General features: G+C 42.8%; 2 protein-coding genes across 6 annotated transcripts; one reads left to right on the top strand and one right to left on the bottom strand.

Moving 5' to 3' along the window:
- The first annotated feature begins 12,460 nt into the window (after positions 1–12,460).
- Positions 12,461–75,429, top strand: LOC110987737 (GATA-binding factor 2-like). Of its 5 annotated transcripts, none has more exons than XM_087135813.1 (8): positions 12,461–15,016; positions 34,489–34,792; positions 41,914–41,976; positions 42,169–42,580; positions 45,175–45,768; positions 51,995–52,140; positions 54,576–54,701; positions 69,810–75,429. In XM_087135813.1, exons 4-8 carry the CDS (start codon positions 42,274–42,276, stop codon positions 70,206–70,208), a joined length of 1,572 nt encoding a protein of 523 aa, XP_086991939.1. In that variant the 5' UTR covers positions 12,461–15,016; positions 34,489–34,792; positions 41,914–41,976; positions 42,169–42,273; the 3' UTR covers positions 70,209–75,429. The 5 variants fall into 5 exon arrangements, with proteins under 5 accessions (XP_086991939.1, XP_086991941.1, XP_022106450.1 ...); XM_022250758.2 differs by lacking the exon at positions 12,461–15,016 and adding an exon at positions 27,834–28,287; XM_087135815.1 differs by lacking the exon at positions 34,489–34,792.
- An 8,666-nt stretch (positions 75,430–84,095) lies between these two features.
- On the bottom strand, positions 84,096–101,681 carry LOC110987733 (protein transport protein Sec61 subunit alpha-like 1). The gene is made up of 13 exons (XM_022250748.2): positions 101,525–101,681; positions 100,862–100,929; positions 100,230–100,295; positions 99,306–99,384; positions 97,243–97,374; positions 96,691–96,800; positions 95,234–95,387; positions 94,470–94,630; positions 91,521–91,661; positions 90,116–90,172; positions 88,322–88,513; positions 86,724–86,800; positions 84,096–85,854 (listed from the first exon to the last, which is right to left on the bottom strand). The coding sequence occupies exons 1-13, from the start codon at positions 101,526–101,528 to the stop codon at positions 85,668–85,670; spliced, it is 1,428 nt and encodes a 475-aa protein (XP_022106440.1). The 5' UTR covers positions 101,529–101,681; the 3' UTR covers positions 84,096–85,667.
- Positions 101,682–105,555: the final 3,874 nt, after the last annotated feature.

The following is a 105,555-nucleotide window of genomic DNA, read 5'->3' as shown; positions in this document are numbered from 1 at the left end:
TTCGCCCATCAAATGCGTTGTATAGGACCTGCAAAAGCCGGGGTCTAACAAATGACAATGTGATGATTTCATTCACTTCTAAGGATCTTTTCCCAATAAGGCAAGTACAAATCCCACCTGCAGTACTAGTCCCATAATTAATGCCGATAATGCTAGACTACCCCTGCCCCTTGACAAGAAAATATCGCCTTTCTGAGAATTCAACCAAGTGTTTTTGGGGAAAATCATTTTCAGCAAAAATGTTCAGGCCAACTTATCCACAGTCTAATTCTAATTTACACACAGTAAAAACGTGCCGACTTGTTTTCATCAAATTCTAAAAAGAAATCTGCCAACGGATACAGATATTTCATTTTGTTTTGGTTTAAGTTTCAGAAAATGAGACGTGTTGGTTTTTGTGGGTGTGTATGCCATGGTGGATAGACCAATGAGAACAGGTTGTCCTGCATATCAGCATTATTTATGGGGCTAACAGGTAACGTTACTGTTTAAAAGACTTCTGTGGGCCTACCTGCGACTAATTTGGAGTATACTGCAGATTTCATCACAGGTATACCCGCCCTCAAAATAATGTTTGTCTCTTATGAAAACTATTAAGGAATCAAACATTGTAAATAATTTATTATTTACATTCAGTTCTGTGGGATATCGTGCAGGGACAGACAAAAATATTACATAGGCTATAGACCTAAAGTCAGGCTGTTATTAACGAGTAAAGTTACGTCTAGAGTAACTAAGTTATCGAGAAAAACAATCTACCTTAACAAAAGTCTATTTTGTTAATTTATGTATGTAACCAAAATGGTATTATTTCATATACACGTTACTTAACCGATGTCAGGATATTATTTCTTCTTTCAAGTGGAGTTCGGCGCAACTGCAAAAACGAATACATGTACATCTTCTAATTTTATTGCTAAAATGAGAGTCAGGCATGGTGGATCGATCGAACAAGGACATGTACATGTGAAACGATCAAGGGTCAAAGTTAAAAATATCACTGCGCAATCGTGACAAAAAAACCACGGGCGACGCACGACGGACGACGCACGACGGGTGACGGCAGATATGGAATTCCATAGTACTGCGAAACCACGTTCTGGTCAATCGCCTGTCTCAATATTGTTATAACGTCATGGAGAACTCGAAGGGTTCAGCGCTTTCTTATTGTGACATTGATTGGCGCTCCGAGCAAGCTTTCACCTTGCGTGTAAAAATATTTCCAGCGCTATGTTGTTTTCTGACAATGTTCTCCGTTCCATTCCGTCTGTTGAAATAGGTCCATAGATGAGATACTGGCCATCATTTATGACATCGTATTCAAGAACCGTTATAAACTTTCGTCAAGGCCTTCATGGCTGTGTGTGTGTGTAAATGCAAAGCGACTGGACAGGAGACCAGGCGAGTAGCGCAGCCACGAGGACTTTTCGAACTTGATTTTGAGGTTTTGTGGTGAATTGTTCATAAGCTTTCTGATATGCATTATTCATAAGTTTCATGAAAACACTTGAAGCAGATGAGTCTCCGAAATAAACGGCATCAACTCCAAAGCTTATGCAATGTTTCCATCTGGTTTTCATGAGGGCAATAAGCAGTGAGATGACAACTATGATGCTTGTTGGTTGGGAGGTGGTTCTGACGTTTGAGTAACACTAGCAAGTAGCAGTTCAACAACAAGGCCGAATGGTCAAAGCAAAATGGCAGTGCTTGATATATGGAGCTCTTACCAATATCCCGTGGGTAGAAACGAAAACGTCACCCCCGCGGACAGATGCCTCAATAGCCTGACACTGCAACGGTTTTAACTCGGCAAGGTGAAGTTTTCCAGCAGCATATTCTAAAGAACTGTCCAAATACTGCTCAGACAACTGACCTGCATTCACGGCCACCGACACACTTGACACGCTCGCCTTCTTTCGTATACTTTCAGTTTGCGTAACGGGTTAATGTATGCCCAACCCCTCGCTTATGATTGGCTAGGACTTTTGCTATCCCAACGGGGTAGCAAAAATCAAAAACATACAGAAAAACATAAGAAATGCCTGACAAGTTGGAAAAGGCCTAGTGGCGGCACCACACTTGCATGTGGTCTCCGGTCCAGCCGCTTTGCAGTTACACATAAACACAGCCGCCAAGGCCTTGACGAAAGGCTAGAATCGTTAAAGAATCTGGCACAAAATGCTCCAATAAGCCATTTACGAGTTAAATTTGAATAAATCTGCTGCACTGAGTTATCTGCTTGCACATGAACATAACAATTTTAATTCCTCAGACTAAAGACACTGTTGCTATATCTCGTGATTTTGGGGCAAGTTTTTGTTTAGCGACCACCATCTATGGAATAGACTGATTCCTTTGTGCCATTGTATTGTTGCGAGGCGTCCTTATGTAACTAAGGAAAAGCTTGCACCGAATCACGTGGTATAGCAACAGTGGCTATAGTATGGAGAATTTCAATTGTTATGTTCACGTGAATTTAAAGAACTCAGTGTACCAGATTATTCAAATTTAACTCGCAAAAGGCTTATTGTCTCAGTAGAAGCGCCTAAACAGACAGTACCTAAAGTCATTCAGGACAATTTCGTGTAGAATGGGGAATAATGTTCCCTACCCGTTGAAATCACAAGTTGATAGAGGTTTCTCTTCTGTGTTTGTGTAGTATTAATAGGTAAAATCAGTTATGGGAATTTCGACAGTGCTGACGTTCACTCTTTGAATTTGGATGAAATAAGCGGAGAATGCTTTTGTGTTTCGAAACCATGTCAGCGTTTGTTTTTGTCAATTCAAAACTTCTCTTTTCCCGCTCCAAAGATTTACCTTAAAGATACAAGACATTTTTGTACTTGTATCAAGATCTGGAGATCCATGCTGTGCGACGTACGTTTCATAGTGAGGTCATCACCGAGTGACTTGATAGCCTCACTAGGTTGCGCTGTTTGTGTGTGTGATACGGGAGACGGATGGCCGCTTCAAATGTTCTTTTTTTGTCACACACTTGCAGCTCCGAACCTCAACGTCATTACGGAGAAGATGCAAGGTGAGGAACAGCATTTTCCCACATGTAATGAAGAAGAGGGAACATCGAGTTAAAACACAAGTACGCAAGTGCGCCATTTTATCCCAGGTATACGTACACGGTTGTTTTGTTTTAATGGCGCTTTCAGCTACTCAGGCTATTTGCGCCAATAACTCTACGTTTATTAATAGCCTTTAATTAATCAGCATCACATTGAGGAGTTAGGAAGAAAGTCCAGTTTTAAAGGCAGGAGGAAACCGGAGTACTCGGAGAAAACCTGCGAGAGCGAGTATGGACTGGAAACCAAATACGCTTAAAGCCCGGGCCAAGCCGGGAGTCGAACCGGGCCTCATCGGTGCAAAGAGAGGAAAGAACCGCTATGCTAACCCGCTCCCCCAGCGTACACGGTGGCGTAGGCAGGCTTTTCTCAGAGCAGGGTAGCAAGAGTTCCTGGGGGACAGTTGGCAAGAGCTGAGGAGGTTGCAGTTGCCCGTCCCCCCTCCCTGCCATGCTATTAAGTATGTAACTCCCTCGAAGATACGTAATGCAATCCTTGAAAAGGACCTTTTTGTTCATTTCAAGCGCCAAGCTGTTTTTCCTTTGAGCTTTATGGTTTTGGTCGTAAATGCTGGACTGCATATTTATTAGCAAAGTGTGTGTCGTTGCAAGAGGAAATGTCAAAATTACGGTTATTTTAGCACTAAAATTCATCAGATTTAGGAATATTTTGCCTCATTTACTCCCTACTGATTAAGTGGAGCTGTAGTCAATTTGTTTTAATACAAGCTTTCAAAATGCTCCTTTTCAGGTTAATTTCAAATTTTGTTTCACTATTTCGGAGGGTATTTTACTGCCTTTTTGGTTTTTATGTCAATAACGATTTCCATATTCATGAGCAAAACTGTGACGCCATCCCAGGAAGAAAGCCTCATTGCTACATTGGTTTGTACACAAAAATGCTGCGATTTTGGCATACTTTGTTGAACTGAATTTTCTCTTCTCTGCTGATTCATTGTTCTTTATATACGTATAGCAATAAGCAAACATAAATCTCTTTTTCAGAAACGTTTTCATTGACTACGCTCTTGGTTCAGTTCTCTGGATGACATCCCAGCAACAGTGCCCTCAGTTGTCGAGGAAAGCATGGATAATATTATTACAAGTTTTAACAATTGCACTTTTCAATGCATTTAATCAAATAGGAGAGTAAAGGACTTTTCCTACATTGAAGAAGAGCACAAAGTTGCAGAAAAATGGTGTCCAAGAAAAAGTCATTGCAGCTACACTCTAGGCCTATTAATTAGAGCCACATGGGAAATCCATTTTCCGTGGGGAAAGGAGCTACTGTATCATCATTCAGTAAATTTGTTTATGCGCCAAAGATCATCGATTAAAACAATGATTAGTGGTAAACCCCTCGGGACGTACGTCAGACGGAGTTGACCAGGAGCGGATCCAGGAATTTTCCGGGCCCGGAGGTCGGTTCTGTCGGAGTGTTTCATGTCTTATTGTTGCGAACTGGCGGACACATAGGTAATGCATTATATTTTTACTGATGTATAAATGACATTTACAGGACTTCATCTTTTTATCATTACTCTGATCGTTATTTTATGTTATTTATTTATTTACTTATTTATCTTTCTTGTGTTGGAGAGTTTGGTGTTGACTCCAACCTCCTTTGAACCCACGTCTTGTGACAATAAATCCGCTGCACATACTCTCTCATCCCTTTTATTTCTAAAATCCTTCATGCTTCCCAAATATGAAATCTTGTCCAAACATTTCCTCTTTGGTGCCCAGTTGTGTCCCCCTGCCCTCTCCACTGTCCCAACCGCAACCAAACAACCGCGGGCAATGTTCGTGGTGCCAGGAGGCCTCTCTGCGTGGAGCCCCTACAAAGACCCCATCCTCAACGGCATCTGCCGGGCGATTTTCTGGGCAAAACACGGCCACTCAGTGCCCATGCATAATACATATCAGCGTTTATGACCCCCTCTATGCACCGGGGTCCCCCCATCGCCTACAGCCCCGAGGCCATTACCAGATAATGACCGACCGAGCACGGTGAGCAGACGAACACGAAAAAATGTTACCCTTTCATCTGGGGTTTTTCCACGCGGAAAAAAACACGAAGAGAATATAGAAAGAGAAGAAATAAGCACCGACGCTCCATGTTTGCCGAGCAAGAACCCGACAAGCATGCACACTCCCGAGACTCTTGGGACTGCCAAGCCGAATCATTAGGAGCTCATCAAGTGAGGCCTCCGTGATCCATCATGCCGAGATGGCATCAGTAAAGGAGGCGAGGAGCGTTCGCTCTTCCTGGGGCTGATCCGTCACGTTCCCCCAGTCGACTAGCCCGAACCGATCGTTCCCGCTAACAGCTAATAACCATGCCATGTATCGGCGAGTCACATGCAGTTAAAATAACCCAAAATTGCTCAACTTTCAATTCAGAACAACCACAACAAATGTTTTATTCTTTTCCACACTGCATTTTAGTTTAAGGTTCTCACTTCTTAAAGCACGGTATGGGGGGGGTCGTTTTGGGATATGAAAAACCTTCCTTACCATTTCACGTCAATTTTGTATTAGTCCAATCAAAATCCGCCCCTGCCAAAACAAATGAAAAAAAAATTGACTCTGACCTGGTCAGCCCTGGGAATAGTAACCTTTTGCATTTTTATTCGATTATTAAAAATGATTTGAGTTAGTCTTTTCTCCAGGCAATACATCTTTTTTTTTTTTTGCTTAAATGTCAATGACCGCAGTTGGTTTTCACAGCGCATCGCGTTTCCATATATTAACACTATATTAGCCAAAAGGTGTTTAAAAAATAACAGACAGAATGAAAAACATTCCAATGCAGTTATTTTTGAAAGGACGACAAAGCTGAGACGAAAAGTGCTGGACACGCACTTAACCCTGCCCCACAAACCCCAAATCCGAAGTGACCGATTACAACGCTTCACGGCAGCGGATCATCGGGCCACCACTCCATTTCGTCGCATCCGCATGCAATTTCCTCTCCGGAAGAGATGGGCGTGCGACACTTCGCGGCCGGCCAGGGGAGAGCAAATCGCTAGCAATTCCGCCTGACTTATCTCCGGCCACCCGCTGCTCTCCGTGTACATCCCATCTCCCCCTGTCTCCCCCTGCTCTCCTCTGTTTCTTTTCTTTTTTCTCTCTCTCTCTCTGTCTCTCTCTCAACGCACGCCAAAGACTTAAGATTTAATCCGATTGACACCACTATAAGTCCTCCCACATTTCTCGCAAAAGCGAATTCATTATATCCCCTGCGCTGGTCGTCTCAGCCTTTTTCTTCCTCGGTTTTGTTCCTCACCATGTGTGTTCAGATGTTTCCTTTAAAACCCAAGAGGGTTGATGTTGTTCCAGTGGTTTCCGACAGAGAGTAATGTTCATTTGATATTCCGTGAGATAAGACAGGCAGTGACTTCTAGTGAATAAATAACCATCTTAAATTGAATCTTAACAGGCTACACGATACGAAAGTGGGATATCAGGCAGGTATGAAAAATGAGAAAGGAATTATGAAGCGGCCATTGCCCATATTTTGTCGTGGTATCTGCCAATTTTGTCCAGTAAAGAAACAAAACTTCCGGCATATCCGATAAGATGGATTTTCAGTTAACTGACACAACTTACACAATTTACGATTGAAAAAAGCCTTGTTGCGTGGAAAAGAAATGCATTGAAAATACTTGATGATGATGTAATCGTATCATGATGTTAACAACGCTCTATATGTCTGGTAAATCATGAAAGCTTAATCCTAGTGATTTTACCAAAAGCTCACATTCTATCATTTCGAATGAAATAAAAACAAAACAAAAAAAACCGGGAATTATGGCAAGCACTCTTAATTTAAGACCAATCAATCGCACCGTTTTCCTTTTTAATGGATTTGGCCAATGGTCACACAACGAAATTGGCTTGGAAACCACGCATACATCGGTAAGGGTAAAGAAAACTTATTTTCTTCGACTTCAACTGATCGTACATGTAGTTTCAGTTACCTTAAAACGTTTGTTTGACTTGTGATAGTAATAAGAAGAAATCTAAACTCAGAGATCACATTTTAAAATTGCAAGCAGTTGAACAAAACTGAGAATTCAAAAGAACTCAGTATTGTTCATGAATATAAAGTGGATAAAGATAGTAGTATAAGAAACAGGTAAGCAACTAGAAAAACGAGTAAAGAACAACAAAAATAATCCCTTGCTTACGTATACATTAATCTTGCGGCCAGAATGATGCTGTTTGGTATATTCAAACATGAAACCTGTCGTGTAGGTCATTCGAGGACCCATGTACGCGCACGCGAGGTAGCCCTATAAGGGCGGCCATACACACACTGACAATTTATAGATCTCTCTCGTATGACGTCACTCCCTACAGATTGCCACGAGCATTGGCATATTGGATGTTACTTCTTTTCTTGATCCCCATCTGCTGTCCCGTATTTCGAAGACATTTGGATCAACAGGCTCGCGCGTACAGAACATTTGCACACTCAACGTGCACGCACCTGATGGCATTGAAACACATTATATCTGGCCTTCATATCACAAAACTAATTTGAAAAGAGCCAACTCGCCCCTGTGTGCAATAATTTTTTTTCCTGAATCTTGATCGATACCAGCTTTCCTTTGCAAAGCCGCCTCGTATTCGCATCGCACTGTGGGATACTTTCCCAAGTAACCGGCTTAGCGGATCGATTAGTTGGGCCAGGCCTGGGTAAGCGCAGAAAGTCACGTGAGTGTCAAACTAAGCCTCTAACCAATCTTACTAGTCAAACACAAAAGTGTGCTAACCAATCTCCTTTTCTCTCCTCAACTCCTACCATTGATGGAAATTTTGTCGTAATACTTTGATCCATTGTCCATCGAGTCACAAATACTTGCTTGTATCAGCATTGGTATACGATTTTGCTATTTTTTTTACACTTCCCAGGTGTGGGGCAAATTGATGAAACAGCCGTCGGAAACACAACAATCGGTAAATTAAAAAAAATAAACAAATCGCATACAAAGACATTACTCTACACCCTGATTCTTTAGGACCTGGAATTGGGTTCCTGTTAAAACAAAACCTATTGCTGACGATTTTGTGCTATCCTCTAACAGGAATTTGTGGGAAGTTAGAACCAACCTTCATGCTGAAAGCGGTTAAGCAGTTGTCGATAAGACAAGGAGTGTAACCAGTTGACAGCATAGATATTGGTTGCGTTAAAAAATGCTGTATACGACAGGAATTGCTTAATTTGATTCATATGACTAGGGGTTGTCACAATAATGAAAAGTTAGACTGACACAGGCACATTACGAGTTTTGAAAAGTTCCATGTACACAGTTTGAAAGGATGATAAAGACATGACATGTTCTTTACAAGCACCCGATGCAACATTTAAGGACAAATTCAAACTTGATAATCGGTGAGCGTATCAAAAAAAGAACGAGACAGGGGCGTGCCAAAAGTATTATAAGTTTAGTTTATAAACTAAACACATTACACATTTGAATACGCGGTGCGTTTAGACGTGAACGTGTATAACATAAAAAGTGTTTATCATCGGGATATTAGACGCCTGTTTAGAGCGACTGAAATATGAATTCCATTATTTTCCGCCATTACTCTTAGCGAAGATGAAATTCAAATCACATGGCCTAGGTGGTTAATTTAAGCTGATATGACGTATAAAATATGGATGCAGAGGGATTATCACTAGGTTTTTACACTGAAAATATACACCGCGTTTAGACATTAAATACGCTCAGTTCTACCGCACAGCGTTTAAGACAGGACGAGGCCCATGTGCTGTATGCATACGGATGTCTATGCACACTCCGTCTTCTTCCGCGTCCCCCGCATATCTCTTAATTGGCTGTTACTAGTTGCAAATGTAGAGAAATCGGACTGTTCAGAGTTGCATCTATTCGTTTCTCACATAGGTTCGTGCATATAACGGGCATAGATATTTCAGGATCTCGGATAGGTGATAGGTGATATTTTTCTGAAAAAAAGTCTGTCAACAGGATTTCAATCATTTTTGTTTTTGTGTTGAGTTGTAGCAGTTGGCTTGCCACTCTCAACATCACTGCGTATGGCTTCAACACGCGTGTATGTCATCGTTACCCAATAGCGTGTAGTTAATAAACACTGTACCCTTTATAAACTTGTCGGTGTATAAAAGGTGTTACAGCCTTTACACATGTTTAGGCATTAAGTGAAAATTGTTTGAAAACTGAACATGTGCTAAACACATCCATATTATTTCATCAAAATCATACCTTGCGTTTATTAAATAAAATAGTGTGTTCAGCGTATAAACATGTCGTATGTGTTAATTTATAAACGTGTCAAAATGTAAAAAAGTTACAGATTTGCGTCTGATTTGCGTTTAGAAGTTAAACACTTGGGTTTTACAGTGCATGCTATACTCAAGTACGGTTTCATGTTGCATGCATATTGTTTACGATGCAAATAGTTAAAAAGAAGTTCCCCAATGACAAGATCCCTGCTCTAGGAGTTGCAATCAAGCCCAAATTTCACCAGAGCCTTAAAAAGTGTGGCAACAAGGGGACCCGTCGTGAGGAAACCGAAAGGGTGCAGAATATCATATGCGGTGGTACCTTGTACAATGAGAATGAAACACATTGTTTAAAACTTACTAAGGCTAAACTAAGCTTGTACTTGGCTAAAACAAACTTGTTCAAATGGTCGTATGTTAGGCTATACGGAACTAGCCACTCCCGATGGCGTAATTCATAATTGGTCATGAGAACGATAGCGCTACTACCCAAAAGGTAATGCGTTATGACTCCCCAAAAAGCAAAAGTATTGCATCATTTCGCAATAAAAAAGTAATGGGCAAGGCAGCACTGAGCTTCCACATAATATAGCTAGCGTATTGGTATATCTGAAAACAACATTTCTGAGGTTTCAGGACATTTTAAACATTACTTTAATAATAAAATCGGCCACATGTAGAAACTTTCCACAAACCATTTTTGAAGAACATGATGCCACCCCTCTTCCCGGCCAAAAAGACATTCGGAGATTTCTCGGATTTTTATACTCATTCAAAGTAATATTCATACGTTGATCTGAAGGGTGCTCTTGTGCATTAGTGTTAGATAAAGAAAACTCCTCGGACAAAAATGAATCGACGTTTTTTTTGTCTACGTATCTTGGTCCTGAAAAGAAATTTGATAGTTTTTGATGTTCCTGCTGCCATCACGCACGAAAGAGTCCAGGTGTCTGCCCCTGTTCTTAACACTGAGACATAAAGCAATTTAAACTGACATATTAGCACAAATAGGTCATTTGGGAGACACTTTGTTGTAAATTTTTCAACCTTAGGGAGACATTGGTCATTAGGGAGACATTTAGGGAGACATTTCAAAGTCTCCCTAATGCTCCAACTACCAGAAGGAGGCCGAATTTTACGGTCCAAATCTTGAAAGATGATAGATTAGGGTCTAAAATGAAAACATGCAAAGTTTGGTTAAGATCAGATCGGGGAATATTGAAATATGGGACAGTAAAGTTTGTGCACGTTTTTACGGGAATGTCTCCCAAGTGACCCATTCTCGGTAACTGGTAATAACGCGAAGGATTCCTCAAAAGTGCCCTACGCACTGTAGCTCGTAAGCCTGAAGAAACCTGTAGAGAGGAGACAGTGAGAAGCAGTTTAAGTTTTAGAGGTGGGACGCAAACCCCAAACGGGTATATTCTGGAGGTGGGAGGCAAACCCAAAGGAATATTCTCGGTAAAACCCATGGAATCAGGTAGGGACTGAAAACCCAATCCACATGTGGACCGGGCCGGGATTCAAACCCGGGACCACAGAGGTGGAAGGCGAGGAAAGAACCACTACGCCAACCTGACAGCGCATGCATGTGCTCTATACAGATGCTTTTCCTGTCAGATAATTCGACCTCCTCTTTTTGAATAGATTTGGGGAAAACATATTACATGAACAACAGAAATGGTCTTTGCCTCTGTTTTTCAATTCAATGTTCAATCATTTGGCTTGGCTTGAACTGTAGCTAAACACACTGCGCTCAGAAAATCCAAGAAAAAGTGTGTGTTAATGTAAGTCTTGCTCTTCGAGGAAAAAACCCGGCCTTGTTCATCATTTTCAGGTTCATTGCGAAGGTTTAGCTGAGTGTCGAGCACGCAGTCGAGAGCGAACCGAACCGCTGCCGCGGCGGTATCTCGTGGACGCATCTCCGGGTCGTGAGTGACTCCCGCACCGCACAGCACCTGCTCTGCCAGCTAGAATGCATTAGGCCGGCCAACTCCGATCTGATGGGATCAACAGATAGAGAGAGGGGGATGTCAGGCAAGGCAATCTCGGCTCCTTGTGGAACCCCTAGGGGAGAACGGATAAAGGCTTCAATCCGTTCCAAGGAAAACTTAATGGACTTGGACTTGGTACCATGAGGTTGAAAAGACGTTTTTACTCTTTCGTTCTCTTTAGACCCGTCTTGGGCGAAGTTGAGAAAAGTTGGTCTCTCTTTTACTGTATCACAGAAAACAGAAGTAATAAACAGTAATTTTAAAGTGTGTAAACATTTATTTTGTAAATAGAAACCATCCTATTTAATCCTAAAATATGTACTTATAGTCTTAAAAGATTTTGTTGGGATTGCAACGCCAGGTCCTTTTCAAAGTTTAACCATGAAGGTAAAAATATTAAACAAGATAAAGACTATCGCAGATCGAAAAATAATGATATCCTTTTTTAGGAAAGGCAGGAATAACATTTTTTTCCATATTTCATTAAAAAATCGCGTCCGCAGGTGGATTGACGAATAATTCATCAAAGGTTAAAGTTCACTGTCTGTTTTGCAGATCGAGGGACGACCGGACCTCGAGAAAATGTCTGGTGATGTTGCTGCGTTCTCGCGGCGTGCAGGACGCGCTGAGATCGGCCTTGCAGATAAGACGAAACCGCGCCGATTCTTTGTGGAGTCACTCACGCTGAGAGAGGTGGCTTAAATATACGCTTGCATGAAAGTCCTCCTGGGAGAAGGCGCTTCTGACGCACAGGTCTATCCAAGCAGAATTGCCGTGGTCCACAGAAACATTCTGGATTTTCATTTTGAAATACATTATACGAAAAGGCTTTATACATAAAATTTCTTGCAAAAGAAGTGGGAAATTAACCTGGCTTTGTTAAAGTTAGAGTAATAGCCACATCTGAGGAATAACGATATTGGCAATTATCGTTAAGAGGATTTCAGGAAAATGTATATCAAACAGGAGAGACTCTAGCTAAAATGAATTATCTGATGAGTTGTATTTGGTATAATTAATCAAATCCGATTCTTTATTTCGACCATATGTATGTGGAAAATGTTCAAAATAAGGCATTTAAATTTCGTTTATCCAGGTCTCCTGTAACGTTTTGCTAGCACTACTAAGACAAGAAGGATATTTGGTTTTAGAGGTGAAACAAAAATAAGAGAAATTTCTTATGTTTCGCCTATTTTGCAGGGTTGGACAAGTAGACGATATAAGGTTTCACACGAATTTAATCCAACTCTTCTTGTGGGCATCGTGCCAGGATAACCGGGACTGAAAACAAGGCACTGTGCTGGTTCGGTTCTACCACAGTGCTTGGTTGTTTTCACGAGGTATAGTGATCATATAATATGGGGGTATCGAGGGACCCCCCCTCAAAAAGAGGAGTTCTGTACAGGATTACTGACAGAGATTCCCGTCCGTTGCTGATGTATTCGTGCATGCTGTCTTCCCACTCATGACGGACTCCCTCCCTCCCTATGACGCTTAAGTGTGTAATGACAATGATGGCCTCAACACTCAATGAGGAGATAGAGAAGTACAGCATGAGATGCAAGTAAGTATATCATTGATAACAATCTAGCTACCCTTCTATTCTCTTGTCTTTTGAAAAGACAGCAGGTTTATCTAGCGCCCCTGGGTTGTAAGCTGAGCCCTGAGAGGAGCGGATAGATACCAACCCTCCAAGGGGAGAAAGTGCGGGAGAAAACAATTAAACAACTTATTGGAGGGGAACGACGATTTCTCGAAACGGCAGCGGGTTGAGGCTCGGATTAGACCGGGTTTCATCGTAAAGACCCCGTAGGGTGAGCGAAGGAGGAATGATATTTTTTTGGTTAGGTGATCGAGACACTCTTCCCCTACTGTCGTTTTTTGTTCGAAATGAGCAGGAATTATCGCCAGGATCGGCTAATCTAAATGGAGTTTACTTCAAATATCCGGCGTAACGTTGGGTTTTTGTGTCCGGTAAAAAGTGCTGATAGTGGAGATTACCAAGACTCGACAGGGGATCCGTTTTAAGGAGATGACAATCTTAGCATAACACACTTAAGAAAGAGGCAACACTGCAGGGTAAGTCCAAGAAGAAAATGAAGGAATTATAAAACAGTGTCTGATGTTGCTTTGAATGTGCCGTTCTTTTATCAGTAAGAATATTGTTGTAATATCAACGCGCTGTGCGTATTCAAAGCTCCTGAATATCGGTCAAAATATTTCGGAGCTGTGGGAAACTGCCCACGTTTAAGTTCTTCGGCTCACTCTGACAACTCATCGATATCCCTAATCTAACTCTAGACGACTTTGATAAAAAAAAGGCACCTTTCAAATCCGTATGTCATATAATCCATTTCGGTATTTCGGACACAATAGCTTTAACAAACCCGTCTTTAATTAAACTTCGTTAATTTTGGTTTCATTGTCCGTCTTCAGGTACGGCCATGCAGGTTCTGTTGTAGATTCTCCCGGTCAGATTCGCCAAACGTGGCTTTCAGATTCATTTCCTCGGTCCCTTTGAAGAATTGAGTTACCGAAATAACCGTAAAAGAGTCATCCACTTTTAAAAGCGCGCATTTTTCATTTTATTTCGCCAGATTGACCTGACGGAGGATTCACTCTCACGGTTTTATTTTCATTTGCATTTCATGCGGAATCGTACCCTCAGATCGAGCATCATAAGTCTCCATATCTGAGGCTATACTCGAAATGAAATTTCTTACTTACACTATAACAAGATCCACAAAAACCAATTAATTTCGATACAATTCCTTCAATAGTTCTACTGCGCGCGTTACCGCAGATCAATCGGCTACTTCAGTGGGTCAACAGCCAACAACTCTTCGAGTTTGTCACTTCTCCCACATTTTTATAGTTTCATCTGGAAGATTTGCCCCCAAGGATCTAAAATACACACGCACACATGGACACGCACACACCCCGTCGCAAAACCTCACTCCCCGTGCGCGGGACGCGGCAACTGCCAAGTCCCTACGGACATTCACCGGACGCTCGCAACCAGATGGAGAGGGTTTTCTCCTCCAGCTCTTTCGATTTCCAGTTTTCGGTGCTACTGTGCTCGAGTCCGAATGAAAAAGAAGGAAAGAATGAATGAATGAAACAAAGCCAAACAACACCGACAAACCCGGCTGGCTTGCACGATCATGCCCCTGTCAACTCCCCAGAGTACCGGGCCGGCTCGTAATCGCGATTTCATATTCTACGGGTGGCTGGTCCAAAGTGTCGTAGATGGATTTTTAATGAAGGTAGCCCTACCACACTCCTCTAATGGAACTGCGGGGTACGTTGGGGGGGGGGCTCCTTGTGTGCGCCTTGTATGTAGCCAACTCCTGCCCGAAGACCGCACTACCGGTGAAGTCCGTGTCCACTGAGCAAAGCCCGTCTCGGAGATGTACTTTTTTCAGTGACTTGAGTCCTGGCAGAGTAACAGCGCCACGCCTGGTGAAGTTATTCGCTCAAAGGTGTAGTCCACGAGGCGGAGGGCTGAACTCGTCCCGTCGCCAAATCTTCCTCTGCTGAGCAGCTAAACGAACCGTCGCGGTCTGACGTCTTTAAACACCTCCAGACTCGGCGAGATTCTCTCTTCCTCTCCTCCGTCAGCGAGCCAACTCCGTCTTGAAGTCTTGTCTGCTAGTCACATCAAGGGCCCCGGTAAGTCAGAGTACAACCGGTACTATCTGATGGCTGTAATCAAGATTTGTATATCTCGTGTGCGTTATCTCTTGAATTTTTGTCTTTGTTTTTTTTCTCTCTGCTTGTATGTTTCGGTTGAGGGATGATACCGTACAGATTTGTCAGATGCAGCCAGTGTGTACAATGCAGGTTTTTGAGACGATTTCAGAAATACACTCTCTAAGCAGAATGTTTGATTTTCGCATATCTGTGTGGGATGGCCGTGTACAGTAAGATGCTAGCATGCATGTTCAACAGCACCTATAGCACGTACAGACAAAGTGCAGAAAAAAAACAAACCATTCATGTTTCAGTTATTTCTATTCTATTAACCACTGCACTTTGAGCACCGTCTCTACACTTATATCACGTTAACATTACAATTCCATTTCTAAACATAGCCGCCTTAGAAATGGTTTTACAAACAGAAGAATGAGATTGAAATATTTAAATCAAATTTAGAATAGATGCAGAAGAGTTCACGCTTGTGATTGAGTTTGATCGTAGTCAGTAAAGTCATCAGATAAACTTGGCTTTGGAACGAAAATTAGACTGCCATCGCAAAATCAAACAAAATGCATCGATAGGGATTATATCTACTATTGTAGTGAATTTTTAAAATTTTGAAGCGTTTTACGCTTTCCACACTTAGATTAATCCCCAAGCATGGCTACTCGCGGGTAGGAATTGTGAAACTTGCCAGTTTGCTGGTGGTATAGGAGTTACTGTATAATTAAGCAACTGCTTGGTAACTTTAGATAATAACATCTTAACGAAGAGGGCCACAGTTTAATATAATGCGTGCCTTTGCCCGATGTAATGCTTGTAACGAATGGTCTCGAAAGGGCTTTGTCGAGACCTTGTGAAAAATGTCCCCACACCATGGAGCTATTCAACACACGAAGTCCTCATGCAGATGTCAGCTTTGAGCTTAGTGTCACGACTTGTTCCTCCATCCAGGATAAAGCGAGTATCTAATCTAAGGGGAGGTTTTTTATTCAGGTAAAACAAACTCGAAAGAGATGATTATCGTAAATCACCTGGTCGCCCACTGTTCCTTTAAAAATAATTCGGCATTAGATCCGTACATGGAAGTCTAGTACGATCGGATACCGTGAAGTGTCGTTGTTAATACATGTACATTGTTGACACGCGATTTCTTTCCCAAACAATTTGTTTTCCACTTCATGTCCTTGGAAGCTTATTAGCTATAAATCAATCTTCCTTTTGTATATGCAATTCACTTACCACAGTGCCGGATATGAGTTGACTTATTGGAAGCGATAAACAAACAGACAAACAAACAACAAATACTAAAAAGGAATCAGAAAACTGTAGATACTGTTTTTACTGAAGGTGCAGAAAGACCGCCTCGTCGAGATTTGCAGTGCGGGACTTAACACCGTGTGAAATAATACTAACAGACACTACACACATTAATTGTGGTTTCCATTTACTGAATTACGTGGTGATAAAATAACTACTGAATGTAAAAATCAACGTGTGTTTTAGAAAGCATTTCAGATTTGTCACTTTTCAATTCAATTCCCTCTCTTTGGGGTAATTTAAACACGAACATTTCCTCCCACAGTCCCCACTGTAGCCTATGAAGCTTAAGATGTTAGATACTTTACGTTAGAATGCTCGCGTTTGAATATCTAACATAAAATCTCTATCATGAATAACGACAATTGTTAGGCAGAGTTTCTCCATATGGATTGGTTTGTTATCTTCAAACTACAGTGAATGTTTCTGTTACAATTGGGTTTCACTTTTGGGATGGTCAACTTGAGAAAGGTGGCTGCACATGTTTGCAAGAAACAATTTATTTTAAAATCCTGTGTTTTGTTTTTACTGTTGAGTTTACTGAACAAAGTTAATAACAAAAATATAACTCACACGTAAGCTGCATGCCAGGTGGCAAATTCCTGATTTAAATTATTCGACTTAGAAAAATTAAAGGAGCTGTACACTTATTCGTTAATTATATTGATTTTTTTCTATTGGTCCTTCAGAGAGCAGCCCGGCACAACCTTGCACCCAATTCATATTTCGTCAACACAAAAGCCGCAAAACACACACCACACCACAGCCAGATGGTGTGAAAAAGAGCCAATAAATGTAGGCACAAAAGCGAAGGTCAATCTGAATTGACTCTGCGCACTCCCGTCCACGGCGTCCGGGGGCTCTTGCCACTGTGTCTGGTGTGCGAGATGGCGGGAAGTTACACAAACGCGAAGATGTATACGGAACGCTCGACGGGAGCAAATTGCAACTGTTGCAGGCCACGTGGACGGCGATGAGCCGTTGGATTGAATTGACTTGTCGGATGTGCAGTATAACCGTCAATCAAAGTGAGACTTTCGAGCAAAAAGAGCGAAAAAACAACAACAACAACAAAAACAAAACAAAACAAAAAAACACTGCAATTACTTAATGCGACTCGAGCCTTCATTACGAGCCTAACACTCTTACAGGCTCTATGAAAATGTACTTTAGATAAGGTATTTTTACTTATCAATATGAATACCATCTGCGCCAGCGTAAAGACAAGAGTCTTGGTCTTTGGGTAGAGGGCACAACGCCTCTGTTGTTATGATAATATTTATTTCCCGGTTTATTCTGTATACTTCATGCAAGTTTCTACTGGTTGGCTGTATTTTGGATTGTGGTGTCTTCACCTCGGCAGATAAATGTACATCTCCACAGTTATGCTTGGGCCTTGCCTGCTCTTCATTTGGTTTCTTCGCATATTTCCTTCTTGGAAGCCCACTACACTGCCAACGTTCTTTCCATCTGACTGTGTCGTCCATGAGCAGGTCTGTGTTTTCCCTTTTGTCCAAAAATCCACTGTGTTTGACTGCATGTTTCGTATACCACGGCCCCATGTAGGCGAAAGAGTGATCCCTGAGGCCTCAATTGATTATTTGCATATAGGTTCTGTAGGCTTACTGTGGCAGTTACTTGAAGGCAGCTCATTTCCATGTGACCACAACGAACAATGCTATAAATAAGGCCGGAAAAAATCAGATCTGAATTTGCAGGGCAGGGATGGCAGTATTTTAAACAGAATCTCATGCACCAACCACAGACGTCCTACCAAAACAAGAGAAAAATCTGGACTCGCAATGCCGTTGTAACGAATAAAGCCACCGGTGGCCATGTTACCGTGCTGAATACGAAGGAAATGGTTGGCTCGTTGGACATTGAAACTAATGATGTCATGAACAAATCTGATTGAATTTAATGGCGAGCAAGCCTTTTGTATTACCTTTGTATTCGGCACGGTAAGATGGCCGCCTGGTGGCTTCAATGGCCTCTGCATATTGGTATTATCATATACACAGGTCCAGATCTTTTTATATGAAGTCCGTGGCACCAACCCGTTCTCCAAGCTGGTAGGCCTAACTTATCGAACTTCCCCCTGTCGACTCAGTGGCCTTGACTCCATGACATCCCCGACCGTTCGAACATGATCATATTGTGCACAGCGATATCGGGGAAAATCTGCTCAATAATTAAAGAGACGTCTGCCTGAGGCAGCGCTTTGCGGCTGCGAGTGAGTTAGTTTTGAGGGGGGATCCGTGTGTTCAGCTCGGCGCGGAATGTGACCCTTGGTGCACTGGGGTCTCTTGCCCTTCTTTCAGAACCAGGCCATTCAAACAAAAGATACGTATAGGTGATACAATGTAATCCCCTTTAGGGATTTGGGTTGGTTTTGGAAAGAGCAACTCGCTATTTTCGTCAGCGGCGTAAGCTAATTTGTTTTTTTTCCTGTGAGGATTGTTGACGGATCACGCCGCTGAAACACGTGCGAAGCACCCCAACACGAACTTTTTTTCTCGCCTGTTGCACACATGCACTTTCGTCACCCAACTTACAAACGGTGATATACGGGTCACACAGGTGTAGAATGGTGCCGATAATAAATGACGTGCGGTTGAAACGTTCTGTTAAGCTCCACCACAACAAGTTGGCAGACCGAATACATTTTTAATGTCCGCTTTAACTTGTAAAAATAATAAAGTGTTGGTGAGTTTATCAAGAGTTTATCTACATAAACAGTTTACCCATGTCAAGGATCGACTCTTTGTTTGGGTTTGGTGCAAGTTTGTCATGCTTTGCCGGTTGTGTCACGCCACCTTGATCTTAATCAAGTGGCCGTGGTAAGTTGCTGTATCGAGCGGGGCGGAAAGGCGTAATGGCCCGAGGTCTCTTGGTGGCAGTAAACAAGAAGGCTTTCAAATCCACAGTCTTCTCCGTTGTGGGATAAAGTCGGTGACACCATTTTGTCGTCAAAAATTTAGTTCCTCTCTGTATCCTTTCTGCAGGATACGCACTGGATTGACTAGTTGCAAGAACCGATGCCAAATGCCTAATTTGATAAAGTTGGTACAAATATTGGGTACTATTCTTCCGACCGATACATGTATATTGTTTGATACTATCTCAACCTTTTATTTTTGTGATGACAATTCTACCGTCTACCTAGAAATAAAGGAAGACATTTTGATTAAAAAAAATCACTAATCCATCAAATAATTGTTCAAATTAGTAAAAATAGCATTATGTGTCAACTCGTTTTTCCCTAGAGTTAATTTTTGGGGGATAATGTCACAACATATTTCATTGAGATTAACACACATGGTTGAATAATGCTGTAACAGTGTAGGGACGCAGACAGAAAAAGAGGGATAACCAGAAGGGCTTACAGAATAGTTTCAACAAGTTTCGTTCATGTCCATTGGCCTAACCAATTAACTGGAACCCAATTGTTTAAACAGCCAATCAGAAATCTAAGGTGTGAACAGAAACAATTCACGTTAATGTTTCGTTCGCTACAGACAAAGGATACGACTACGATTGTACTGGTAGAGGTCGTTATTATAGAGGAAAGCGGAGACAATTCGAAATGCACAGGATATTTTTGGAGGGGGGTTTTTCAAATTTTACTTTTCATTCGACGAAAGGCTGGTTTGTCACATAAAATCGGACACACCTTATCATGTAAAAAGTAGACTGACCTGAATTTCGAGAGAGTGTATGAGACCCCAGATTCGGATCAAATTTAGCATTTAAAACAAATTGGCCCAACGCACAGATTCAGTTTCCCATGTCATAAACCCACGGCAAGGCATCAAAGGAAGTTGAAAGTGACTTGTTTTCGAAGTGTCAGTTTAATAATTATAATCGGTGGATATTATTTGGCGCGCCTATTATTACACAGAAGGGCTGTTGTGGGAGGAAACCCGAGGCTCGGACACGTTGGCACGGGAGATTTTGACAAGCCGTCGACGGGCTTGGGGACCGTGGAGCGCTCGGTGCCTACCCGTCAAAGGGATTAATGGCACCGCCCGGAGGCCCTCCCAGCGATCGGTCCATGGGATCCGCTGTTGATCGTCTATACTGTCTGTATTTTCACGAGCCGGAATCCAAACCGAGAGGGGCATCGCGTACGCAACACACATATGGGGAAAGCGGCGGGGGCCCAAGGACGGCGAAAAATAATCCGCTCCGCGTGAAACCGGCCAGTCAGCCTGCAACTTACAACCCCTCCGTTGAGACTCCAGCTTGACAAGTCTGTCGCTGGACTGGAGAGTTCGACGAGAAGGATATGATTGATGGGCTTACAGAAGTGTTTGAAGAGGGAGGATATGCAAAAGAAGCTTGGATTCCATCCAAACACACAGCGAAACATCAGACCAGAAAAAAAGTCGGGTAGATGAAAGAGCTAAGGGGCATACATAAAAAGATGGTGATACACTTACATAATTCTGAAACTCTTAACCCCCCCCCCAAAATACACACTGTAAAGGGTAGGAGAAGCCACAACGCCAACGAGTATATTAGAAAAGATTTGGCAAGCGCGTGAATGACGACTAAACGCGATACGCGTTTTGTGGAACGCGAGGGTATTTCGAGATGTTATACTCGATTCCTTTTTTATTCGGTTGCATGGGTAGACAACGCCCTAATGACACATATTAACGCTAGAGACGTTCTAGAATTATCCACGTTAGTACTGCCCGAACTCATTCTAAGTCATTTATTAATCGCACTAGTGCAGGCGCAATTGTATTGAGGTTGAGTTTGTATAGGAGGGCTTTGGGGTGGCCAAGCTGCGGAGACGGCGCGTAATTTGGTCAATACACAGTTCCCTCCTGCATCTTTCATGACAAGGTTTCGGCTTGGGAGGGTTTTGTCGCAGAATGTGCAGTCTACAGTTCGTTTCAAGAAGTGTTTTGCGGACGAGTCAACAATGACCGAGCAGCATTTCACTTTTATACAAAGTAGTTGGAGAAGGTAGGCCATAGGGAGTCGCAGATAAGGCCGTTACCTACGCACAAATAATTTGTAAGACGGTGAACACGAAATCGCTGTCAACAGTCAGATCCAGAATTGCAAATGGTTGGTTTCAAAAGGTGCAGGGCAAAAGTATTTTAACGAGAAGTTGGTATCGGAAATTACCTGATATGTTTGTTAAATTGGGTAAAATTTGACAAATAAATGTATTTAATAAAATCACGCAAGCATGCAATCAGTTGATATCCGGATGATTGTTGGGAAACCCTCGACCAATTTGCCTCGTCCCGTTTTCTTGTCATTTTTTGAAGCCCATGAGGTCGTAAGACATTGGGTTGCTGCGAGAGTAAACAGAGTGAGTGACCTTTTGTAACGTTCAGATACTGATATACATACAAATAGATGAAAAGGAAAAGAATCCTGGTACAAAATAAATTTATAACGGAAGATTTGAAAGGCAGAGGAAAACAGGGAGGGAAGTCTTAAGGCAATTCCTTAAGGGATTCTAGCTTAGATGACTACACCAGCTTAGAGACCAAATACTCTACCGCGGCAGCATGCTACCAGCCCGTCGGGACCTGGCTTGTGCTCTGTACCTTACAGTTGAATCGTCAGCTGGAGAGAGAGAAAACACCCAAAGAGGATTTTGCTCTCTGGTTTTTACTTCAAATACAAACCCTGAGATACCCATCAGAGAGGAGAATCGAGCCTCGGGCGATGCCAAGTGTATAGGGGAAAGAAGGACACCAAAGAAAGGAAGAGAAGAGAACAGCCTGAGGGACATACAAGGGTATGCGGGAGCTCCTCCGGAGTGGGGTGACAGGCTGGGTGAAGTCCCGCTTAAATTAGCCGAGGGCGACACTAGGAGCTCAAGTGCCGTCTTAAAACACGGGTGCACTCCTGGCGGAGCGGAGTCCGGCCACTCCGTTGGACGGGCCAGCCGTCCTGGCCTGTAGCGTGTACAGGGCCAGTCTGCCGGCTCCCGTAGCTCCCACGACTCCCGTGGCCCCAGAGGCCCCCCTTGGCCCGCGGGATGTGTTTGGACGAATTGAATCAGGAGATTCAGAACGGTACTTGAGAGGCTTGGGTCGGCGATAATGACTTGGTATTTATAGTCTCATGTCCACACCTTCGACATCGATCATGTTCAACTCTTTTTTCTCCTGAATTTTAAGTTTCTTTATTATAGTCTCAACTAATTGCGATTTTGAGTGTCAACAATAGGTTTCAGCAGGAATTTAAAACATAAGAAGGGATATCTCGTTTACTCTACCTCAAAGCACGGGTAATTGCTGCCAGTCTACTTTTTTGTGGGGTCGATAGAAAAAAACATGCCTTTTACAGATAGGAAGCACATTCACGGGTGAACTGTCACGCCGTCTATTATGTAATGACCATTCATTTCAAGAGAAATGACTGAACGAGTGGTGTATCTGGGCTAGTTTACGCTCCCTGCTCTGATGGCATTGTCAACATCAACGCCATTGCGTGCGAGTCGCTTGCCGCATTCTGCATCGTCCAACGCAAGGTGGCTATACACTCTCTCAATATTTACCTGGATTTTCAACCTAATTTGGGGCGTCGAAAACAAACCGTAAAACCTGCTAATTTATCAAGCGCGTTAAAAATGCTGGCGCGGATGGTGTTTGTACAATGATCATTTAGAGTCAATCCCGCAGGTCTTGGGGGATTCTAATGGTGAGCTTAATGGATACTGACGTTGCTATTGCAAGCCGGGTCGGCTATTATTCGGCTCTCCGTCCGCCGGCAGCATCATTAACACTCCCGTTGCAACATGTCGTGAGTAGCCGGATTCCGTGTGTTTGCTTGGACGTGTCCACGACTTTCAAGCGGATGCATCATCGCTAGCCGGGCAAGCATGAATAAACCGGGAAGCTCAAGACGACAGGAAAAAGAGCCCTGGTACTCTCGGGGGGCAACGAGAGAACAAGACGCAAAAGAAGGGGGAAGTATCACAAACAATGACAGGAAGAGGGGGACGAGTCGATGCAGCGAGAAACCGAGTGCAGTCACAGGGGAGTAATCGCTCATGTTTTCTTTCGCGCTCGATTCCTCTTTCAGTCACAGGGTGTGTTTTTTTCCTCGCACGCCGGAGCATGAAAATGGGCATGTCCGGGCGCACGTGTGTGTGACACTGCATGAGATAGAGGGGCGGCGTGTTGAAGCGCGGCAGGCACGGTCCACTCGTGCCTGGTGGGACAGCGACGTGTTGTGATTCCATGTTCGGCCTGAAATCAATCAATCATGCACTGATTTGGATCTGTTTCGCTCTTGTCTTGACGTTGTCATTAAGAGTGCGCGGCCTGCCGTCGCTTCCTCAATGCCGCATGAAGCACGCAATGCAAGGACGCAGTTCGCTTAAAAAAAACGTGTTGATTAGATACGGGTATCATGTTTAAAAAAAAAGTGGAAACGCTCCCTTCTTAGCTGCGCCAAAACCTGCCACACCATGCGAAAAACCTGCAATTTGAGCGCAACTGTTACAGAAAACAAAAACAAAAAAAACCTAAAAAACAGTCAGCTGAAATGTTTCGCAGGGTATGCAAGCGGCCATAGTTTACGGTACGTTCATCCGAGTATGGCCTGCATATTATGTTTCCCTTTTCTGCCCAGAATCTCCTCTACTGGCTCACCATCAGCTCAGCGTTTGCTTCTTCTGAAGCCGCAGATTCCCCGTCGGGAACTTTCGTCTCTCCCTTTATCATCTTGAGCTGAATGTTGTTAATAACGTTGAATTTGTCTTTCCCGAAATGACGTTAAAATTTTAGTCATGAATATAGAAATACCAGTCAACGTAAAAAGCTGAAAAGGCACGTCAATACCCTTAAAATTGCAAAGAAAAAATTGAAAATAATATGCATTCTCTTGGATTATATTAAAAGTTTCATTGCATGGACGGATGTTAATTTATCAGCACCGCTTTTTTTCTTACATACGTTTATTCAACACATCTCTTCAAGATATCTCGTAGATTTTAAATCGAAACTGGGCCAAGAAAAGAGAGAAAGATTACATTAACTAGCAAATCAACACAAAATATCCAGTTGGCCATTTAATCAGTAATATGTTTATCCTCAAGAAATTGCATGAACCTTCACCAATCGCTGTTGCACTGACCATCTTGATTGTTTCACCATTTTTATAATTCTCTTACGTTCAATTCCCATTTCCTCACATTTGTCCGCCCGACGCCTGTTTCCCTAGGAAAATGATTTCAATTTACAAAGTGCTTCATATTATCGCAGCTTCGTCCATGACTTTCCATTTGAGAGTCTTATACTTTGCATGACTGTACACTTTACAGAAGCAGTACTTAAAGAAAAAGTATTTATCATGATAGCAACTCCGGCTTCTTGGTATTTGCCTCTAGTAGACCTTTCATTGACCATGTTGTACTTTAAAGAATCACGAAAAGGAGATTCTTAAAATAATGTGTTGTGGTAAAAACAAAATATCTTGGAGATGGCGCACGCGACCAATGAGCTTAATGCATATTTGTATGACAACTTTGGTCTTGGCCAGAGATGTTACCTTGCAATCACTGTCGTATCTCCCAAAACAATAATTTGATGTGTTGGTATTTAAACATTATTTGATACCGCTGAGGTATTTTGAACTTTCAATCGGTTAATGGTAAATAAATTATTCATGCATGGACATTCATCGCTCCTCAAAAAGGGGGGGGGGTGTCCCTCTCCTGTCGCCAGCGACTGACGCCAATGGATTCAGAACTCCTTCGATTAAATTCAGTATTTCTTTGTATAATGTTGGAGTTGAAAGTGAACTCCCTGTAGTTTGTTGCCGTTTATCTAACATCGGGAAGTATTTTGAACTACGATAAATAATGCAAACACCGCAAGTATCAACAGTATAGCAACGGTAACATGGGAGGCCATAAAAAACTTAGAAGGAGGCGGGGAAAAATAAGTCAATAAAAGAATTGGAGTTTGGCAGGGTCAAGCTGCCCTCATTTAGGTAATCACGCTGCTGCGGCTCTAATATGTCGGCGTCCTCTAATAAAAGTTGGGTTTATAGAGAATAATAAGCCGAGAGACAAAAAAACACAGCAGCGGGAGCAGGGGGACGCCTTTGGCGAGGCCGCCCAGCATCGCGGTCCCCGGCCACCGCCAGCCTCACACGACGGCCTGCATGCACGGTGCCCTTTTATATTATGTTTTCGGCTTGACCGTTTTTCCTCTTTGGTCGCAGCGCAATTTCCTTAATTTCGAACCCTGTGATGTCGCCGCTGTTCTCCCAGTCTTAACTCCAATAAACAAATGGAAACAAGAACACGATTGGCCACCACTCGTGGTGCTAATCGGAGGCGACTTCTCAGAGGGAGACCCTCATAACACGCGCTCGCTTAACACTAATTTCATATCAGCTATACAAGCCGGCTCTCCTCGACCGGCAGAGAGAAAGAAAAGACTTTCCCCAAAGATGCGCACTATAGATCTAGATCACCAATATTTAGCCCTGGACACGGAATCGTTTGTGTCAGGGGAATAATGAAATTAATCGCTGTCGATTATTGAATTATGTTGCACATTTTCTTAACACCTCGGTTGTGAGCGCGCAAGATGGTCTCAGTGATACTCAGTAATTTCCTTGTCCCAATCGCCCGAATCAGCAGATTTGGATCTGCGGAATGACTTTTAGGAGAAAAAAACAGAGAGAAAAAGAATGGAATTGGACGACCTCTTATCAAACGCGACCTATATACATGCATGGTGTACAGTGTGTGTGTGTGGAATACCTTCCTCGCTCAAGTCCACGTGATTGTACAACGGACCCTTCGAAAACGAAGAAGTTACAAGGTCCTGATCTAACTTTATTTTACAGGAGGTCACACATATCCTTACCTGTCAGACATAGAAAATAGAACAGGCGCAAAATTGTACCAGATGCAGTCGGTTAAACGCGCTCAAAATTCACAGAGTCGAGGAAAACTAACGTCGGTGGATGAGGAGTGTTGTCAGTGTTGAAGTGATATCTTGTACTTAGTTAAAAACCCCTTCCATCCTGCGGTTATCTTGCTAGACAAATAAAATCGAGATAGAGAGATAAAAGATCAACAAATGTAGCTTAAGTAGATGTGAAAATATTTTAAAAGGCTGTTTTTTTCTTCTGGCCAATCAAAACCGTGAATGTTTTTGTTTAGAGTTTTTTTTTTTAATTGTACCATCGGCAAGTAGAAATTTTGTTCAATTTTCACACATTGATTTTTCTGGCCAGATAGCAGGTGATAGGGTATTTTTTAAAAATTATTTACTTTACTTGGAAGAAAAAAGTTCATTTCTCTTAGTTTGCCTGACATTTCCCAAGTAAATTTGTACCGAACCTTAACCGCACAAAGCATCACGCCTGAAATGGCCGACTCAAGCGCGCTGTACACTTCATGCCTTAATCCACGCGTTCAAAACTCATTGCCGAATTTTGTCCGCAAGCTAAATACAAAAAAAGGAAAAAAAATCTTGGCTACACAGCAAATCAAGCTAATCCAGTGGTGACAATAAAAATCGGATTTCTCATAATATATCACTTTCAAAGGCGTCCCGGCGCTGAACAATCCGTTGGGTTGAACTGGAGCTGGAATAAGTGTTTTGAAGTTCCGCCGCGCCGGCGCTTTTTAAGCGCCTGGATTCAAAGGGTCGCCGGCTGCGCCGGCCCGGCGTGCCACGGTGGTGTGACGGGCCCAAATGATTTCGGCTCTACTGGGAGAAAAAAGTTTATGGCTTATTATGAGAGTTACCTTGTTTGGCATAAAAATCAATCAACTATGCATTGTGGAAATGGCTTTGGAGTAAAGAAGGACTAATAGTAAGGATTACCAACGTAGTAATTTTCTTTTCAAGCCGGTGCGAGGCCGGGGTTCCAGCAGCGACCACCGGAGGGGTTGAAGGGAGGAAGGACTTGGCAGAAACTCCGGAAATAGGTCAAGTCAGTCCGTTCCTGCTCTGGAGAACGAACGAGAGAATCATCCAAGCGCGTCGCTCTGCAGGAGGAATAGGGGGGGGGGAAGAGAGAAAAAATCGTAAGGATCTAGGCTAGCGTTTCTGATGATTGCTCATTTCTGGAAAAATAACAATTATTAACTCCCCCACCGCCGCTGATTATTTCAAAGTGAGAGACAGCTCGCAGGAAGACAAGAGGGGAGAATTTCTGCTCGGTAACCGTGAAGGCAAGTTCTCCCCCCTAACGCTTGCGGAGCCGCCCGCTGTGTGCCCAATGTTCCTGCCTTCTCCATTTCTTTCTTTTGCCCCATCCATCTCCCCGGTTATAGGGGGTGGACTGAACGGGGAGGTTTGGGCCCCGCGGCCCCCGCGCTCAGCTTCTGAAGAGCCGCCGTGATTCGGGCTTTTGCCCCCGCATGAAAGTCTCCGAAAAGCGATTACTTCCGCTCCAAGGACCTTCTTCAGTTGTTTAATTTTCTGTACATAAATAGGGTCCCTCGCACAAAATATGTGCGCACGCCTTTGCTCAATAGAGCACAGTCGGGCCTGGGAGGCACTGACTTATAGGTCTAGCCGCTTTCGCCTCGTGGCTGTCTTTCATTGCGGGCGCATTGGCATTGGAGGGAAAAAAGGAGTGGGGAGAAAGAGAAAAGAAATGGGACTCGCTCACAAGGAACAATACCACAGTAGACTATGTGTGGGTTTTTGTTGTCAAGGATCCGACTCGGTCACCGAGCCGGGAAGAACAATGTTCAGCAACCCCTCAATGCCGACGGTAGAAGTGGTGGACGGCTGACTTTCGTCTTTGGTTGATTTCTGCGCTAAGCCGTTTCTTTTTCAGTCGATTAACATCGAAAACGACGTCTTCTGTGTCTGTGATCAGAGCTGGACTTTACGGAGAAATCATGTTGTAGGTTGAATTGCACAATCGGGACTCTTCGTTACTTTTTGGACATTAAGATTGGACATTCGGTAAGTTTAAATAATAGTCGTTTAGGTTTAAATTGTTTTTAATTCACAGTTTCTGTTTCGGAAGCATTACGGAGTACGCTAATCAAACGCTTCATATACTTTCAAATAATTACTTCTGACGTTCCGTGACTGGAGAGGACGGTTTCTTCAAATTTTGAAAATAAAATGTCGCGTCCATTGGTTCACTCAAAGACGTAGCCGACGAAAACCCTGATTTTACTTCTGATTAGAAGATGATCTTCCTAAGCAAACCCAGCGTTATCCCTCTGTAATTATTGTTGAAACACACCCCGTAATTTGATCTGATTTTCGCCTGAGCACACAAGGGGACCTCATCGCCTTTCGCCCGGCCTCTCTGCACCGGCCACAACTACATTATTCCTGGGCAAACATAGGCGCGTGCTCCACTCAGGCAAAATAGAAATCCAGTCATCAATTTGGGCTAGCTGTCCCGTTTCTGATGATTCCTACCTGCGATCTGTGCAAACACAAATGTCCTAAGAAAAACTTTTCTTGTCACAAATTGTAGACACAGGATCAGCATGTGGATTCTGTCAAAGCGCGGCGCTGTTGTAAATGTTTCAAGTGTGGGCACTGGTCGAAATTCTTCGTTTCTTGTCTCATGTTTTCCTCTTTCTAAAGCGTCCTCCCCTTGATCATTCATGATCAGTCTAGGTTCGCAAGGAAGGGGTGGGAACATCTAATCAGTCAAAGATAGTCACCTCCATCTGTGATTGAAATTCAATTAAAACATCATCATTAGGCCGTCGGTTGCGTTTAATTTCGTTAGTCGCTTTCACCTCGGTGCGAGTCAGTGGCTCGGCGGTGGTGCTGCGACGGATCGAGTGTGTTCCCTGGCTCGATGCACGACCGATCGCATCACGACGCCCAAACACAGGCTGGGTTAAAAACAGACAGAGAATGGGATGTTCTCTTTTATTCAGCTGAGAATGAAAACCAGGGAATGAGTGCCTCAACTTCACCAAGAATCCTCTGGCAGTTTAAATATAATGCCTGCATATTCATTTTCTTTCTCTCCGTGCATGACGTACCTTAGTTTATGCTCACGGTATAGTGCGTCTTTCAAAACCATTAAGTATGAAAAGCTCCTGCGTTTTTGTCACAGGAAAGAAATAAACATTAACAGCAATAACGACATGCACTTTCCATAAATGCTCGAAGGACAATTTCTTTTATTGCTTGAAGGTCCCATATATAGATAACTTTGGTTATATAACACGTATTCCAAGACGTGTAATTAGTTTTGATAAAGAGTTTCGTGTTGACAGGAATTTACCGACTTACTTACAGGCGTCATCCATCTTCAAATGAAAACGTATACTGCACCTGCTTTCACATACACGATAATTGTGACTCCTGCAAGCGTCGATTTGTTGTTTGTAAGCGACCCAGTTCAGTGTAGCAGATGGGCTTACTTCTTCATCTGTAAAATTAAAAGTGACGGTTCAACTGATGCTTGTCTAGTGGGCGCTTCACAGTTTTCCCGTTTAAAATCAGGAACACATTTTTAGAAACTGTTGACTTCATGCATGGCTTAAGAAATATGTGAAGGTGTGTTAGCTGTGTCTGTTTTAGTTTGACGAAAGTATTCTAATGTATATTTTACACAATCTATAGTCAAAATGTAATACAAATGAATCTTTTTAGCGAAGTTGTAACTCCTGACGAAAAGCCTTTCTGAAAGGTACGCTAACTCATATTTTGCCAAAAGCTCGAACGATAACCTTTCTGTACTCCAGAAGGGGAATGAATTTATACTTGTGTTCAGACAACTGAGCCCGAAAATGGTCGGATATTTGAGGGAGATGATACATGTAAACCAAGAAATCAAGTCATTGCTTTTGCAAGAGTGCGGATGACAGGAAATGTTTGTATCCTTCTCTGGTGTCTTCTGTAGTCTTCAACTAATAACTTGCACTCATGCAGCCAGTTTGATATTCATTATTTACGTCCGTAAAATTAGTCAGATTTTTCTTTTATACGGAGTAAAAAAAAGTGTATTCACCCGCTGCCTTCTCTTTCGTTGATCGGAGTTGGTTCTGAGCAACTACAGACCCAGAAAGCCACGGCTCAATTAACGACAAAATGCGGCAACCATTTCACACTGCTTCGGAGTTTGACAATAACCGTCATCACGCCGGCCAGTCGGCCATTTCACCGAGATGAATTGAGCGTGGGCACGACCTGCACACGTGCATCAGGGGAAAAAAATATCGTCTGGAATTTTCTTTCTCCTTCTGTTGATTTCTTCCCAACACTGGCGGCTTCTTTGAGTTTATTTAATGGTTAATACCCCTAAATCCCCCACATCACAGGGGGATTATCCCTAAATACTATTGTGCGTGCAGAAAAATATTTTGGAAGAACTCTTCCATGCATGATCAGCCCAAACCAATGTCTCATTTTCCTCGACGGGAGTGCGCATGTGCCAATAAAAAAAAACTAAAATTTGTCCGTGCGCAGCAACAAAAGACGGAAAACAGAGCAACGTCGCAGTCACTTTACACATTTTACTGACTGATCAGCCTGTTGGCTCAGGAAGAAATTCATGTACTAACAAAATCCCGAAAAAGGAAGTCTGTATACAGAATACAAATCATGTGAAAGATAAAGGGACGTTTCATGTAACTTTGGCCTCAAAAGGCGTGTAGTGGTATACATTTTGAAAGAGAGGTGAAATGCAGGATTACATATATTTGAAATAACCTTGTCATTTCAATGAACTTCAGCGCTTTTTACGAATCTAATATTACTCATGCTCTGAGCACATTAATTCATCCAGATATAAAATATCATATTTCAAATCACAATGCCTCGAAATTTTATATGTCCTGAACAATATCCTTGAACGTTAGAATTTTCTAAATGTTCAGTGTCAACGCGACAGCCCTTCTGAGAATGTCTCGATTTCTCACTGCCACTAGAATCGAAAAAACTGCGATTTCTAGGAAACACGTCGTTGGTGCACAACGTATTCTTTATGGACAGATTCTATTCATGCAATCGATTTTTTTACGGTATCTTAAATATGAATTTCGGTGTACTTTCACCTTTATTATTTTAAAAGGGAATTGTTCGCATATCTTTTCATTTTTACATGCAGTTAATAAAGAGTCAGATTATCGGAATTGCTGCCTGTTTTTAAAATTACATATTTAGAAAAAAAAATGAAGTAAAACCGTGTTGTAACATAATGCATTTGAGTGATATCATTATGCACATAATAGTGACGTTATATACAATAACTTAACTGTGACGTACATGAAAAACCGTAGATATTTTCATCAGTGACCTACGGTTTCTTTTTCATAACGGGATAGTCTAATAATTTTCTGTGATTCCTGAAAAATCACTTTCTTTTTGGCTGAAGGGTTATAGGAGAGTTGTTCCCCCAATGTTTTGTATCAGTCTGGCATTTTGAACAAACATCGTTGCTGAGTGTAAACCCCTTGTTGAGGGCCTCAAGCCGTTTTTTGAATATCCGTTGAATGTAAATTTGAGCATGCACCGTACATTTTGTGCTGTGAAAGATCGCCTCCACCGTATAAATCCACAATGACCCGCCAGCGAAAGGTGGAGTTATTGCCAAAACAAACACGGGACGTGTACCAAAAAGTGTTCCGCGATCCAAGCATGACTCAATATCCCAGGCATAATTAATTCAACATTATAGGTTCCTCTTTGGTCACAGCAGCCAGGTATTCCCTCAATCAATGCGAGACAAGAATTTTGGCCAGTTGGATCTTATTAGATTTAAGTAAACTGTCGAAACTAAGAAAATGACGATCTCACTAGTTTTTGTATCGGTGTCGTTGTTGGAATATTGCTGTTGGTGGTAAGCCGTAGGCGTCGTTTGTGCTGTTGCCGGTGTATACACTTTAAAAACAAGTGTTAATGTTTTACGCCTCTTAAACGCCTTCCTTGTAACACTTTTTGAGCGCGTTGTGGAGCTAATAAATACGTTCTCTTGTTTATTTTGTAAACAAATACACGTTGATGTATTAATAAATTTAGACACAATGACACATCTGGATTTTTTGACAAGACACAAAAATACGTTTATCGGGTAGTAATACTTTCTGAACACTGAAACGCGTTATTTTCACCAAAAAGTGTTAAGTTTAAAACCTTTATATGCATTTACAATTAAACCAAGACGCGTTTATAATGGGTGTTGGTTTTCACGGTGCAGCCGTGTGCCATGGTACTGTAGGTGTTGTCTATGCAGGTGGCGTTGCTGGTGCTATAGGTGTAGGCGTTGTTTGTGCAGGTGCAGTTTTGTACAGTTGTTAATATTTATGCTATATTACTGCTTGATATCTGCTTCTACCGTTAGCCCAATCTAATCAACCTTTCCAACCCATTCATTTCAAACACCGGGGGGTTACACTGAACGCCTCAGTGTTATCAGAGGACCATGCATGCTAACACTTTTTTACCGGTGTTAAAATTTTTGGTGTTATTTCAAAACTGTTGGTGTTACTTTTAACACCATCCAGTGCATTATAACACCTGTAGGCGTTTAAAGTAACACCAGCAGTGTTAAAGTAACACATTTGGTGTAGTCATCTGTTAACACCCAAAAGCATTGTTTTTAACACCGCAGTTTTTGCAGTGATGGTTCATAATTCGTTCCTTGACATGCCCCCTACTCATAATTTATGCACTTCGGCTGTGATTTCCACTATAGTTTCGTGTTCTCCTGGGGAGGGTCTAAACAAAATAATAATTATACAAAAACAAAAAAGGCCCTGTTTGTGTAGTCTAAGTTGTTGCTGTGTTGCTGGAGGCAATGTTTGTGCAGTTGGTGTTGACAGTGCTGTGTCGGTGTAGCCTGCTGTTGGTGTGTTTGTGCTGTATTTGCAGTATAGAGGTTGTTTGTTGAAGTAGTTCTTTTAACTCAGAGTTCCAGCTGGATTTGATGTTGTAATTGCTGCTGTTGTCTTCGTTTGCTCACGTTCAAAGTTCACATTATACTTGACTCTTCTTTTTGTAGTTATGGTTGAAGGGATCTACCTACATGTAAATGCCTTTATTTACTGAATTAATAATTTGAGAGAAGTCGACAAACAATCGACCAATTTCATTTTGTATGTGCCGATAAACATATCAATAGCGTAATCTAGAAAAGTATTTTAAGAGACAAGGGGAGGTATGGAAAACTGTTCCTGTAGCAATTTAATAGTATTTCATTGATGACTTGTTATGCTATTCTCATTGACACATCTTGGGCAACCATTTCATGACTCATGCAAAATTTATGTCTCACTGGGTTAAATAGAAATCTGGCTGAAATAAATACAACTCGGGTGTCCAGAATTGACGTTCGGATATTCTCTTTGAGTAAATCCAGTGCGAGTAACTGAACGAATGTTCTTCTTCGACCTCAAGGACTTGATAAGTTATTGAACAGTCAATGTTGTTTTATTAAACCTCAATTGGCTGATGTTGGGCTGGGAGTTTTACCCCCGCTATCATGCACTCCCACAAGCCTACTTGGTTTTGAGCTGCGACTCCACTCTGAAGGGAGGTCATGTCCGGACATTTTGGGAGAAGCCAACGAGCGATAGGCAAGTGTGAAAAAAGGTTCAACGAGAATGGGAGACAAAAATGAACTGGGAGGGAAGTGTTCCATCTTAACGTCAAAGTAATTCAACCGGAGCTCCAACGACCGACCTCCACCTAGCCAAGCGACCGGAGCGGTACCTGGCGGCCTTTGTTCGCCCGGACAATGTGCAATTTTCTCCCTTCTGCGGTGAACAGTGGGCTATTTCATGGGTGAACTACATCACTCACTCACCATTTATCAAACCAGACAGGGCCAGAATAACACCAGAAGTCCATCGGCCTAGTTCCCGACGACCGAAACAAGTTCAGGCTCTGATAATTCCTTCAACCCCAAAATAATAATATTTGGAAGTGTAACTCCCCTTAAACACCAACTGCCCTAAATTGACTCTTAAAAAGCAAGTAAATTGTTTACACGGACTGGAGTTTTTGGCGCGCCGCCGAAAAGTACATGAAGCACCGAGAAATAAAGCGCAGAACGCGTCCATTGTGGCAGTCATTGAGTAAATTAGTCCTGCGTTCCTTTCTCCATTACAATTGGGAAAATTGAAATCGCTTTTTGTTGACTATGATTGCGCTCAATTCAATTTCTATTCTTCTTCTTCCCCCGAGGCCGGTGGAGACCGCGACAGCCGAGCGAATGACTGAATCCAAGCCGCAGCCTCGCACTCCCGGCTAGTCGATACTGCGAACGCAGCACGGCTGGTCCCATCAGGCAGCTTGAAAGACGCGTCCAGTAGTTTAAGACAGAAAAGAAAAAAAAACATACAAGTCTGGCATGAAAATCTGGTGATGTAAAAACACTTGATTCATACACCATACTGGAGCTGGTTTCACTCCGTGTCTGATGACTGAAATGACCCACTAGACAATCATCCGGCCCCGGTACTACACTCTTCCCTCGTCGGCTGATTCGGTAAGTCGCTAGGCAATTAAGGTTTCCCACCGTACTGCGCCCGTCAAGAGCTATCTTGTCAAATTGCTCATCGGCTCACGGCAGATGCGGCCAGCTCATGTCTAATGCACTACCAACCGCGTTTTTTTTCTGCACACGACACATTTGTTTATCAAATGACGCATTTGCCTGCACGGGGCCCCCTTAAAATATTATAAGTAAATTCAATTTTCGAAGTCTCGAAGCCGCAAGGAAAGGAAACTCATTTGCGTCTTGCACGCTGATGTGCATGCTCCTTCCTTCTCATAATTTCCTCCCTCCAAAATTGCAATTTTGCTGTTAACGTAGTCTATGATTTATTCACTGTTTAAAAATGACAACCCTCTTCGGAATAAAGTGCAAATAAAGTTTCCTCTTTTCAATGCAAAATTAGATTCACGAACAGAATCATACGTGGGGTTCTATACCATTAAACAAATGAATATCATTTGAAGGCGTGGATGTTCAATTGTGATTACAAGAAGTTGGGTACAACGGATAATTCCCAAACTATTATGCTAAATTGCACAAAGGTTGATGTATAGTTCAGCACAGTGCTGTGTGAAAGCACAGCTGCCGAAAACCGATGAACAAGAAAAACGCGCCAAGAGTTTCACAATCAACACAAATCCAAAACTCTGTAAAATTCTCCTGGAAACTTCATATTTCCTGCAGTGGGTTTGTTAGGTTTAACTCAGTTGCCTGTTACTTCGACAACAATGCACCTAAAAAAACAAGCATATACATTACGAACAAAAAAACTGAATAGCAGAAGGAAATACATTCACAATTTAGATATTTTATGACGAGAACGGTGCATTTTCAGTCAAGCGTAAAATAATAATTTTTTTTAAAGTTTAGTGTAAATCGTCATTAACAAGATAGAAGTAGAAATAGAATTTGCCGGCATTCCTTAATTTTCTCGTCAGGAACGACTTCAAAATGAGTATTTGCTGGCAATGTGTCCTCAAAACGAATTCCAAGACTGTGTTTCATGCAGATGAATGACGAGGACTGCTTGAAGCAAACAAACCAAACATCAGGAGGAGTTAATTTATCAATGGAATGAATTATCATTAGGCAAAGGCGCAGTGTCGTAGCTAGGATTTTATTAGTGGGGGGCACAAAGGGGGGCACCAGCATGGGGGGGGGAACCAGCTTTCAGTGGTGTGGTTTTTTAGGGCAAGTTTTTGGTAGTCTTGTTCAATATCTTTTTTTCAGTGTGTGTGTGTGGGGGGGCACCCGGAATCGGGGGGGCGTGCCCCAGGCTCCCCCCGGTGGTTACTCCACTGCAAAGGCGTCAGTTGGGATGCGATTACTTTTGTGACAGGATTAGTGCGCAAAGATGCTACCATACGTTGAACAAAACCACACATAGCTTTTTGGTGCACCGTCGGTATAATTCGTATTCGTGGGTATAATTCGTGTTTGGTTTGGGAAGATTTCAACCCGACATTTTGACTTACAACACATCCACGTCAGAGCGATGTATCTTGGTTCATTCTGAATTGGTTTCCACAAAATGTTAAGGCTTAGTACGCTGCAATCTTTTTAAAGTCAACTGACAAAACAAAATATACTCTTGGCATTTGCACCTCGCGGAATGTGCAGCTCTCTGAGTATGCATGTACGCACGCACTTTGGCTTGTTTTTTATTTTCTTGTACCTAATTCCCAATTCCGTGTTTGCCACAACATGTGAATGATAACGAAGACGGATGTATTGAAAATGATTAGCTGCTGTCTGGTCTCCTGGCGACTTTTGTTGTGCTCTTCTTATTTATCCCGTTTTTATATTTTAAGAAATGGGCCACCTGACTTCACTTGAGCTTGCCAACATTCAGCATAATCTCGCGGAAATGACTGCCTTTTGTAACTGGGCCTCAAGAGGACGTGGTTTCAGTAGGCGACTTTTCTTGATTCAGCAGAATAATGTGCTTTATATAACGCCGCATATTGCAAGAAACGGTTGAGTTTTTTCCGGCTCTAATGGAACTCTACAAACGCAAATGGCATCTTTTGTACCCTGTCAGCAGCGCGAGTTGACAGTAATCGATGTAATGAAGTTTCTTAGGCTCACTTTTTTTGCATCTTTATACTTCTCTTCACTGTATGTAATCGTTCTAAATCCTCATGGAATTAAGTGTATTGCAAATGGCATATTTCAAAATTAAGGTTAATGAAAGACAAAGGTGCGGTTTCAAGATTTGTATTAATGATCGTTCGCAGTCTAGCGCCCTCTACTAAACGCATCTGCATGGTTGTCTGCTGTTTGTGTAGGACGCCACCAAGGCGTTTCCAGCGAGTAGACATGCGCTTTTCATAATCTGTAAATGGGACTCTAAATGCATCTGTCTATTGGATTTTGTAAAAATTAATGTATGGGTCCAAAAGGTCAGGTAGGAACCGCTTCAACGCTAAAATGTCCAACTTTTGTGAAGAAAGGCTTCTCTTTATCTTTGGTCACGTAGGTTCATAAAAATGGAAATAACACAGAGGCACGTATATCGTACTATTTGCAGCATGCAGGTAATTCGATGTTTTAACCTGTACAATATTAGCTTAATAAGATTGAGTTCTCGTTGGACTTAGATCCTTTCATGGCAGCCAACACAAAAGAATGGCTGGAAAGGCGCCATCAACGGTAAAAACTGCACAACTATATGGTGAAAACAAAATGAACCCTTTTGTGTCTCGTTTCAATTATATCTAGTTCTGATGCACTTTCAGAATTTAAAAGCAGGATGTTTTCTTAGATATAGGACTTAGTGCAGCTGATTTTATGTGGGTAATCTCTTTCATTTTGAAATTGTTTATAAGTATTTTCCTTTTATATAATAGACGCATACTCTTAATTAACCTCCCTGTATTAGGCATAGATTTCCATATATATACATGTGGAATATATATGAATATAGATGCGAATAATTTACTCTAGATTTCTCGTGCTACCAGCGGTTAATAGGCTAATTTCCGTATTGTCTTTTGAGTTCGCTGAATTTGCCATATGTTGTAATTGTAAACATGTCGGTGCCGTTTTCTGTCCTTGCTGTTATTGTTATTTTGCAATGGTTTATTTTGTTCCTTTTTGCACACACCCTGTCCAAGATGCGTGCGACTGCCGCTTGACGTCTACAACAGCCGTTTGTTTGTAATGGTCAGAATGTACCAAACTAATCAAGCCTAATTTGAACTGTGTTTGGTGCAGTGCTTCTTTACAGCATTCTTCACATGCACGTCAATCCGGGAGTCTGCGTGGTACTCCAATGAAAACGGGAGACGGAGAGTGTACAGAATATCGACAGTCGTACGTGCCTGACAGAATACGCATGGCTTCTGTAGAAACATTTTAAGATCGGTAAACCTGGACATCTTTTTTGGATTTTGCCCTGCAAAGGAAGATATTGGTGAACGTCAGTCTTTTGAATTACAGTAGGTAATGAATTGTAGTGTGCACCACCCGCTCCAACATCAAACTAGGGTTGTATTAAACATGGGCGGAGATCCCCCGGGGGATGTGTGTGGAGTTATATACCCCACTTTTTGAGGGGGGTTGACCAATTATTATACTCACTCCCCCACTTTTTAAGTCACTGACTATATGCGTATACCATTAGCTTGCACACACCGACTGCGCACCTGCCGACGTCATGTACGATCTCACCTGGGATAGAGACAGTGCTGAACTTTCAGAAATCATCCCCTCCCCACGTGGGACAAGAAATCTCCACCCCTGGTATTGAAACGTGGTTTTAATTCTTGACCTCGTGTGAAAGTCGTCTGCTTTCATAACTTTGATCGGTTGATTGAAACTACTTAGGGAAACGAATTTATGCTCGGTTTCGAAATAACTTTCTCCCCTAAATCAATGACCGGAACAACCTCGGAATTCCCTTTCTCTTTCAATTCCGTACCCTTTGTGGCCTTGGCAGCTGTCTCATAGCGTGTCGATTCCATCCATAAGCCAACCCACTGTCGATATGTCAAGCCTCTATGCTTGTTCGGCTGATTAAGTCCGGCATTTTTCCCCTGCACGGGGGAGCTGATGTGAACCGGCGGGTGCCCAACTGGTCGGCGGACGGTGTAACCGGCGCGTGCACGGCGTGTCCGTCCCAGCCATGAAGTGTTTTGCAGGTGTGAAACCGGCTGCCAAGTTTGCCCCATCAGGTTTTGACCGATATAATGTTTATCACATACTCGTTTTCACTAGATATCTGTACAAATATAAACAATCGTCCGTCTTTAGGGTTCAATATAATGCAAATCTGCATTAGAAAAGTTAGTGAGGGTAAGATATGCTTGTAATCATAAAAAAGACTTAAGAGCAGTTCTGTGGGCAGGAAGCCGTTCTTTAATTAAAACTGCTACGCATGTTATTGATGTTATTTTGTTGTATTATTATCTTGTCAAAAGCGAAGGCTTTCCTCATAAATAAACCTTGCCTTTTTCATTTCTAAATAAATCAATGAGTGTTATCAATGGGTGATAAAAAGTGTTGCCAAAATAATTTAAGTCTTACGTCTTTAATTCAAACAGCTTATAGTTAAGATTTGTTTTCGAATCTTAGTTTCTTCTAACCTCATTCTACGGTTTATAGATAGTCAGTTGCATGGTTTGCACGTATTGCCCTTCCCTATTGATAACCCTTTTATCCATTAATTATCCCTCAAACTGTTCAATGTTTTCCCTTATATGTCTTGGGAAATATGTACTCCATTACCACGTGTTTTGATCACGTGGTTTTAATCACGTATGTGGTTCCTAATGAATGGTTTTGATGCGGATGAACTTCTTAACGTTAGCCTATGCAGTAAAGCATCTCCAAGGCCTCCCTTTCTGCCACGCTGTCTTTACGCCTTACCACACCTGACCCTGCATGTTTCAGCCACATGAGTGGATGTGACATCGGAGCCGTATTATGGCGTCATCTTCCCCCCTTTTCTCACCCCACCCCCGGAAGTACGTCAGGGAGGGTCCCCGGGGAGTATTTCTCTGCAGTGTACTCCGCCAAAGCTCCACGGCGCACTGCGCTACCTGGCTGGCAGTGGTATATCGCCCGGTAGCAGATCGACACGTTTTTCCCAGGACGCGATACGGGGTGGGGGGGGGGTTGAAATCCGTAGACGCGTGCGGAATGGTTTCTTAGTGCTCTAAAGGTCGCCGACTATGCATGTATTGATGAATGACTGATGATGGAGAATTATAAAGGGCAAAAATAAATGGTTGATATTTATAGAGCATAACGCTCCCTTTCAGATGGAATAGCCCAAATGCAGAGTGGTGAATAATCTTTGGAAACAGCATTCGATTTTGTGTGTTTGTCTTTAGGTTTCGAGTTGAATTTTCTGTACGAAAAGTTAAGATTTTTCGTTGTGCTTTTCTTTTTAAAAATAAGTTCACCTCACTGCAATGTTTCTCTTGATTTTGATTCAATTGGTAACGGTTCCTGGATCAAACGAAAACTCAGTTTGGAGGACTTGTCAGCTGAAAAGATGCCACGATTAGCAAGAGATTACGTTGGCAACATCAAAACCAAATACTCAACAGTAAGATGGGGAGGAGAAAGTCTTTCTAGCACATAGCAGACGAAAAGGAATGTTTACGATTACAAATATAAGAATTTCACATGCTGACAGATCGAATGGACTGTCTTTCCATTGAACGAGGGTAAACCATTCTTTGGTTCGTACAACTCCCGAAAAAAATCTTGAAAACTCCCCGCATGAAATTATCCTGTGCCATTCCTGATATCAGAAATTCCTCTTGTGGCCGTGAAAAAGAACATCCTGGTTGTTTCATCAGCACGAGCTCGACGATCTATCGTTGAGGCCACGGGAAATCTTTTAGGCATTGTATAAAGAGAAATTATTCCTTTTAGAAGTGAGGCCGAGCCGTATAATTCCCATTTCGGTGGAGCTTGTGCGCGTATAATAGCTGGTCACTGATTGACTTTTTTTTTTCTCAAAAGTTGCGAATCTTGAGCTGGCTACCGGCAATTAATTTTTGGCCTCCGACATATGATTTATAAGTTTCAGAAAGGGAAACTGATTTTTTTTATTGCTGGGTTGGTGGTGTTAATAAATGTTTGGAGTCTATCGTTCATCCATTCCTGCATGTTTCAGCCACGCAATTATGATTTGACATGAACAAGTGGTACATCTTTAACAACTTGTCCACCGAGCGTAAAATTCAATATCTCTCGGAGTCGACAAGAAGATGAAAGCAAACATCTGCCCGTCCCAAATTGGAAATAAAATGAGAGCCCGTGTCGCCCGCGTCGATTGCCGTGTAAACGCCGGACCTCGTGACGGGCCGGGACCATGGGCCGGGCCGACCCCAGCGCTTGCTCGAGCCGCGGTCCGCTGCTCTCAGAGAGGGAAAGCAGTCATCTACGATACAAGTGGACATAAAAGAATTCCCACTTGTGACTGATTATTGCAAGTCTCCACTGCGATATTTGTGCTCTCCGAGGGATTATTTAAGGCAATTACTTGTACTTGCAGCAGCTCTCTCGCCATGTTGGTCAACCCCCCCCACCCCGCGCCAAAGACCGAATCCGGCACTTGAGAGCCATGTTGACACGATCTTATCTCAACCACACTCGGAGCATTTTTTGGCTTTACTCGCCACGCGAACTACTCGACTTAACCCTCCTCGTAACTATGGACGCCTGTGGAGAGGCATTTATAAACTTCGCTTCAATTTGAATCCTTCAACAAAAAAGAATGGAAAAAAGACATAATTTAACGAGAAGTGCACAATTTTGCTACCCCTGTCTGCTCGCCTCCAACCCTTCATCTGCGCTAGTCGCGCATCTAAAAGGCACCGGTTTCTTAATACCCACTTCGATAGTTGCGAGATTAATTGAACAGATAAAAAAAGACGAGATGACATCTCTGAACGGAGTTGTTATTTATTTCATATAAATATTCTGAACAGTCCATCGGCATTTTTGATAAAAAAGCCGATGCGGGTGGCATGATTTCTCCATATCGCTGATGTATCGGCCAAGCACCAGAAGGGGAGAGCGGATAATGCACATGCGATCCGGACAATATTGTTCTATATAAATCGTTTGATAACAGTTTCGGATTTTATTTGCAGTTCTCAGTGCACCTCATCTGTATACCATCGCCGATCTGTCTGCGATGACATCATAAGCCTACGGTATGTACACTGCAGTCGGTGTTGCGATACACATCTCTTATTGTTGAGGGGCGGCACTTTACCCCTTCGTATTTAAAACATCTGAACAGATTGAGACATCTCATATTTAACCCTAACTGCATATATTTTGGGTTTATGCGCGGGGAGTCAACTCAAACAGCTGACAGATTTTGTACAACTTATCTCCATCAGGACCTTCTTGAATCGAAGAACTGTGGCAGAAAGAGTCAAGGCACAAGTTTGGCGGGAACTTGACCACACTGGTTGTTATCGTCGGGAGGCGGTGGTGTACAGGCGATGGAACTCACTGAGCACACCCGTTGGATGGTGGTCAACGGTCAACACGGAGACACCCATGGCGGCTCACACCCTCACGGGCCCCACCCGACCGCCATGACCCCCTCGGCGACATCGGATAGGATGCCCCATGCCCCCCACCACAGTCTCAACTTCATGGAGCCACCGCAGCTCGTGCCGCCAGACGACGTGGACGTGTTCTTCCACGCGCTTGACGGGAGCTCCAACGCAGTCAACCCGCCCAGCTACTATGCCAATTCGGCCGCTACTCGGGCAGCTGCGATGCATAGCTATAGACCTTCACATGGTAAGGGCTAGAAAGTGCTGTTACTTATCTACATAATCATGCATCAAGATGAGAGATATTCAGTCTTTTTTGTTTGTTTGTTTTGTTGTTGTTTGCTTTAAGTTTCACTTCTTCTAAACATCCAAATGTCTCCATCCTTGATTACGTCGGAATCCTCTTAGACATTAATTCATTTTGCAATTATTCCTGGTATTTTATTTAATAACGTGTTTTGCGCACGCTGCAGAAGCGGCCTCCGTCCAGTAATGAGGTTTGATAACCAGGTTGGTAATGAGCTGGCCAATGAAAACGAGTTGATTTGGCGTACGAGTTGGCTCGCCTACGAATCGACCAGCATTCTTGTGACAGAATCTGTAACTTTCCAGAAGCAATAATGTATAATTTCCTAAAGGCATGTCATTGTGGATGTGGAAATGGCACATCAGACACTAAGGAGTCATTAAAAAACAACAACAAAAACACATTTCGGAAAAAATGGAGATAATGATTATAGGCTTATAATAAACTGATCTTGCTTTGTAAACGTAGATTGTGAAAAATGCAAACTCAGTGTTACAGGTCAGTCCCCATTCCCGAGAAGGTCATAGGTTAGAACGCCCTCTTTTGATATGCGCAAGCCATGCACATTATTTAATTTGACATGGAACAAAGCCCATCAATTATTTCAATGTACATGTATTCCAGACACTAATATTCAATTCTTGCACAATTCACAAAGACATTTCTCTAAGAAGTCCAGTGCAACACAAGGCCTAACAAGAGACCGCTATGTCATTTAAGTTTTGAGTGCAGTCACGAACGAGCTGTGGCACTGACATTTGTTCTCTTTGTTGGCTGTGTCCCGGCTTGTGATTAAAACTATAGGCTACTGTAATATTTTCCCTCCCACGTTTCTGTTTGTTGTATTCTTTTGATTTACATAATGTATACAAAAATTATCGTATTTTCTCCTTGGGATGTAAGCTTTCAGTTGCTTCATTTCCCCTCTCTCACGACGTCTCTTCGCACCCACCATGTCGGACTTGTTCAATCTCCCGCCGAATCCAAACTTCCTTGTACAAAAGCCCCATTTCCGTGAATTGTTTTCCTTGTCGGTGTCTTCCGTACTCTTGGAGTTCCCTTCCCCGATTGACCCCCCGAAGCTGTCGTATCCTGTTTATCTTCTTGGCACGTGCCTCGTCCTCAGTGTAACTCTTCCCGGTTCGGGTTTGTGACCCCATGCGGTTGCCTTCAGAATGCTTGCGTGCTGAATTTATGTCATGATACTTTTTTTACGCCTGCGCGGGGGACTTTTCACCAAAGGATTCTTTTATAAGCATAATGCCCTTTTTGTTCCTTGATTATTTGCAAATTTGAACATGGAAGTCCGATGAAAAAAGTACTTAGGCCTACTCGTCTTTTAATTTTCTGTTCACAAAGGGGGTTTTCAAGAACCTTCCTTACTTGGTTCACAGTCCAGGGTTTCTCGTAGGTTTTCTTGATAAAAAAATTAAGCTGGAAATTGTAATCGGTTGACCTATTTCCATCGGGTAGTTTTGTACAAAATCAAACAAGAATTCCCTTTAAAAAAGGAGCTCTAATATAGGATGTGATGTTGAAGTTGACAAACAGCCTGATGGACAATTTTGCAAGACTATTTTTTAAAGGAAGAATTTTGTTAATATCAGAAAAGGTTGACAAGATACTCTGTTGAGAATCATGCATGACGAGAATGTGCAGGCAGTCTAGGCTTGCAGCATGGTGGCTCTTGGCTCCCACAGCTTCCCCGTGAAATCAAGCTCTGGCTTGGCTGAGCATATCAACACTTTACCAAGTCCCAAGCCCGTTCATTTCTGGTCGGTTCCTCTTCGGTAATTGGTCAATTACCCCACCTGGAAAAAAGTCTTGGCCCATAATATCAGATCATGGGCGATATGACGCCCGAACACCTTGAAAATGGGCTACTACCGGACGAAAGACCAGCTGGCCTATGCATCATACAAGACACAAAATATTTCCACCCTTCTTTTTTTCCTCTTCTGTCCCTTTTTTGGCGTGCCCAACAAACACATTCCCCCCAGGGGAGTTAGCCTGGTTCTGGTCTCGCAGTGGTTCTTCTCAGGATATTGGCACACCAGCAGGGGACCCATAGCACACACAACACACACACGCTCGGCGCACGCGCTCGGCACGTCAAATTAAGTTGGACCACTAAACTGAAAATCTTTTCCTGTATGCCGGGGTTGCTTTGACGTTTTCTCTCACTCCGTCTTTCACTGTATAGAAAAGGTCCACGCGCGTACCGTATCATACGCTCTCTCTGCCAATCGAGACCACAGATTATTATAAATAGATCCCACTGCCAACCGGGGTCTCACTCACTAGCACGTCCACTGTGTACCCGTGACCGGTCGACTCGTTCTAAATTGGGTCCGCACACGCACCAGGAACTGCAACTGTTCACTTGTTGTGGAGTGCAGGTTGTACGTGTACATGCACTGAAGCTGGCTCTGGGCTTTATAAGAGGTCTTTCACGTGCACGGCGTCTGTGTAGATTCTTGGCACTCAAAGACTTAACTTATGTAGTCTCCAAACTTTCCGTAACTTTCCTACAGCTCGTGTGACTGGCAGCCAAGTTTGTAGGCCACATTTCCACACGCCGACTATTCAGTGGTTCGAGAGCAGCAAAACGCTGCGGCCCGTGCACCAATCTAGCAACCACTCGGCGTGGTGTACTAGCCCCTTCGGCGGGGCTTCTGCAGCGGTGTCATCCCACGGTGGGCCACCGGCTCTCGGCTCCTCCGGAGGTGGTGGCAGCAGCATCAATTCGCAGTCCAGCCCCCACCTGTTCAACTTCCCGCCGACACCGCCCAAAGACAGCACCCCAGACCACCTGACCACGGCGGGGCTCAGCATCCACCCCTCATCAGGTGACTACTCACACATGGAGGATAAGTCCATGCATCGAGATCACCATCTGACCTCCCCCATCTCCTCGGCATCCACGTCCGGCGCCATGTCGATGGCTACCAGTTCAACTGCTGCGGACACCCCTTACAGCACCCAACATCACATGCCAGCCTACACGACGTACGTCCCGGCACCTGACCTGACCAACTCCCTTGGGTTCCACACCGGGACCGTGATGGGTAACAGGGGCTTCAGTGGTTCTGCCCCCCGACCGCGCACGAAAAGCAGATCCAGTTCTGGTAAGTGAACACAATAATATTATTCGACCAGCCGGTGCATTTGAAGTGAAACTAATTTCCTTTTGATTTCACACATTCAACTTTTTGCCTTCCCAACGACAGTATCCACAACAGTCCAAAACACCTCCCCAAGAAAAACACCATTTCATTCCTGAACCGCAAGAATCCTTAATTTTGACCTTTTGCTCAGATGGTTGTGCACAGATGACACCAAGGACAGTTCAACATGAGAAAATAATCATATTCTCAGTCGATATCAGACTCCATTGTTTAAACGACAACCTCATGTGCACGTGCCAATAAAAATTTGCTGACCTTCCTCTTTCCTTTTAAAGGAGCACTCGTCTTAACATTGTATCAAAAACGGGACATGTCAGAAATAACCTTTCAGTTTCATTGGGAATGTTTACTATAGGCCACCACTGGTTAAATTCCAGCACAGTGGGTCTGTATTCTGTCTTCGTATCAGTAAACCTATATCTGAAGATTTTTATCATGAAAATCAGCTTCATACCTGTCTTTAAGAAGCGCGTTTCAGACAGATTCGTCAAAACGCAAGGGGCGGATCCAGAACCAGGCCTTGGGGCAAACTTATTTTGAGGGCTAGAAATTTGGATTTTTTATGTCACCATTTATAGCTTTTCTGGGCCATGGGGCTACAGGCTTTTACACTTTTTTTCAAGACACAAAATATAAAAATAGCACGAAAGTTCACCTTCAATTATTTTTCAAAAATTGGCTCCTTTTATGGGGGGGGGTCGCACCTGTTGGCCGCCTGGATCCACCCATGAAATTGTTCAAACATTGTATTGTGTGTAAATATGCAAAATACCTCGATTTTCTTTCAAGCAACGGGGACGAACGACTTTATTTTCACTGTGTAATAATATTTATTTTATCCTGGTTCGCTTTACATCATTACAATACAGTTGTGTATTCCAAAAGTCTTCTTTCTATTCATGATGCAACCACATCTAAGTTTTAATTAGTGATCATTCCCCTGAGATGTCTTAACTCGTACAGTTTTCCTGATTATACCTTGTAGGCCTAGGTTTCATTTTGGACAGCAACATTCTGCATGCTGCACGTTTATATCTCAGAACCATCTCTTTTGAACTGTACCCTTGCGGGTACAAACGATATTGGCGCCAATTCAAATAAACATTTCATCGCATTCTGTTGCCAACACGTGCAGTTGAAGCGCTTGAAGTCACTCAGTAGAATCACCCACGTGGCAGTGTCTAGGATCGGTTTGGGTTTATTGTTTGGATTCTTTCCCAGTGAAACAACGGTTGCTGTAAACATGCGCTCTACAAGGGCCATACGTGACTGCAACGATACGAACAAGTTCTTCCTGTTATAGTGCGAATTTGCTTTAAGGTCATAGTTCAAACCCACTTTTAAAAGCGGCACGATGTAGACTGTAACGTTGCAAACACTGCGGTCGAGGTCACATTGATAGTAAAGCCTTTTCCCTTATAAAAATAAATGAATCAGTCGATCACTGGCGCGTATATATTTTCTCTTCATATGACCTGATTCTACACTATGTAAAACACCAACTTCGGGATTTGCTGATTTATGATTTTTCTCACAAACTTCCGATATCTCTGATGATATCTAATTCTCAAAAAATGAAAGGGGGGGGGTTGGTAAGATTTATCATCAGCAGTAGCCTCGAGAGTGCCATGGTTGAAGGTTGTCGGTCAGTATGGGTATGCAGGGTTGCTCTATAAGCCACTTTGCACGTTTCGCTCGTCAGTTTCCAACTTTTGGTCGTTGCTGCTGGGGATGCAGTGGACAGAACCCCATATTCGTCTAGACTGATTCTGATTTCGACCTAACACCCGTGAGTTTTTATCTGGGTCGCGGCTTTACGGGTTGGTTCTTGTCCGAAACGGCGAACGCGGGCCAGCTGTGACCCTCTGTACAGGCCTACTAGCCGAGGGGAAATCCTCGATTCCTCCCCTGCCTCGTGATCGTTTCCCCACGTGTTGTTTAAACCGGAAGGGTTAAACAAACCGTACACCATGTTTTTTTTTAACCGATACAAGGAAGTGGGAATTTTAGAAATCATGTATTTCACTCAACTGATAGTTAATGCATGATTTATTGTATGAAGTTTTAGAAAAGCTCCATACTTTATATACCTGCTCTATTGGGTTGATTTGGTAAGTGTAATATAAACCTTTAGGAAGTTGTTTGCTCATATAGTGTTGTTTTCAGTATTTTCCTGTCTTGTCCTTCAACACTTGATGCAATTTCAAATAACGCACCCTTGGTAGACTTCAAAACAGATCCTGAGGAATTCAGTTATAAACGACTGCATGGGGAATGGGACATGAGTTGCCATGCAAATGACTATCCATTCCTTTAAATGCTGAAATTCTTGCGATATCGATTCCTAAAACCCGGTTGAAGAGAAAATAGTCACAGGCCTTTGTTCAGCTAGGTTTGGCTTTTGTCATACGTTTTTACACTGCTCTTCCTGCTTTGTCTATGAGGCCTGTTTCTAGGAAACTGCGCTGTATATGTATTGCAATCGGCAAATCGAAATTCCAGATGCCTTCGTTTGGATTTCATTTAACACCACCCCTCTATGCCCCCGAACAAGATGCAGCGTGACCTTTGACACTCTTTTGCCACGGTCCCGTGTGCACATGTGCCGCTAGCGCAGCGGACTCGGCGCCGCCGAAGTGGTCCCGGAAGTTGATGCCGAAGACCTCCCACTGGCTCCCCACGCGCGTGTGCAGACACGTGGGTCTCGGTGTCAGGTTTCACCACGGGGGGGGGGGCTGGCGGCCGGTTGTGCCCTAAATCAGCCGCTCAAGCTTCAACCAGTGACCAAACCAAGCCAATCCAAAACCGATCCAGAAAAAGCCTTTCCCCACAACTTCTTGGACTTTAGCCTCCCAAGATAAACAACGAAGGTCCTGCTCATTCGAGTTTGTGGGGTTATTTGCTGATGATTGTTTAACATCTCACTCTAGTCTGAGGTAAAATATTTTCACTTTGGCATTAATGCTATAACTGAGTCCCATTGATTACCTTCATGGTCTTCTGTGGCCATCTCACTGCCATTGTTGCAGTGACGGACACAGCATTTCCAAGGGGGGTGGCGCCCAGCATGTGGGGGGATGGAGGTATACTCAAACATACGAGTGGGCTTTATTTTGCGTTTGTAGTAGCCCATCTTCCTCCTTTCTTTAAGACGATAATTCACCGTATAACGTATAAATTTGACATTGACACGAACATCAACCCTGAACCTAAGATGTATACATAGAGGCCGTACGTCAGTGGGTATCAAATTTGAAGTAATTCTATTTTAAAAAGACTGCCTTCTTTCATAAACAGATGTAGTGTTCATTTTTCTTGCGTTGAGACAACAATCTTGAGTTGGGTAACAACTGACCTAAAACATAATGACGTCACGCTTTGTTTACATGTGCGCATTTGTCTGGGGACTCAATGGATTGCGTCCCACCTGATTGCCATCACTGTGACGTCATTATGATACAGGTCTATTTTGTTTGAGAATGTCGAAGTCTTCTAACCTTTGCTACCAGGGTTAATGAAGGGTCAAAATTCAGGCACATTTTCAATGTTCAAATGACCTTTAATCAGGACAGTTTCAGAAATTATCATGAAACCTCGTACGTCGATAAACCTTGATGTTAAAATACGCTATCTTTCACGAAGTGAAGTCACTGTGACGCCATCGGGTATCAAAGTGCAAGGTCAAAATTAAAAGAAGTGTATCAACTAACAGTTGAATTGAATTGGGTAGCACATGCATATTTAGAGACCTGGTAGACCTTGCTGTGGGGAATAGTATTGATTGCAATGAAAAGTCACGTGAACGTGGGATTATACCTAGACTCAACCAAATTACTAAAATGTTAAGAGTGGTATGCTGAGCAATACATTGGGAATTTTGACGTCATAACAAAAAGGAGCGCCCTCCTATGATATTTCACTGATAGTTACTGATTCGCAACTAACTTGAGATTTGTTTTTTAAGCTTCCGTGAAAGTGGACAAAAGCCTCTTGGGAGGTGCTAAAATTATTTTGTGAAGTTGCAAAATAATGACGTCGTTATCCCGGAAGTTATTGAAGGGACTATTTCGACATGATCAATTTTCTCAAGATATGACATAGCTGTTTAATTTAAGGATGCAGGGATGTTCTTGCACAAGTAACGAGATCAGCTAGTTTTCTGATGATATGCGCCAAAATTCTGTGACGTCATCATTTTAAAGTAGCAATCAATATCGCTCAATCGCCTAAAACTAAAACACACCCCGTCTAGTTGTGCTGAATTTTGCTTTCAAAGTTATGACAAACAACTGAGAACAAAATAAAAGAGATAAAGGAACTGCACTTCCCCTTCAGAAAAAAAATCTTGGGGGGGGCACCAGGTGCGCCGTCTTATGGATCGGCTTCGGAGTAGCACAGATAATAGAACGGAGGTGGACCTTTCCCGGTGTCTGCCAATAGGTCGGCTGATGACAATACTGTCCCAATTACCGACATAATGTAGGTGATTTATAGCAAAATGGAAAAATATAAAAATGGAAAAAAAAGAAGATCTGGGCTCTTCGAAAAAAAGGGTCCTACGCTGTAACTTGTCATTACCATGGCAACAACACAGTTAGCAGTGTCACCAGCGAAGGTCTCCATTGACGGCAGCATTTGCGAGGCGAGCATCAATGGAATATAGGTTTCATACCTTTACCCATGTGGGTATGAAAATGCTACCCATTGTACTAGCGATTAAATTCCGGGTTAAAGAAACCCAACATTCCAGGTTGGACTTGGAGATGGAAAACATGTTTGACGTTCTTCGGAATGGAGATGAAGCACCCTTGTTCGTTGCAACATGAGCCCGGTGCCTGCCCCCAGGTACTCCCTAGAAGTCCCGATGGGGTCATCATTCGTTACCTAATGGACGAGCGAGGCGTGTACATTGGAAAGGCTCCATCAACCATAGACTTCAGTTCCATGCATTTGCAAAGCCAGATTAAAACGGTCAGTTCATAAGAGTTCAGTTCAGAGAGGTCCTTCTGATTTTTTATGGGGGGGGGGTGAGACGAATGATATCCAACGAGTTACCATAGTGTTACAGCCGTCCGCATGGCTATTTGTTTGGAGTCGGATTATGGCCATCGCAGGCCCTTAGCGGAATATTTGATCCATAAATGCTTTGCTTTAATCGTGGATCCTTTATTGGACAGGATATATGGGATCAAAAATATATCAAACTTTGACAAATTCCCTGCAGCTTGAAAGCTCTATACATGACATCACATACAGATTCACGTTTGCATAAGGGCTCTCCTTTTTCACTTCCATTTGACGTACCCTCCCCCTTTGGAACTGGAATAGAAACTGTGACCTCGGTAAAGAAATTACAAAGTTTGGGTCCATAACTCTTCATTCTGGCAAGAGAGTTCCCATTCTGACGAAATTCCTGTGATTTGTGGCCACGAACTATTTTCTGCATCCCAAGGTTTTTTCCCACTGTCAAGACTGTCATTTCATGTTTACAGCGAGTCTCGTACATCCGATATTTCCTTGCAGCACATGTAATACCAATATCCTACATGACACATTCAATGTAAAAGGTTCAGAGCCTGTACGAACTTGTCAAATGCAATAATACAAGGGGCTGCAAGCCAAGCGCAGCTGGACGCCCTTGTCCTATTGTTTCATCAGATGAACTCGTGATCCAGGATTTCCGAAAGCCCGGTATTGTTTTTATCAAACTTGCAAGGGCATGGATTGCTGGCCAGACACAAACATTTCAGCTTGGCACTGCATCATGCACCCACAACTTGGCCTGAGTTGCCGGGGAATCGGGTCTATGGGGGATCCTATGGGAAGAAGTTGGCTCATCTTCCTCTTGATAGGCTCAAATTCTTCTCATTTCATGGGGCCAAAAGTATTAGAATGCCTGAACGGAAGCAACGGAAAATCCTTGTGACTCTTGGGACTTCAGCCATTCTTTTCTCTTTAAAGTGTATTACAACAAAACATGAGCCCATTCTGTGTCGCCGTGTAGGGGCCTATGCATTAACTGAACTTAACTGATTCTCTGGCAAAAGGATAAATGGAACTCGTTATATTTTACTTTTTTATTTGCCCGGGCTGCCATGCAGTACAAAAACATAAGATCAGAGTGTGGTCTCATATTAATGATCCTTTATGGCTGTTTGTTTTCCAGAGGGGCGAGAATGCGTCAACTGTGGAGCCACTTCCACCCCCCTGTGGCGTCGGGACGGCAATGGGCACTACCTGTGCAACGCGTGCGGCCTGTACCACAAGATGAACGGACAGAACAGGCCACTTATCAAGCCCAAGAGACGACTGGTAAGGGAGGCCACTCGGTTGTCAATCGGCGGCCACTCTTTACATTCATTACTGTGTGCGTGGAGAGTGTGTGAAACTTATTGTATTTCTGAATGATCCAAGGTTCTGTCCAGGATAATTACAAAGTTGTGCTTTTGCCCTTTAAACTAAATTCTGAAAAGTAAATGAACTTATGTCCCTTTTTCACTGCTAAAAGTTCTAGGATAAACTGAGGACTAAGGTGCTAAAATTACATGTTGTTGACAGCTACTTTGAATGCCCGACCCTTTGAAAGTCTCTTTTCCGTTTGATTGTCACCCATCTCTCTTGCAGAATCCCACTCTAGCAAAATTTTATAGGATTAAATTGCCCACGGGTCAGCACCATTTATGCCTCTGTGGTGTATATAAAAGCACAAATAAGTTGACAGGTTCTCGAGACTTTAGATGTCGTTATCTGCTGAAACACAATCTTTCAATCTTGTTTTTGAAATAGTGAGGTCTTTTCCGCTGAGCTATTACAAATCCCAAAAGAATTTCTTGCCTGTCTAGGAAGCAGTATAACTTGACACAGAAGTGACCCAACTCTGATCCTGCCAATGATGCCCCCTCCTGTCACTATTAATTAGAGCTAGCAAGTATACCTTTAAGGAGCGGCGTACCGTCTATGAATTTTTTACATTACATACATTTAAACAAAGCCAGAGATTGCCTGAAATTGGATAGAGCTGTTTGGCATTCCTTTAATTTGTAAATATCCTGCATTTATTTGAAATCATCTTAAGATACAGCTGTTCCTTTTGATTGGACACAGCGTCATCCATTCAAAATAAACGATTATTTATTTATGAACATCGAAGTTTGCGATGGTATACGTTTGCCTGTTGAAGTGTCTGCCTTTCGTCAGTTTATAAATAGTGCACATTAGCACTGCTATGCAGCCATCGGTGTGTGATTCAGTACCCCCGTTACGACCAGTGACTCGGGCCATTAGCGATTCCAGTTGAGCCAATATTGCCTAATTTGATGACAAATTAAATTGCCACAAGTCAAGTCTTGGTTTAGCTGCCGCTTGACAGGCTGTGAAACGAACCATTCGCACCAAGTTGTACATACGTCGATGGATGCCAAAGCAAAGCGTTTAAGCGGGAAGTAATCCCCGATTTGTCATTGTTGAAACTGTGTCGTCTGCCGCTCGGGTGAAAACTTTTTAGCGGGAAAGCTCTCTCTTCCTGTTGGTAACAACCTCAGCCGCCATTTCAATAAGGACGTTTCCTGTGGTGTCTACGTCGGCTAACATCGTAACAGATGTCTAATTCATTGTATTTCACTGACATTATCATTATTATTAAACCGTTGCGCGTCCAAAAATTACTGAATAAGTGCAGTGCTAATATAGCAAGCCGTCATTCCTCAAGGGCTGTACAAATTTGTTATAACTGGCGAAGGATGCTCCTGAAACGGGTTTTTATTGTTGGTCACTCTTTTTAACACTGCAGGCAAATGTTATGTCACTGATTTTCTCAGTGGCGTTACGGTATGTACTTTTCTTTTCTAAGTGGTTCCGTATTATGACTTGAACTTCTAGGTAGTTGCCATTTTTTTCGACCGCCGTGAACTTGTCTGCTAGGTTTTGCCAGCCTCCGTTCCTGCAAAGACGCGCCTGACATCCCCACAGTCTTCATCACTGTAAATACGGGCATGCAACTAATTATTCCCTCACTCCCCCCCCCCTTCTGTACATGTCTAACAGGGATGTTAACAAGCTTAGGGAGCAACGGGCCTAGCAACTACGTGGTCCGCACTGATTGACACACCTCCATTGCTGAGGATATCTAATCAAGCAATTACCGCCCAAATGAAATCGGGCCAGAATTCGACTCTGCCGTATGACCCCCACAAGAAGTCTGTAGTCTGATAGTTCTCCTGAGCGGCTCTTCTCACCTACACTAAACAGACCCGGAAATCAATGTTATGCTACCGCCTGTTCCCCCATCAGCTTTTCCGATGATGTGCTGAAATGCACAAACCTGAATTACGGCCCAGAATCTCACACTCGACCTGTATTAGTGTTTTCCCCTCACTAATTCAACATTTGTGGTGGCTCTTTGGTGGGCCAATGCACCAATAACTCGATCATTATGTGCCACACTCACCCAACGTTTTTATAGTTTTCATCCTAGAACAAGGTCTGTGATTGGAGTACACGCACATGTACCCTTCAAACACAAAACAAACTGAATGACAAACATGTATTTGCAAGCAGCAAAGGTTGCTGGTTATACGTTCTACTCCTTCCCCCGGATATCATGAAAGCTTACATGCCTAACCCTGAAAGAATCCCAGTACGGCTCAGCGCTAAGCGGGCGACTAAATTTTTTATACATTACTGCTAAGATTTAATAAATAATACAGTACCGGTATGACCTGGTGACCCTTCCTGTATTTGCCTCGCAGTCCGCAGCCAGACGAGCCGGGACATCCTGCGCCAATTGCCAGGCAACGACCACCACCCTCTGGCGGAGGAACCCAAACGGGGACCCGGTCTGCAATGCCTGTGGGCTCTACTACAAGTTGCACGGGGTAAGTTGTACAGAATGCTTTGCCCTGTGGGTCGGAGCAACTTTTTTCTTCTGGCTGTACTTTAGTTCAAGCCTCACAAAATCAAATCTACGTGGGGGTGAGAAAATTCTAGAGTTCTGAGAGTTATGGAAAAACAGACAGATTTTGGGGACAGCCTGATACCCACGATTCAAGACGGGCGTAGATCCCTGTGTTTGTAATTATGCAAACGAACGCACGCGTGGCTCGTGCGGGGTCGTGTGTTCCCTCACACAACAGAAGCGTACGTGATCAATCCGTAAGCTTGATCTGAGCGACCTTGGCAGCTAACACTTGAGAATAAACACGAATAGAGCATCTGTAAGGCGAAACCGGGAGGCCAACGCGAACAAGGTCACGGCGCAGACCTGTTGATAACATTTTTATCGCTCGCTTTAAGTCTTTCAGAGAACGAAAAGTGAAGGTTATCGTAAATAAAAAAATCATGCTCTTCACTGCACAGGGTGATTTTTATGTGGCTTGACTTTGTTCGACAGGAATTCTTTAACTTCCAAAAATCCAAATTGTCTTAGGAAATAAATCAACTCGGTCCAATGGTTTTGCTGATGCTCACAATCTTGTTCTGTCATAAGACTTAAATCATAGTTCCGGTTTAATATCTAGGGCAGCGACCGTTCTCTTTTTCAACTGGTTTTGGAATTGATACCAGACACGATTATGACAAACCGACGCTGGCTGCATGACTATGACCGGTCCAGGTCATGTGACACGCCCATTCATCATTTATACTGGAACCATATGACCCGTGTTCATCCATCTTTGTTGATGAGAATTTGAAGAAGAATATAATAAACGTGACATGGAACGAGTGGTGCAAAGGACTTGGGCGCAATGACGCATCCAAGGAGGGCAGGGGACAAGACCCCTCTCTTAGATATGTTACCCTTTTTTTCCAGAATTGAAAATGCTAACACTTGAGAATGGTACCATCACTTTTTTATGGCGGGAGGGGTTGACAATTCTTTGTGGACGAAAATAAAAAAAATCAAATTGCCCACCAGATCCATAAGCTGGCTACGCCACTGATCGGGTGGAGATGATTTGTATTAACTCCCACTTTTATAATTCTGTAATTTGACTTCCCTGACTGGTATACCCATGGCTTTGGGCTGTGGGCACCCTGCAAGTCGACTTTTCCCTTTTCATTTTTTGCAGAACGAAAGCCAGTAGCTTGAAGGTTGCAAAATCAATTGTCAAGTGAATGATATGCATTTCATTTGACTTGTAATCATCTCTCTGTTTCCAGGATCAGTACCGGTACGAAATATATCTAATTTCTGTGGACTTTTACGGCTTTTAAGTAAAATTTAAATCTATACATTTTTACAGTTTTAAACTATAATAACCAAAATGAAACACCACTGTGAGTATTTGGTATTTGATAGTGTTTCTACTAGCCTTCTGTATGCTGGGCTGAACGGTCCAACGGAGTGAACTTCTCCTCGATAAGAAGGCTGGATTTCCTTCCCATTTAGTAGCAATCTTCCCAGATTAGGAATCTTTCCGTTCCACGCCTCATGCCATTGTAGGCCGACTCATCCTCACGCCGTGCAGCTGACTGTACTCGGCCGCATCGCGATGCATATGCATATAAGTGCCTGGTGGTTGGCAATGGATGGCGTTCCTCCCTGCTGCTTGAATACGTCGGACAAAAATCCAGTCACGCTATTTCACGTGCGATTCCGACAGACAGCTCTCAGTTTAACGTACTTGGTCAAGTTAGGCTATGCATGATGAAGGGAGATGCTGACCAATAAGAAAGGGGGAGATTACAAAGTGAAATGATTTACATCATAGCAGCCCCTTGGCCGGATCGCTTCGCTCCCAACCTCGACTCCGTGGGCTGCCTGCGTGGTCCTTGCGCAAGACATGGTGGGAACCAACATGGCGCGGTAAGATCGTACCCATGGGAACGAGGTTGCCTCGCTATTTTTGATTGAACTGGCCTGTTCACAAATTCATCCATTCTCGCCATTTGAATCGCTTCTGATCGATCTCAGTGAGAGTCATTAGGGCTTGGTGGTTGGTTAGAAGCTCAGCCATACATTGACAGTGTTCTTCCCGCAATGACCACGACAACCCTTGTCGATATTCATCTGGGTCATATAAAGTTTACCTTTTATTTTGATCAATAACCGACACAGCGCCTCCCCTAAGTATAAGAGGAACTTTGGAGTTTCTGACAGCAAGTTCTCTTCGTATCAGATGATCTAGAATCCAATAGTGGCTTTCCTTCGTTCACTGCCGGTAATTATATTGAGCTTATATTCTGGATTCGCATTCTTCGCTGCTGCCTGTTTTTTTTCAAAGAGTGTTTTAAAGAGTATGTTGGCCTCATACTTCTTCTGTTGGCTGTACAATGATTCAAGTTAACTACTGCCAACTGTCTCAGTGTATAGGCAGTATATGCCAATGTTGGACAAAGGTTGGACAGCAGTTGCAAAGGTCTTGTGTCCATTGTGCTGGGTAGGCCTATATTCAAAAGAAAGCCAAACTTTATTCTAGTCCTTAATATGCAGTTATGGCTTCTCGTATTTACTGTATCTGATAAACTTTAACAGGAATAAAATCTTGCCACCGTGATCTGTCATTTATAAAAAAAAATCACATGGATGAAAAATAGGGGAAAGAGAGGGAATTAGAGTACGCACTTTCAGGCAATTTTGATATTGAATGGTGGGGACATATTGACGTGGCTTGTGGAAATTTCAGGAAATGTGAGCAGTGGTCCCCTCCCACTCTGCGTGAGGCTCTACATGTCTCAGTCCTGTGTAATGTAATGATGTTACATGGCCACCGTTCAACTTGGTAGGGGGATAGACGGGACCCAGACGAAGCAGAGCAGGTCCCTTGGGATAGGGAGCCAGACGCGCTGCTCAATCTTCTGTCGTACCGGTCTCAGACCGCTGTCTGAATAATTTTGATTGATTGATGTACCAAGATGCTCTGAAGTTCCCTTTCCTGGCAGTAAAAAATTCATATAAATGTCATCACACCGTGACAATTTGTCGTATTGGATAACGCAGTCACATTTTACATCGAGTAATTCATCCCTTTGACTTTTTTGCTGATGGGGAAAGAATCATGAAGAAATGAACGAATCCATTTCAATCTGAGGGAAGATATTTTGAAGTATTTATATCAGGGAATTCCTGCTGTGCCATAAAAAGGACAAGTCAAAGTGTATACAATTCTAAGCAGCGTGATCCTAATATATGCCGTCAGTAATTGCCAATGGCTCCAGCCTGACTATCTTCAGTACGAAAGAACAACTCCCACAGCGGAAACATCGATTATATTTTGTTACAATTCTCATGTCATAAGTCCTTATGTAGGTTAGTTGATATTGAATAATTCCAATTCCGCTGTGCGCAAGCCACTCGGTGAATTCGGCCCTCCACACACCGGCCTCTCACCCGTTGATATGACTGGCCCCTCCGATGAAACTCGAGCTGACGTTCCGCGCCCAGACGTTTGCTCTTATCTGCCGCAAACACAGTCATTCTCTCAGATGCTGAAACGGGGTACTCCCTCCCGACCTCTTGCAGAGTTAATCCCTCGTAAACATGTGAAGACGGAATGATCGAAGGGCCAAAGTTAAGACAGAGAGAGAGAGGGGGGGGGTCATCTCCCGTCTCCTCCCCAAGTCGGCCCGCGCGACTGAGTGATATTTCGCCCCATATTAAAAAAAAACCCGCTATTGATATGGATAGGTCAGATGTGACGTCTTGAGAGAGGCGGCATTAATTGATCTTAATTAACGATTTACTATTGATAGAAGTTGCGAACTTACGAGCTCCCCAATCACGACTCCGTGCTCGGCTCTGATGGGCAAGGAGGCTGTCATGTGCAAGCCTGGGTATTTTGTGAAGCAATATGCTGCCGAAGATAACGGATTTTTGAGAGGCATATATCGGGGTGTTGTCCGCTTGCTTCTCGCTCTCTGTGGTCCCTCAGGGACCGGGATTAACTTGGCTCGCCAGACAACATGGGTGGGGCCATCGCTGGCTCACCCTCCCCCGCCGCCCCTGAGTGCACGCTTTTTTATGTAGACTTCGATTCGGAGAGACACACAAACGGTCATGCGTCTGATAGGACCCAAGTGGGGGGGGGGCGAAAGAGAGAACAAGACAGGGTCATCTTCGGTGTCTGGGGTTTGGCCTCTCGCTTTGCTTTCGCCATGTTTAACTGTATCTTCCCTTTCGTTTATTATGTTATTTCCAAAGCAGTCCCATTCTATCACCAATCGATCTCTCCCGGTTATTTTTCTCGACTTCTCCTAATAGCCCACATTATAAGCAATAACACCAAAAGCGACTATCCGTTTGTCACGTCCGAGAGTCATCAGTCGAGCGGGATCCGGAAAATGGCAGGTTTACCGTAAATCATGTTGGGTGTTGAACAATGGAGTAGCTAGTCCAACTCGGAGCACTGGCAGACACGCGTGTTCAAATCTTTGCGCTCTTTGTTAGTCATTATTATTGTTATTATCATTAATTTCTGGTAAGGACCTTGAGGATTCCTCACAAGCACCCTAGGCACTGTAGCTCGCAAGCCTGAAGAAACCTGTTGAGAGGAGACAATGAGAAGCAGTTACAGTTTTAGAGTTGGGAGGAAACCCCGAGAATATTCTGGGTACACGTGGATACACGTGGATACAGCCGGGAATCGAACCCGGACCGCAGAGGTGGAAGGCGAGAAAGAACCACTACGCCAACCTGACTCTCCCAAAGTTCCATACCCCACAAACCTGCCAGACACACCCGTAAATGAAACTTCAATCAGAACCTGAGGTTTAAAACTGCCCTTTAAGCTGCAGTTTCGATGCTGAATAATTCTCAGAAATGGAACCCGAACGTTGTTGAGTCACCTATATCTCCCCTGTGTCATATCAGATCCTTGGGATAGATTTATAATACACGTCCTCGTTTTTTTTTTAAACGAGTACACTTCCATTCAGATCGTTTTGTCTTGCTGAACCACTATCGTTTTATTTCCCGGAAATGGCCAAGGAAATTTCAACCCCCCCCACACCGAAGATGTGGCTGTCATTGCACACTTAAAATTCTTTCGCATCTTTGTCGCAAACTACCACATTGTTGGACGCTGAGAAGTGACAAACTTAAGAAAAATTGACAGCGAGACATCGTGGAAATAATAACGATTAAAAAACGACAACTTAGCGAACTAATTACGTTCAGATATTTATATATATCCAAAGGAAGAACTTTTACTCGGCCTCTGACGAATACTATTTAACTCAAAGATCCGACAATGCAGGTCCCTGCGGCGCCAAACTTACCCCACGTCCTTGGGTCATTTGCTCCCCCTTTAATACCGTGTCTGTTCTGCACTTTACATACCCCCAGCTTCCTCAAATACCCAATCTTGATCGGATACTTCATCTTGTAGCCTATACACGCTAAAAACAACTGAGGTTGCATCTAAAACTTGCATGTGTGCATGTCAGTGACTACTCTCTGATGGTGTCGTGTCCATCAATTTAAATGTTAAATCCAGCATTTCACATTTTGAAATCCAGCCTTTAAACTGTTAATTTCAGAGTTAATAATGTTCATGCAACCCTTTCAAGGGAAAATTGTGAAAATTGTTGAATTAATACTTAAACCCTTGAAGGAACTCTGATAAACGTTGAATTCGAAGATTTTAAACAATTTAAATGTTGGATTCAGCAGATAGAGATTTAGACAGACTTTGCATCCTTTACGTATTGTCCCCTTTCGAAAGTGACTCGTTGGAATGGGTTTGGACGTTAATTTTACCATGCCTTGACTTGTACAATTCCCTAAAAATGTACTTATAAAATTGGGAAGCCCAAAACAGCACTAACATAAAAGGCGGAAAAACCTGAAAAACAAAACAAACAAACAAACACCCCAACAAACAAACAAACAAACACCCCAACACCCCAACAAACAAACAAACAAACAAACAAACAAACAAACAAACAAACAAACAAACAAACAAACAAACAAACCACTTAAAGTAAAACAAAGAAAACAGCCAAAACATAAACAAAGGAACAACATTTTGAAGGTGTTAATTCAAACTTGTTTTGAATCCTTAAGCACCTTCTGCGTGAGCAAACCTCAGAGGCGAGAGGATCCCTTTAAGACACAACTCTTCCACCCACACCAGGGTTATATATACTTCGCATTGTGACGTCAGTAACGGCGTGCTGGGTTCGTTGTGTGTGTGTGGGGGGGATGTTGAGGGAGGAAGGTCCTCTTCCTGGTTAGGAGTTCTTATCAGAGCGCATCAGAGCATCCTGCTGGCTGGCTATCGGTATCCGCTCCACACGGCCGACTTCCTGCCACCATGATCCAGGGAGGCTCCACGTTGGTGGTGTGCTCGCTGGGGTGCACCCGGGTATATACACGCTTGGGACGCACAGGGGAAAAAAGAGCCGGCTGGGTGCCGTGATGCAATATAATAATAGTTCCCCTAACTCTAGCCTGGGAAATGGGTAGTGGGGGAGGGGGTTCTGGATTATTTGCCCTTTTAAGTAGGCATGCTTGTTTGAAGCCGGAGCGAAAAAAAATTCCCCTTCGTGTATGATAAAGGGGATGTGAATGGAATGATTTATGTCAAACAAAACATTCTCAAATTATTATTTTTTATTCTTCTGCTGAGCACACTTCATAGTCGGATTCCTGTGTACCACTTGTTTCCTTTTTAAGATCCCGTTTGGCGACCCTCTTCGATGTCTTAAACTTCCTCAGTACAGTCGGTATTCGATACTCTTGTGTGAATTGTTTCTTCTTATGTCTTTCTGTGGTTAGCTAGTGGTTAGCGCGGAATGAGGATGTGGTAAGAATGTTTTTTAAACTTGCATTTCTATGCAGTTGATTGAAGCTCACAAAACACTACACGATTGTATTTTGAACTATAGCTGACCAATAACGGAGAATCGTGTTTGGCGGTTATTGAAAAGAATTCACTTGAGAAGCGATTTGTGTGTGTGTGTGTCTGTCAGCCGTCCAAACAATACGTTTTTCTTATTAGGCCCCAAACGCAGTGAGAAATCCATCAATCTGGAACAGTGGCCCCCTCGGGGTGAGCTACGGGAAAACAAGTTGGGATCGCCTTTCCCAAAATAAAGTTTGTTATCGGGCACATCCTGGCCCCGCGCGGCTGGGGTCTAGGCTCTCTCAGCCCCTTGAACCTACGTCAGAGCCGTGGCGCTATGACGTGAATGAACCCTCGGGAGCGGGTCACTGGGGACTGCTTCAGTGGGGGCGCGTGCGGCGTGTACACCACCTGAAGCCTCGGGTGCGGTAAAGGCCTCGCCAGAGTTTCTTTTTATAGGGTTCAACTTTGGGGTCGTTGCGTGGAAAGTACCACCGGCTGACTTGAATATCAACTGCTCCCTCAACCCCTTCCCCCGACCCATGCTTGTGAGCCATGGAGGGTGCTCGATAAACTACAGGCACAGGATATGGGTACAGGGTGTTCGTCTCTCCTGGGAAATGGTGGATCAAGAAGAGGGATCGGGAAAATCCGTCAGACTGGCAAATGTTGACTGAATAAACTCGGATTTGACCTAAGTAAACAGCGAGTCATAATACCCAAGGCAGTTCAGCCATTTCTATTGGTCGAGAGACTATCACGTGGCTGGTCGTAAACGGTTGATGAGGTACTGGGAGGCACGAATCGTAAGGCTAAATGGGTGCTTGAAAAAAAAGAAGAAATCCTTCAACTTGTGACTTTCCGTCACGGAAGGCATTTCGAATGGGAACAGATTGATATGTGCTTTGCCGTGCTTTAACGTTTGTTTGAGACCAACTTAAGAGAAAGGACGCTCGTCCTCGACTCGGGCCATTAGCACTTTTCCTCTTGATCCGGTCTTTACGAACGTGGACCAGCTTTTCCGCCCTGATCAGGATAAGTTGACTAAGGTTGAAAAAAAACCATGTTGGTAGCAATGCGACTGCAACGCTTGCGTTGAGCCAGCGATACGCAGTTACTACCAAAGGAGCCCCGTTGCCAAGAAAATTGCGCCCTCTCTTGGTCCAGTTCGGAGCCCATAGCACATCATTCCGTTAGTCCCTGAACAAAGAGTGTTCCCGCGACATCGCGATTAAAGAATTGCCAGAACATCTCTTTGAACGGTTTTCCTGAAAAGAGACCAATAAAAATATTTGTGGATATCTTCTCTGTGTGAGTGCTTCATAAGGATGAACTTGTCAGTCTCGCACTATTTGTCCCTTTCCCGATATGGAAAGCCATTGACAATGCAATAGGAAGTATTTTTCTTATCTGTTTCCTAGATTTTCTTTCAAATGGACAGCCACAGATCAGAACGTGTTTTCATTTGATAGATTTATGTGAATGTACGTTTGCCTTAGAAATGTTTTGATGACACTGTTATTTTGTCTGTAAGTAATGGGAAATTCCACTGAAAAAAAAACCCAAACACTAACAAAGCCAAACAAAACTTCAGCATTGCTCCTTGTCTTCCTCATGCTTTGTTGATATCCTTGTAGGCCTGTATACCTGCAACGTACTTAGTTTATATGGGGGGGGGGTACGGTGGTCCTGAAATGTTTGTATGACACATGAGAAAGATATCAACCCAACATCGGTGACCTGGTTCATGCAATACGACCTCCGCTGAACTGCCACTCCCGATTCCCTTTCTGCTGTTGAACAAGGAGCCCGAGCGCGCTGGAGGCAAATTCTATTATGGCAACACGCGAAACCAGACTTTTTGGTCGCTTTCCTCGAGCAACGAGGAAGTGTGACTTGCACCAGTTATATCATTCGGATTCAGTTTAGAAATCGAACGCTGTCAGATTAGGTCCTTGTTGATACTTCTCCTTCCAGAAGGGTGATGGAGATACTTTATGGGCGGACTCGAATAATTCACCCCCAGAAATACCCGAGTACAAGTGCTACTGTAAAGTGATGCCCCCATACTAAAGCATATAAGATTTCGCAAGTGAAAGCGAAACGACGCGGAAATAAAGTATCAACATGACCCTCCAAGAAACACCCGAATAGTGAAAGTTGTACAGATCATGTAAAACGAGACGACTAAATTGGCTCCCAAGCTGGCGATAAACAGCCGCCCTGCTGGTTGCCGCGTGCCACCCGGCCAAGGCGACTGGCTCTTGGGGCCTTGGGTCGGCGTGTGGCATGCGCGTGGCTGACAGAGATAAGAATCTTAAAGGGACTGTCAAAAGTTTTCCCGGCGCACTGTGGTGATGGTAAGCCATCCATCAAGACACACTCTTCACTCCACCCTGCCACTTCCATCATCGCAAGTATTCTTGATGACTGTGTGGTTCTGAAAACCACAGTGAAATTGAATGGCAATAGTATCAAGCGCGCTCACGTTCACTTAAAACCAACTAGAGAGTTTGAAGTTGTATTCCAATTATCGAAAGGTTTTGACGATTCTCCGTCGTCAAAAACGTCGTGCAAACAATTCTTATTTAACTCTGTTCAGCAATTTGTCCTGCCCAACTCTTTTTTAAGCCAGCGTTGTCTAATCTGGCGTGGCTTGGGTGGAGTCAGAGACGCACGCGCCACGTGGTTAGGATGGTTTATGGTTTATGGTCGGGTGAAGCTGTCATGCAGCCTTTCAAATAACAAGGAACTGGTGATTTTGAAGGTGTGAAGATTATGACATGCGACGTGCGGCGCAGGGGATATAACCATCAAAGCGGTGACTACAGTTGGCTTGTCGGGCAAATTATGGGGTCTGAAGAAGGCGCGTCGTAACAAAAGACCTCCTCTGCTCCGCGGAATAACCAACACTTTGAATTAGCCGGATATTTCCAGTCAACCAATTAACCACCTTCATTCCACGTATCCTTCGCATATGAGAACGGTTAAAAATGAACTTCTTAAAACGATTTACCTTTTTACCGCTTTTAAGAAGACGTAAGGATTCAGAACCTCCCCCCCCATAATTGTTATAAAATAACCCGGATCTTATGACGTCAAGAGAGATCGGGTGACCCATCCCCAGCGAGGTCTGAAAGGTCATACAAAGCTTAGCCAGTACAGGAAATCTCCTCGCGGAGTGTGGGCCTTGTATAACGGACTGTGCCAGAGTACTGAGGTCTCGTTTTTCACATTGATTTTTTTTACCATGGGGCGTGGCGAACAGAGCCATAGCCGTATATCAGTCAAGAAGAAGCAGGGAGAAGGAAGGTAATTTAAGCCAATTTAGTAATTTTTTCCAAAGACATTTCAGCGGGTCGGAATTGTTTGCTTGTAGTTTATTGCCTCGGCTTAATATCGTCTTCCGGTCAGTAAGCTCTTCCGTGTCTTTTTCAAAGAAATCATGGTTCACCCTTCGCTAAGCCATGACTTTCCATGAGGGGCTCTCTGTTTGAAACAAATGGTCTTTGGTCAGTGCTTCAGTGTTTGCTGTGCATGTAGTCCTACTCGCTGTGGCTTGAAGTTCAAACGTAAGGATCGGACCCTCAGTCACTCATGGATGAAGACAACAAAATATCAAATAGGTATTGTGATCTATTTGGCCCAGACGCGTGCAACGAACTCGGCATGTCAGGAAAAGTCGTGATGGCGTTTCCGAACACAGTGCGACGTAGCCGTGATAGTCATCATCGCTTAACTTCTCTGAAATGTAGCGTAATGTCTCGGTATTCTCCTTGCTTTGATGTCTGTGCTCGACCGGCTGTCTGAGATAAGCCTACATGATTCTTTCTGACAGAATCAGTGCAATCTACCATGGCCAGTCGGACCGACCATCTGTTTCGAATTTAATGTAACAGTCTGAGTAAATTCGTCAGCCAATTCCATGTATCAAGCGTCACGTGACTGACAAGTTTTCTTGTTGGTGTGTCACCACCAATAATGAGAAAACATCGTGGTATTTATCAAGGGGAGGGGTGTTTCTCACCAAGGCACGAATGCAATTCTATCATTGTCAAAAAATTGGGGTTCCCCTGGGCTATTTGATAACTATAGACATGTACAAGTGGTTTTTGAGTTTGATAAAGTTGACACCTGTATCCATTTCTATGTGGCAGTGTGTATTAAAAACTACCAGTGCCCTCCCAGTTATTACTGTGAATTTGCTACTGTTCCTTGCGCATCAGTGTTGACCTGAACAGCCAGGAAAGCGCCATACTAAAATGGGGTTAGTGTGTCTTTGACCGCACTGTACCGGAAACAGTGACCTTACGTCGCTCACAACGCTACAGTGGATAACTTTCTGCACAAAATGGCTTCAATTGTTGTTATAAGCGTCGTTAATAGTTGAGGTATAAATTTACTATTGTATCATTTTCCTTTCATTTTCCAACGTGTACTTCAGATAAAAGTAAGAGTTATAAGAGAATTGGCCACCCCTATCCCCAAACGTGAAGGCAGCTGATTCTTTTAAAGGTAGCTGCAACAATTTGTTTTAATATACAAACCTTCTAGATGCACATTTTTTTCTAAAATAAAACTTTTTATTTTTCAACTTTTGTTTAACTGTTTTAAAGGGCATTTTACTGTTTTTTTGTTTTATGCCAATGAGTATTTCCATATTCATGAGCAAAACTGTGATGTAATCCCAGGAAGCAAGCCTTTGTGTTACACTGGTTTGTACAGAAACAAGTCCTAGAGTTTTGTAGAGTTTGCTGGACTAGATTTTTTCTTCTTTGTTGATTCATTGTTGTTTGTGTGCATACTGGCAGAAAGCAAGCATCAATCCCTTTCTCTGATAAGTTTTCATTAAGTATATATTCTAGGTCGACATAGAAAAACCTATGCACTAAGCTGTCTTCTGTAGATAACATCCCAGCAACAGCGCCATCAGTTGTCCAGGAAACATGGATAAGATTAAGTGTAATAAAGAATACAAAGAAAGTTTATGAAGACGAGTACAAAGTTGCAAAAATTGTGTCTTAAGAAAAATGCCGTGAAGCCTGTAACCAATATTCGGTAAATTTCGGCTTTTCACAGTGAATGTTTGCAGTGTATTTGACGTCATATTTAATTCTTTTCAACTAAAAAATCCCCGCGATTCATGCATGACATACAAATGTAGGTAACACGGTTTTAAATTGATTCATGGAGCTATTAGGCCTAATTTAATAAAAACTAAAAAGGTGTAGGTTCAACCGCGTTTTTTTGTACATTTTCTTTGAAAGATTTGAGGGGTACACATGGGGGTAGATTTCCCCTCATGAGCGTTTCTTAGAATGACTTGATTAGTAATTGAAAAAAACTGCCAAGATGTTATAGTATGGTCCTTGTTTCTGAAAATGGGCACCACTGGCACATCGTAGTACGTGCACAGTTTCAGTGAAAACTTCGGTTTTTTTCATGAGAATATGAGAAAGATCTCTATTGTCGCTAGTTTGATCCCGTCCATGTTTGTTCATTAAAGTCGCTGCAGGTATTTCAGAGTTGATTAGGCTGTGATCGAAACTTTCAGCCGCAGTTAACAACAGCCCACGCGCCCGTGGAAGCCACCGCTAACTATAGCGGCTACGTGTGCTAGGTTTATACAAAGATTGCACCTTTTCCCCGACAGGGGAAATTTCTTCCTTTTACCGGGTCAGCTGGGGATTTCAGTCCAATAGTGTGTTTCCTTGTCACCTGGGTGGGATTTGAACCCAGGGCCACGGGGGCTCCATGACCGCCGCAGAGGCACGCTCGACTCCCAAAAGAGTCGCTCGGCTTCTGTGCGCGGCAATTATAAGTGGCAGTTCTGTTGGTCCCGCGTACACGCTGATGACAAACGTATGCGGCCTGACCTGCTTACGTTAATGACTCGGTAAAATGTAATCTGCAGCGAAAAACATTTCTGCATGCTGCCAAAATCGAATCCACCGCGAACTTGACGTTGACAAAGAGACAGAGTAACAAACTCTGACGCATACGGGAGTGAAACTTCTAACGCACAGGGAGTTATCTAAGTAAACAAAGGTGCCCTTTCCTCAGAATGTCACAATCCGTGCAGATGTCCGCAAGGTTGGAAATAGCTCACGGCAGTGCATAGTACTGAAATCATATCCCTTTTCCTATCCTGGCGATTTACTTATTATAGCTGGCATATTTGTGCATGCCCAGTACCTTACAGTCTGAGGACGCAGGTATAGTTGTCGATATCAGGGCGCCCTCAATGCCTTAGGCGTATGCAACGACTGCGGTAAAAAGTCAGCCGAGCGCCCCTTGATTGGTTGTCAAGCCAGTGACGTCAATGTCTGAAGTCATCAGATCTTTTAGGACTGCAGGTATTCGCGCACTCCACACTCATACTCAAAGGCAGTTTCAGTCACATTCCGGTAACTGTACTTTGTGGTTCTGTCGCAATGGTTTGTACTTGCTAAAACAGTGATCTTATACCTTTATATTCAGTCAATAGAGATAAATAACGGTGTTTGCCTCAGCAAACATAAATGTCTTTAAAATGTATAATGCATTAATAAGTATGACATCAGTAAAATCCCGCGTAGATTTTGGACAAACCAAATTTCACATAAGATTTGGCAACAGAAAAGTTGTCGAATTCCTTTGGAAACGGAAGCAATCTGATCACTGATCAATGCAATGATCATCTAAATGCAGAAGCAGATCAGATACTCCTTACCCTTTTTTCGATGTATTTGGGTGGAGAGATAAATGCTCTAAGAGAGGCCGTAATTCGAACCAGGAGCTAATTTGGGCGGGCCACAGCCAATATACTTGCCCTGTTAGCACCAGACGCAGAGTTAACGGACCTCGGCTGTCCCAATCATAACACAGATTCCAGCATCGATAATGTCACTTATGCTTAAAAATCCTGGCTACCGTGCAAGTCTGAAAAGGTATTGGGCTTTACTATAGGGATGTTTATGTGACGATAGAGAGCACACACCCGTAAATGCGCTCTTCGGGTTCTGACTGGTCGGCAGAAAACGCGCGGCAATACTGATTCACTTCCACTATGCATTGCTGGACCTCCATTTTGAGCCGTTGTGCACCCTTCAACGTTATCCCCGGAGACAAATCACAATTCCTTTCGTAGAAAGCTCAGTCAACATCACGAAACAAAGTCTCGGAATTGAAACAAATATTAGAATGCAGGCCAACAAAAAAGACATCACAAAAAAAAAGTAAAAACAATTTCCATTCAGGCAAGCAGTAAGGTCGGAGGGTGCACACTCGGAAATACAACGATCTTGAGAATTTAAGAACAAATCGGGACGGGCGTTGATTTGACACCAGGTTAACACTACAACTGCACCTAAACAGAGCCAAACTTCTCATTTGCAACAGGAAGACAAAAGCCTGTCTACGAGCCTGTTGGCAAAGGAAGATTAGGATGTTAATTAAGAAAGAAATGTGTATACTGTCCCTCGTAATGTATATGCTCGCCTTCTGTGTTCCTCTAGGGGAACGAGAGATATAAGCTAAAATAAGAATTGGGAGTCTACAGCATAGGTTCACATCAGTTTGCAGATGCCGTTCGACCGTTTTCGAATCTGTCTCAAACCGAAAGGGGGAGACATGTAATCAAGATGTATTTTAGACAAGCAGCCTGCATAACCAAGGGGCTGAGGTACTCCTCAGAGCTAGCGCTGTGACTGACAGGCAGGCTTAATATACATGTCAGGCACACTTGACTGACAGGCTAGCGAGCCGCCTGACCGTGCCTAGGCGTACTGGGACCGGCTGAGAATAGCACATGTGCCCCCAAAGAGAGACTCTGGAGTCCGTGGTGCAATGAAGCAAACATGTTTCAGGGAAGGGGGCACACCTTTTACTCGTTGACCCTATTCATGATGGTGCTTATGCGCCTGACATTTGGTGGTTCATAGGTGCATCTTGCATGTGCTGCAGCGGAGGTATTGCTCCCTTCCAAATTGCCAACCAAACCTTCTTATGAAGGACCCTACCAAAACATACTCTGAGCTTCATTGATTTTCATTTGCATAGATGGGTCTTTACTGGCCGCTACGACTTCTTTTCTGTTTTCTTGGAAAAATCAGTGGAGGAAGATTTAACAACAGACAAATCTATCCTGTTTAATTTTACATTCTGGGCTTCGAACGCAATTCTGACCAACAGCACCCTCTGTTGATTTTTCCCGTCCAGGTCAACCGGCCATTAACGATGAAGAAGGATGGAATCCAGACGCGGAACCGTAAGCTGTCCACCAAGTCCAAGAAGAACAAGGGCAAACTGGTCATGGAATCCATGAAGCCCATGGATGACGGCTACCCGAAGTTCCCCATGTTCGCCGAGCAACATCAGAACCTGGCCCATTCCCACGCGCACTACCACGGCGGCATGTCGGACTACACCATGGCCGGGCCCACCACCACGGCCCTGCACCACCCCCACCACCACTCGCACGTGGCACCGCACTCCATGGCGTACAGTCCGTCCTCCCTGTGCAATTCCCTCTACCCCACCGGACCCACCCACGTGCCCGTGCCATGCAGCCTGCCCATGTCCTCTTCCACTGGGTCCATGGTCGGAGCCATGGCATGAATCAGGGGTTCCGCGCCCAGTATTACCATAGAGAGCAAGGCCTCTATGGTATGACTAATCATAGGGCCAATGGACTACTGATCACAAGGGCCAGTTAGGAGTGACCAAATCCTCCCACCAGGATCCAAGAGACCATTCTACTGGTGCAAAAACTTCAGGTATTCAGTGACTTTTTAGTAGTGACTCTTCTTAAGATGTTGTGACCAGGAACATCCAAGCGAAGTTGCACCACAGAACAACTCGTCGTACATTATTTTACATAACTGTTTCAACTATCATTTTCGAAGCGAAGGGAGTAAGTCACAGGTGCTCAATCTGACTGTACATAATACATATTAGACTCCCACGATCAACTGGTGGCGCCCTACGGATAGTAACAAAATTCACAGTAATAATGTGAAAATGATAACAAACATTTCGGAGGAGGGTCACCGAGGTTACCAACCAACTTTGTGTCACAGTGATGGCATCAGCCATCAATATGTGAATAATTCATGAGTGTTGTACATTCATTATGAAAAAAAATACATGTACAAAACATGTGATTGTTCACTGTATAAAGTATGAGAAACATCTGCATTGCTTGTCTAGAAACTTCAGTCAGTATTCGTATGGTATTTGAAGCGCAAATGAAGCGCAACGCCATTAGTGTATCACTTATTTTTTTTTGTTGGGGAGATAGAAGATTAATATGTCATGCTTGTTCCATTCGTTGTTATTAACCACAATGTTGTGCATGCTCCTTGCTCATTAAGATGACATTTGCATTTTGTGCTACCAAATCTATCATATCTAGTCATATCGCTCGACAAAGACATAGTGCACACCTTCAGTCAGACGGGCAGAACGCAAAGGTTCTCAGAAAAGGTATCTTGATTTGTAGATTTACATTTCAACCCGATCCTCCCTTTTGCATTCAAAAGTAAAACACTTTCACACATTTTCCTGCTAATATCTTTTTTTTTCCAGCGCAGACTGAGCCTTACTCCCTTGTACTTTTGGGGGCCACACCTACTGTGTTGGCCTGCGTTGGGCACGGTATTCAATCATTCAGGGCACACGCGCTCCTGACTGATGAACTTGGGATAAGTTGCGTCACCAATTGGCCTTGGAATTTCCGCAGACATGTTGAAACCTTAATGGTGTGGACATCTGCACTTGACCCGTAGCTTACACTGTGCTGTGTATATCACTCTAACCCCTTCTCGCCAGCGAAGTTTACTTTCGTACATCATCACATTTCATAAATATTAGTGTTGCGACTTTGGATGGAGAAATTGTTATCAGCAGCGCGTGGTAGGGAGAAGGCTCACGGGCGGTCTACGCTGACCTGGGGCCGGAAGGAAGAACCGAATCAACTTGATTATATAGACACATAAGAGAGACGTGGGGAGGGTGAAATACGAAATAAAAAAATTCCCGGGGAGTTCATGAGGTCCCCAGGCACCATCGGAGCGGGCCAGGATAATCCTGGGGATTACCGCCGGCTTAAGGGTGGATTTCCAGCCTGCCGTCAGGGCGTGTGAGTGTCCCGTGTGAGTCTGGCCAGGGCTGACAGCGGGGGAGGGGGTATTGGAATTACGGCGTCCAATTATAGAGCAGGCTGACATGTGTCGGGCCGTGGCCTGGTGCACTATTTGCTATGAACTGGGAAATATATAGACTTTCTGGAAAATAAACAAAGATTTATTGGGGGGAAATGCTTATCTGTCCTCTGCACTTTTCCCGTTAGAAAAAAACAAACAAGAACCATGAGCAATAGGAACGTGGAGACGCACCCCAACTCCACCCGAAAACACGTCCCAGTCGCAGGCTTATGTTGATATACAAACGGAAGCAACTCAAAGTGACAATTAATGCAAATTATCGATTTAATTCCCGATAACTGACCGAAGCTGACTGGATAAAGCTCTGTGAGAGCCAGTCTATTATACTGAGGAGGTGAGGATCTCATGCGCGCTTGGGCTTTGTTTTTCAATCTGGCAGTCATCTATCTTTCGTTAACAAAAATCGGATTTTTTTCAAGTCTCACGCCCTCTGGAAACACCACTTCGTACACCACCTCTGACACTTGGGAGCCATTTCCCTTCTAAACGCAGATTTTCATATGCACTGGCCTTTCACCAGCTTTTCCAGAATATGGGCACTTCGTGGTTGGATAAATGAGGCTTTTGGACAAAATGTTTCAGTATTCTCGAGAACGCTCATACAGAACTTCTGTTATAGAGAGATGCACTATAAAAAATAAATAAACAAATGAAAAAAAAAGGAAGTGGCAAATGGATTTTTTTTTAGCCCAGCTGAAAATTAGCGTAGGAAATGGACATAACCTGCAGCAGGAAGTATAGAATTTCGTCGGTTGGATTGGGAGGACTTGTTGAGTGCAACTCGTTTTGACATCTCATCGGTCTCTCAGCCTTCTCGTATCGTCCAGAAGGTGCCCTGAGATTTCCGGCTTGTGATTGCAAACGGCGTTTTATACCAAGCACGTTTTGATGAGCAGTTCGGGCGCTGTGAATAACTTTTAACGCGCACTTTCCTGGAGTGCTATAACGTGTAATGGTCCGCGAAGCCCTGTCTTCTTGGTCGTTTCTTAACCCTAATCGTGTCGTACCCAAGGGTGTAGGCTGGGGGTACGGACGCACCCCCAGCCAGTAGAAGGGAATTCCACTTGAGGTGTTCATTTTTATTATATTTAAAACCAAACAGCAGTACGTTATGTTATAAAGGTGAAAACATGTGAATATTCGATACACGATGATCGAAAAGTAAAATAGCAAATACTGTACATGAACTTGTTTCTGCATGGGGAAATCTGCTTTTCACGTGAGCACTTGCCTTCCTCGTTTAAGGAAGTTGGAGTTCCGCTTTCCCCGGGGGCCAAACCAGCCTACGCCCCTGGTATCGTTATCCAGTCAACTGTCAAACCCTTCAGGGATTTTTTTTGCTTCTGTCTTGCGATGATTTTGACTCAATTTCACTAAAATCGGACGTACCGTTCTTTCTCGCTTTTTAGTAGGGCTAATTAAGTAAGTTTAGCCCTCATCTACAGAAGCTCCAGGCCTTAAGTTTGAGGGCTATTTACATGCTTCCAGTATTCACATAAAGTTCTATGAAAAAGTCATTCAAGTCAGTTTGACACGCCTGTGCTTGCCATAGCTGCTTTTGGAAATTGTTTTCAAAATTAGGTATAGGCGTAATAAGGGTAAATCCGAAAATGCCATCTATTCTGAAAAAATTGCTTCTTTCTTATCGCAATGCTGGAAAAGGTACCAGACTATTAGAGTGGAAACTACTCGATCTGTTCCGGATGAGTTGTATAAAGAAAGAATAGAATTTGTTGACGGAATGAAGTATCCATTGTGCTGTGTCCATATTTTCACTTTTAGCTACAACCGTTTTGGATTTGATTTCTGGCTCAGTTTCCAGAGAAACACTTATGAGAACGAAACGAAGGTGTTGAATTGACATCTTGAATTGACAAAATTTCATATGCAAAACTTTGCTTCAGAAGTTCTTAAAGTTCGTCACAACAGGATGCTTCGGACTAACGGCGGCCATCCCTTCGGGAATCTGAACATTGATGCCTAATCACTATGTGAACAAGCATTGTGGTTGATACATAACATGGAATGGCCTTGCAATGTTATCGAGGTAAACGTTTTGTCGTATGTGTAATTACATTACAATGTAACCCCACGCCCAGTCTCTGCAAACTTCATGCTCAAAACCTCCCCGAGTCATTGGTGCTAATTCAGTCGTTGTACTCTTTAGTGGGGATAATCATGTGATAATTTCCATGAACAATTCTCTCGTGAAGTCTTTGTACATTACCTACTGTGAATGTTTCAGAATGTAAGACGATATAAAGATTATTTTAAAATGTAAATGTATACAGTAATTATTGTAAATAATAATAACATAGTTTAGTCTAGAGGTCCACCGTTGTCGGTTGCACACAGCATCAGACGTAACGTTTTGTAACGTTCTCGAAACCGACAATTTGTCGTGTAAATCTATCCGTCCCATTTAAGAAAAATCATGATTAGGCAAATGACTATAAAAAGTTACATGGGTGACCAAAATGTATGACTATACCTTGCACCACTTTGACCACATAATTGATTTTGTATACTTTTATTATTTTAGTGTATGATAATAAAACGGTATAATCCCAATTCTGAAAACAACTCAAAATAATGCCGAGCCGTTTTCCTGTCGCAGCTCATATTTTCCAGGACCGTGTTTTCTTTCTGTGCTGGGGGGGGGAGGTAGGTTAATCATCGCTGAGCAAATGAACAGAGCTGTAATCGGCACCGTGGGGCCCTTTCAAAGCTGTACTGAGCCAATTCAAGTCCAGTGTCACCATAGAGTTGTGGGACAGAATTTGGGGGATAAACGTGTGGCTGCAAGGTTGCATTGTTCATCAAGAAACGAAAGGAAAAATACAATGAGTTGAAGTATGTGCAAGTTGAAATAAAGTTTGCATATTTGGACAGAAAACTAGCTTCCGAAGAATGGAATTTGGTCTTATAGAGTGGACATCCACTCCCTTTGACTAAAGCTTAGGACATAATGACTTCGAGTGAAATATAATTATTTCATTTATACTCGAAAAGGTCGATAAAAAACTCGAGATTCCAGTGGGAAACCCACGTTATTAATCTAAATTTCGGGTGATTATCACTGTTGATTGTTCAGCCCTTAGTTGGACTCATGTGAAACGAACTAGCGTCGGGGAAACATCTCTTGTACTTTATTCTATTTAAATATTGTATTCTTGCCACATTCTGCATGTTTGTAAAAACATTATAGCCTACATTCAAGAAGTTGCTGTTCGTTTCGGTCAGCTCGCTTTGCCAGTGATTTTGCTGTTTTTCTGATGTTGGATACTTTATAACATATTCCAATGATTTACCTGAAACACTAAGTACTGCAGACATCCTGTTATTTTGCTGTATAGAATTTCGTCCCATCCACACGCTGTGTTCTGAAATAATGTCAGTCGTTTACATAGACAAATTCTCGTTGCATTTTTCGGGAATTCACGAGATTTTGTGGAGTAAGGCCATTCTTATGTTAGAGGCGAATTAAACGTAGGATTAAAATGTAAATACACGTATACGAATTTAATCAAAGTATGAATCAAGCAGTTTTCAGGTCTGCCTGGAAAGTAAGATATTAATACAAGAATAAATTATATAAGTATCGTTAACTTCAATTGGTTTATTCGGTGTTTCTCTCCTTTTTTCTTCGAAGTTACAAAATGGCCCTAACCGCCCGCCCTGAACAACTCTGAAAATTTGAGTAACTTGGTTGTTATTCTCAGATTTTATTCCTTTATTAAAGCCACTCCCTTTTGTGCAGCCCTCTGTGTGTGTGTCTCCTACACCCGTCGGATTTACATTTTGTATACATGGCGCCAATTTTTTGTCAAAGAATTGTCATTGTCAAAAACTGTATAAAACGGTGACAGCAACAAATTACATTTTGTGGCGGCCGCAATCCAAAATATCTGAACCACTTCCCTAAACGTTCCCTTGAATAATATACTAAGATTCAAACCGTTATCTTGACATTGGGGTGTCAAGGGTAATAAAACCAGCTCTGAGATATTTTTAACCTTAAGCGACGTGATAACCAAACCCTTTTCTTGCCCTAATGACACACTGATTTAGATGCCAATTGAGGGAAGGGGTGGGAGAGAATTTTTCTTTTTATTTTTGATTGAGAGAAAAAGAAAACTTCGAACCACGCCGATAATTTGCAAAATGCTTGAGAACTGGCTTTGAATAGAAGCGGTTATGTATTGCCTAATATCGTCCATGTTTATAATGTTCAATTTTTCCAAAATTGTTTGGATCACTTTTAGGTTTGGACTAATTTTTTTTTTTACTATTACCTAATTCCAGAGCCTCATCACATGCTGAACAGCTAATCCTTGTGGCTTGTCCCACGATGATTCAATTTGCCAATTCATTCGAGTCTATTTTTTGCTTGTGACTTATAGTCTCGTCTCAAAATGAGCCAGCTTAAACAGTGCACTGAACTCCCAATGACCGACTTGGCCAGGTCCAAGATTTCAGGATGTCGAACCCGTCCGCCTTCTCTTGATCTTTCAAACTCTACGCGCTTGTGAGCACGCATGTTTCCACCGGGAGACACAAGGATGCAAGCTGCCGGCTCCAGCCGCGCGCAGTCCCTCTGCATTATGGTTGAGTTGGGGTGACGAAGGCACGGTCTGGATGCACGCTGGCCGCTCCGGCTGGCTCGCACCTGCCATCCATGTTACCAGCGGGACCGCTGAGATGTCGTTTAGCTCAGTTTATTTTTTATTTCGCTGTAAAATGATTATCCACACATTGTTATAGACTGGCCTATAATAATACCGGCGTTACCATCAGTTCAAGGGAAACTTAGGAAATGTGCTAAAGGGGGGGGGGGGCAGAATTTCTGGTAAATTACTCAGTAACTGATCAACATTTTCCTGCAATGTGTACTTCATTTGAAAAGTCGTGTCGTCCTCCATTTGATACCATCAAGATTCTGCTTGGGTCTTTAATGAAACCTAGTGCATAACACGTCCTTTCGCCAATCGAACTAAGCGCATGTTGGCATCCGGCATACGTGACACAAGCACCATGCTTTGCTGGTATTAAATGAGAAAGGTTAAAACGAGTTTGAAATGAAGCGCAAATACATCAAAATGTGTCATTTAGCAATTCATCCTGAAATGGTGCCTTCCTTTTCAGGACACCCTATATCAGATTGGCGTATCCACGGGGAAGGGGGGGGGAGTTGTCCCATGGATACCTGTCGCCACTTTTGTTTTGTTTTGTTTTGTTTTGTTGGTTGTTTGTACCACCTGTCTTTCGGGGAGATGATTCTTTTATGAAAGAAAAAAATGGCTGCTCGGTTCCCAGTTTACCCCTTCTACCCCACCCAAAAACGGGGTGCACGGGCAAAAGTTAACAACATTAAAGACATTTCCTGTTCTCATTTCAGAGAATTGTAGGAAATCTAAGTGAGTTAAGCCACCGACATTATTCAACTTTGACATTCACCGTGGAGAGGGAAGATAAAACAACGCACCCCAAGCTGTGCGATGACTCTAAACGTGATCACCCGTCGGTCACGAATTAAACTTATTGGTGGACAATTGTGAAGTTTGGGCTAGTATGAAACTATGGGTCCACAGTGGCCGGTACATGGGCATTCCTCAGTAACGCCTGCCCACACAAGGTAAAAAAATGGTTCCGATACAGTTGAAGTTTCAATTCAATTAATTTACGAATTTCTATTTCTCCGTTTGCTACAGTTAAAATACCAAAAACAGTAAATTAAGACCCACATTTTAAAAGGATAAAACGTCCATTTGAAATACAAATAAATTTACCAAAATATTATACATAAACTCCGATAACCCTTCTCAACATTGCCAAATAGACCATAATGGAGGATTCCTTAGGGACGCGGGTGAAAAGAAAAGGGGCCCTGTGAGATAAGAGGATTTGAGATTAACAGCTAAAGAGAAAGAGTCCTGACACGCACGAACATGCACGCAAATGACAAGAATTTACGGAAATGAAACAAATCTGCGGCATGGGCAAGGGATTATTAAAGAGGAGGGCAACTCTGTGGGAACTCCTGACCCCCTCTGGCTCCCCCACCCCACACCCCCCTCCCCTCCCGAGAAGGGCCAGGTTATGCCACTGAAAATAAACTGGAAGAAAAGGAGGAAAGTTGTAAGGAGAAACAAGGCGTGGAGCAGAAGCAAGAGGAGTACGAAGAATGAAAGGTATCGAGGTGAATTGAAAGGGACGAAAAAAAAAAAGAGAAGAAGACGAAAAGAGGGAAAAAGATAAAAGTTAAGAAAAAAGGAGAGGAGAGGTACGCAGTGGATACAGCAGAGGGAAAGACGGTAGGAGAACAGGCATGGAATGCATTCTATGCATCGGTATATGCCCTCCAAAACAGCAACAATCGCACTATCTGCTACAACTGTTGATGAACAAGATATTGCGCTTGGTCCAAACCAAAGGAGAGGCGATGACGGTTTGCCTTGGACTTGAGTTGACGTAGTGTGGTGGACTTTCGGGATGCATCTGGTGTTGCGATGCTGCGCGATTCTTATGACAAGAGATGGAAGGCTTTCACCTATTTTTAGCAACGGGGGCTCCTTTGGTCGGAACTGAACTTCGCTGGTTCATGAACAACTAGAAAATACAAGCGTCACAGTTGCATCTCCACCAACAATCACTTCCAACTAATGCGGCTCTTTGCAACCGATGAGGGGGTGCTTAATTCTGGTGGAGGCGGATTAGGCGGCATATCCTTCCTCTCATTTTGAGTGTCTTATAGGATCGCTAGTCAAGAGTCTCAACATACAAAGAATCCCAGCAGGCTATAATCAAACTACAGATAATGGCTGCTGGGGGGTGCCAAGAAAATTATGCTTGCATTATGGATGCACGTCTGGACTATACCCCTGAAGACGACGTTTTAAAGCGATGTGTTCGTACTATCACTGTTAAAAAGGAAATTTAGTTGGATAGAATGTTACAAGTGGATACAATCTTCCCTCTGACTTCTTAAACCATGGAAGGAGGAAAAGACACTCTCCAAACAAAAATTAAAGTCAGATGTGCTGCAAATTGAAATTTGCATAAAATTCACTGAAAAATTAGTCAGGCGAAAAGCGTTTGTTGTGTTGTAATACAATAAAGACTACAGAGTTTCGAGAAAACGAGTATGATATCACTGCTTTCGATTTGGCACGAACTAATAATTCAGTCGCACGAGGGCGCCTTTTCCTTTCAGCAATGCCTATTTCCTAATTCAGAGGCACGGCGTGTCCTGACGTAAACGAATTAACCGTAAAAAGAACCGGGTTATTTCGCCCATCTCACAGGTGGTTTTTTTTGGGGGGGGGGTTCCGCCGCCTTAAGAACTCAGCTATGTCAAGCCTTCCTTTTTTTCAGAAACTTGTCGTGTCTAGGGCCATTTGCATGCACAGACACATCTTATCATTACCAATGAGAAGTTTAAACTCAATCGTACATTATGTTTTGTTGTTATGGTCACTTCAAGTTTATGGCTACATGCATGGATTCAGCACTGCAGTGGAAAAAGTATACAGTTTTGGGAAAATGCGCGTTGCGCGAGGACAGTTGTTCGATTTTTGTAAAAAAAAAAGGTCAAAATGACGGCAAAGAGTTACTCTAAAAACTCGTAAAAGCTCAACTCCTGAAAAAATTGCAACGCGGCGACATCGAAACAAAATGTCGAGGGAAGGGGGCCGATTCCGCCTGCCTTTTGGTCAAGGGAATTCAATGAGACTTGAGCGCCGGAATAGACGTGGCCGTAGCGCCTATGGAAGAAGGTTTTATGGAGGAATCCGATTAGACGCCATAACTGCGGTGGCACCGCACTCGCACGCACATTCTTCAGTTTGACGCGCACGTACATTTGGCAAATCACGACACCCTATTGGTCGAAGAGGCAAGTAACGCGCGCGTACCACCTGTCTACGAGCCTTATGCCACCGCAGTAATGGCTTCTAATTCTGGTGGTCGAATTACACTATACACTGCGCCGTCTTTGTCATTCAGTACAAAACGCAAATGGCATCAACACTCCAATCAAATTATTCGTTCTCCACAAGAAATACAAACTCCATTCCTAACCCTATAGCTTGTAAATAGGTTACTGAAATCGGAGGATTGAGGACTACTAGGGTTAAAGCCAACATAAGGTTATTATTGCTTAGTAAGGACACGATATAGTAAACTACTTGGTTTTTACTGTTGTAACTTTTGTCATAAATTTTCTTGTGAAAATTCTTGCATGATAGCGATGAACCTGAAAAGCGTGCATGAGCCTCGATGAACGCTTATTGCTTGGTATCTGGCAGACGTGCTTACATACACAAAGATGGGGCATTACTCCATTTCATTAAGTTTCATTAATAGGTTCATAAATCCTTTTCTATTTTGCAAAGTAACTTTCAAATTCAGATATACGGCCATTTTGAGGACTAAGTCATCAAGGCTTTTTTCCTCGTACCATGGCTTTGACACGAGAATGAACTTGGGCACCTCTGGTAAGGGCGCTCGAATTACAATTCCTGATTATGGTTGCATCCAAATTCATCCAGAAGTATTGTACAAATACTTTGTAGTTGTGAACACGTGTCGAAAAGAGACAAATAATTTGTCTTAACTGTCAGATAGGAACTCCTTAACTTTAATTTGTAGAGGTGAAAGTTTATATCCGGTATCGACACCCTACGTACTTTTTTCGGACGGATTCTTTACCAATTTGTCCTTTAATGTCTCGGGCGTGTGTTGAGGTCAATTTCACGTGAATGTACAGTTGTGAAGACAGTCACTATCATAAATGTTGTTGGATTTCCTTGACCGCTTGGGGGAAGGCGTGATCTTTGATATTGATTTGACTTAGGCCTACTGTTAAAGGACTGGCATTTTACATGAAATGCTTAGATTTGACTTGGTAAAAATGATTATAAAAGTAAACCGCTGCGTTTGTATTTATAAAGTGCTAGAGAATAAAAATCGAGTAATAATTGGATAGTGAAGATCTGAATAATAAAGGTGGATTCTTCTGTCAGCAGGTTGAAAAAAATCTTTTAATAAAACTTGGCTGTAGCAGGTTACGTGGGAAGGGTGACAAAGGTCGGTGGCACCGCAGTTACGTCTCCTAGCCGCTAGCTTCTAACACCATTGCAACCGCTATAGCCAAGGGAAGTGCGCATTAATGAGCACAAGGTGCGGTAATGGCTCTCGGGGGCCGGCATTGGGAACTGAGCTGATTGGGAACACGTGGCATCAGAAAATAGAGAACAGGGACTCGGTTGATTCCCAACATCCCACCCATGCGATGCCAGTTAGGGGCACACAAAGCCTGTGTTTGCAGATGGCGAGTGTTGCGGCCTGATTGCCGAGGGAAATGTCGTGCCCACGGCGGATTCGCTCCTCGCTGCGCCCTGACATTTTTCCTCTTCCGTTCGCAGTGTTGAAGGTGACTTTTTGTTTTAAATTTCATGTTATATTATCTGCAAGCCAGAAGCGAAGACACAGGATGAATCGGACGAGCAGAAATACCAGAGGTTCTTTACCCTTTTGAAAATGTTGGTGGTTGAGAGATGACTTTTAGGCCCATTTTGGAAGGAATACAATGTCGTCGTCTATCTACAGGGACTTCGATTCGATGAGCGAAGTATACTAATCTATCAGATCTAATATTACGGACAAATTGTATAAAAAGGGAAAATTCTGCAAGCATAATTTCGAAATGAAGAAAGAACACCATTTTCCTTTTTCAAAGCGAGTTAGTTTCAACAAAAGTATACCTACTCTCAAAATTCAAGTAGGCTATACGACTCGTGAAGAGACACACGGCTGAAGCAGTGCTGATCCGCCATAAAAACTGAGTTTTTCTTTCAAGGAGACATGAAATGTTTCTTGCCGCGTTGCTATAAATTCCAACCTCCTCTGAAGCAGCAGAAACTTCAGCATTTTGGTTTTGATACTGACAATTTCCATATTCATGAGAAAAGCGTGATGCCATCAAAGGCGGAACCGTGTCTCCATTGTTCTGTGTACAAATATATCACACTTTTCAACGTGTTCTTGGAGTTAGTTCTGCTCTTTACTTGTTTATGTTAAGCAGCCTGTCTTTATTATGTTTGAAGGACAATGTTGTACTTTTTCTTATTCTTATTTGATAAAGAGTGCCTTGTCTGACAAAAGCAAACGAGAGAGCGCTCTGCAAAAAGTATCGATGGAAGGATTTTCTAAGAACAGAAAGACTACCACCTTCTTGTCACTTCTAATGAAGAGAAGTATTTGAACATCTTATTTCATCATTTTTGTAGCACACAGTAAGTTGTGTGAAAACAAGTTGAGCTGTAGTTTCGCTGCATGTTTAATCTTTAACCCTTAACCCTCAAAGAGCCGGGTTACTTTGGGCTACCTCAAAGGTGGTGTACACCATTGGTAAAATCCCGAAAATCGGACTACCGTATAATCCTGAAATATCTCACTTGAAAGAAAGTACATGACAGTCTCAACCAGTCTGTAAAATGTTTCCACCCAGAATGCTGTAGTTTTCGAGAAAACAAAAATTTTGTTCTCTTTGTTTACGATGGTCGGCCAATCGTAATAGAGTAAATTTCACTTCCACGTCACATCCTTTAACAGGCGCCAATTTTCTTATGCATGTACATGTATGCATGTTTGCAGACGTTGTAGGAGTCTCCATTAATGAACAGATAAACCTGAAAGCAGCTAAAAATATACTGACATACATTCACCAGAAGCACTGTGAACTGAAATTAAAGACACCTGAGTGTTAGGCGTAAGGTAGAAAATGAAGTGGATCAGTGTGAAGTTGAATCTTATTTAAATCTAGTTTTTTTTAACGGGAAAACTTTGCAAATTCAAAACCAGCCCTAGAGCATAATGGTATGAGCCAATATGGCGGCTGTTTTCGAGCATGATGATTTTTGTCAACAAAAAGTACAATTTCCACACGTTAATCCTCTCCTGTTTTAAGGCATAATTCTTTTCTACTTATAATTATTAATGGCCAAACTATGAATGGAGTTTTAGACATTCGTCGACGTGTGAACTGACATGAAAGTGCCGTTACGGACGTACACGAATCGACTTCTGTGTTCCGGGATGAAGTTTTTCCATTGATCCGCAATGCTCCATTGTCGAGGAAGCGCATTGTTCCAAGGTAAATTTGATTACTCCTAGCCGTTGAAAACCGCTTCTTTTTAGGAAAATGAGAACCTGTTGTGCCTGTTTCCTACCCTGACCTGCAGACGTTAATGTTTGCTTGTACTACGAACGCCCAACAATCCATAGATTTTACGCAAGATAAACTACAACACCTTCGATTTAAGTGTTGATAATGATGCACTGTTTTTTGTTTTTTTCGATTTTTCACAAAGCAGTTGACTCAAACGTGAAACAAGTCAGTAGAATGTAAGTTGCAGGGAATATCACACACCGTAATCAGCCAGTCTTGTGAAATTACGACAAAAAAAATTAATGGTGTCCACTAGGCCTACTTTAAGCGTGTCGCGCTCGATTTCTTTTAAATTTGGCATGCATGTAAAGACACTCCTTATCATTACAGAGATGAAGTTTGAACTCAATCAGACATGCGGTTTTGTTGTTTTTTGCAGTCAAGGCTACACTCGTAACAAACAGCTAAAATAGCACCCTGTCCCGGCCCCCACCTTCCCCTTATAATTTCAGGTTCAACATTAACCTTAATAAAGGGCAAATGCGGTGGAACAATTTTAGTGCAAACTTCACCCCGCACATTTGTGTCTCCGTTAACGTCTTTTCAAATTTATTTCACTGTCCCCAAGGTTATTTTACGGTCTTTCCAGTTATAAGGCTGATCTTTCCATATTCATGAGTAAAAATGTGATGTCATCCCAGGGAAGAAAACCTCGATGTATTGGTTTGTGCACACGAAACTTTTACATTCGTTTTAGATTTTACTGGCCTACGTTTTCTCTTCTCTTACTCAGTAATAAACAAGCAATAACCCCTTTCTCAGGAATGTTTTCAATGGGTAAATTCTAGGTTCACCATTAATTTTGAATTATAGTCTGCCATGACATCGCACCAACAGCGCCCTCAGTTGTCCAGGAAAACATGGAAACTTGTAGAAGTACATGTCACGAATCCTGGTTCAAAGCTTCAGTAGCAACAGAAATTTTGCCGTCTGCTTTTTTGCACGCTCTGTAAGGAGACGGACACATTTACAAGTTTCCATGCCTAGATTGACACAATATCATCATATGTCTAATAGAGGGGAATAAATCCTCAATCACACAAAATATCCTCCTTTTCCGTCTCAAGTGCTACTATAATTTCCCTCCAAAATAAAACTGTGTGTATTCGACAACTGATCATAATCACAGAAACCGTCTCGTATGACTACTGAAAGGAAGCACACGTATTTGCTAACGGTTTTGTTTGTATAAACTAGAATTACTGTTATAAAAAATCACACGAGACGTCCAGAGACACAGGATATTTTTTCCGGTCCTCTCCAGTTTTATTCCTGGAAGGGTTCCAAATTATGAACTTGGACTTCCCCAAAGCGCGTGAAGCATATGTAGACGACGGCTGGAAAAGCCTATGTTTGCACTGTTTCTGAAATTCATGACAAAAGGTTCGTGCAATGAACAGCCTTCAACACCGTGGCCACGCCGTGCAATGGTGGCATCCCCCCATGAAAATCTCATTCGAGCTTGAGTTCAGAAGCTACAAGTAATTTTCTTTCTTTTTTTCAATAAAGAATCCTTTAATGAAATTCATTAACACTGACAGACCACAGACACTTTCTCGCCTCTTCTGGCCAGCTCATACTGTAAAATGTAAATTTCAACACATACTTGGATCCACTCAACTCACTGTTCTTGAAATCAATTCGTTGCTGACAAAAGACTTTATGGGACAATAGTTTACAGGCATTTCGGTTAAATTTTTGTACAAAGGGTACATTTTCTTTTAGTTTGGTTAATTCTACGCTAGTTCATCGTTCGCTGGCTTATCATACGAAATACCCGCGCCAAACCCATTGGTTGCAACGCGATATATGAAAACATCATCAACCCTGGTATACAACAACACAACTTGCATACAGTGACGAAACTCTGTGCACTTCCGTGGCTTTTAGCAATCAGCGAACCGACAAGCTCAATGATTTGATCAGAAATAAGAGATTCCAGATAGATCAGACAAAAGAAGCGAATGAACTCACTGACAAACGATATATATGTAAATGGCAGGTGAGACAGATATCCTGTGGCTGTAACTTCATAAATAGGGGAATTTGAAAGAACTAAACTCAAAACATGTAAAAGAACACGTCCAAGATACAGTACATTAAAGACAAAAATCATTTTCTGAACAAAATTTTTCTTTAAAAGTTGACACATTAGTGACTCTACCTGCGATGAATAACAGAAAAGCAGTTACTTAGTAAAACATAAAAGGAATCCCCTAAACCAAGACTTCTGATTTTTTCATTCACTAGTCAAACAGTTCTAATGAGAGGGAGAACTGAAACTCAGCACAAGAAATGAAGGAAATGGTGTAGAGACAACAAGGAACATTTTAGTTAAGTTCAAGAAAGGATAAACATTTTTGGGAGGGCCAAACAATGTCAGGTTTTATAGCTGTTCTTACCATCAGATGGTGGACTTATGTTCATCCACCCTTATCCCACCTCTGACACTACTGTTAAAGCCAAGATGCCAGTTAAGAGCAACGATGTCACTACACTTGTATTTTAAACCAAAGCCCCGTCTAAATGCTGAAACTGTTGTCAGTTCATTTCACCATTAAAAAAAAAAAGAAAAAAAAAGAAAAAGGAATCCAGTAGTTAAGAAGAATCGAATGTGATCATCTAGAAGAGTAGACTTCCCATGCCACCCATCTCGCTCTGTTCCTTGACAAAGATCTCAAAGTACTGGTAGATGATGGTGACAGCCAACAGGATACCGGTGCCCGAGCCAATGGCACCCAAGAGGTCGGCTGTGACCGAAAGGGCGCCAATGCACAGACCGCCAAAAGCGGCTGCCGTCGGGATGTACCTGTGACAAAACAAATCCGCAAACCAACAATAAGCGACCTAACAGCATGTGCGGACGCTCCTAACACAGGGAACCGAACTACAAGCAAGGTGGCACGGTTCGTTCGGAGGCCAGGAATTTCTCAGTGAGGCAAGCAGTGAGAGACACATTTCAAAGAACACAGCAGGCTATTTCCACTCTCGCATTGGCTGTGCATATAAGGCAAACTTTCCATCTGTAAATGCCTGGTGCTCTAAGCCTGTTCCCAATGGAAATATCATCAAGAAGTGGCAGCAGCAGCATCATTGAAGTACTTAAAGCATGTTTCGCGAGGCTTTTACCATGCTCATGGATAATCAGGATGTCACTTGATCTTTGAGCCTGTCTTCGCATGTGTTAACCTACAGAAAAGCCAAGAAAACTTGGCCAAGTTTTTTAGACTTTCAATGTTCTTTAGCACGAGTGCAGAATCTTCGCTAACCATACTAGAACATTCTGTGGACACAGTCAAAGCAAAATGCTATGGATAGCAGAAGCATCAAATTGGGCCCTGATGCACAGAGATGCGTTCAATGTTTAAGCACTGCTTTCATCATTGTGCACTGGTTGATACTCTAATTGATGGGTAGCAATCCAACTTATTAAATGAAATGCACCTTACAACTGTTTCATCCACTTCTTGATTCACCCCCCCTGACATGGATACCATCACAAATCCCCACCCTGGGCCAGCCTTTTCATGCAGCAGACAATGTTATCAAAAACGTTTTGAGGGATGTAAGTCCCCACCCTGTGGCTGACGTAAGACCCAAGGCAGAATGTGGGGTGGGGTGAGGGGGATGATTGGTACCACCAGTCAAGCGTGACCAACAAAGATCATGAGCTGTTACCTGTTGAGTTCATGGATCATCGACTTTTCCCTGTGTCCTCTCATCACCATCTGCTGATCCTTCAGCTGCTTGGCAACCTGAGACAGTAACAAACGAGGGAGAGTGCTTACAGAGCTAGGCGAGCAAAAAATTAAATGAAAAACATTTACTGCTCTTCCACTTACACGCACTTACAATGAAAGGCTGTGTGTGAACTGCCCATCATGAAGCAGTAATTTAGGGATTACAAAAATCTCAATGCAGAAATTAGCCGTGTGTTCAACAGACAAGTGTTCAAGCTGTTTGGGTTTTTAACACAAATCGAATACTTGCTTCAAGTGCCCTTCTGCTGGGCAGCAGATTTGATGAATTTATCCCTCACAAATTGGAGGGAATAAATGACTGTTAGCTTGTTTGATCAGGCATCACGTAAGAAAGAGCACATGTAATTCACCATTTACCCCATGAAAGCAGTAATTTGAAGGAGTGACGTTAATCTCGTCATGTGCCCGGCAGAAGGGCGTAAGCGCTGAGGCCCTTTTGCCGGGAAGCATGATCACTGCAAAAAAACTTTTCCTGGCAAAAGGACTATTCTATTTTAATGAAATATGAAGATTTCTTGGCAAAAGTAAAAAAATAATGCCCAAGTCCTCTAATAAGTTGTTCAAATGTTGCATTTTGTAGTAAATTATATCTGTTTTTTACTAAATCAAGAGAGTGCATTTCTTATGCCTGTTTGCCGGGAAAATTTCTTCTGCTGTGATCATGCTTCCCGGCGAAAGGGCCTAAGTGTGCTTATGCCCTTCTGCCCGGCACCCAACGATCTACAGATACATTGGAGAACAGATCTCTACGAACAAAACTGCTTATTTTCGGGCTAACAACTTTGCACACACAGCTCAGCACGACAGATACTGACGCTTGAAAGTCATTGGTGCAATTGTTACATGCTATTTTCTCACCACAATATCATGATTTGTGACACCCTGACGCTCCAACAAAACAAAGCTATGTTCAGCTCAAGTTCAGCACCCTGTCTGTCTCTGCAGATTTCCCATTGTGTACGTACAAACAGAGGATTACGCATCTGCACACACCTGCTGTTGGAGGCTAAGGAAAGGCCAGTGTTTAACCCACTGACTACACCTAAAAAATTACAGAATGCCTATCAAGGGTTCCTAAGGAAATCTGAAAACCCAAGACTTTGTCTTTTCCAGGACTTTCCAGGACCACAAAACATGACAATTTCCATGATCTTCAACACAATTTTGCAGACAAAAAGTTGCTTGGTAATATGAACTGGAAGACTGCCTGAGCCACTACAAAACTAATACTACTATCGTTATTCCGTCAGCGAATCATAAGTGGCCCATTAACAATGACCCTTCCAAAATTTTGATTTCCATGACTTTTTTCCTCAGAACAGCATTCCAGAACTCCCTATTTTCGATGACTCTGCAGAAACTGTTTTTTGCAGGATTCTTCAGGATTTTCTATGACTGTGGGAACCTTGTTATCGCTTCCTCAGAGCCTAAAGAACAATCCAATCTGGAAAAAGATAAATTGAGGCAAATAGAAGTTGCAGATTGAAGGCTTTTTGGGTGGGGTGGACTACTTACGTCCTTGGCAGATGAGCCTGACACATCAATCCATGTCTTGGAGAAGAAGGCGCAGGAGGACAGCATGAAGACGATGTAGAAGACGGCATGGATTGGGTCTGCCGCCATGTGGCTGAAGTTCTCCGGCGGCGACATGTAGTAACACAGACCACCTACAGGGTAGGACCGGTGGGGGCCCGAGTCGCCAGCTTCCTGTTGGTGGAAAAAGGCAAATGTGACAGTCTGAGAATGAGCCTCTTGAAGGTTAGCATGTTAAAAATGTCTGTGGGTTTTGTAGGACCACAGGTACAAAACACTGTGATCTAGTTCATCAAACTGAAGACCAGAACTATTCAGCTTACGGTCAAACAGAAAAGTTTACTTCCAATGTTAAATTATAAAGCTAACAAGTTTGACAATTTTGAATTTGCAATAATTTGGTTCTAACAAAAAATACCTGTCTACAAGTTTTCCTGATTTTCCCTGGCCTGGAGATGCAAAAAACTAACTTCCATGACCTCTCCTGTTTTGTTTTTTCTTCTCTTTTCAGGCTGCCATTTGTTCTTTCACAGATCTTTCAAGGTTAACCATTCTCAGAGCGACCACCACTGTAGCAAACCTCTTGTTTTACTCAATAGCATACGTCAGGAGCACTTCTCCCATTAAAGACCACTAAAGTGCCCAATATTGACCGCCTGATCGAAAGACAGCTGCTTTGTCTGTGAAAGGTTGATTATTGTATGCTATGATTAAGCACAAACTGGGGGAGTCAGAAAAGTGTGCACATTACATCTTTTATCAGTAATTGCTGCTGGTGTGGAAGGCTTCTACTGCAATGTACGGGGTACCAGTGCATCAGCTGGCTGCACTGGGCACCTAGCTCACATCAGTCGGTAACCCAGGGGCTAGTCTCCCTGCATGTTGATCACGTGACAGCACATTGTTTAGCCGCACATGCCAGTAATATGCAGGTTATGCACTGCCTTAGATCAAGGCAGAAGGGTCTCTGTGTGTGTCCATACTGAATACCTGGACTCCAATGTTGAAAGAGAAAATGGCCCTGTGTCCCAGTGTGTGATAAGCATACTGCGTATATAATGGGTCATTTCACGTCATGTCACAGATTGGAACAAAACCTCAAGAACTTAATGCTTTCCATCTTTCATCCATTAAGTTTTGAGATATGGATCAATAAATGTTTGGCTAAATGCATAACCTCTGTACTTTAAAATTTGGATCTCATAAAGTACACTACTCACAAAGCCAAGTGATATATCATTGTAAAGCTCTCAGACTGGCCTTCATTTCAATAAATAAAACCCAAATCCTAGCATGAAGCACAGGGAAAATGAGTTACAATAAGATCTTTGACTTCACATTAGGAAAACAAGTATGCTTAAATTTCCTGATTATTTCCAATTATTAGTTTATGATATCAAAACTATCTTGTCAAAATTTTTTTGATGGGTGATCCTACAGTTTTCAAGTAACAATTTTTCGAAGATGGCTTCCACAAGTAAAAACGTGCACATTTACATGCGTTCCCATAGCGTTTATGCATGTCTACATGTGTACTTACATGTACATGCTTACATGTACATGCATTTCAAGACAGTTTGTACTTTTGTGCCATGCATGAAACAGGATTTGGTGTCCTTGCGTGGGTACAGGGCATACGACAGGGCCTTATCCATGCCTGCCACTCTGCTATCTTTGAGGGAGTCCCTGTGAAGTGAATACATTTCAGGGGGCCTTCCATGTCTATTAAGGGCCATGGGCCTCATGCACTGACATCCCAGTGATCAATCAACTTACCGCCCACACCCCCAGCAGGTTCACAAAGAAATTGCCGCTGAATTTCACCGCCATCATCTGAATTGGAGACAAACCAAAACAGGTAGGTGAGTACAAACTGCACACGAAGGAGCTCAAACCCAACCATATTTCATCAGATTTTTAGTTGCGATGCAAATGTCCAGCCCTGCCGTCTTTTGTAACAGAAATAATTTTGAGATGATATGGAATCATTACACTGGCATCTGATGCTACCAATAAACCTCTCTGTTACTGTCCACGCAGACTGACACATATATCGGTTGGGCTAATTTTGTGGTTAGATGGGACTTTCAATCTTCTGCGGTACTGTTATACTGGGATATACTCAGGACTGCAAATCTGTTAAAATGTAGGATGAATTTGTAGCATCAAACCAGCTGAACAGGCTAGGTCAGGTCAGTAGATTAAAGAAAAATGCACTCCGACTTTCTGGGGGAATGATTCTTGATTCCATTTACTGCCTCATAGGTCCTTTCATTCTTCAGAGGGCAAATTCGCTTGAGTTGAAATGTGAAATGTGTTCAACTTTTGCAAATTGGCAGTGTGAATATTTGATCCGACGTCACAATTTTACATTCATGTTTGCTTTCCTGCTAAGCATGAAGCAACCATAAGAGGGATGGGGGAACCAAAACACATTGGCGTAGTGAAGCTTTTACAAGCACTCCATTAACTCTCTAATTGAGAGAAAACTCTAGACAGCCTCTTCTCAGCAAGTAATTATCTTTCAGGTTCAAAAAACACCTTAAGGTAAAATAGCTTTCCACATGCAACTGCTCTTGCAGAAAATTCCACAAAATCAACCTTGGCCAATAAAATTAAAAAGCTGCACTTAACCACTGTAAAATGCTGTAAAAGACACGACCCTTGCATTTCAGCATATTATTTTTGTCAGGCTCCGTTGTGCTCATTAACCCCTTGATGATGGGAATTTTTTTGAAAGCCGACTCCAAGAATTCCAGCCTCGCTTGACCACAAAGGCCACCTACCAAACCGCAAATTCTCGGTTTGTGGTCCTGTGTGCTCTGCACGCTTCGAATTACACAGTGAAAAGGCTCATTGTTCAGTGGCATGTGGCTCTACTCACGCTTCCACATTCCCGTTGCCTCTTTTCAAAGTGGGGACTATTGTGAAGCTGGTGATTATGATGCAAATTCGTTCTTTTCATTTCGAGCTACACACAAAGACCAATTACCATATATACAAGAGCCAGGGTTTGCCTTCTTTCCCCGTGTTCGCTCGAGCGTGGGCCGAGAATAATAGCTGAAAAGCGGGCTGAGGATCTCAATTTTTACGGCGGCTCTTACTGTCTCCTGGCGCGAAGGGGTTAAAAGAGCTGCAAATCTACGGTCGGTTTATAAGGAAATAAAAGACAGGAACTGACCTGGGATATGACGTACAAGTTGGAGACCAAGGTACTCTGCAGGATGATGGGGATGTTGGATGTATAGAAGAGCTTGATGGGGTAGGAGCTGTACTGGCCACGGTAACGGGCAGACTTGATGGGCAGGTCTACACGGAATCCCTGCAGTCAGGAAGGAAATAACACCTTGAGGGAGCTGTACATGTATACCTTCCAGGGAAGAAGTTTAACTTGGTACTCTGAGTTATCTGATTGCACATGAACATAACAAGCTGAATTCCCCAGACTAAAGACACTGTTGCTACACCTCGTGATTCGGGGCAAACTTTTGCATAGTGACCACCATCTCTGGAATGAACTGGTTCCTTTGTGCCCTTCTTATCCATTGAAAACAGTGTAGTGGCGCAAGGTGTCTTTTATGTAACTATTAAGCAAAAGCTTCCCCGAACCATGAGGTATAGAACCAGTGTCTTTGTGGAGTATGAAGTACAGAGAATTCAAATTGCTATGTTCACGTACATTTGAAGAACTCAGTGTACCAGACTTTATTCAAATTTTTGACAAAGCTGCTCCTCCTAGAGACACAACCAGGCTTTGAATGCAAACCAGATAAATATTATATGCAAACATTAAAACTGAAAGCCTAAGAAGCAAACTCAAGGTTGAACAAAGACCGTGGGCTGAAGCAGAACCTGAGCCCATTACCAAATCACTACACAAGCGGACTCAAGCTCAAGAAGCAGATTGCACAAGCTGAACATACTGTCCATCACTGTACATGAGGATCAGTAACTGGCAGTACATGCTATCATTGTTGATGGAACTCTGCCTATGTTATCTCTGAAAACTGTTTCAGAGTTGGTGTAAGGAGGTCGGTGTAAGGAGGTCACATTTTATTTCTGCCCCAGGTATTGTGCAATAGTGGCAAAAGGCTCCAAGAATGGACCAATGAACTTGGACAACGCTTCAAACAACAGCTACAGAAATTGAGTTTCACATCCCTTCTGTAATATTTGAAAAAGTGTTTTGAAATAATCAAAATCCAAGTACACATGTATGTGCAAAACATCTGCAGTCTTTCTATAATTTCTACGAGGTTTTTCGTGACCAAAGTAGAATAAAGCCAAGTTTGACAAGGTCTGTCCCTCTGGAAAAGATACTGCATCATACTTTATTTCCTGAGGTCACAACCTGCATCGTAACTCAATTTGTGGATGAGTTTCAGGGAAACAGGTGCAGGAACACCTGAACTATTAGTGACCCCCCAAAAACGGTTTGCTTTTCTTCACAAGACACATTTAGAGAGGGAGGGTTGCGCTTCATTTCCTCCAATTTCCAGCCCAGACACACCGGATGGTGAGGGCTCCTCTGAGCCTTAGCACTGACTGGAGTCTATTATGAACCATCACCAAGTCGGGGCACCGTGAACAGGATGCAAGATCCAACTGTTATAGACTTTGTCATTTGTCACTGGACGAGATGTACATGCAAGGGTGGTCACCCAAGTAAAAGTTCTAAGTCGATGATTACTATTCATCGTAGGTATCCAACCGGACTATTCTGCGTAGGTATCCATCCTGAGTTGAAGCGCGCCCTCACTAGCGAAAGAAAGACAGACTGGAGCAAAGTTTTCCAACCGGGTTCTTGCACGCGTTCGGCGTGCAGGCCGAAGACCATACATTCCAGAAAAAATTGTTGCCCGTACTGTGCGCGCTCCATGTCAAATGAGCATAAGCTTGCAAGCCTATGTAGTGAGTACATACCAAAGGACTGTCAATTTCATTTAAAACACGCCCTCTTTATTTCCTGCTTGGAGCGGAGAGCCTATGTCCTGTCAAAGACATAAAGAGGAGTTGTTCAACCACTTCATGCCAGATGACGTGTTATTCCCTATGTTGTAACAAGGAAGATATTAAACCACATTCTGGCCAATTCTGTATACAGTGCTGGGTGATGTCTATGCGCGTGCCCGCAACGGAGTGCGTCCGAAGTCATTCACAGGCACGTGCGAAGTCTGCCCCATCAGTGCAGCCCGGGATGGACTGGCACAGATGCTTTGTTCCCTCATGACCGTGCTGTTTTTGAAAAACCGAACTGTCTCACCGAGTCTGCACACACACAGAAACTCAAACAAAACAATGGAGGTTGAGAATGAGTGAAGCCCTCAAGTGGCCATGGGCCACTGTCAGTTGTTGCAGCAAATATTGCTCCGTCATACTATTGCAACGTTTCAACAGAGCGTTGCAGTATTAAAGAAATGATAAGTCTGAACAAATGACCACCAAGGGTGAGCATTTGTAAAGTCCAACTTTGTAGAGGCCTGTGGCTGTGGAATCTCGTCATATTAAAAAGTTGCATTTTCTGCCGAAAAATAACCATGCATCTGGGACAAGTTCACTATGCAATTATACTGTAGACGAGTGGTAAGGAAATGTGTCCAATAATACGTATATTTATCCAAAGAAGGTAGAGTGGAACACGACAGGGTCCACGCTAAATGTTCAGTACAGTGGTCGTTCGGTATAGCGAAATTAACTGCCGAACATTTCGTTGCCATGTTGAATAGCGCCCTCTCTTGTCTAACTGAAGAGCGCCCTCTTGTGATACTATGATTCACTGTTTTCGTGATGTTTTGCTGTTGCTTTCACGTTTGAGGTTTCTAGAAATGTATCTATTAATTATTATTTTTTATGAAATCTTGAGTTACAAAATTGACATTTAGTTTATCTTGAAAGTCGTGATGCTACCTCTCAGGATCAATCTCTGATGAATGCTGTGGCAAATCTTGGTTGATTTGTAACTGCACAAAATTCAGTAGGTTTTGTGCACAAAATATTGGGAGCCAAGGACGATGTTCAGTACAGCAGAATGTTTGGTATAGTGGTGTTCGGTATAGGGGCATTCCACTGTATTTTACCATTCCGCTTCAGGTCACTATAACGTGACCTTGGGGTCACAGCTCAAACTGACCTGGAAATAGATGACGATGGCAAAGACCAGAAGGGTGGCCATCAGATTCATCAGGTTGGGCAGATTCTGTCGATAGAAGGCCTCGCGCAGGGCGCGCACCTTGTCGGAGCGGGTGGCCAGCAGGTGAAACAGGGCTATCACGGCGCCCTCAAACTCGGTGCCTGAAAGACGAAAGTTAGAAAACAGTCCTTTTGGTCAGGCGAATGGCTCCAATCTAGTTCAGAACAAATAATTCATGTTCCCATAAAGTCAGTTCCATCTGCCAATAAAGTTCAAAGCCTTCAGCATGTTTCAATAATGAAAACACTGTGCAGCTACACAATTGTTTGAAAAATTTGCCATAAATACATTCTGAAGCCTGGTTACAAACCACATGTAATGCCTTGGGGCCTACGCATGGTTAAACATGTTCTTAGAGCCTGTTTATTTCATACGGATTCCGATCTCAATTTTTTACCTGTCACTGGTTCATTTATAACTTCATCCGCCCTAATGGATGGAATAAACCACCACATATTAGGACCAAATGCCTTTTCCAGGGCTTACCAGGACTAAAATATGACAATTTTCATGACGTTAATGCCATTTTGTCGAGAGTATTTGTTTGGTGTCATGAACTAGAAGACCGCCACAGCCACTCGTATTCACAGACTGACAAGGACAGTCAGGGAACTACACAAATAGTCTCAAATGCTTTTCTAGGTCACTAAGAAGGCAAGCACGCTGAGCAAGCACAGTCATTCCAGCCGTTTTTCATGTTTTACCTCTTCCAGTGTTGACGGTGGCCGGACTAAACGCTCGCCACACAATGGTCTCGCACACGTTGGTAGCAATGAAGAGGGAGATACCAGACCCAAGGCCGTATCCCTTCTGCAGCAATTCGTCCAGCAGCAGGACAATCAGTCCAGCCACAAACAGCTAAAAAAATCGAGACAGTGAAGCTACGGTGTCAATTCTTAAATTCTAATCTATTTCGTCTAGGCTCCAGCAATGTCTCATTTAGACACCTGTCCACCTGTGCCGAGGACTGGCCAAACATGAATTTGGACAGGCAGTTTCTACTGGGTCAAATTTTAAAAGCCTCATTTTCATATAACTATTTGGCACCAGCGAACAAGTCCTCACGTTGCCTTCCAAAAATGCAGTGTACAATGGAAATATGGCCTGAGACAACATCGAGGGGTGTCAAATTCAAAGATTTTCCCAGCAGAGAACGGGCAGATTTTAACAGGGGCTGGGGTAGGGAAAGGCAGATGTTTCAATCCTAGATGAAACCGTTGGCTCAACAGAGCATGGCTCTATGCACAGATTTTCAAAGACAGAAAGTTCTGTTCATTTCAAGAACACTGTATTTTCCAGTTGAAGCAGGTCAAGAGGCACTTTTTCTGCACAGATGAGCAGAATCTGCTTGAATTATTAAAAACTCAAAAATAAATTTCCATTAGTTTGAACGTTAGCCTTGCTATGGCATACACTTTGGTCTTGCAACTTTTGCTTTCAACTACGAGAAGCAACATTTTTTGGCTGTTGGGTACGTTCTACAATGTTTGCTCTGCGGTCAGGGCACATGAACCCTAACCCAGCCAGGCACAGCTAAAGTGCACCGGGTTTAAAGTCTGGTGCACTTCGTAGCACTGGGTAATCAACAGCAGTCCAACCAACTGCCTTTGTCAAAACAAAGGGAGCTGGTCTCACTGTACAATGCCACTGTTGGATCTTGTGTTGGCTGGCAACCACAGACTCCCAGGCTGTTTGGCCTTGGGGAGAGTTGACCAGTTGGATCTTGTTACATTGGGCAGGCAAGCCCATTTGAAAAATGATCTAGACTGATGCGTCTGGCAGGGTTTCTAGCAAAAGTATCCTAGAGGATTAGGGTAAATAACATCTAGAACTTCCTAAAAAAGAGACAACAATACTTGAATGTCACTTGCTGTTATGCCAGCTCAAATTCGATTGTGGTCCTCTGCAAATGCTACAATTTTATGTACATTCAGATGAGAATCGGTAGTATGTGATTTGCAACGTAAACAAATAAACTACACACAGAGGGTGAGGTCATAAAACTAGCCCCCTTTCAGCAGGCACCAAAAGACTACCTGCCACTCATGCAAAGACCTCTTCACAGGAAAATGTAGACATTCATGCCGAACATTCGCTAAGCTCACCAGTGCAGTTGTTATTGATCAGGCATTTAATCTCGTGAGCGACCAGCTGTACCTACCTGGATGATGATCAGCAGGCAGATGCCAGCGCCAATGTCTGTGGGGTCGCCATACATGCCAGTCATGACGTAGACGATGGCCTGGCCAACAGTAATGATCATACCAAACACTGCACAAGAAGGGTTGAAAATAGACAAACTGACTAGCACTTTATAACTTGTCCAATGCATCCACTGCAACCTTAGTGAACAGATTTACATTTTACATACAGGATTTTTACATACTGCCAACCCCTAATCTTCTAAAACCCTTCTTGCATATAAAATGAAAGATTTTAAAGGATGGAAACAGCATGGCCAAAACGTGTAACTGATTTTGAGGCATACATTGTGTCAAAATCTAAGATCCAATCGTAATTTGCTTATGCTCAGCAATGCAAGTATACGAGCATAGGTAACACCACTCCAGCAGAGTGACAGTTGCTACCCAAAGAGTTTCAAGGATTGAGGCAACGACCACATTGCCATGAAGAATATTCAAGAAACGATGGACGATTGAGATAGCAGCCATTTTTACTTAGGCTAGCGACTAAACTGTAATTACAATCATACATTTCTGAGCTCCGTTGAAGAGGGCCCGGTCCTTTGGGGTATCTCCAACCTCGATGATTTTAGCTCCGGCAAGCAGCTGCATGATCAAGCCAGACGTCACGATGGGTGATATACCCAGCTCCATTAATGTACCTGTGAGACAAGGAAAGGGAAGGGAAAAAAATCTTGATACTAAAGGTGGCCTGATGAGCCAAATATTAAGAAGTTCACCCTTCGTTAGAGCATGTAAACGAGGTTAACCCTAACCCTGCCAGATGCAGCATTGTGCAGCAGATGTAAAAGTCTGGTGTACTTCGTTGCACTGGGCAAACAACAGCAGCCGAACAAACTGGCCATGTTGAGACATTGGAGGACTAGACCTGTTGGATCTTGTCACACTGGGCAGGCAAGCCACTTTGACAAATGATGCAGACTGACGTGTCTGGCAGGGTTTCTAGCCAAAGAACCCTGGATGGCTAAGGTTAACCTTTACTCTTTTGGACCTCCCTGCTAAAATTTGTGCCACCCTGCTTTTTTTTGAGTAGTGTATTTTTCCCTGAATGTCTACTTTCTCAAGATTATAATAAAAAGAAGTTTCCTGCAGTTTGTGGATCGAGTTTGAATTTACCGAAAACGCTTGTGATGTACTGACAATGGTGACCGTTGGCTGCCTACCATTATGTTTAGTCTACCTTGTGTGCCGAAAAACCATCACGTATGTTTTGAACATGTACACGTACATTGTATTCCGCAAGCTTGTACATGTACACGCAGTGCATGTGACTGGTACCCGCGGCGCAACATTATTTTGCGGAGTGTGCGCGGGTGCCAGTGGAAGGACCATGCCATGGCTGAGCGGCCCCCACGCTCTGCTGCGATGGAAGGGTTGCTTCATTTTTATCATGTGAACTGGAAACTGTAAACTTATCTTTGCCTGAACATATTTCTTTTGTCCTTTTTTATTCAAGGGCGCATTTTGAGGCTTGCTTTTACTCTGCCTTTTCACAGTCAACTGATCATTGAGAAAACCGCATGCTCTGCTCGTCTCAAGCATGTCTCGAGTCACTAACATGAAGTTCTGCTAAAATGCTCCCGAAATTAAAATAATTTTGTCATCAAATCTTTCGATGAAGAAACTCCTCCTGAAGCATATCCTAGCCAATCATTTCACGTTGTAAATGTAATCAGACTTTGGGGCCAAATTACAGACGAAAGTGGTCTGGAAATTGCCCCAAAATGCACCACAGAGCATTTAGAATCCAAAATTTTCCAGGGCCCTTAAGCGGGCCCCGGACCCCATGCCGTAAGGGCTTCGCGCTTGCAATTTTGTCTACCGCCCTGCCAAAATTTTGGGCCATGGAGAACACTGGGTGCAGCAGAGCAAGTAATAAAGAATGAATGTATCACGACCAGGAGTGGTGTGCCAAAATGAAGAATGCTGCATCATGAGTCCATTCCTTTGCAGTGGTAATTCCTCCCCGCTTCAGTAAAACTTTGAATAGGATGCCTGTACAGACCCCATCCCTGCTCAAATGCAAAAGAATGCATTAGAATACATTTTGCTGTACTGTACTTCTGATTTATTTTGCAGCACTTAGCAAGGTTCTCATTTCAGCTGTGTTGCATTCTGTTGCATTTAGCATGATTCTCATTTCAGCTGTGTTGCATTCTGTTGCATTCAGCAAGGTTCTCATTTCAGCTGTGTTGCATTCTGTTGCATTCAGCATGATTCTCATTTCAGCTGTGTTGCATTCTGTTGCATTTAGCATGGTTCTCATTTCAGCTGTGTTGCATTCTGTTGCATTCAGCATGATTCTCATTTCAGCTGTGTTGCATTCTGTTGCATTTAGCATGGTTCTCATTTCAGCTGTGTTGCATTCTGTTGCATTTAGCATGATTCTCATTTCAGCTGTGTTGCATTCTGTTGCATTCAGCATGATTCTCATTTCAGCTGTGTTGCATTCTGTTGCATTCAGCGTGGTTCTCATTTCAGCTGTGTTGCATTCTGTTGCATTCAGCGTGTGGCACTAATTTTACTGCAAACCCGATCAGGTTACAAGGTTTTTATTAAAAGCTCAGCTTACCTCTGTTCGATGCCATGATCACACGCATCCAATAGAAGGGATCCGCTGAGTCCGAGGACATAATTCCAAACAGAGGAATCTGAAAAGCAACAATGTCCATTGGGAGCTGAAAAAAGCATACACTGTTTGGGTGTAGGAAACAGTAAAAGGTCAAAGGTGCAAACTGCAGTACCAAAGAAAGAGTATAACATCTGAACACTAACCCTCCCTAATTCTTGAAATCCCCAAGATGGTCTAGGGGGATTTTTTTATGCCAGCCACAACTGGATGAACTATTTGTGAGGCTTGACGACCCTTGGACATTTGAACAGGACTTTGTTTTCTCCCATGGTAAACTTACATGTAAAGGGATTTCCCTATGAGAAAGTTTGCCTGACTTGGCTTTCACGTCTCTTTTTGATAACATTTCCACAATATCATATTACTTAAATACATTTCGGGTAAAAGCCCTGCCTTAAAACAAAAATATGAATCCCTTCCTGAAGAAAACACAGTGCAACAAAACCAGGGTTTTAGCCACTGTGGTGTCCAGATTTGTTTTGATGAGAAAAGCGGGCATCCTAGTTGCTCCGATTTCATGGTTTAAAATGCATTCATGAAACAAAAACAAGCTGTCCCTAACAACCCACACGGTGCCCGAAGGACACCAAGACACCCCCCTTGATAAAAAACTGGATTTGATAGGTCAACTATCCCTGACACCCGACAGCCTGAGTTGCAGCCTGCCAGCCTGAGTTGCAGCCTGCCAGCCAGCACAGGAGCCAACAGTGGCATTGCTCAATGAGAACCAACTCCCCACTGTCCAACAGGCAATGCAGTATTGCCAACTGCCCAGTGCAATAAAACAATCCACCTGGCCTACACACTTGTTGCAATCACTTTGCGACGTCCAGCAAAGTTAGAGTTACCTCTCCAAGTACTTACCTGGCAGCACACCAAGAAGATAAACAGTGTGATGGCAGTCCATAATACTTTCTCCCTGAACTGGATCTGTTGAGTATTCAATAGGAACAGACTTCTGTGTATTGTAAATCACTAAACAAAAACAAGTCCAAACACACTTACATCTTGCTCCAATTGTGTAGGGTGTGTAGAACATCACAGCCAAAGTGGGCAATGTCTTTTTTGTTAACTTTATAATTGCCTCGGTTTATTATATATAATCATACATAGCGGTTTTGCCTCGGTTTAACCACTGCGTCTCAAAACCTGTAAATAGCATGCCGGCCAATTTTTTAACGATTGCGCGAACCTTCTAATCATCTAATAAAAAACCACAGATTCCACAACATTCAATATCTACCTGTTTTATTAGTGCTGTCTGATGAAAAACGCTGTCGTATTTCATAATTGTCGGTTGGTCGTAATGAAGTAACATTAGAAAAAATTTTCCCCTGATTACTGCACTGTTTGTTCAGTAGCACAACTGGCAGACATGTTGATTCAATGGGAAAAGAATGCGTGTTTACACGAACCTAAATTGACAGGTGTGTATATTTCAAACAACTGGTTCAATCTATGCCAGGAAATGTAGAGATATAGAAATGTGGGCATACCTTTCTCTCTGGTTTAGAGATTTCAGGCAGCACCGCACAGAACGGCTTCAAGACTTCAAGGAACTTCACTGAAACAACAAAACATGCAACAAATTCAAATTATATATGAAGGTACAGGATGAAACCACAATGGAAAGAACCACAATAGAAATAATTATTGATTTACAGTAAAGTTCTGATTTACCATAAATTTGGAAACATAGGGAAGAATGACTGACGGCAGACGGTATGAACACCAGAATTTTTTTTCCTAGCACCGAGTATTTTTTTAAAGTAGGCCTAATAAAAATCTGAAATTTAATATTTTGAATTTTGTCAAAATTTACCTAAACTACAGCGACAAAGACTAGGCCTAAACGTACTAGGAGTAAGGAATGTGGATCCTCAAGGTCTGAATGTCAGTTAGTTTGAAAAAGTGGACTTTGTTTTACTCATTATTGCAACAGGGTGCTAAAGCCAAGGTACTGATCACCGGCCATACACATGTACGCCTAGCATCTGTACAGACTAAGTTAACATCTGACATGTCTGACCATGGAGATGGTCTGACAGGCCCTCGGCCGGCCTCAGGTTTATCGACCTCCTGATGCCTGTAATTAAATTGATGTTTACACCATCAATGAGACACTGATCTCTATAATTTTAATATAATGACTTACTAACCCATTTTGATTTCTGCCCCTAGTTAGCGGGCAACAGACAACTTGACACGGCAAAGAATCCAAGATGTATGCAGAGAATCTGGTTGAAAACTAGCACCCGCTGTAAAATGGACGACGGAAAGGCTCATCGAAGAATCCTGGTATCCGCATGCTGATGAACCTCATTGATCTAATGTGCTAAAGTGAACACGCAACCAGCGAAAGATAAAATTGGTCACGTGATTTGGTGTAAACGTGGACGTGTCCAAAACTTGGAGCACGGTGCCCTACGCATACCCTACCCATAGTGCATTAGTCAGTGGTAAGGATCTCAGACTATGCGCGTAAAAGGCCGCCCGTGGGAAACAAACGCGAAACTTGCGACTGCGGCTGATTTGAATAGCCGTGTGTACTCATACTAATCTACTGATCGGTATGATACAATTTCTCCGATACATGTGCAAGGTGAAAAAATAGATAAATAAATAAAAAAATAGAAAATAATAATAATAATATCTGACAGTATTAAAATTCAATTTCCTAAAAATTACAAAGCACAAGAAATACAGGAATAAGGAGTATCAAACAAACTACAAGGGATCAAGTGCAACTTTCTTGTCCGAGCAGAACTTGAAAAAACAAACAAACAAACAATCAAAGCTTTAATTGTACCACATGCAGGCCTGAAGGATTGCCTAAAAAGCTATATACATGTACATGTACATGCAGTATCGTTGAGAGGCCTTCTAACATACAGCAGTAAGTTTCGTACAACATCATGAGGATAATTATTTCACAAATAAAAACAGCAAAGGCACACTAACCCAGAGCAAACAAACTTTGGCATTGACTCCCCCACATACCAACAAGTAAATAAACGAATAAACCAACAACAAAACCAACCCAAAATCAAGCAACCCCCCCCCAAACATAAGTAGGCCTACTACAAAGGAGCGGTTATACAGGGTGTCCCAGAAAAAAAACCAAACTTCCATTCTCTGGTTTAACCAAAGTGTTACAACTGAGTTTTGATGCCTCATTTTGAAGACAAGGGTGTTCAGTGATACATGACAGGGAGTGATGCAATCAAAGTATCATTAGAAATCACACTGTTTCTACTTTATATCCATCCTAAGTTATATTATAATCGTATATCTCTTGGTTTGGGCGTATTGACCCCTTTAATCGGGTTTTTTTTCTTGTATCTAAATAAATGCCCCCTTCCCCCTAATCAGTTGCCCTTTCTCTCAAAGTGCCCCTGCGCACATTTTAAATCGCACCCAGAACGTGCCCGGCAGCAAACTTCAAGTGTAGCAGTCTTGGGCGCCAAGACGGCAGAACTCGATAGCAGACGTAGACTCGATCGAGCACATGCCGCGCGCCGATTTCTATTGCGCCCTCTCCTGACTTCATTTCACCAAACGACGGCTCGTTCTACGATCTTGTGAATTTCCCGCAACCGAGGCGTGGCCTTTGCATGCAAAATAGCAGTTAATATGAAAATTCACAACCCTAGGATGCGAAATAGGATAAAAAATTGTCTGTGGAAATGTAGGAGCGGGTTCGCATCAATAGCGTCAGCTTGCTTTTTCTTCAGTTTTGTTGTAGGATGTCTTTTACAGGCCTCCTTCTTCGCTCCTTGTTCCAATACTTCGACCGCGGCCATTATCAACAGTGACAGAGCTGGAACTTCAGTAGTACTGAGCGACCCGTAGTAGCACTTGTAAATGTACATTGTACATTTTTCGCGTAATAAGTCATGCGATGCAGGTCATGATCCATATTCATCACATACAGGTTCAACTGGACTTTCCCGGGCGCTGATTGGTTCCTCCGGAAATCCGGAGGAAATCCAATGAAAAAGTTAAACAGTGTGAAGGTGATTCGCTAGACGTTAGATAGAACCATAGATATAATAAGAATAGTTTTCTTATTATATTTATGGATGGAACGAGCGGTCGATTGGTGAAATGAAGTCACGAGATGGCGCAATGGAAATCAGCGCTCGCGGCAAATTTTATGCGCGATTGAGTCCATTATCGAGTACTGACGAAGTTCGCTCTAGACTAGGCCAAATGAAGGGCGCCGTGCGCTTATTAACAGATATCGTCCACGCTGAACAGCGCTACCTTTCAAGGATGGCGCTATTCCGCCCCGCGCTTTTTGATTTCACGAAGATTGGTTGAACCATGGAGATAGGAAAAGTGTATACCTTTCAGCAAGGATTCGTGCGTCCCTTTTTTCGTCCCCTCCACCTTCATGACATTAGAAGTGACGTTGTTACACCCCTTCATTAAGTTGGCGTTCTCACCATGGAAGGACAGATCGAGGGGTTACAATCTGGCACTTCAAAGTGATCGATGAGCATTGCTACCCGGTTCGACACACAACAGTAAACATTCCAAAATGCCCCAATTTCTGCCTGCAGCTTAGCCGTACAAGTGGGGCCAGTGATATCCTAGCAATATTTGGTGTGTTTTGTTTGCAACTACAACTTATCGCCGTGACCAGGAAATAAAGAGAGAAAAAAAAATTAAATATTAGATCTACTTTTGCTTTTTATTTTTGTCTCTCCAAAACATCAGTTTTCAAAGTCTTTGTACGAATCTACTAAGACTGGCCAGCAAGATGTTGACCAGCAACAAACAAACAACCAACAAAATACGCTATTTGGTCACAAGGAGTGATCATGAGATCTCATAGAATATTTTTTTGTATAAATGCGTAATAATAATGATTCAAATAAAACACAATATATCTTATAAAAGTGGCTAGTATTTATTCCCAAAATAACTCCAGAAGATAGCGTTCGATAAGAGCAATGACTGTAAGCAGTGTAATGTTCTGAACCTCTGTTTAACTGTACTTTATAATACTTCTTAATACTTTTCACAGTACATCTTAATATTTCTGAAATTTTTTTTGGGGGGTGTATTTTTATATGTACATGTATATCTAATGACACAGGGCCTCAATGAAAACCAGCTTTAACTGTTTGAACTACCTGTATAAATAAAAACACTTAGGGCACACACCCTAATACAAGCGATTGCGCAAACATTAGACGTTTTTACAGTGTAATTTGCTAAATCAAACATTTTCCAGGATCCTGGAATTTCTCCTGGAGGGATCAGGCTCCTCATTTCTTTAGTCCGATTTTTGTGGACAGGTGGACACATACTTATAACGCATTACATTGTTACTGACGTGACCTTTCATGCTGTTTAAAACTGCAAAGCGTGAAGGCGTTTACTTTTTGTCCATAACACTCGACGCTACACGGGGTTCCTGTCACTTCTTGGAAACATTAACATGAAAAACATTAATACTTGTTACTTTATCTTTCGTGCTCACGGCGATCCAGTGCGCACAGGAAAAATCACCATTATAAAGTCTTTTTACAGAGCACTAAAAATCCCGCTTAGATTAGCAATTAATAGCAAAAACGATTTAAAGAGATTTTCTGAAGAAAAAACAAAAACAGAAAACCTGAGAGAAAATGATCATCAAAGTCGCAACCCGGTACCTTTTCAAGGCCCTGTCGCACTTCTTTTACCGTCAAGGCCATTTGTTCACATGCGTGCTTAATTATGAATCATTAGTGAAAAGGTCTATTCTCTGTGGTGGGGCTAGACGATTTTCAGCAAACATTCGTGCATTCAGAGACTAAAAGACTCTGAAAAGAGAAATCACTTGAATAGACGGTAAAACGAATGTTAAAGTCCTGGCTTTCAGTCCAATAGAGTGAATTTCTATAACATCTAAAGAGTTGCACTGAAAATAAAAAAACAGTAATCGGATTAAGAAATGTTTGTAAACCCAGGCTGAGAAACGTTAAAGAGCAAATTAAGGGCATTAAGTGTTTTGCTGCATTAGCCCAAGAAAGGCACACAACACAAAATGACGTTAGAAAACACCGTGTTAACATTTCTGCAACTCAACTTGACCATCTCTAAAACCTTAAACACTTCTTAGAAATAGGATCATGTTAATTACAATTTACAAGGTTACGCGAAATAAAGAACCTTTTCTTTATTAAGTGCATGTGTGAAA

Source organism: Acanthaster planci, linkage group LG04 (assembly GCF_054643075.1).
Source record: "Acanthaster planci isolate LZ-2023a linkage group LG04, COTS_SCS, whole genome shotgun sequence".
NCBI classification, from domain to species: domain Eukaryota; kingdom Metazoa; phylum Echinodermata; class Asteroidea; order Valvatida; family Acanthasteridae; genus Acanthaster; species Acanthaster planci.
This window is presented reverse-complemented; position numbering and strand designations above follow the sequence as displayed.

What these genes read in the sequence shown, in the direction of transcription:
- LOC110987733 (XM_022250748.2), bottom strand. An exon ending in TCTTCTTGGTGTGCTGCCAG is followed by an intron (nt 99,385 to 100,229) that starts GTAAGTACTTGG and finishes GTTGCTTTTCAG; the next exon opens with ATTCCTCTGTTTGGAATTAT. An exon ending in ACTTGTACGTCATATCCCAG is followed by an intron (nt 90,173 to 91,520) that starts GTCAGTTCCTGT and finishes TCTCCAATTCAG; the next exon opens with ATGATGGCGGTGAAATTCAG.
- LOC110987737 (XM_087135815.1), top strand. Translation starts at nt 42,274, where the DNA reads ATGGAACTCACTGAGCACACCCGTTGGATGGTGGTCAACGGTCAACAC. An exon ending in TCAAGCCCAAGAGACGACTG is followed by an intron (nt 52,141 to 54,575) that starts GTAAGGGAGGCC and finishes TTTGCCTCGCAG; the next exon opens with TCCGCAGCCAGACGAGCCGG. An exon ending in TCTACTACAAGTTGCACGGG is followed by an intron (nt 54,702 to 69,809) that starts GTAAGTTGTACA and finishes TTTCCCGTCCAG; the next exon opens with GTCAACCGGCCATTAACGAT.